We start from the raw sequence: 144,179 nt of genomic DNA, 5'->3' as shown, positions 1-144,179 counted from the left end.
TAGTTTTACTAGACTAGGGAATTATGATCAATGGGGCTTGGTCATTATCCTTTACTAGGATGGCTCCAGTTACACAATGCTTCTTGCATCCACATTTTAACATCTAACTAAGTATTTGTTGACCTTGCTTTCTAACTTAAGGTTTAGGCATATAAATGGACTTAAAGACAAATAGAACTGGGGAAACATCACTCAACTTAATAAAGGCTATATATGACAAAATCAGAGCCTACATTTTCTTAGATGGAGAAAAATGCTCATTTGAATCAGGACTGAGGCAGGACTGCCCACTATCCTGGCTCCCTTTTAATACAGTGCTCGGAGCAGTAACTGGAACAATAAGGAAAAAGAAAAAACTTGGGGTTGGGGATTTAGCTCAGTGGTAGAGCGCTTGCCTAGGAAGCGCAAGGCCCTGGGTTCGGTCCCCAGCTCCGAAAAAAAAGAACCCAAAAAAAAAAAAAAAAAGAAAAAAAAAAGAAAAAACTTAACCAGGTACAGATAGGAAAAGAAGTCGAAGTAAGCCTATTTGTAGATGATATTACATCATACAAAAAAATCCATCAGAAAACTTCTAGAACAATCAACAGTTTCTGAAAAGTGGCAAGAAATAAAATCAACTTAGAAAAATCTGTAGCTTTTTGATTTGCCAACAACAAACACACAAAAAAGAGATCAGAGGTACACTCCATTTACTGCAGCATCAAAGGCAATAAAACATCTTGAAATAAAGCGAACTGAGGAGGTTAAAGATCTCTACAATCCAGACTTCAAATCTCTGCAGAGAGGGATTGATAAAGACACCAGAAAATGGGAGGACAGCTTATGTTTATTAATTAGTAGAGCTAATATTGTGAAAATGAACTTCTTACCAAAAGAAATTCACAAATGCAACTCAATCCTAATAAAAAAAAATACCCACAACTTTCTTCATGAAAATAGAAAATTGCCCTAGAATTCCTCATTTAGCCAAAGCAACCCTAAGGAGGAGGAGTAGTAGTAGGAGTAGTAGGAGTAGTAGGAGTAGTAGGAGTAATAGTAGCAGCAGTAGTACTAGAAGAGTAGTAGTAATAGTAGTAGTAGTAGTAGTAGTAGTAGTAGTAGTAGTAGTAGTAGTGGTGGTGGTGGTGGTGGTGGTGGTGGTGGTGGTGGTAGTAGTAATAGTAGTAGTAATAGTAGTAGTAGCAGTAGTAGTAGTGCTAACCACATCAATAATAATAATTAATGGGGGAGGGATTGCAATTATATTATATAGCTTACCAATACAAACAATCTGATTGATACTGGCAAAAGAAGACATGTAGATGAGTGGAATACAATGGAAGATTCAAAAATGCACAGATATAATTACAGGTGTCAGATATTTGGCAAAGAACGCTAAATCGCACTGTGGGGAAAGACAGCATCTCCAACGAATGGTGCTAGGAAAACTGAATGGCTACATTGTGGAAGAATTAAATTAGATATGTATGTATGTATGTATGTATGTATGTATGTATGTATGTATGTATGTATGTATGTATATCACCTCAAGGAGAACAAAACCTCACTATGAACCCAGAAGCTGCTAGAAGAAAATCTAAGCAGTAACTCACCAGATCTAGGTATAGGAAAGAATTTCTGAGTAAGAACCCATTTTTCCAGTAATTAAGACCAACATTTCACAAGTGGGACCTTACTAAACTAAAACTCTTTTACCCAGTTAAGGAAACAGTTAATTGTGTGAAGAAGAAAACCACAGACTAAGAAAGAACATTTTCATGCTATACCTCTAATAAAAGATTAATATCCAAAATAAACAACGAACTCAAAAGACAGAGTCAAGGAAACAAATGATCTAACTAAAAACTGGGCTATGGATCTAAACAAGTTAGTTCTCAATAAAAGAAATTTAAATGGCTAAAATTTCCTCTTACCTGTCAGAATTACCCCAGTCAGGTTAAATTCTTCTTTTTTTTTTTTTTTTATTAACTTGAGTATTTCTTATATACATTTCGAGTGTTATTCCCTTTCCCGGTTTCCGGGCAAAAATCCCCCTCCCCCCTCCCCTTCCTTATGGGTGTTCCCCTCCCAACCCTTCCCCCATTGCCGCCCTCCCCCCAACAGTCTAGTTCACTGGGGGTTCAGTCTTAGCAGGACCCAGCGCTTCCCCTTCCACTGGTGCTCTTACTAAGATGTTCATTGCTACCTATGAGGTCAGAGTCCAGGGTCAGTCCATGTATAGTCTTTAGGTAGTGGCTTAGTCCCTGGAAGCTCTGGTTGCTTGGCATTGTTGTACATTTGGGGTCTCGAGCCCCTTCAAGCTCTTCCGGTTCTTTCTCTGATTCCTTCAACGGGGGTCCTATTCTCAGTGGTTTGCTGCTGGCATTCGCCTCTGTATTTGCTGTATTCTGGCTGTGTCTCTCAGGAGAGATCTACATCCGGCTCCTGTCTGCCTGCACTTCTTTGCTTCATCCATCTTGTCTAATTGGATGGCTGTATATGTATGGGCCACATGTGGGGCAGGCTCTGAATGGGTGTTCCTTCAGTCTCTGTTTTAATCTTTGCCTCTCTATTCCCTGCCAAGGGTATTCTTGTTCCCCTTTTAATGAAGGAGTGAAGCATTCACATTTTGATCATTCCATCTTGAGTTTCATGTGTTCTAGGCATCTAGGGTAATTCAAGCATTTCAGGTTAAATTCAATAAGACAACTGATGACACATTCTGGCAAAGTTGTAGGGAAAGGAGAACCCTTGTTTGCTGTTGGTGGAATTCAAAATGGTACAGCCACTCTAGAAATCAATATGGAGAATTCTCAAAAATAAACAAACAAACAAACAAACAAATCTACCATGTGGCCCAGTCATACCACTCATTTGCATATGCCGAAAGACTCAACATTCTGCTCCCCAGATATTTGCTCAGCCATGCTCACTGCTGCTCTATGCACAATCGCTAGCAAATGGAAACAAACTAAATGACCTTTCAAAGATGAATGGAGAGTAAGAATGTGACACCTATACAAAATGGAATAATATTTAGCTGTAAAGAAAATGTCGTCATGAACTATGCAGGTAAATGGATGGATCCTCAAATGTGAGTATACAAGATGGAGTAGCCGTGGAAACCAGGAAAGGACCACACGTGTCAGGAGGTTGGGAAGAGAAGAGGAGTATACAGGTGCTATGAAGAGGGAGGTGGAAGAATGGGGAGGGAGATCAATACAGAAAGAGAAAGAAGAGAGACAAATTATACTAAGGCTGTTAGATAAAACCTCAAGAAATCATATTATTTTATATTTACATAAAATTATACTTATACACATATAGTATATATAATATGAAGATAAAGATTCAAATGTCACTTAGGCTGACAATACTCCCCACAAGAGCCATTCACTAGCAAAACCCCATACACTGAAACCTCCTTTAAAGTGGTTGGTCAGGATAGTTAGGACTCCCCCAACAATGTCGGCTACTGCTGTTGCTTTTGGAGGATTTTCAAGAGTTAAAGGTAAAATCTATATTGCCGGAGATATAACACACTTAGGACACAGGATGATTTGAGTCAGATCTAACTTGAAAGATTTCTTCCTGTGGTCTAGCTTCCACAGGACCTAGAAGATTATCGTAAGCTGCCAAGGGAGGGAAGTAATCAATACTCCTACTCAGCCGTGACACCCATGAACCACAATGACCAACATGGCAAGACAGGTGCAGTAAGTGCCACCTAATTGTAGTAACCATCAACTGTGTAATTGGACTTAAGCCCACTCACCAAGTGAGAAATCACACCCAGTATGGAGACGAAGCCAACTACCCAGTGTTAGTGAGATCCTGGACCTAACAAGACAGTCTATCACCCCACTGTACTAGACCAGCATAGTTCCTAACTATATTCTCAATCTTACCCTTTACCCGCAGGAAGGGTGGCTGCCATCCACCATCAAAGAAGCTTCCCTTTACCACAGATAGAGAGCATCACAGAAAACGAAAACTGTGCACAATGCAGAGATCAAAAGATCATGGAAACTGGAGGTCCCATGGATATGTCTTCAGCACAGCTCCTTCACCTATGGCTCAGGGAGCATCTTTCCAGGTGGTGGGGAAATCATAGGAGCCAGAATACCAAGAAGTCTGCTGTGAGACCGTCTCTCCTAGAAATGGCTGCACAAAGAAAACCGAAACATGGCAAAGTCAATAGACATGCTAGCATGGGAAGGGGAAAAGCTCACCTAGATAAGACAACTAATGATGCCAAGAGAGAGGAAGAGTGAACCTCTCCCAGCAGTAACCCCACTAACTGGCTACCCAGTTCAAAGTGGTCAGCCCTGAAACCCTCAAACCATATACATACAAACAGCAAAAATGGACTCAGTTACATTTATTTTAATAATAATGTCTTAACTAGGGTCTTATTGCTGTGAACAGACACCATAACCAACATGAGTTTTATAAAGTACAACATTTAATTGGGGCTGGCTTAAGAGTCACAGGTTCAGTCCACTATCATCAAGGCAGGAGCATGGCAGCATCCAGGCAGGCAAGGAGCGGGAGGAGCTGAGTCCTACGTCTTCACCCGAAGGAAGCCAGGAACAGACTTAGCATCCCCAGGCAGCTAGGAGGAGGGTCTCCAAGCCCACCTCCACAGTGACACACTTCCTCCAACAAGGCCACACCTTCTAATAGTGCCACTTCCTGGCCCAAGCACATGCAAACCATCACATCAATAATAATAATAATAATAATAATAATAATAATAATAATAGACTATCAGTGTGAGAGTGAATGAGCACAAGGGAAAGGTAAAACCATACAACTAATAAATGATGTGAAGGAATTTAACCCAAGACCATCTTAAACCAGGAATTACTTTTAATTAAAATTTTGTTTCTGTGTACATGTGTGTGTGTGTATGTGTGTGTGTGTATCTATGTCTGTCTGTCTGTCCTATACAGATGCATACACATCTACTCTTCCAGCTATAGGAGTAAGTAGAGCTGTAGCAGAGTGTGTGCATGTACACACACACACACACACACACACACACACACACACAATGCATTTAAGTCTTTCTCTACAACTGCTCACTGACTAAAGATTTGAAATTTGGGAGTAGTATTTATGACTTGAATATCTGGGCTGCATTTGACACTTTTAAAAATCCAACTAACTATAGTCCTTGAGTTTAAACAAACAGTTTTGTGCATAGGGATTCTGATGTTTTCTTCCCACACACCCACCCTTTGTCTTGTCTGCTCTTCCAGCATTTAATTTTACAGAGATACCTTCAATACTGACAGGTGTCCCAATATTAATTTGTGTGCTTCAAAGATTTATGCTAAAAATGCTGATGATACCAATAGAAGATGTAAAATTTGACCTTCACTCACACAATGATTGGCATTGACTATAATTCCTTATGAGATTTCACATAATCAGCATGCTGGCGTGTGTGGCTGGAGTACATAATCAGTTGTTCTCCATCAAAAAATCACCTTTCCGCTGGTCCAAGGAAACAAATTCTCATATTTAATGGTCAGGAGAATCAATTGTGAGATATATAGTTGTCAGCTTTCCACGGTCCACATGAAGATGTTCAGAGATAATAATGACCAAATGATGTCTACACAAGTGTTTCTCTCCTAACAAAAAAATCCTTGTGATTGAGGGATTAAACAGCAGAGGTCTGGGGTGGTTTGATTGTACAACCTTGGAAGACATTGCACACAAGCAAGTAGTGTAAGGACAATATGAAGACATGATCTCTGTCCCCTCCCACCTCAGACCCATGCATGTGGCAACTATCTTCATTTGACCATAGGTCACCTACCACCGTTGCCTATATTCTACACAGTACCACATAAATATTGCCTGGGCATGAAGTCGAGTGGACTTTCTCACATCTGATTTTCAGTTGTTTCTACTGAGCATGGAGCCCTAGAAATAAGGCAGAGAGGCAGAGAAGAAAGCAGAGGGGATTACTCACCAGTTTTCTCTCAGTGATATCTGAAGGGATGTCTATATCCCTTTTCAGAAAGTCTGGGCCGCTTCCAAGAGGTCCCTCCTCACAACCATCCTTAATGAGGGGTCTGATCATTCAATCTTACATACCAGAAGCAGTAGATGCTCAACTGCTTATAACTCAGCTAGGACTCTGTGCCTTCTCATGATTTCCTCCACATCAGATGCCAACCGTCTTTTGTAGTCTCATCGTTAACCTTCCTGAGTCATCTGACTTGAGTGTCGTCAGTCTGGTGCATGCCTTTAGAAAGTCCTCTCATGGCTCCCAGGAGCCAATATCAATGACTTTAGCCAAAATACCCAACAAAGGAGAAATATAATCTGTAAAGACCACCTCCAGTAAAGAGGCATGGCCCCCAGTTGAGGGGTGGGACCACCCACCCATCTCAAAAATTTTAACCCAAAAATGTTCCTGTCCAAAGGAAAGACAGGGACAAAAAAATGGAACAAAAACTGAAGGAAAGGCCATCCAGAGACCACCCCACCGAGGGATCCACCCCATCTGCAAACACCAAACTTCCACACTATTGCTGATGCCAAGAAGCGCTTGCTGACAGAAGCCTGGTATGGCTGTACCCTGAGAGGTTCTGCCAGCGCCTGACCAATACAGATGCAGATACTCACAGCCAACCATCAGACTGAGCCCAGGACCCCAAAAGAAGAACTAAGGGAAGGACTGAAGGAGCTGAAGGGCATTGCAACCTCATAAGAGCAATATCAACTAACTGGACCACCCAGAGCTCCCAGGAACTAAATCACCAATTAAAGAGTACACATTGAGGAACCATGGTTCCACATACATATGTAGCAGAGGATGGCCTTATCTGACATCAATAGGAGGGGAGGGAGGCTTGATGCCCCAGCATAGAGGGATGCTAGAGGGATGAGGTGGGAGTGGGTGAGTGGGTGAAGGAGCACCTTCATAGAGGCAAAGGAGATGGAGAGAGGGAGGATGGGATGGAGGAGTAGTGGAGGGGTAACTGGGAAGGAGAATATCATTTGAAATGTAAACAAATAAAGTTATTAATAAAAAGTCCTCTCATGACACATCATCTCCTTACAGTAAAGGCGGTAATAGAATGGAAATTTTTAAATGGGGTGTGGTGAGAGAGCAGGATATGAGCAAGAGAGAAATAACTAATACTAGAGACTTTTGATAATACCATATGGAAACCTACTACTGTTGAAACTTCCCAAAATACACACATACACACACACACACACCACACACACACACACCACACACCACACACACACACCATACACACACAACACACACCACACACACATATACACCACACACACACCACACACACTGCACACACACAACACACACAACACACACACGATACACACCACTCACCACACACACACAACACACACCACACACACATATACACCACACACACATATACACCACACACACATATACACCACACACACACACACCACACACCACACACACACACCACACACACACACACACACCACACACCACACACATACACACCACACACCACACACACACACCATACACACACACACACACCACACACACACACCACACACCACACACCACACACACACACCATACACACACAACACACACCACACACACACACCATACACACACACCACACACCACACACACATATACACCACACACACACCACACACACATATACACCACACACACACACCACACACACACTGCACACACACACACCACACACAACACACACACACGCACGATACACAACACACACACACACACACGATACACACCACTCACCACACACACACACACACACACACACACACACACACACATATATATATATATATATATATATATATATATATATATATATATATATATATACATATATGGAGAGAGAGAGAGAGAGAGAGAGAGAGAGGCTGCCAAAGGAAACAGGACATAATATCTTCTCTAGATACTATAAGCTATCAAATAAAAACCCTGATGCAGGTATGGGTTATTTCTTTTATAAGTTGTCAGTCATTAGTGTCGCATAGACACACCTGAAACAGTATGGGCTATGGTTCTGATGCTATTATTCTGTTAAATGAACACAGTAGTGAATCTCACTCTAAGTTTCTATGCTCAAAGTGCATCTCTCACCACCCCCAGAGAGGCTTCTTCTACAGTAGATGATGATAATACAGAGGCTCATGGCCAGTCAAAGTGCAGACAATAAAAGACTATGGAGTGCCCAGTTCTGTTGTAGAGAATAGGCAGTGTCTCTTTCTCCTCCATCTTCTTCAACTTCAAGTTCAAAATCCAACATCCTTGAAAAATTGCAGAATTTAAGCCCATTGTGTAAACTAAGCTTATATGTTAAGCCCTCTTTTTGTTGAGAACAAAGAGAAGCCAAATGCTAGATGCATAAGGAGGAATAAAAAATCATGAAGTATTTGACACTGGGATTTGTTTGTTTTGTTTTGTTTTTTAAATGGGGGGATGAAAAGGAAGGAGCCAAAATTAGGCCTTCTCTGAACTAGTAGTGGGTGTGTGGCTGGTTCAAACGCTCATACTGTAGATGTTTCCATCTTCATGTTCCCTGATACTTCTTAATCACACCTCCATTGGGAAAATGCTTTGTTTTGTTTGAGAACTGTGGTATATTAATCTTTCTGACACAAAGATAAATGAATATACTTGATGCCAAAAAGTCTAGAAAAGTAAAAACCACTCAGATCTACCTGTTGGCATGGTAACCTGCTGATGTTCCCAGCATTCCCTTGATCTAGGGGGTCTTTTCTATGTCTCTAGAATTCAGCTCAGTGGTCTTGATGTTAACTGGTGATAAGTTGCTGATTTAATAATCCTTATTGTCCATCTTGTGTATTATCTCTTTTATATCATATCTAACTCTCCTAGATAGTGGTGAATAAGGACGTTCTGGTGCCTGGCACCTGGGAAGTGTCTATTTTTAAAAAGAAAATCTTACATAACTAAAAACACACACTAATGCCGGTTTGCCATGTCATATAAGGACATATAAGAGATTTCTCAGTATGCAAATACAGAGTTTCAATCATTCCTGGACCTTGAAGCCTCTAGCCAACCACTCTCTATACACAGAAGCTAAGGATGAGGTAGCAGGTTTGAACCTTGAACAAATCTCATATCCTCTCCATTCCTCAGCAAGCGGCAGAGCTAGGGCTAGGGTCCCGACTTCAGGACCCTCACCATGCTTGTCTCTGAGAGTCAGTTTCTTTCCCTATGTCCTTCCCATTGTTACCTTTATAGCTGTTGGGACATTATTTTGGAAGGCTTTCTTCCCTTTGGTCTGCTGCTCTCTTAGACAAGTCACACCTCCAGGGAGCTCACCAAGGAACCTGGAAAGCATCTCTCAAAACTCGCAGGCCAGGCTGCACCCCTCTCACAGACAACTGCAGTACCATCCTCTGTCAGCCTCATCCATCACATGTAACTATCTGTAACCATCCCCTGCATTTCTGGCTTCTCTTTCCCTACCAGACCCTTTGCCTAGAACATGGCAAGCATTCAGAAAGTTCTGTACACACATAATTACTGAGGACACTGGGATGCATAGACAGAGTTCTACATGATGGGAAATCCCAAAAACATAATAGTTCTACACTTTGATTTTTGGGTTTTGTTTTGTTTTTGGTGTTTTTGCTGTTGCTGTTTGTTTGGTTGGTTTTTTTTTTTTTAAGTATAATAAAATACTGCTTCTGTTTTTTTGAGTCAGGAAAAGAGAAAAGAAAAAAAAAACAAGCTCTCTGTCCTAGCTTCAGTCACAGGGAACTAGATCCCTACTGATACTTCTTATTCTTATGTGTTGATCATGCCTGACATCACAAAACAGTCCTTTCCCTTCCCTTCCCTTCACACACACACACACACACACACACACACACACACACACACACACACACACACACACAATGCAGGACGTGTCACCCAGCTTGAGAAAACAAAATGTCCTCCTGGAGTCTAAACGGGAGAATAATGGGTCTGTGGGAAGAAGGCTTGCTCCACCACACACCTGGGGAACTGCACAGATGGCATGCTGATGGCATGCTGGCAGTTGGGCAAATTAATGTCACTGTATCCTAGTAAAGTTTCAACGGAGATACTCACATAATTCATGCAAATTCAAAAATAATTGAGGTTCCTGTTGCTGGGATAAAGCCATGGCATTTTGCTTTTTACCTGAACTAGCCCAAAAGGGGGTCATTTTTATTATTCCATATTCAATTATTCATAAGCACACACTCACAGATCTTAGAATCAGAAAAGGTCAGCCCTCTTTGATTCGGCAATTGTTTTCCTCTGAAGTCGGAAAGCCGCCATGAATATGCACGCACACAGCACTGACGCTTCCCTCCCTCTTCATTAACACTGTGTTCACTGTATATTTCAAAGTCAAACAAATAATACCTGTCATGAACATGAATTTTTAATATCTCCTATATTTCATTTTAAATGAAATGTCAAAATGATGGAAAATATTTCCGTGGAAGTTTGGAAAGGGCAGCATTCGCCAAGGCTGCTCTGCAAAGCCGCCGGCTGGGGCGCCAACAGCGCTGCAGCGCTGGGGATCAGCCTGGGCTCTGGTATTTTACTGCCTTTGTCGTTCCTCTGGTAGCTGCGAAATGTCAATGTGCAATCTGTTTGCCAAGTCAATATGCTGTTCGGGCTGATGGGACCCACTGTCCTCCTTTCATCTTGAAGTGGATGCCGCTTATTTACAGCCTGTTTCAACTCCCTGCTTGGGGGCTTGAACTGCATTTTATTTGCATGTGATGATCCCCTTAGCATGTGTGCCTTCTCGTCAGGCTTTAAAACCTACGTCCTAGCTTTAATGGTAGCAGAATCAAGCTGCTCCGGATTCAACACTCAAACAGAATTTCTTCATTCCGTGTTACTGTGTACTCTTCTAGGAAGAATCAGTTTCTTTTGATAGAAATTGTTCCTGGACAGTGAGAGTCTGATTTGGTCACGTGGCTGTGGCCTGATGTTATGCACCTCTGCTCTTTTGTAGTGCAACATATTTGACCATTACAGTTAATGTGTTTGTAGAGGTGGGAAGCCAGAGATCAGGGCTGGCAGGATTGATTTCCAATGAGGCCTTCCTCCTGGGCTGACCCACCTCTGCCAGGCTACAGGCTCTCTAAACCAGCATCACTGGAGCCTCTGTTATGGTTCAAATCCCCTCTTCTTATAAGGATACTGTTGGATTGAATTGTATTAGAATCCACTTAATATCCTCATTTTAACTTAATTAGCTCTTTAAAGGTCCCTTTTCCAAACTCAATCATAATTTGAGGTACTAAGAGTTAGGGGTTCATATGTCTCAAGAATGCAGTTCATCTTGTAGAATGTGTGTGTGTGTGTGTGTGTGTTTGTGTATGTGTACATGTGCACGTGCTCGTGCGTGCACAAACGTACATAGATATAAGATGGACCTGAAGAATTCATTTCTGAATTAAGTATGTTAGTACACAAGTCCATAATCACAGTCCTTAAAAGTCTGAGGTAAGAGGACTACCATGAGTTCAAGGCTAGTCTAGGCTATGGAACAAGACTCTGACAATACTATTACTACCAATAATAATAATAATAATAATAATAATAATAATAATAATAACAGTTTTATCCTACCTCAGCATGAAATCTGATTGGGAAAAGAGGGTTTTTTAATAGACATTAATTACAACTTATAAGAATCAAAATGAGTGCATTCAAGATTAGATACAAGACTATTCTAATAAGATACCAGACAGACAACCAGAGAAGGTGCTATGGAATAGAGGCAAGGACTGGGCCTGTCCCTCTGTAAAGTCAAAGACCTCTTGTCATTGCCAGCAGCCTCCTGATGCCAGGAGAGTGTTTCAGGACCTCTTCCCATCCAGTCTCCAAGAAGAGCAAATTCTGCAACAGCATGGTTTCTGACTTTGAAGCTCCCTTAGAACACTCCTGTTGTTGTAAATGCCCAGTTTGTGATCATTTGTACAACAGAGCAAAGAAACCAATGTCATTGCTTTGTACTTACAAGAGTAGGATACTCCTTTTCTCTCAGCTGTGGAATCTTGAGGAATCAGGAAACAGACCAGCTACAGCCTCATAATGTGAAATGCTAAGAGTCACACACAAGGGAAGAAGGCTTCATCTTTCAGGCACAAGAGGATTGCAATTAAACAGCCATAAAAGTAGTCAGAGGACAAAGAAGATTGCAGTATGAACCTAAATTTAAAGGAAGTGTTTCCCCCTTCTACTTCCTAACTTCTAAATTTCTACCTACAATAAGCCTCTTCCCTCAGTTGTATCAGATTAAGGGTCCAGATGAAAAGCCCAGAGCTCCGATATGAGAGTCAGACCACTCACATTGTCCTTCGCTCCTGATCTCATTGGGAGGTTTTTATTTAGGTCTACCAGGGTATATGTGCATATTACCCTCGTGGAACACCCATATAGAGAAAGACTAGGTAGCTACAAGATTTTCTGTCCCCAATAACAGAACTTCACGTGGAAAAGGTAGAATGAAGTCAGGGGAGAAGGCAGAAAGCCATGTGCACTTACCTAGCAATTAGTCTGTGCAGGGAAACTTGATCACAGGTCAACATTACCTGGAATAGACTGGGAACTTTATCACAGAGGACCCATTGTAAAAAGAGATATACTGATGGATCATGGTTAAAGATGTGCGGTGAGAGGCAGAGAGTCATGAATAGAAGACATTAAAATGTACAAAAAGCACAGTACCCATCATGAGAAGACAAACACAGGAGGCAAGTGGTAGAAAGCCAGAAGCACAGAATCCCGTGTCCACAACACTGTAGGACTGGTCCAAGTTTATCTACTGAATGGAACAGGTAACAGTTCATCAACAGAGAAAATCAAAATTCCCACTCTTTTGAAAACAGTCTCCTTAGATAACAGCTCTCTGGGGAAGAGGTTAGCTGCCAAACATTTATGCATCCCAGACCCAAGATGCTGCTTAGCTGGTAGAGTGGAGCACAGGAAATGACTGCCCCCCCCCCATGATTTCAGAGAGTGGAAGACAAAATCTCATTCACTGGTGTTCACAGCTTCTTCCTCAGGATTTCTTCTGTAAAATTCTCCACCCAGAGGAGCACTATAGCAGTATTTTTAGCTGCTAAACTACATTTATCCCAATAATGGGATACCAACTATTGTCATGCCCCATTTTTCTATTAGTTATTGATTCAGAAAAGATATTGGTTTTCTAGGTTCTAGTCATAGCCAAAGTCACTCAGTGGTGTCTTGTGAATATAAATGCTCCTAGAACTCCATGCAAATTTCTGAATCTCTAAAGTTTAGATGGAGTCTGGGACCAGAATGAACCCACACCTCCATTCCTTTTCCACTGTGGACAATGAGAAGAGATATTGTTATAACAGGACACGTGCTCCACTATGTTCATCGCAGCCTTATTTATAATATCCAGAAGCTGGAAAGAACCCAGAAAAGGAATGGAGGTGTGGGTTCATTCTGGTCCCAGGCTCCATCTAAATTTTAGAGATTCAGAAATTTGCATGGAGTTCTAGGAGCATTTATATTCACAAGACACCACTGAGTGACTTTGGCTATGACTAGAACCTAGAAAACCAATACAGTGTTCCTTCCATGCCCTGGTCTCTATAGATCTTCTCCTGTCATCTTCCCACCAATCCTTCTTTAGATAGCTAGATTTGTAGATATTCTTATAACATTTTATATATACATATATATATGTATATATGCATGTACATATACATCAGCTACTGCTGCAGAATAAATTAAAAGATATTCAAATTCTTGGTAAGTTTTCTCTACCATATTCATTTTTTCCAGTTGCAATGATTCTAGATAATATCTTAGTCTTAAGGTTCAAGGATTGACACATTTAACTTTTCTCAGATTGGCCCAAGGTCTAATCACCATTCCAGCCTCTACTGAGTGATTCAAGTCTCCAAGAATTTATACCATGGAGAAAGAAAGAACTTTGGGCTTATTTTCTGAGCAGGGTACATCCCTGGTACCTGATGGGCTGTATTCCCTCCCTATTCTTGTCTTACTGTACCTCACAACAGTACTGTTGAGACATTTGCAGGCTGCTGGTCCTAGGAACTTTACATGAATACATCCTAGGCTCCAAATGCCATTGTAAATAGTGACTGATCAAGTCAGAGCCCTATGTGGCCATCCTCTAAGACCCTATTGCCCAAGAAGCACAATGACACTATTACTCAAGGCTGCCATCTGTGTGGAAAACCAAACTACTCCTGCTTTCCCAAGGGTGTCTTTTTACTGAAACCAAACTGTCTCACCATTACATTAGTAAGAATGTGAAACCCCAAGGATCTGTTTACCCCTATGAAGTTCTGGAGAATCAAACAAAAGAGAGGGGGTTGGTGAGATAACTCATTAAGTAAAGGCACTTGCTGCTAAGGCTAATAACCTAGGGTGACTTAATGACCCAACACCCACATGGGAGAAACAGAGAACGGACTCCCCAAGTTGTCCTCTGACCTCCACACATATACAGGGGCACCCCTCAAAAACACATACATACATACATACATACATACATACATACATACATACATGTATGTAACTTTTAAAGGAGGTGAAGAAAAATATTGATAAGTAGGAGAGAGCTCCTTCCTCCTCTTCCTGGGGAGCCCCTACAGACAGGAGGATTTATCCATGCAGCAAGCTGAGTTTTCATCTGGTTGCCCCACACACAGTATAGATATATATTCTACTGCCTTAACCTTATAAAAATTCATGTGAAGTTATTAATATCTTTTCTAGCTATAAAATATGTATTTGTCATAAAAATTTAGTACACAGAGGAATTTTTTCAATAGGCTTTTGTAACTCTAAAACTCAGTCAGATAAGGAAGTGTGCTCCTATAAGGAGGAGCCACATGAGTTCTTCCATTTAAGTCCTGTTCAGAGGATCACCTTCAGACAGCAGTCAGCTGTGACTTGTCTGCTGACAGGAGCCTGATATGAATGTATCCTGAGAGCCTCTGCCAGAGCCATACTGATATAGTCGAAGATGCTTGCAGCTAACCATAGGACTGAGCACGGGGACCCCAATGGTGGAGTTAGAGAAAGTACTGAAGGAGCTGAGAGTTTTGTAACCCCATAAGAAGAACTAAAATATCAACCAACCAGACCTCCCCACCCCAAATCTCCCTGGAACTAACCAATGAGTACACATGGAGGGATCCATAACTCCAGACACATATATAGCAAAGGATGGCATAGTCTGGCATCAATAGAAGGAAATGCCCTTGGTCCTGTGAAGGCTCATTTCCTCAATCTAGGGGAATGCCAGAGTGTTGAGGTGAGAGTGAGTGGGTAGGAGTGGGATCATTTTCATAGAATCAGGTGGAGGGAGGAGGGGTAATGGGAGAGGTGGGAAAGGGGATAATATTTGAAATGTAAATTGTAGTGGCTATTCCTAGTTGTCAACTTGACTATATCTGGAATGAACTACAAACCAATATTAGAGGCTCACCTTTGATCCTGATCTTGAGGCTGGGAGATACAAATTTCTGGCCTGGATCTTGTATGGAGATCTTGAGGTAAAGTGGCTATGAATCCCAGGAGCTTAAAGCAAAAAGATCTCTGAGTTCAAGGTCACCTGGGACAAGCAAGTCCTAGACCCAAGCATGGTGGTACACATCTTTAATCTGGGACACACGTTCTACTGGAGATTTACATAAAGAAATTGGAAGAAGGAAGAGTCTCTCTTTTTTGCCTGCTTCCCTGCCTGTCTCATGGGACTGAACCACTGCTAGATCCTTGGACTTCCATCCACAGCTGCTGCTGATCATTGTTGGAGAGTTTGACTATAGAATTTAAGTCATCAATCAATTCTCTTACTATATAGAGACTACCCATAAGTTCTGTGACTCTAGAGAACCCTGACTAAGACATAAATACATAAGGTATCCAAGAAAAATAAATAATAAATAAATAAATAAATAAATAAATAAATAAATAAATAGAAAGAAGAATGAGAAAACACAAAGATTTTAAAACATTAAAATGTAAGCATTTGCATCACCCAGATACATGTATTATAGACAGCACCATCTCTATAGTTTCCTCATCGCTGAATAACTTCAAAGAGATGGTGAGACTCAGGATAGGTTGTAATTGGGAGAATAAATAAAGGTTAAGGGCATCAACTTAACTTTTTTAGAGTTCAGTGATTATTTTCTGTGGACACAAAATAGATATAGATATAGCCATGGCAACCAATGGCTGTATCAAAATGTCATGAGCCCCATGAGAGAAGGACAAAAATCTTTATAGCTACAAAAAAAGGAATTGTAGCTACTCTGGGAGGTCTGAGACCCCTGAGAGATAAATGGCACCCAGGAGTGTTGACCAATGAAACGCCAGAAGCCCATAGGGCGTAAGTGGAAACCCACAGGATTGTTTTGTTTGGTTGGCACAGCACCAAACCCCACTGGCTCTGTCCTCCCCGCCCCCAAAGGTGACTAGCTTGCCACTATTAAATTTTGGGTGTTTTGATGTAAACATCTGACTTCTCTTGAGAAAATCTAAAAATCTGGCAACATTAGACCCACATTCACATGTGACCACATGTCTAATGCAGAGGACACACAACTGCACCCATTTTAACAGAAACAGCCTCTCTCTTCAACCATAGTCCTCACAGCATGTCTGCTCTGGAGTTTCACAGGGTCCCTGAAGGCATTTGCTCATTCTTGTCTGTCTGAGATGTATGTATGGATTCTGAGATGTGTTTATATTCCACCAGCGTTATGCATGACTGTGATCTAGCTGGGAACCAGACCTTGCTCTGTAGACCATCAGCCTCATTCCAAGGCACACATTGGAGAAGCAGTGACCAGTGAGAAGGCCCTGTCAGAGCTGAGGAGCCAATGAATGCTTTTCCTGAAAGAAAATAGTCTCTGGAAGATGTAAGTGCAAGGTTTTGCAGCTGAAAGGAACAAATGTCTTCAATATAATGGGTGCGAGCCTTGCATGTATGTTGTCTTTGTAACATTCCTGGGAAACACATACAACTATGTCCATTCTAGGGAAACAGAATCCAAGCCTTGGGATTTAATAATGTGCTCAAGGTTTTAACCACTATACAACTGTTAGAATTATGATTTAAATTATGGCTTTTACTACCTAAAGACTGGACTGACCCTGGACTCTGACCTCATAGGTAGCATTGAATAGCCTAGTAAGAGCACCAGTGTAAGGGGAAGCCCTGGGTCCTGCTAAGACTGAACCCCCAGTGAACGTGATTGTTGGGGGGAGGGCAGCAATGGGGGGAGGATGCGGAGGGGAACACCCATAAAGAAGGGGAGAGGAAGGGGTTAGGGGGATGTTGGCCCGTAAACCGGGAAAGGGAATAACACTCGAAATGTAAATAAGAAATACTCAAGTTAATTTAAAAAAATTACTAGAAAAAAAATAAAATAAATTATGGCTTTTATGACATCCCTTCCCATCACCATCCTACACACGGGTTCACTTTTTATTGTGCCACTAGAACAAAAACAAAGGTTTTTCTTGAGCCAACCCAGACAGCAGCTGTCCAATTAATGAGGCTTTGTAACTATAACCTCTAAAATATTCTAAGAAAACTACATAGCTAGTTTGGTAAACTTTAAGTTACTGTGGAGGCTTAAGGAGACCTGAAGGATTCTGCATCTAAAAGGAACTTTTCTGGTGAAGAAGGGTTCCTGGGGTCACCAGCATAAGCAATGGCCTTCTTTATCCACACTTGGCAACACTTTCCTTTTTGACCTAAGAAATCTGCTCAGGAGGTTTTCTTCTATTAAACTGTAATTTTGACACCATAGATTAAAAAGACGCTTTTCAGAAGGACACCGTTCGTTTTTCAGGCATAGTAAAAATCTCTGGCATCCAAGCACCTAGCCTGCAATCTAGGAAAACTCAATTACTGGTCTGAGTATATGAACATCATTTTGTTATGATTAGGTTTCACTTTAATTTAAATTTTGTCAAAGCCACAAGGGAGCAAAGAAGCAGTCTTACCAAATAAGCGAGTCTGTCTCAGTTTTATTTTTCATGTTTGCAAGGCAGGATTATCAGCAAATCTTATCAGTCAGGCGGTAAATTACCAAGAACTGCATTAAAAATGTGTATAGTCATTTTCATTTTTGAAAGATTCGAGACTATAAATAATTAAATGCGTTAGACATCTGTTATTTATGAGCTGAAATGACGGTTTTAATTTAGTTCTTCATTTAGATCAGCCTGACGTATTGAGACTCTGAAGGAAAACATAGGAAATATCTAAAAATGACATCTTTGGGAACCTGCGGTGACCAGAGGTGCAAATCAAAGCCTGGTTATTTTCACTTCCCTTCAAGGCCTGTCAAGACACAATCTCCATTTGTGACCTTGTGTTGACCGGCCTCGAGAATTCTAATTGGCTGACAGATCAGACCCCTGCATGGGCTAACTTCACAGTGTGACCCAGGAAGCTTAGTAGGAGCTGTGAAAGTGCTGCAAATGAGTTTATCAGGCAGAACTCAGTCCCAAGCTAGCATTTCCAGAGCACTGCGACGACGAAACGGCCAGAAAATCAAACTACCCTGTTTGGTTCCCCAAAGATTTTCAAGCCTCATGGGTTGCAGAAAGGAAGAGGCAAGAAACAAATGCCTTTGTGATGACTGCAAAACCAAAGAAAATATGCGAATAGCTAAGAGGCACAGAAGGTGGAAGGATCCTCTTTTGGAAAAGGTGGCTGCCTCATAGGACAGTCTCACAAATGCACAGGCATCAGCCGTGCTTCTGGTTGAGGGAAAGTGCAATTATCTGTAGTCTGTGGCATACTGGGACCTCAGTGAATTCTGAGTTGCCTTTTTTCCCTTGGGTTGTAGGAGATCCAATCATCATGGCTTCTGGAAGGGTCAAATGTCATACCACCTGCTCTTGTTCTGTTGGGCATCCCATTGGTCTTGGGCTCCGGGTTAGAAATTACTGCAATAGTCGGTGTCTGCTATCTGCTTTTAGTATAGATTTGCCTTTTTGTACTTGGTTGATTTTTAACAGTTTTTTTTTCTTGTGTTTTTTTGTTTTTTGTTTTTTTTTGTTTTTTGTTTTTTTTTGTTTTGTTTTGTTTTTGTTTTTTGGTACTGGAACTCCTGGGGGAGAGGAGGAAGACCAGTGCGAACCTACATGAATTCTGAGCCACTAGATGCTTGGCCTGACAGACATTCCAGGGTATTTTCTATTAGAGAAAAGAAGAGTCAGTGTGGCTTTCCTGCATGCAACATGTACTTGTAAGAGGATATGGATGTATTCAAGTAGAAGTGCTGGCCACAGGGTTGGGAGATGGCTCAGTCAGAAGCATGAGAGCCTGAGTTTAGTTCTTAGAACCCATGTATAAAGGCTGGGTACAGTAAGACAAGCTTATGATTCTAGCTCTTGAGAGGCAGAGGCCAGCAGCCTAAGCCTACTCAATAAACTCTAGGCCACTGATGGACACTGTCTCAGAAATAAAGAAAATAAGTGGACAGCAACAGAGGACCAATTTCCAAGTTTATTCTTCGGTCTCCACATGCACATATACACAAGTGCACATACACATATAAACACACACACACACACATACACACACACACACACACACACTAATAAATGGTGCACATAAAGTGACTCCCACACCTGCAATTTTCAAATCCAAAGCTGAGAGTTTTTGGTCCACCATCAGCCCTGTAACTGTTAGATGCCAGGGAAATCAAAGGGCCATCTGTTGAACCTGGGGACCCAGATCTGTATCCAAACCACCTTCTTGCCTTGCTTTGTTAAAACAAAGCTTTCCTTGTCTAACAGTGTCTTCATCATCCTCAGCTCCCAAACCCCTTTGTGTCTGCTAGTTCTTCAGGGACCTGGAATCCATGTCACCCAGGGAGTTATGCTGATCCCTCAGAAACTAGGTCCTATCCTTCAGACTTACTCTGTCCTGCAAAATTACTGCCAATAATGAGGTCAGTGGCTGCGGTGTGCCACTGGATGGTCCTGAGGCTCTCCCATGTCACCTTCAGCTCACCAGCCGTGGTGATTGCCTCTGATCCCTTCTGGACCACCCCAGAGTTACTGTCTGCCCTGCCCTACTCACTGTGCTCCGCTCCCTCCTAAATGGCCTTATCACTGGGTCCCCAGCAACCGGAGCTGGCGTTCCAGTTCTGATAAATAAGTATTTGCCTTTTCCCTCTGCAACATCCAGTGAGCCTGATTGACAGCTTTCCAGGGATTTCTGACTTCCCCAGCTTCTAATCCTGCTTCTCATCCGGCTCTCTATTCCCCTGCTCAAATTAGTCTAGGCAGGAAGTGATTCAGCTTGTAATATGAGGTTAATTACAGAAGTGATAACACTTCTAAATAAAAAACAAGCCTCTCGGTTTTAAAGACCTAAATTAAAATAAAACCAGAATGAAATTATTCTTGGTAACAAATCAACACTGCCGTTCCCAACTCATCGTTTTGACAGGACCAGCATAACAGATGCACAACCAATGGTAGTCACACAAAGCTGCCCTCAGAAGGCCTTGAATTTGCTATTCCTGCACAGACGTTCTTTATTCTGTCTTGGTACTTGTTGCTTTGTAAGCGAAGTACAGTGGAAAATGTACCTTGCCTGTGGCAGAAGCAAATACATTCAATGTGCATGCCCCCTTAGAGCATTCTCAGCATCACCTGATGTGGGATTCCAGTGGACAGAGGAGCATCAGCAAGACTCCAAAAAGACAAGATGAGTGTAGCATTTCTACACTGAATACTCACTCAGCAGGCTGACATCCCCAAGAGGTCACACTTGGGCTTCAAATCAGAAATTTCTCCTCACAGAAAGAGAGCAGTGGTGTTCTAAAAAGGCAAATGACAAAGCAAGCCCCATCAGTCACGTCTCTTGGCAACTGCTGTAAGTTGTTCCAGCCACTTCGCCTGAACAGGAGGATATGAAAGAGAGAAGCAAGAGAAGAGACAGGGCAACCTATGCCTCCTTGCCTTTCTGTCCTTCCTTGCCATCAGCAAAGTTAAGGCACAACTGGGAATATCAAGAAATGAGCTCATATTGTGCAGGGTTTCCATTTTCTAGCAAGAATTTGATACATATGCACACATGCTCTGTGAAATATGAGTTGAACGATCATCCCATCTGCTGACAACAAACCCAGACACTATTGCTGATGCCAAGAAGTGCTTACTGACAGGAGCCCTGTATAGCTCTCCCCTGAGAGGCTCTGCCAGAGCTGGACCAATACAGATGCGGATGTACACAGCCAAACATTGGACAGAGCATGGGGATACCAATGGGGAAGTTAGGGCAAGAACTATAGGAGTTGAAGGGGTTCGCAACCTCATAAGAACAACAATATCAACAATATCAACCAGCCAGACCCCCCCCCATGCTCCCAGGGACTAAACCACCAACCAGATTACACAGGGCATACCCATGGCTCCAGCTGGATATGTAGCAGAGGATGGCCTTATCTGGCATCACTGGAAGGGCAGCCCCTGGGTCCTGGGGAGGATTGATGACCCAGGATATGGAAATGCTAGACCACCATAGCAGGAGTGGATAGGCAGGTGGGGAATCACCCTCATAGAGGCAGGGAGAGGGAGATGAGGATAGGGGGCTTGTGGAGAGGAAACTGGGAAGGGGGATCACATTTGAAATGTAAATAAATAAAATAACCAATAAAAAGAGAAATATGAGTTGATTAGTTTTGATGATTCTGTAATTATATTTGCATTCAAACCTATCATGGCCCAATATCAAATTTAATGATGAGTTTGTGCTATTTATAACTTCAGTTTTTCTTTACTTGGAAACAATAATAAGTAGCAAATCAAATTACCATTAAGAATTGTAGAAGAAGACATAAACCAAAAGGTTGTTTCTTTTGATTTTTTTGGTTTTTGTGGTTTATTTTGTCGGGTTTTTTGTTTTGTTTTGTTTTGGTTTAGTTAGGTTTGGTTTGTTGTTGTTGTCATTGTTGTTATTGTTGTTGTTGTCATTGTTGTTATTGTTGTTGTTGTCATTGTTGTTATTGTTGTTGTTGTCATTGTTGTTGTTTCGGTTTGGTTTTAGTTTGGTTTTTTTTTTTGCTGTTTGGATTTTGGTTTGTGTTGTTTTTATTTCAGGTTTTGGGGTTTTTGTTTTGTATTTTGAGGGGTTTTTTGTTTTGTTTTTGAGTGAATAACTGGTATCCTCATTTTGCACAAGGTTCCATGAGTTCTGTGTTTGGTACAAGCTAGTTGAACAAACGGGGAGTTTGAGCAGTCCAGGGGCAGCCTGCTTCCCACACAGCACTGCATCTGCCCTTCCCTTCTGGAACCCTTTGCTATGCCTTCATGTCATCTGACATATTCTACTTCCAAGTACATTCTTTTGTACAGCCACAGTTATGATCAAATGAAAATTTGCTGAAATATAATGTTGCAATTCCTCTTTCTATTAAAAATTTAGCAATTGTCTCAATAATGTTCCTTATAGCTGTTTTCCCTGATACAGGTTGATCTGGGACAATGTATTACGTTAAATTTCTGTGTATCTTTGGTTTTTTGTTTTGTTTTGTTTTAACTAAGAAGCAATTTATCATACATTGTTTCTTGTGGTTTTGAGGACTAAGAGCAGGTATTGAGACTGTCCCTCAGTTTGGCTTTATATGATGCTCCAGGCAGGAATTTTTGGTTACACTATAATAAAAGTGTATCACATGAGCAGGAGCTTGATGGTACATTGTTTCACTATTGGTTGTAGCATTGATTTTGATTATTTACTGAGGTAGCTGCTGGGTTTTCCCATTGGCTTTACCTTTGCCATGAGCACAGTTTAGGGAGATATCTCCCTGCCATTTCCTGAGCACTCTGAGTCACAGGCTGCATTAGTTACCTTCTGTGCTTTACCTCACTGAACCTTCACTGTGAGCTTTACTGCAGCCTCCCTCCTCTGTCTCTCTTCTTGCATGTGAGAAAAGTGAAGGCTAAGGCCACACTTTAAATTTGTCTTTAAGTTTGCTTATGGTTGTCTGTCACTCCAGAATCCATTCTTCTATTCTCACACAGAAGCTTCAGGAATGGTAAAATAGTCTAAAGCTCTTATTCTCAGGGCCCGGGGAGTTGGAGGGAGAAGCTTCTGGGGAACACAAGGGTGAACCTTAAACACATATTCCTAAGTAGAAGAACCCACATGTGCAGGGTACCCAGGGATGAACGGTAAAGCATAGTGGTCACTCATGGCAGTGAAAACACATTGACTGACTCTCTGACGGTGGGTACAAACCATTAGACATTGTTCAAGCCTATAGGGCATTCAACACTGACGAAGATCCATAATATAACCTATCAACATCAAGAAGCAATGTGTCAACACAAGTTCATCAGTTGTAACAAATGAGTGTGGGAAACTCTCCTAGTGCAGGACTCTCTGTATATGCTAGGTCAGGCTTACACCGGAGCTCTCTTGTCTTCATTTACCAATCAATTCTGATATAACTTTAAAGCTGCTTCTAAAAATGAAGTCTATTTGCAAAGGGATATATACCAACAACTACTTTCAGCAGTGACCATAAATTCATTATTTTAAGGTGTTGTATCAGTTCCTTTCAGAATGAAGAACTCGAGAACTCGGTTCTGTTAGAATCAGTGGCCATTCTAAAAGAACGGGAAGGAAAAGGAATTTTCAATTCTAAATTGTGAAAATTTAAATTTGTATTTAACAAAGGAAATTAAATTTTACAGAGAAATACAGACAGGGGCAAGAGGTAGAGAGTCATTTGGAGACAAAAATGGCAAGGAAAGAACAAATGCCCTTCACGTGGCCTTTCCTGCTCGCAACACTTTGTATTTTCTACTGTTGCAGGCAGAGAGGGAATGGGTTGCCTTTTGATTCTTGCCTTAAGGGTGCTCTGGGATGACTGCTGATGCACTGCCTCTTGGAGCAAAGAGCTGCCTCTGACCCCATAAACTGCCCAGCTAGGCCAAGGCCTGTCCTGAGGCCGGCTCTTTGCCTTTATCTTCAATCTCCAGGCTGATTGACTAACTGCCTAGAGATTTCAGATGAATCAGACCATCTCCAGAGAGTGATGGCTGAAAACCAGGAGGAATAACCAGGACCTTCAGCCGGGTATGGGGGTTGCCTTGCAGGATGAGACAGACAGCCATAGGCAGAGACCGTGTGACAGCCTTGAGCCTTGAGAAGCGCTGCCTACCTTATAAAGACACAGGAATCAGTGAGAATGAACTGAAGAAGAAACAGAGAGACTTTCTGTGCATATCAATTCCAATATTGTATGCAGACTGGAAACCAATTACCTTCAAGAAAGAAAGAGAAGCCAAAATAGCAGGTGCTCCATGGAACTGTTTGTGTCTTGCTGTTGACAGCATCTCAGAACGAGCTGGAGATGCGTCTGAGTGACAGTTGTTGCTCCAAGTGGCCAGCTCAGCAATTCCTGAGGCTTGACAGCAAAATCAGAAAAAAAGAGCTGGGCTAGTGTGTGGTGGTTTGAATATTAAATGTCCTCCCCAGGTTGAAAACTTAGTGTCCATTTGGAAATACTGCTTTGGAAGGTTATGGAACATTTGGGGTGGAGTCTTGTTGAAGGAAGTCCATCCTTGAGGCGGGGCATGGAGGATTTAGATCCCCTAACTCCACCCCTGCTTCCTGTGTTTGGATGGAAATGTAATTAGCAAGATTCCTGCTCCCAACACCATGCCATGTTTTTCCCACCATGATGGACTATATCCTTCTGAACCATGAACAAAAACTAACCCTTCCTTCCTTTCCCCAGTGTAGGGGAATGCCTGGGTGTTGAGGTGGGAGTGGGAGCATTCTCAGAGAAGCATGGGGAGGGGGAGGGGGGAAGGAAGATGGGAGAAGGGGATAACGTTTGAAATGTAAATACATAAAATATCCATAAATAAATAAATAAATAAATAAATAAATAAATAAATAAATAAATGCTTTTGTTTGGAATTTTATCAAAACCCCAGAAAAACAACTAATACAATTCGAATCCTTTAGAAGCTTTCTCACTGTGTAAATCACTCAGAGAAGTCGGAAGCTGAAGCAACATAAGAACAGGGAAGTGAGAAAAAGGAACAGGAAAATTATTTGGGGGATGAGAGCAAAGACAGAAGGCTTGCATGCTTACAACCAGCCTCTTGAACTAAGTCCATGGCCAAGGTAATGTAAGTTAAAAATGTCACACGGACAGGGGAAGGTCAAAGTATATTATATGCATGTATGAAAGTGTCAAAATAATATATTATTTTATGTAATTAACATGGGCTAATAAAAGGACAGATTAGACAGACTGCTCAGTGGAGACTATTACTCTGTGATAGAAACATCTCTGTAAAAATCAAACAAATACCGAAAATAAGAAAAAGGAACCACCGAGAGTGCTGATAATAAATTGAGTGTTTTGATAGCATACATATTTATCAAACTATGTGTCATGGGAAGAAACTTTGACTCAGAACTTCATGCAGTATTCAGCAAGATGGAAGTCTGGAAAGCTGGTCAGAGACAGAATCTTAAGGGGAATATAGACAGATTCCAAGCAGTGAACCTGGGAAGGACCGCCCAGGCGTGTGACCAGCATTCACAATCAGATTCCTAAAGGATGGTCTGCAGTTATGTGTTGTAGAAATTTTTAATCCCAATCTGGGCTTTCTACCCCACCTTTTGCCATTTAGTTCCCAGATAAAAGACTCACACAGCCTTATATTTCCAATAAGCTTTAAACGGCACGAGAGCTAGGCAGATCCTACACCCTACACTGTTAGACTCTACTTCCCCATTGATAACCCCATTATTACTTGCTATGTTTCATCTGGGCTGCTCTAAACTCCAACTGGCCAGTGCTCAGGGCCACGTTTTCACGACTCACATACCCCACAGTGGCTTTTCCTTCCTCCTCCACCTTCTTTTCCTCTGGTGGTTCTCCTCTGAGCCCCAAGCCTGGAACCCTGGACCCTGCTATGTGTCTTCTGCCCAGCTATTAGCTGTCAGCGTCTTTATTTACCAATCAGAAATAACTTGGAGGCAAGGTCACATAGTGTCTATGTGTGGACTCTGTCTCTAGGGCAACCAGTCTTGAGGAACCAATATTAGCATTAAAATACAAGCAGCATCAGGCCAAACCAATACAGCTGTGACTATCATCTGAGACTTGACCTCATGAAGGACTTCCCAGGAATTTAACAACGTCTGGGGATTCCAGAAGAAAGAATAAGATCATGTCAAGTCTCTGCTCTCTCTCTCTCTCTCTCTTTTTCTCTGTGTGTGTGTGTGACTCTGTGTCTATATTCTATCCATCTATCTTTCCATCTCTATCTCTCCTCTTTTTTCCTTTTTGATTGTATGAATGTCATACAAAGAATGTGGTATCTTCAGCAATGGGGTCTTACATTCTAGGTTGGGTGTATGGGCAAGAACAATGTTAATAGTCTGCACTGTTTAAAAAACCTCCAAACTCACCTGGACTCACTTTCCTTCAACAGGATGTGCCAGCTTAGATTTTGCACTCCACATATTCCAGCCTTCTGGCATGTAGGACTGTTCATACTGTCAGATTGTCTTTCTTTCTTTCCCCCTCTGTTTTCATTCTACCTTTATTCAAAGCTGCTCCATCTCACCTCTTGTCCTTATTGTTCACCCTTCTTTTTTTTTCATGTCCCTTTTAACCTTGAGCAAATAATACAGGTCCATAATTGGATGGATGCATAAGTGGATGATAGACAGATGAGTAATTAGAAAGCCATTCAAACCAAGCTTGCATAAATTTAATAGCATGTGTATTTTGTAAGAAAAGTAGATAACATTTTTGGCCATTATTTTATGGGCCTTTATTTTTTATTGGATATTTCTTTATTTACATTTCAAATGTTATTCCCTTTCCCGGTTTCCTGTCCATAAGCCCCTGTCCCCTCCCCTCCCCCTCCCCTTGTTCACCCTTCTATTTGCTCTCCCCTCCTTGACTTCTCTGTCAACCAAACAGCAGTTACTAGTCTTCCTCTGCACTCATGACAACTGTAACTAATACCTTACTGCACACTGTATTGCTGATACTCCTTTACTTCCTAAAAGTGTAGGCATTTAAGGGGTGATTTGCTGTTGTTTGACTACCCTGCATGTTCAGAGGAAACCTATCCCCCTCCTGTTTTCACAGTCATTATTATACTTTAGGAGAGCACTGAGCGCTCAACCTGACTCCCTGAACATCAGTTTAGCAGATTAAAAATTATCTCTCAACTTTCCTAAAACCTATACCCTCTTGAACACTGCAAACAAATTCACTGAAAAAAAAAGTGACCTGTTTTTTATTTAACCAAGAAATAAACTCTGTACATATAACACAAGAAACAAAAACCTAAGGCAACATAACTCCTTCACAAATTATTAATCCCATGCTAACAGACTCTAATAAGAATGTATCAGGTAAAACCATCCAGACAAAGAATGCAAAGGAATGTTGTAACTATATTTAAAAAATGCAAAGACAAACTTCTGCACAATTTCCAAAATAAAAACACAGCTCACTGGACTATGGAAGTCAATATAGGACATGAACAGGACAATTAGCAAAGAGACAGAAACCCTGGGGGGAAATGAAGTACCAGAAATGAGAGACTCAGTAAGTCAGTTACAGAGCTCTACCATGAGCCTTCCTGGAACTACGGTAAGACTGGGCAGGATGTAAGAGCTTCGTGATAAGGCAGAGGTGTTAGAATATTCACACAAAGATAAATTAAACCTCTGGAGTCACCTGGACTCACTTTCCTTCTGACAGGCTGTCTCAACGAGCATAGGCCAGCTTAGATTTTGAGGTTCATATATTCCAGCCTTCTGGCATTCAAGAAACGTCACTGTTATCATCAGCTGTCACCTTGGCAGAAACCCAGAGTCACCTGGGAATAGGACAAATCATTTAAAGAACTTCCCTGATCAGAAAATTGTCCAGGGAGCATGCCTATGAGGCATTTTCTTAATTACTAATTGATGGAGAAGGGTCCTCCCTACAGTGGGCAGTGCTACCCAAGGCAGGTAGGCCTGGGCTACAAAGACAGTTAGATAATCAATCCATGAGGAGAAAGCCTGTAAATAGCATTCTTCCATATTTTCTGCTGTAATTCATGCTTCGACAACCTTTATGAAGGTCTTTTACTTGTAAGATAAAATAAACCTTCTCCTGCTCAAGTTGTTTTGGTCATAATGTTGTATCATAGTAAAAGAAAAGCAAACTAGGACAAGAAGCTACAAACAAAATGCTCAACCATTATGGCCAACTATGAAAAGAACAAATCTATGAATAATAGATATAAAAGGAAGAGAAATTTTTCATGCTAAAAGCATACAAAAAAAGTTTCAAGTAATAGCAGGAAATTACTGACATCTAGGAAAATAGATGTTTGCCCTTCCACAGGAGACATCTAAAAAAAAGACAAGAAAAGAATTTTCCCATGTTCTGTTATAGTCAAAATGCTTAGAGTGTGGGGGAGGGGGAGAAATATATTAAGAGAAGCAAGTCACATGTATAAACAAGGCCATAAAATAATAGCAAATATCTCAAGGGAAACTCTAACATCCAACTGGGGTTTGGAAAAATGTATGTCAAGCTATGAAGTACAACTGGAAGGCCAGACTCCTGTAGACGGCACATCCTTGGGTTGAACCCAGTGAATTCACTTGTTATAATTGAAGGAGAAAGGGAAACTTTCCATGACAAAAAAACCTCAAGTAATTCACAGCTGCTAAGTACCTTCTACAAAAAAAAGCTTCTACAGAAGGTGCTTAAAGGAATCCTGAGGGTGGCAGGGAGAGGTGGGCACATCTATGCAGTCCAGGAAAGAACCAACCACATTACAAGAGTATTTAAGCACACAAGGAAATGGAAAACAACTATTTCAAAACTTTCAAAAGGCAAGAAGTTGTACCATTTTAATAATAACTCTGAATATTAATGCTCCAAAGTCCATAAACAAAGACAGAACCTGAAGAATGGATCTAAAAATAGGATCCATCTATTTGTTCCCTCCAAGAAATGCACTTAAGTATCAAAGACAGATGCTACGTATAGGGAAAGAATGGAAAATGACATATGAAGCAAACAAACTAGGAAGAAAGCAAGCATCCCTGCACCACTATGTGACAAAGACTTCACACCACAATTAGGCAGAAAGGGTAAAGAATCCACATAGTTATCAAGGGAGTAACACATCAAGAGGATATTACCACTTTAAACATATGCTCACTGAATCTAAATTAATCCAATTTCATAAAACAATTGCTACCAAAGGTAAATACACAGATTAATCCCAATACAATAATATTGGTACCTCTAATGTCCCATTCGCACCAGTAGACAGACCTCAACAATGGATGGATGGATGGATGGATGGATGGATGGATGGATGGATGGATGGGTGGATGGATGGATGGATGGATGGATGGATGGATGGATGGATGGGTGATGGATGGATGGATGGGTGGGTGGATGGGTGGGTGGGTGGGTGGGTGGATGGATGGATGGATGGATGGATGGACGGATGGGTGGGTGGATGGATGGGTGGATGGATGGATGGGTGGGTGGATGGATGGGTGGATGGATGGATGGGTGGGTGAATGGGTGGGTGGATGGATGGATGATGGATGATGGATGGATGGATGGGTGGATGGATGGATGGATGGATGGATGGATGGATGGATGATGGATGATGGATGGATGGATGATGGATGGATGGATGGGTGGATGGATGGATGGATGGATGAGTTATCTCAGAGCTGGAGAGATGCTCAGTGTAGAAGATGACTTGTTGCTCTTGCAGAGGACCCAGGTTCAGTTCCCAGCACATATCACAATCATCTGTAACCTCACTTCCAAGAGATGAAACACCCTCTTCTGGTTTCCAAGGGAACTAGGCATGCACATGGTACACACACTAAATGCAAGCCAAACCACACATACACGCAAGAATAAAAATAATCTTTAAAAAGCACCAAAACCTATGCACTACAGTGCATGCCCTCCTGAGAGGGAAGTTTAGAGCTATAAGTGCCTTCGTTAAAGATATGAGGAAGATCTCAAATAAACAGCAAACTACCTTAAGGCCTGGAGGAAAAGAACAAGCCAAACTCAAAATCAATAGATGGAAAGAAATAGTTCAGAAATCGATGAAAGGAAAATAAAACAAACAAAAAAATCAAAGAAACAAGCATTTGGGGGAATTTTTTGAAATTTTTAATAAGCCCTGGTCTAACTAGCTAAAACATGAGTAGGCCCAAACTGCTAAAATTAAGCTGGAAAGAATTCAGATGTCCCTCAACAGAGGAATGGATACAGAAAATGTGGTACATTTACACAGTGAAGTACTATTCAGCTATTAAAAACAATGACTTCATAAAATTCACAGGCAAATAGATGGAACTAGAAAATATCATCCTGAGTGAGGTAACCCAATCACAAAAGAACACACATGGTATGCACTCACTGAGAAGTGGATATTAGCCCAAAAGCTCTGATTACCCTATGATACCCCACAAACCATGTGAAGCTGAAGAAAAAGACCAAAGTGTGGATGCTTCACTCCTCCTTAGAGGGGGAACAAAATACTCATAGGAGGTAGAGGGTAGGAGGGACTTGGGAGGAAGAAAGGAGGGGGAGGAGATCAGGTATGGGAGGAGACAGGGATGATACACAGAGGGTCAGGAAATTGAACAGAGGTTTGCAGCAATGGGGGATGGGGATGGGGAATCAGAAAGTTCCAGATGCCAGGAAAGCAAGAGGCTCCCAACACCCAACTGGGATGAGATTAACTGAAATGCCCAACAAAAGGGAGAGAGAACCTGTAGAGACTATATCCAGAGGTTAGGCAAAGCCCCCAGTTGGGGGATGGAGCCACCCACCCATCTCCAAATTCTTAACCCAGAATTGTTCATGTCTAAAGAAAATTCAGGGACAAAGTGTGGAGCACAGACTGAAGGGAAGGTCATCCGGAGACTGACACACATGGAGATCCATCCCATATAGAGACACCAAACACAGACACTATTGCTGATGCCAAGAAGTGCTTGCTGACAGGAGCCTGATATAGCTGTCTCCTGAGTGGATTTGCCAGAACCTGATAAATACAGATGCAGATGCTTGCAGTCAACCATTGGACTGAGGACAAGGACCCCATTGGAGGAGTTAGAGAAAGGACTGAAGGAGATGAAGGGATTTGCAACCCCATAGGGAGAACAACAATATCAACCAACCAGAATACCCAGAGCTCCCAGGCACTAAACCACCAAAGAGTACACATGGAGGGACCCATGGCTCCAGCCACATATGTAACACAGGATAACCTTATCTGGCATCAATGGGAGGAGAAGCCCTTGGTCCTGCGAAGGCTCGATGCCCCAGTATAGGAGAATGCCAGGGTGGTGAAGTGGGAGTGGGTAGGTGAATGGGGGAGCACCCCCATAGTAGCAGGAGGAGGGGAAAATGGGATAGGAGGTTTGTGGAGGGGAAACCAAGAAAGGGGATAACATTTGAAATGTAAATAAATAAAATATCCAAAAGAAAAAATGAAAAAACGTTGTAAAAATACCAATAAACTCAGAAAATCATTAGGACATACCTTTAAAATTTATGTTCCTCTAAAATGAGAAACATAAAAAGAAGTAAACTGAGATCTAGATGTGAATGGTCCACCAAAATTAAACAAAGGTTATATGAACTATTTAAACAGATCTATAATAGGCAATGATATAGAAGCAGTATTTTTTTAATCCTAGTAGGAAGTAACAAGATGATTTAGTGGGTAAACATACTTGGCCCGAAGTCTGACTACCTGAACTTGATCTCCCACCCTTATATAGAGAAAAAAGAAATCTGACTCCCACAAATTATCCCCTGAACTCTATAGACACCACAACACATGTACATACACATATGTGTGCACACACCTGCACACACATGCAAATAAATAAATAAATATTTTAATTCCACTAAAAATTCCTAGTACACTAGATCTATCAGATCTTTTTAAAGCCGCTAGATCTTAAAAAAAGAGCTAACACTAATGCATCTCAACATATTCCATAAAGTAGAAAAGGAAAAATGCTACTGGAATCTTTTTATGAATCCAAAATCAAACCTGATATCAAAACCAGACAAAGATACAATAACAAAAAAGAAAATAATACACACCAATCTCTTTGATAAACCTAGATGTAAATGTTGGCAATAAGATTACATAAATTAAATTTAGCAAACCAAATTCAATAACACAGAGAAAATATAATTCACTATGATCAATTTGGCTTCATCCCAAATACTTAATGATAGTTCAACGTACACATATCAAATGTATATAAATGGACTTGTCATCTGAAACATGTGATTATCTCAGTAGGTGCATAAAAGGGTTTTGATTAACTCGAACAGGATTCATGATAAAAAAAAAAGGCTTGAAGAATCCACACACCTAAAAATTGTGCCTCAGCATAATAAAGATTATATGATAGTCCCACAGCCAGCATCACAGCAAATGGGAGAAAACTGTTCCATTAAAACCTGGAGTAATTGATGTTCACTGTTTACATTCTTGTTCAAAAATCATGCCTAAAGTCTAACTAAAGCAAAACAAAAGACTAAGAAACAAGGGTAAACAAATAGGATAGAAGTTGAGATGCCCTTACTTATAGATGACACAATTCTATACATATGAAACTCTAATGACACCACCAGAAAGCTCTGAGCTGATAAACACTTTCAGTAAAACAACAGGATACAAATTAACATAGAAAAATCAGTAGCCAGCCTATAAAAATAATAAACACACTGGGAAGCAAATTGTAGAAACAATCTCATTCATAATTACCTCAAATAAATAACTTAGAATAAGTTCAACCAAGGAAGTAGAAATTCTACAATGAAAACTCTGAAACACTAAAAATTGAAGAAGACACAAGAAAATGGAAAGACCTTTTATGCTAATGGATTAGAAGAATCAATATTGTGAAGAGCTGGGCTACCAAAAGCAATCTAAAGATTCAATTGTCTTCGCCAAAATTGCAATACGCACACACACACACACACACACACACACACACACACACACACACACACACACACACAATTGGAGGGGCAAATAAAAAATATAATACTGAAAGTGTGCATCCTCATACCCGATTTCAAGTTCTACTGCAGAGTCATAATGACAAAAAACAACATGGTAATGACACAAAGCAGACACAGATCAATGGAGTAAAGTAGACTTACATATAAATTCACACAACTAAAGCCATTTGTGTTTTTCACAGAGATGTCAAAAACACACACTGAAGAATAAATGGTGTTGAAGAAACTAGGTGTCTGAAATTAGATCTCTATCTACTAATTACCCAATTCCAAATATATCAAAGACTTTAATGTAAGATCTGAAACTCCGAAAATGTAAGAGAAAAAAGCAGAGGAAACACTTCAAACTTTGGCATAGCCAAGGACCTTCTGAATAGGACTTTAGTCACTTAGGAACTAATGCCAACTGCTCATTAACGGGACCTTGGGGGATTATAAATAAATAAAACTTCTGTACAAAAGAAGGAAATAATTGAACGAAGAGGCCTGCAGAGTGGGAGAGAATTCTTTACTAACCACCACATGGCTGGCAAAAGGTTAATATTTAGAATATGCAAATAATTTAAAAATTAAACAAGAAATCAAAACAACACAACCAATAAGTTGAATAATTGAATGAACCGTTTTCAAGAGTTAAGCTACAAATAGTCAATGAACTTTTGAAAAACTGTTCAGCTCAATTCCAGCACAGAAACAAGAATTAAAGCTACTTCAGCATTCATGTCTTTCGAAGTCTATGTCGGTCATCAAGGAAACAGTAACGACAAATGTTAGTTAGGATGTGACTACTGGGAATGGGAACTAGCCCAGGCACTGTGGAAATCCGTAAGGCAGTTCATCGAAAGCCTAGAACTGGGGCTAAGGAGAAGCTTAGTTTCTTCAATACACATTGACAATGAAACTTTTGATCCATAGCAAACAAAATTTTCATTTGCAAGGATATGGATACAATTGGAGGTGTGAATAAAATGTTTCAAAAACGTTATCATATTTTCTCTTATGTGTGGGTCATAAAGTTTATACAAATACATAAAATCAAAACGATGCAAAATGATATGAAAAGTCTAGATGGAACAAAGAGGATAAAGGGAGGTGAAGTGCATAGAGAATTTTATGGGAGAAATAGACCCAACAAAACTGTGTATGGAATACACTCAACATACAGTACATGAAATACACCCAACATACAGTGTATGAAATACAGTCAACATACAGTATATGATATACAGTCAACATACAGTGTATGAAATACAGTGAACATGCTTGTGTGACATACACCCAGCATACAGAGTATGAAATACATCCAACATGCTTGTATGAAAATGCCCTTATATAACACTATGCCATAATAAATATATGCAGTGAAATGATTATTATCCACTTTATAATACTCAGAGGGAGAATACAACGGACACAAAACACAGGAGATATTAACTTCTAACTGGAAGCTATAAAAATCTAGGAGAAAGTGGAATGCTTTTTAAGTGCTAAAACTTATCAATCCAGAATCTTATACTCAGACCCCCAAAAGAGGTAAAAATAAAGTTTTCAAACAAAAGCTGAGAGAATGCATCACACCGGCAGATCTGCAGAAGAGAAAATGTTAAGTAATATCAAATGTGAAACCAAATCTACACAAAATAAATGAATCCATAATAAGGGTATATGTGGGTGCTTTTGTCTTTGGATTATTCAGTTGATCCTAACAGTGCTTTGTGATATTTTATAACATAGAAGCAAAGAGGAATTTCACAGAAGACCAGAGACAGAAGTGGAACATGCAGTTTTACATTAATTTCTCTGTAAGTGAAGCAATGCATTATTTGGAAGGTAGACTATGACAAACCAAAACACATATGGTGGTCCTAGAATTCAAGAAATTTCTGTCCTTAGGAAATGCACCAAGTATTCAGCAGTCAGGGGATATCTTGAGTGTCTTTCTACCAAAAAAAAAAAAAAAAAAAAACTCAGAAAAGCCATTCCTTTGCTCATTTGTTTGTTATAAAAATAAAATACAAGATAAAACAAACAAAACTAACACATTGGAAACAGTAGGAAGAGAGCCCAAGAGAAGACACAAGAAACAGAGACCCACTGTTTTGCAATCAGAAATCCCATAAAAGCACTAAGTTGGAAGCCATAATTATACACAAAGGACCTAGTGCAGACCTGCACAGGCCGTGTGCATGATGCCCTAGTCTCTGTGAGGTCATAGGAACTTTTATCAGTTGATTCGTGGCCCTGGTGTCCTCCATGCACTTTGGCTCTTGCACTCTTACTGCCTCCTCTTCTGCAGGGGTCCCTGAGTCATAAGATAGATTTGATGGAGGCGTTCCATCTAAGGTTGAATGTTCAGAGGTCTCTCACTGTGTGTGTGTGGCTGTAGGTCTGCATTTGGTCCCATCTGCTACAGGTGGAAGCTTCTCTGACAATGGCTGAATAAGGCATTGATTTATTTATTTTTTTTATGGATGTTAAAATTTATTTAAATGAACTGTAAGTGTGTAGCATCCAGAAAGCACATTATACATATATCTATATGTATAACTTATATAACTTCAATAACTATTCATACCCTTCTTGCCAATTTTGAATTCTAATTTATAGCATGCATACTAGAGTCATGTTATCTCATTTAAATATGGTGGAACTTTTTTTTTATTAACTTGAGTATTTCTTATATACATTTCGAGTGTTATTCCCTTTCCCGGTTTCCGGGCAAAAATCCCCCTCCCCCCTCCCCTTCCTTATGGGTGTTCCCCTCCCAACCCTTCCCCCATTGCCGCCCTCCCCCCAACAGTCTAGTTCACTGGGGGTTCAGTCTTAGCAGGACCCAGGGCTTCCCCTTCCACTGGTGCTCTTACTAAGATGTTCATTGCTACCTATGAGGTCAGAGTCCAGGGTCAGTCCATGTATAGTCTTTAGGTAGTGGCTTAGTCCCTGGAAGCTCTGGTTGCTTGGCATTGTTGTACATTTGGGGTCTCGAGCCCCTTCAAGCTCTTCCGGTTCTTTCTCTGATTCCTTCAACGGGGGTCCTATTCTCAGTGGTTTGCTGCTGGCATTCGCCTCTGTATTTGCTGTATTCTGGCTGTGTCTCTCAGGAGCGATCTACATCCGGCTCCTGTCGGTCTGCACTTCTTTGCTTCATCCATCTTGTCTAATTGGGTGGCTGTATATGTATGGGTCACATGTGGGGCAGGCTCTGAATGGGTGTTACTTCAGTCGCTGTTTTAATCTTTGCCTCTCTCTTCCCTGCCAAGGGTATTCTTGTTCCCCTTTTAAAGAAGGAGTGAAACATTCACATTTTGATCATCCGTCTTGAGTTTCATTTGTTCTAGGCATCTAGGGTAATTCAAGCATTTGGGCTAATAGCCACTTATCAATGAATGCATACCATGTATGTCTTTCTGTGACTGGGTTAGCTCAGTCAGAATGATATTTTCCAGTTCCAACCATTTGCCTACGAATTTCATAAAGCCGTTGTTTTTGATAGCTGAGTAATATTCCATTGTGTAGATGTACCACATTTTCTGTATCCATTCCTCTGTTGAAGGGCATCTGGGTTCTTTCCAGCTTCTGGCTATTATAAATAAGGCTGCGATGAACATAGGGGAGCACGTGTCTTTTTTATATGTTGGGGCATCTTTTGGGTATATGCCCAAGAGAGGTATAGCTGGATCCTCAGGCAGTTCAATGTCCAATTTTCTGAGGAACCTCCAGACTGATTTCCAGAATGGTTGTACCAGTCTGCAATCCCACCAACAATGGAGGAGTGTTCCTCTTTCTCCGAATCCTCGCCAGCATCTGCTGTCACCTGAGTTTTTGATCTTAGCCATTCTCACTGGTGTGAGGTGAAATCTCAGGGTTGTTTTGATTTGCATTTCCCTTATGACTAAAGATGTTGGACATTTCTTTACGTGTTTCTCAGCCATTCGGCATTCCTCAGCTGTGAATTCTTTGTTTAGCTCTGAACCCCATTTTTTAATAGGGTTATTTGTCTCCCTGCAGTCTAACTTCTTGAGTTCTTTGTATATTTTGGATATAAGGCCTCTATCTGTTGTAGGATTGGTAAAGATCTTTTCCCAATCTGTTGGTTGCCATTTTGTCCTAACCACAGTGTCCTTTGCCTTACAGAAGCTTTGTAGTTTTATGAGATCCCATTTGTTGATTCTTGATCTTAGAGCATAAGCCATTGGTGTTTTGTTCAGGAATTTTTTTCCAGTGCCCCTGAGTTCCAGATGCTTCCCTAGTTTTTCTTCTATTAGTTTGAGTGTGTCTGGTTTGATGTGGAGGTCCTTGATACACTTGGACTTAAGCTTTGTACAGGGTGATAAGCATGGATCGATCTGCATTCTTCTACATATTGACCTCCAGTAAAACCAGCAACATTTGCTGAAAATGCTATCTTTTTTCCATTGGATGGTTTTGGCTCCTTTGTCAAAAATCAAGTGACCATAGGTGTGTGGGTTCATTTCTGGGTCTTCAATTCTATTCCATTGGTCTATCTGTCTGTCTCTGTACCAATACCATGCAGTTTTTATCACTATTGCTCTGTAATACTGCTTGAGTTCAGGGATAGTGATTCCCTCGGAAGTCCTTTTATTGTTGAGGATAGTTTTAGCTATCCTGGGTTTTTTGTTATTCCAGATGAATTTGCAAATTGTTCTGTCTAACTCTTTGAAGAATTGAATTGGGGATTGCATTGAATCTGTAGATCGCTTTTGGTAAAATGGCCATTTTTACTATATTAATCCTGCCAATCCATGAGCATGGGAGATCTTTCCATCTTCTAAGGTCTTCTTCAATTTCTTTCTTCAGAGTCTTGAAGTTCTTATTGTACAGATCTTTTACTTGCTTGGTTAAAGTCACACCAAGGTACTTTATATTATTTGGGTCTATTATGAAGGGTGTCGTTTCCCTAATTTCTTTCTCGGCTTGTTTCTCTTTTGTGTAGAGGAAGGCTACTGATTTATTTGAGTTAATTTTATACCCAGCCACTTTGCTGAAGTTGTTTATCAGCTTTAGTAGTTCTCTGGTGGAACTTTTGGGATCACTTAAATATACTATCATATCATCTGCAAATAGTGATATTTTGACTTCTTCTTTTCCGATCTGTATCCCCTTGACCTCCTTTTGTTGTCTGATTGCTCTGGCTAGAACTTCAAGAATTATATTGAATAAGTAGGGAGAGAGTGGGCAGCCTTGTCTAGTCCCTGATTTTAGTGGGATTGCTTCAAGTTTCTCTCCATTTAGTTTAATATTAGCGACTGGTTTGCTGTATATGGCTTTTACTATGTTTAGGTATGGGCCTTGAATTCCTATTCTTTCCAGGACTTTTATCATGAAGGGGTGTTGAATTTTTTCAAATGCTTTCTCAGCATCTAATGAAATGATCATGTGGTTTTGTTCTTTCAGTTTGTTTATATAATGGATCACGTTGATGGTTTTCCGTATATTAAACCATCCCTGCATGCTTGGGATGAAGCCTACTTGATCATGGTGGATGATTGTTTTGATGTGCTCTTGGATTCGGTTTGCCAGAATTTTATTGAGTATTTTTGCGTCGATATCCATAAGGGAAATTGGTCTGAAGTTCTCTTTCTTTGTTGGGTCTTTGTGTGGTTTAGGTATAAGAGTAGTTGTGGCTTCATAGAAGGAATTCGGTAGTGCTCCATCTGTTTCAATTTTGTGGAATAGTTTGGATAATATTGGTATGAGGTCTTCTATGAAGGTCTGATAGAATTCTGCACTAAACCCGTCTGGACCTGGGCTCTTTTTGGTTGGGAGACCTTTAATGACTGCTTCTATTTCCTTACAAGTTATGGGGTTGTTTAACTGGTTTATCTGTTCCTGATTTAACTTCGGTACCTGGTATCTGTCTAGGAAATTGTCCATATCCTGCAGATTTTCAAGTTTTGTTGAATATAGGCTTTTATAGTAGGATCTGATGATTTTTTGAATTTCCTCTGAATCTGTAGTTATGTCTCCCTTTTCATTTCTGATTTTATTGATTTGGACACACTCTCTGTGTCCTCTCGTTAGTCTGGCTAAGGGTTTATCTATCTTGTTGATTTTCTCAAAGAACCAACTTTTGGTTCTGTTGATTCTTTCTATGGTCCTTTTTTTTCTACTTGGTTGATTTCAGCTCTGAGTTTGATTATTTCCTGCCTTCTACTCCTCCTGGGTGTATTTGCTTCTTTTTGTTCTAGAGCTTTTAGGTATGCTGTCAAGCTGCTGACATATGCTCTTTCCTGTTTCTTTCTGCAGGCACTCAGCGCTGTGAATTTTCCTCTTAGCACAGCTTTCATTGTGTCCCATAAGTTTGGGTATGTTGTACCTTCATTTTCATTAAATTCTAAAAAGTCTTTAATTTCTTTCTTTATTTCTTCCTTGACCAGGTTATCATTGAGTAGAGCATTGTTCAATTTCCATGAATATGTGGGCATTCTTCCCTTATTGTTATTGAAGACCAGTTTTAGGCCGTGGTGGTCCGATAGCACGCATGGGATTATTTCTATCTTTCTGTACCTGTTGAGGCCCGTTTTTTGACCAATTATATGGTCAATTTTGGAGAAAGTACCATGAGGAGCTGAGAAGAAGGTATATCCTTTTGCTTTAGGATAGAATGTTCTATAAATATCCGTTAAGTCCATTTGGCTCATGACTTCTCTTAGTCTGTCTACGTCTCTGTTTAATTTCTGTTTCCATGATCTGTCCATTGATGAGAGTGGGGTGTTGAAATCTCCCACTATTATTGTATGAGGTGCAATGTGTGTTTTGAGCTTTAGTAAGGTTTCTTTTACATATGTAGGTGCTCTTTTATTTGGGGCATAGATATTTAGGATTGAGAGTTCATCTTGGTGGATTTTTCCTTTGATGAATATGAAGTGTCCTTCCTTATCTTTTTTGATGACTTTTAGTTGAAAATTGATTTTATCTGATATTAGAATGGCAACTCCAGCTTGCTTCTTGCGACCATTTGCTTGGAAAGTTGTTTTCCAGCCTTTCACTCTGAGGTAGTGTCTGTCTTTGTCTCTGAGGTGTGTTTCCTGTAGGCAGCAGAATGCAGGGTCTTCGTTGCGTAACCAGTTTGTTAATCTATGTCTCTTTATTGGGGAGTTGAGGCCATTGATGTTGAGAGATATTAAGGAATACTGATTATTGCTTCCTGTCATATTCATATTTGGATGTGAGGTTATGTTTGTGTGCTTTTCTTCTCTTTGTTTTGTTGCCAAGACGATTAGTTTCTTGCTTCTTCTAGGGTATAGCTTACCTCCTTATGTTGGGCTTTACCATTTATTATCCTTTGTAGTGCTGGATTTGTAGAAAGATATTGTGTAAATTTGGTTTTGTCATGGAATATCTTGGTTTCTCCATCTATGTTAATTGAGAGTTTTGCAGGATACAGTAACCTGGGCTGGCATTTGTGTTCTCTTAGGGTCTGTATGACATCAGTCCAGGATCTTCTGGCCTTCATAGTTTCTGGCGAAAAGTCTGGTGTGATTCCGATAGGTCTGCCTTTATATGTTACTTGACCTTTTTCCCTTACTGCTTTTAATATTCTTTCTTTATTTTGTGCGTTTGGTGCTTTGACTATTATGTGACAGGAGGAGTTTCTTTTCTGGTCCAATCTATTTGGAGTTCTGTAGGCTTCTTGTATGCCTATGGGTATCTCTTTTTTTTAGGTTAGGGAAGTTTTCTTCTATGATTTTGTTGAAGATATCTACTGGTCCTTTGAGCTGGGAGTCTTCACTCTCTTCTATACCTATTATCCTTAGGTTTGATCTTCTCATTGAGTCCTGGATTTCCTGTATGTTTTGGACCAGTAGCTTTTTCTGCTTTACATTATCTTTGACAGTTGAGTCAATGATTTCTATGGAATCTTCTGCTCCCGAGATTCTCTCTTCCATCTCCTGTATTCTGTTGGTGAAGCTTGTATCTACAGCTCCTTGTCTCTTCTTTTGGTTTTCTATATCCAGGGTTGTTTCCATGTGTTCTTTCTTGATTGCTTCTATTTCCATTTTTAATTCCTTCAACTGTTTGATTGTGTTTTCCTGGAATTCTTTCAGGGATTTTTGTGACTCCTCTCTATGGGCTTCTACTTGTTTATTTATGATTTCCTGGAATTCTTTCAGGGATTTTTGTGTCTCTTCTCTATGGGCTTCTACTTGTTTAATTATGTTTTCCTGGAATTCTTTCAGGCATTTTTGTGATTCCTCTCTGTAGGCTTCTACTTGTTCTCTAAGGGAGTTCTTCACGTCTTTCTTGAAGTCCTCCAGCATCATGATCAAATATGATTTTGAAACTAGATCTTGCTTTTCTGGTGTGTTTGGATATTCCATGTTTGTTTTGGTGGGAGAATTGGGCTCCAATGGTGCCATGTAGTCTTGGTTTCTGTTGCTTGGGTTCCTGTGCTTGCCTCTTGCCATCAGATTATCTCGTGTTACTTTGTTCTGCTATTTCTGACAGTGGCTAGACTGCCCTATAAGCCTGTGTGTAAGGAGTGCTGTAGGCCTGTTTTCCTGTTTTCTTTCAGCCTGTTATGGCGACAGAGTGTTCTGCTTTCGGGCGTGTAGTTTTCCCTCTCTACAGGTCTTCAGCTGTTCCTGTGGGCCTGTGTCTTGAGTTCACCAGAGAGGTCACTTGCAGCAGAAAAGTTGGTCTTACCTGTGGTCCCGAGGCTCAAGTTTGCTCGCGGGGTGCTGCCCAAGAGCTCTCCGCGGCAGCAGCAACCAGGAAGATCTGTGCAGCTGTTTCCGCGAGCTTCAGTGCACCAGGGTTCCAGATGGCCTTTGGTGTTTTCCTCTGGCGTCTGAGATGTGTATGCAGAGTGCAGTCTCTTCTGGTTTCCCAGGCGTGTCTGCCTCTCTGAGGGTTTAGCTCTCCCTCCCACGGGATTTGGGTGCAGAGAACTGTTTATCCGGTCTGTTTCCTTCAGGTTCCGGGGGTATCTCAGAGGCAGTGGTCCTGCCGCTCCTGGGCCCTCCCCCACGGGAACCCAGAGGCCTTATACAGTTTCCTCTTGGGCCAGGGATGTGGGCAGGGGTGGGCAGTGTTGGTGGTCTCTTCTGCTCTGCAGCCTCAGGAGTGCCCACCTGACCAGGTGGTCGGGTCTCTCTCCCACGGTGTCTGGGAGCAGAGAGCTGCTGCGGGCCGGGATCCGCGGGTGTCAAGGCATTGATTTATGAACAAAACAGAATGTCATTAGGAGTAATTTTATTGCTATATATATTTTTTTTAAATTTAGAGAATACTTTATTAGTTTTTGTAATCAAACCCACGTAGATAAGACCTTACATATTTAATACAGTGCGTTACCCCTATACAAATGGAAAAAACTTAAGTTCAACATTTCTAGACCAATATGGCTGTTAATTTCTGTACAGTGCCAACTCAACACAGTAAACGGGGATACTTTTTTCCAAAGTTGACAGCACAGCTAAAGTTTCCAAAACTTCAAATTATATATCTGTATATATATATTTATATTTATATAAAAAGACCAATAATAGCAGTGTGTTATGCATCAACAGCAGCAACAGCTTTTCCAGGTTCTGCAGTCATCTGAACAAAACTGTAGAGACATCCAGCACACTCCATTAAAAAAAAAAAAAGTAAAAAAACAAAACCCAAGAAAACAGCACAGTTCTGTTACTCTTGTGGTACCTGGCACCATTTTTTTTTAAATTAGCTTCTCAATCATCATCTGGAAAGAAAACATTCTGAGCCACATCATTAAAAACAGCTCTGATAAAGCACGGTCACTACTATGTATCATAAAGCAGGTACAAGCTATTTTACATCCACAGAGGTATGATACAGTACTGTCCTACATCTATAATACTAGAGGATACAATTTAAAAGGCATTATTTGAGACTTGATTCTACTTTTCCAGCAGAGGGCCCAAAGGATGGTGTGACACAGCTTTGTAAAGAAACATACTCTAGACAGGATTTCCTTTCACTAGTGGCACAGTTCTAAGGATTCATTCTCTCCATGAATGTCAGCTAAAACCGTTATTAAAAGAATGAAATATCCCTAAAACAAAACCGTATAACCACCGGATTCACATGAAGATGACCTAGTGGAGACAAGCTGGACCTCACCTTACCAACAAGCTATCAAATCTGTTATGTTTAAACAGTGAGACCTCCAAGGAAGGAGATGCCAAGTAGTGCTTCAAAGCTTCAGACCACAATCAAACACAGCATCCTTTTCAACAGAAGCAGAAGCTCATCTGAATATGCTCAAGAATGCTGACATCAACATTTAATCATCTCCTCACTCATCCAGGAAGAAGGGGAGATCAGTTACTACTGTACTTTATTGTGTTCAACCAAATCACCATGTTACAAAAATACCAAGCTGCCATAATAAATAATAAGGCTCCTCTATCCAGCACCAGATAGCATCATTTTACTTTCAAGCCTAGAAATTGCACACTTGTATATAAACCAACCGAAGATGAGGATTGACAGTTCATCTTGGTGGATTTTTCCTTTGATGAATATGAAGTGTCCTTCCTTATCTTTTTTTATGACCTTTAATTGAAAATTGATTTTATTTGATATTAGAATGGCTACTCCAGCTTGCTTCTTCTGACCATTTGCTTGGAAAGTTGTTTTCCAGCCTTTCACTCTGAGGTAGTGTCTGTCTTTGTCTCTGAGGTGTGTTTCCTGTAGGCAGCAGAATGCAGGGTCCTCGTTGCATATCCAGTTTGTTAATCTATGTCTTTTTATTGGGGAGTTGAGGCCATTGATGTTGAGAGATATTAAGGAATACTGATTATTGCTTCCTGTTATATTCATATTTGGATGTGAGGTTATGTTTGTGTGCTTTTCTTCTCTTTGTTTTGTTGCCAAGATGATTAGTTTCTTGCTTCTTCTAGGGTATAGCTTGCCTCCTTATGTTGGGCTTTACCATTTATTATCCTTTGTAGTGCTGGATTTGTAGAAAGATATTGTGTAAATTTGGTTTTGTCATGGAATATCTTGGTTTCTCCATCTATGTTAAGTGAGAGTTTTGCAGGATACAGTAACCTGGGCTGGCATTTGTGTTCTCTTAGGGTCTGTATGACATCAGTCCAGGATCTTCTGGCCTTCATAGTTTCTGGCGAGAAGTCTGGTGTGATTCTGATAGGTCTGCCTTTATATGTTACTTGACCTTTTTCCCTTACTGCTTTTAATATTCTTTCTTTATTTTGTGCATTTGGTGTTTTGACAATTATGTGACGGGAGGAGTTTCTTTTCTGGTCCAATCTATTTGGAGTTCTGTAGGCTTCTTGTATGCCTATGGGTATCTCTTTTTTTAAGTTAGGGAAGTTTTCTTCTATGATTTTGTTGAAGATATCTACTGGTCCTTTGAGCTGGGAGTCTTCACTCTCTTCTATACCTATTATCCTTAGGTTTGATCTTCTCATTGAGTCCTGGATTTCCTGTATGTTTTGGACCAGTAGCTTTTTCTGCTTTACATTATCTTTGACAGTTGAGTCAATGATTTCTATGGAATCTTCTGCTCCCGAGATTCTCTCTTCCATCTCTTGTATTCTGTTGGTGAAGCTTGTATCTACAGCTCCTTGTCTTTTCTTTTGATTTTCTATGTCCAGGGTTGTTTCCATGTGTTCTTTCTTGATTGCTTCTATTTCCATTTTTAATTCCTTCAACTGTTTGATTGTGTTTTCCTGGAATTCTTTCAGGGATTTTTGTGTCTCCTCTCTATGGGTTTCTACTTGTTTATTTATGTTTTCCTGGAATTCTTTCAGGCATTTTTGCGATTCCTCTCTGTAGGCTTCTACTTGTTCTCTAAGGGAGTTCTCCACATCTTTCTTGAAGTCCTCCAGCATCATGATCAAATACAATTTTGAAACTAGATCTTGCTTTTCTGGTGTGTTTGGATATTCCATGTTTATTTTGGTGGGAGAATTGGGCTCCGATGATGCCATGTAGTCTTGGTTTCTGTTGCTTGGGTTCCTGCGCTTGCCTCTCGCCATCAGATTATCTCTAGTGTTACTTTGTTCTGCTATTTCTGACCGTGGCTAGACTGTCCTATAAGCCTGTGTGTCAGGAGTGCTGTAGACCTGTTTTCCTGTTTTCTTTCAGCCAGTTATGGGGACAGAGTATTCTGCTTTCAGGCGTGTAGTTTTTCCTCTCTACAGGTCTTCAGCTGTTCCTGTGGGCCTGTGTCTTGAGTTCACCAGGCAGGTTTCTTGCAGGGGAAAAGTTGGTCCTACCTGTGGTTCCAAGGCTCAAGTTTGCTCGTGGGGTACTGCCTAAGTCCTCTCTGCGGCGGCAGCAACCGGGAAGATCTGTGCCAGGGTTCCAGATGGCGTTTGGTGTTTTCCTCTGGCGTCTGGACATGCGCAGAGTGCAGTCTCTTCTGGCCTCCCAGGCTCGCCCGCCTCTCTGAAGGTTCAGCTCTCCCTCCCATGGGATTTGGGTGCAGAGAACTGTTTATCCAGTCTGTTTCCTTCAGGTTCCGGTGGTGTCTCAGGCGCAGGGGTCCTGCTGCTTCTGGGTGCTATATATATATTTTAAAGCAGTAGAATTTTGTTTTACCCTAGATCCCTGGGATATCCAGTCTCAGGTATGGGTTACATCTCATGGTGAGGCCCTCACGTCAAGTAAGCTATTGGTTGGTTACTCACACAAGCTTATATATCTCAGGCAGGATGCCACTACAGGGCAAAGGTTTTGTAGATGGGTTGGTATTTGCATTTCTTTGGTATTGCTTTCCTGTACGAAAGATGCCAAAAGGGTCCATTGAGAGAGCAGGGGATTCAGATGGCAAAATACAAATTGTTAATTCCAGATGAAGTACACATAGTGCTTTGTATAATTGTTGCAACCTTTATACACATCCAGAAGTATTTAATTATTTAAACAATTGTTCATTATTATCCTTTTTAATGTATTCTTTTTAATTTATTTATTTATTCGTAAGAGTGTTTTCCTACATGCATGTATGCACACCATGTGTGTGCCTGGTGCCTGAGGAGGTCAGAGGAGGCATCAGATGCCCCTGAAACTGGAGTTAAATATGAGCTTCTATGTGGATGTTAGGAATCAAATCCAGGTCTCTTCCAGAACAGCAAGTGTTCTTAACCACTGAGCAATCCATCTATCCCCTACATTATCATTATTATTCTTAAATTAAAATTTATCAGCCATATTTCCAACCTAGAGCCTTGAAACACCTTCCCAACTGGCATCTGTCTTCACTCTCTTCTCCTCCAAGGTATCCCTCTAGATCACCGTAAAATGTCAATGCAGGCACTCCATTCTCTTGGTTCAAAATCTTCCTTGTGCCCCTAAGCCCAAGTCCCTTCTCCTTGCTTTCCTCAACCCATATCCAGCATGCAAGAGCTCTATGGGAGGTTTCTCCTAAAGAACTGGAGGAGCACTGTAGGGCACACATGATTATAAGCTGACAATCAGATATTGCTCTTGATGTACCATCATCCTTGACACCAAAAGGTCATAGTCCTTTCTCCTTTCCTCTGTAACCATTAGTCTTTGCTTTGCCCAGACTCCATCCAGGAGCATCACCAAAGAAAACCATCATCATTTCTCCCTCTGATAGCGTAATAATGCAATCCTATACGAATAGGATTCATCTGGAACTTCTGGGAAGCACCTGTGGGCAGCCACTGTCGTTTAGGAAAAGCATGTCATCCTAGCCTCACGTCTGACCTATTGGAGAAGCTTGAAGTACACCCAAAACCAGCGTCATCATCACAATGTGCAAAGGGCTGAGGTTGACACTGATCTTGCTCTATACTGAGCCCCACCCATGTGGTACTGGGAAGAGCTCAGAGCTACCATAAAACCTAAGCCAAAAATGCAACACATCCTCTCAAGGAATGCCTGAAGGGTCATGACTTTCATCCATTCCCTTGTGAGCTTATTACTAACTAAAGAGTGAGGGACAACTTCATTAAGCACTATGACAGATCTAAAAGCAGTGATTCACAGGAAGTGTTCCTCTTTATTGAGTGACACTCATTTTATATATGCTTATCAGGATAGATTTGTTAGATTTGGGTTAAATACTGTCCCCGCTGTATTCAGGAAGTATTGTCCCCACTCTTCTGTTACATTTTCAGAGTTTCAGATCTTGCATTAAGATCTTTGATACATTCGCAGTTGGGTACATTAGCAGATAGAGATCTAATTTCAGACACCCAGTTTTCCCAGTTGTCTTTAGTTCACAGTATGTTTTTGACATCTCTGTGAAAAACACAAATGGCTCTAGTTGTGTGGCTTTATATCTAAGTCTACCTTACTCCATTGATCTGTGTCTGCTTTGTGTCGTTACCATGCTGTTTTGTCGTTATGACAACTCAGTAGAACTTGAAATTGGGTATGAGGATGCACACTTTAAGTATCTCTTTTGGACAGGATTGCCCACCTTTTGTACTTTCATGTATCTGAATTTATCTTTTTATTTCTATGAAGAGTGGATTGCAATTTTGGTAAAGACTGAATTGAATCCTTAGATTGCTTTCAGAAGCACAGCTCTTCAGAATATTGATTCTTCTAATCCATTAGCATGAAAGGTCTTTCTATTTTCTTGTGTCTTCTTCAATTGTGTGTATGTGTGTGTGTGTGTGTGTGTGTGTGTGTGTGTGTGTGTGTGTGTACATCTCAGAGTTTTCATTGTAGAAGTTTCACTTCCTTGGTTGAACTTATTCTAAGATATTTGAAAAGATCATGAATGAGATTGTTTCTACAATTTGCTTCCCAGAGTGTTAGTTATTTTTATACAGGATGGCTACTGATATTTGTATGTTAATTTTTATCCTGTTGTTTTGCTGAAAGTGTTTATCAACTCGGAGCTTTCTAGTGTAGTCATTAGAGTTTCTTATGTATAGAATTATGTCATCTATAAGTAAGGGCATCTCAAGCTTCTATCCTATTTGTCTACATAGGACATACTCAGATTCCATGCAAGCAAATGACAACACCAAAATTTTAGTACTAATGCGTAGACACAGCAAGGCTTCCCTTTTCCATTTCCCCATTCCATAATGTCTTGTGTTTGCATATTCCATTGACTCAGAGAAGTTAAAACCATAGAAATCTCTTTTTCTGCACAATCCCATTCTTGTAGGTGATTATCAAGTTCTGGTTCCAGCTTGTCTGCAGTCTAAGAACCAATTTCAGTAACAGTTCTTCTACGTGGATACCATGATAGTGCTGACACCAAGCAGAATGCCCCCAGAACATAATTCTGAGTCTGCTCTTCACATGACTGAACAAAGCAGCATCTGGGATGGCTTGCTTCTGAGTGTCTAAGTGGAGAGATGTCAAATCAAAGGGGGTTGTGAGTGTCCTAATGTGCCCAGGACCATGTGCAAATTAATGAGATGTCACATCAAACTTACATGTGCTCAAAATCCTGTGAGTTGCAAAATTAGCAAGCTATGTTGACAGTAAAGGTGATCTATTAATACCAGCAGCTTTGGATAAAATTCATTATTCCTAATATATGCAGTCATATGCTTCTCTGTAAACATTTTATCACCTCAGAACTCAAGGGACACGAGACCATGGATGAGGTCATGAATGTTGTTGAGCTATCAAAATCACACAATGGCCTAGTATTAAAACGTAAAACTGTCCAAGGATGAATTCACACCCATATAAAAATGTTACAGTAGGCAGTAGCTTATAGTTCCAAAAACACTAACTTGCAGAGGAAGCCCAGGCACCCAAATTCTACTGAAGCCTTCCAACAAGAAAGATGAGCAAATAAGACTATGTCTTAGTTACTTAGTGCCACACAACAAATTAATCAAAATTTTAGCAGTGTGAAAAGCTCACACATTTATTATCTCACAGTTTCTGTGAGTCAAGAACCCAAGAATAGGCTATCTGACTTCTCTTGCTTAGACTCTCTTAAATGGCAACCATTACCTTGGCTGAGGAGGATCCACTCCCGAGCTCACACCCTAGCCTCTTGGATCTTGTTCCTTGAGGGTTGCTGGACTAAGGAACTCAGTTCCTCACTGTATTAGTTACTTTTCTGTGGCTGTGATTAAATCCCTAACAAAAGGCAAGTTAAGAAAAAAATTTATTTTGGCTTATGACTTAAAAGAGGTAGAATCAATAATAGTGGGGAAGTCATGGAAGCAAGAAACAGAAAGTTCACATTCTTTTTAGAATTTTTTCCTCCATCTTTATTAAATTGAGTATTTCTTATTTACATTACAATTGTTATTCCCTTTCCCGATTTCCAGGCCAACATCCCCCTAACCCCTCCCCCTCCCCTTCTATATGGGCATTCCCCTCCCCATACTCCTCCCCTTACCACTCTTCCCCCAACAATCACGTTCACTGGGGGTTCAGTCTTGGCAGGACAAAGGGCTTCCCCTTCCACTGGTGCTCTTACTAGGATATTCATTGCTACCTATGAGGTTGGAGCCCAGGGTCAGTCCATGTATAGTCTTTGGGTAGTGGCTTGGTCCCTGGAAGCTCTGGTTGCTTGGCATTGTTGTTCATATGGGGTCTCGAGCCCCCTCAAGCTCTTCCAGTCCTTTCTCTGATTCCTTCAACGGGGGTCCCGTTCTCAGTTCAGTGGTTTGCTGCTGGCATTCGCCTATGTATTTGCTGTATTCTGGCTGTGTCTCTCAGGAGAGATCTACATCCGGTTCCTGTCAGCCTGCACTTCTTTGCTTCATCCATCTTACCTAGTTTGGTGGCTGTATATGTATGGGCCACATGTGGGGCAGGCTCTGCATGGGTGTTCCTTCAGTCTCTGTTCTAAACTTTGCCTCCCTATCTGCTCCCAAGCGTATTCTTGTTCCCCTTTTAAAGAAGGAGTGAAGCATCCGCATTTTGGTCATCCTTCTTGAGTTTCATGTGTTCTGTGCATCTAGGGTAATTCAAGCATTTGGGCTAATATCCACTTATCAATGAGTGCATACCATGTGTGTTTTTCTGTGATTGGGTTACCTCACTCAGGATGATATTTTCCAGTTCCCTCCATTTGCCTATGAATTTCATAAAGTCATTGTTTTTATCTACATACAAGAAACAGATAGTGAACAGGAAGTGGGGCAAATTATAAATTTCAAAAACACATCCCTAATTACTTTTTCCAGCAAAGCTCCCCATCTTAAGTGTTCTTTAATCTTTTGGTTGGATGGTCATTTTCACAATATTAATCCTCCCTATCTATAAGCATAGGAAGTTTTTCCATCTCCCTGTGTCTTCTTCAGTGTCTTTCTTTAATGTCTTAAAGTTCTCATTAGACAAGTCTTCTGCGTGCTTGGTTACAGTTATCCCAAGAGAGTCTTTGGAGGATACTGTTTCCATGGTTTTCATCCCTTGGTATGTTTGTCATTCACAGGAAAGCTACTGATTTTTGTGTATTAATATTATATCCTGCTACCTTATTGAATGTGTTTAGCAACTGTAGGAGTTCTCTGGTGGAATATTTAGGGTTATTTATGTATACAATCATATCATCTCCAAATAAAAGTACTTTTATATGAACTCCTTTAATCCCCTTCAGTTGTCTTATCACTTAAGCTAAGTACTACATCAAATATGTATGGAGAGAGTGGACATCCTTGTCTTTTTCCTGATTTTAGTAGAAAGTCTGAGTTTCTCCCTGTTTAGAATGATGTTCTCTGTGAGTCAGCTATAAATTGCCTTTATTATGCTGAGATGTTTCCCTCATATGCCTTGCCTCTCCAGGATCTTGTCAAATGCAAAAGTTTCTGTACCTAGTGAAATGTTCACGAGATTTTTGTCTTTTAGCATTTCACGTGATAGATTAAACTTACAGATTTATTGAACCATCCCTGCATCTCTGGGATGATGCCAATTTTATCATGGTGTACTTGAATTTGGTTTGCAAGTATTTTATTGAGAACTTTTACATCTATGTCCATAAGATATATTGATCAGAGTAATAGTGGCTTTGGGAAAAGAATTTAGAAATGTCTCTTCAGTTTCTATTTTGAAAAATAACTTGAGGAGTGTTGGCTTTAGTTCTTTTATGACCATATAGTAGAATTCTGCACTGAATCCATTTCGTCCTGGGTTCTTTTCAGTTGGGCAATTTTTAATTGCTGCTTCTATTTCACTAGTGGTTATTAGTCTGTTTATATTGTTTATTTTATCTAGGTTTAACTTTAGTAGGAAATATATAGATTAAGAAATTTATCCATTTCTTTTAGGTTTTCTACCTTAGTGGAATATAGACTTTTTTAAAAATATGTCCTTATTATTCTCTGAATTTTCATGCTCTCAGTTGTAATGTTTCCCTTCTCAGCTCTAATTTTATTAATGTGGATCCTCTCTCTTTTTCTTTTGATTAATTTGGCTAAATGTTTGCAAATTTTGTTAACTTTTTTCAAAGAACCATCATGTATCTCATTCATTCTTTCTATTGTCTTTTTGGTTGGTTGGTTGATTCTATTCCATTTATTTGAGTCCTAGGTTTGTTTATTTCCTTCCCTTTATTCCGTCTTGATGTTATTTCTTCTCCACCTCTCCCAACAGTACTTCAAATTAGGTACCGGTTTTTCAAACACATGAGCCAATGGGGGACATCTCTCATTCAAACCACCACACTCACCAACTATAAACCAAGGCCTCCCTTAGCTATTCTCCAAGTAGGCATTATCTTGGTGTTATTTCTTCTCCACCTCCCCAAACAGCACTGAAAATAGGTACCAAGTATTCAAACACATAAGTCACTGGGGACATCTCTCATTCAAACCACCACACTCACCAACTATGAACCAAGGCCTCCCACAGCTATTTTCCAAGTAGGCATCTCATAAAAACAACTTGTTTTCCTTGAAAAGAACAAGAAAGCAAGTAAGAAAGGAAGCCATGGTCATGTGCACACACACATACACATACATACACACACACACACACACACACACACACACACACACACACATACATACACAGGCAAGGCAAGGCAGAAACAAGAAAGAAAACATAAGGGGTTTTATTCCAATTCTTTTAAATACTGACTAGGCAATATTTCTGGAAAAAATAATCTCTCAAAAGCAAGAAGAGGTTGGGGGGAGGGGTAGAAAAGGAAAACATTTTAAATGTCATTAAGAAGGCAGGCCTGGACTAGAAATCTTGAAGTCACCTCATCACCCTGCTGAAATAAGAGACCTGTCACTGTGTCTGGACTCCCCAAACCCCTACCTGAATCCCTAAGGATGAGCGACCAGGCTCTCCCCACACTCGAACACCTTGCAATCCAGGGACTGGCAAGTAATGAACGCTTGGCTATCTCTGTTGTGGAGGACCTACCCAAAGTGTTCTTTCCCCCACTGTTCAAGGAAGCCTTCATCAAGAGACGCAAAAAACTTGTTAAGCACATGGTAACAACCTGGCCCTACCCATACCTCTATATTGGCCCCCTGCTGGACGACTTCGATGTAGATACTTTCAAGGCTGTGTTGGAAGGAGTGGATTGGCTGAATTGCCAGAAGATTCGGTCTAGGAGGTGTAAACTCAAAGAGCTCAATTTGCTGGATGTCCAACATGATTTCCTGGATATATGGACTCCAACACGGGATATTCTCCGTGTTCCAGAGGCCCAAGTAGAAGAAGATTCCAAAACAGTGCTGAGGCAACCACTAAGAGTTCATCCAGACTATGGCTTCCTGTTGGGCGTTCTCGATCAGTACCATGCGCACTTCATGAAGTGGGTGAGGCAGAGATTACATAAAATGCACTTCAGGTTTTATAAGTTGGTACCAAAAAGGAGATGAAAGTTGAGACAGGAAAAGCTGTGGGATCCCCTGGGATATTATGGGAGCAATCTGTACTCCTAACTCTTTAGGTATCTGTCTAGCCTCAAAATAATCATTATGTGACATAGGCTGGCTTAGAACGCATTATGTAGACAACCTTGGCTTCCATCTAAATGAAGCAGTGAACATCCCTTCCTGAAAAAAAAAAAAAAAAGAAGGCAGGCCTGGTAGCACACTACATACATACATACATACATACATACATACATACATACATGTCTATAATCTCATCTATTCAAGAGATGAAACAGGAGGCCAGGCTGAGCAACATAGAGAGACACTGTCTTGGAAGAAAAAAGTTAAAAGGGGTTGAGGTTGTAGTGCAATGGCAGAACATTTGCCAGAATGTACATAGGCAGAGCCCTGGGTTCCGTCCAGCGCTGATGAATCAAATTACACTCAAGCTCTGCATGGCCACAAGCCTATGATCTCAGCACTGCGGTAGAGACAGGAGGCTCTCAAGTTCAACGTCATTCTATAGAATACAGGATAATCTCGAGGAGAGCCTGTTTCAAAGGAAAGAAAGAAAGAGAAAAAGAAGGAGGGAAAAGGAAGGAAAACAGGAAAGAAAGAAAGAAAGAAAGAAAGAAAGAAAGAAAGAAAGAAAGAAAGAAAGAAAGGAAGGAAGGAAGGAAGGAAGGAAGGAAGGAAGGAAGGAAGAAAGGAAAAGAAGGAAGGAAGAAAGGAAGAAAGGGAAGAAGGAAAGAAGGAAAGACAAGAAAGCTCTAAACATCCAAATGTTGCCTAGAGCAAGGACTAATTATATGACTCTTGGGGTTGGGGATTTAGCTCAGTGGTAGAGCGCTTGCCTAGCAAGCGCAAGGTCCTGGGTTCCGTCCCCAGCTCCGAAAAAAAAAAAAAGAAAAGGGAAATTATATGACTCTTGTTCTATTATTTAGATTTTTTTTTAATCTAATCTAACCCTCCCTCTCTCTCTCTCTGAAAGACCCACCCTGGATTTTTTCCTAAAAAGAAAAGCTTCTCACAATTGGTCCCTTAGGAACCTAAGGTCAAAAGAGGTCATTTACCCTTCTTTCTAATAACTGCAAATCACCCAGACACCCTCCTCAGCCAGTCATCTATCCTGGCATTTAAGTTCTCATAGTAATCAAAGACTTTCTTCTTGCCTTCAGGAGCCAGATTGTATGGGATCAATGCATTTATGGGGCATTTTAAGCCATTTAATTGGTATTCAAAGTGATGGTCTACATTCTCTCTGCCTCGCTGAAATGGATGCTAGATCATGCACAGGGCGTTGAGCTGTTCCTGAGGAGGACGTGCTCTCAGAAAGCCCTTGCAATCACATCTCTCCTGGCAGTTTCACACATAGAATGTGTGATAACTGACTATTGAACACATCCAACCAGAAACAAATCGTCATCGTTAAGCATCACTGATAGCCATCCACTAAGCAGATGTGTGGGGACTAGTGTTGCAATTACCTGCAGAAGAGTTGCCAGCAGCTATTGCCTCACAATGGTTTTTCAGACACATCAGAGTATTTTATATCTATTGTCTAATATGTCAGTTCATTGTGTGCACTTGGCAGTGCTGTTTGGAATTCAACTCTCTCTAATACTATGGGGCATTCTGAGCCTCAAATCTGTATTCTTTCTAATTACCCTTCTGTCCTAAATTTTTACCATTCATTTTCATGGGCATCTGTAAGTCACAGACAGAACCAGAGTGAGTGTTGAATGACTTACCCTCCCAGCCTCTACCTACAGCACACATGCACCCCTAAAAAAAACCACAACACAAAAATAAAATCCCTGTCCTCAGTTACTAAGAAATATGAAATATGAAAACTTCTCCATGTCTAAACCAAAACCTTGGAATGAGATTAGTTAGGTTGTCCAATAATATTTCTTAAAATAGCTAAGACATGAGAACTGACTGCCAAAGGCAGGTGAGTCAAAGAGACGGGTGAGTGAATCAGGACTAATTAGCAGCTTGACACAGAAGAAGTGTGTCGGAGGAACAGGACACAAAGCCCAGCATACCCAGAAGCAAGAGAGTAGGGCTAGACTAGGCAAAAAGAGATGATCAGGAAGTACCTGGGTTTTCTAACCTAGTTAAGTCCCAGCATCAGTGATTGGCACAAGTGCTCAGTTGACTTTTTGGTGGCTTTATCTTCATGGGATTTGAGGAGTGTGTTTCCCCACAAATTGCAAATTAGCAAACTCCACCAATCCTGCCTACATGTCTATCCCCCTCCCAGTACCCTCAGAGTCTGCCTGGGCCTCTCCCTGACCCACATACTGTCTTAGGTTTAGATATGTTGACCCACATACTGTCTTAGGTTTAGATATGTTGACCCACATACTGTCTTAGGTTTAGATATGTTGACATAGTCTCCTTCCAAGCTTCCTTTAGCCCAGTTCCACACTAGACTTCCATCTACCCAGGCTGAAGAAGACCTTCTCTGACAGCACACTCATCATAAGGGAAACATTCGGCCTGCCTCCCGACCTTGTCTGCCCCTGCCCCCTCTTCCGACCTTGTCTACCTGCCCTCTCCCAACCTCACCTGCTCTCCTACTTTGTCTCCTTTATGGTCAGCCACTTTCCTTCCTCACCTTGCTGCCTCTTCCCGCCATTCCAGGATTCAGGTGAACTGATGTCCTCCGTCAGGCTCACTGCCTCTACTTGTTTTCCCCTGTTATTTATACAGTTTCTTCTCTCATACAGTATAATCTGAATGCCCTTCCCACCACCACCCCCCGCACTCCCATTCTTCCCCACCCCCTATCCACCCAGATTCACTCCCTTTCTGTCTCTCATTAGAAAAGCCTTCTGGGAGATAACAACCAAACATGAAGAAATACAAGCTGAAACAAAAACCATTGCATCAAAGTTGTACAATAAAATAAAAGAAACTCAAGAGCAGGCACAAGAATCAGAGGCCTGCACATTCACAAGTTCAGGAGTCCCATAAATACACTTAACTGAAAGCTATAATGTGTATGCAGAGGACCTGGTGCAGACCTGTGTAGCCCCTGTGCATGCTGCCTCAGGCTCTGTGAATTCATATGTGAATTCAAATGTGACTCTTGCTTGGTTGTTTAGATGACCTCGCTCTCCTGATATCCTCTGTCCCCTCTGTCTCCCCCACTCTCCTTCCACAGGGTTCCTTGCATTCTAAGGAAGGGATTTGATGAAGACATCTTGTTTAGAGCTGTGTGTTCCAAGGTCTCTCTCTCTCTCTCTCTCTCTCTCTCTCTCTCTCTCTCTCTCTCTCTCTCTCCCCCCCCCCTCCCTCCCTCCCCCTCCCCCTTCCCTCGATCTCTGTATAATGTCTGTCTGTGGGTCTTTGTATTAGTCCCCAGTCCCCATCCGCTGCAGCAGAGAGCTTCTCGGATGATGGCTGAGAAAGCCATTCCACAGGGCTATAACAGGATTCTCCAGCTGAGGGACCCAGGAGACACTTGAGCTTGTATCAGATAGATAGGTGTTGTGTGGTTTTGTCTTGTTTTTTAATTGAGTATTTGTTTACCAGGGAAAGAGTCAGGGATTTCTACCTAGAATTTTAATTTTTGTTTCTGTTATTACAGAGAATTTTTATTGTCTTGGTTTGTGCCAATTTTAACTTCTCTTTTGTTTGTTCTTTCTTTAAATGATCTATTCCTATGCATTCAAACTTCTCTTATTTTCTTTTGAAAGTATTTTTGTAATCCTCTTTCCCAAGTATTAACACTCAAAAAGAACATTCCTGATGCCTTAATCTTTCATGTCCGCTTCAACCCATCTTCTGTGTCTTCTAACTGTTTTCCCTGTGGGCTTTAGTCCGCTGGCCTCTTAATCTGTTATCTCTTTCACTTTGATGTAGGTAACCTTTTCCTTCGTTAGTTTTCATTTTTACTACTTGATCTTAAGTCTTGCTTGTTATGTTATCATGACTTGTAATTCCTGGTTCTTATTTTTATCTTAAATTTTATTGACAGCTTCCTGGCTTCATTTTCACTGATTTTAGTTGTAGCCTTTCCATCCCCCCACTTTCTTTAACAAACCTCACGCTCTTTATCTAATCCCTTCCCTCTGAGTGTTATTTATCTGTCTCCATTCTTTTACAATTTTCTGAACTGGGCCTTTACTCTTTTCTGTTCTGTTCTTTACATTTTAATTTTTAATCACATCTCAATGTTTTATCTTTAACATTGTCTTAACCTTTATTGATTTTCTTATTTTACTTAAGTTTCATTTCCTTCCTTTCTTCTCATACATCTTTATTTATTATTATTAGTCTTAGAATTTGCTAGCAGGAAGCACAGAAAAACTCCCATTTCCCCCAGACAGAGTAAGATACAATTCCTATGACCTCCAATCCTGTACATTGTGGACTCTGCCTTCCCAACAGACTTACTGGATCTCCATCTCCAAACCGGCACCCTCTGAGTGATGCTCATGGGATGTTGAGACAACACTAAGTTTGGTGGAGGACATTGCTTCAAGACATCTCATGTTAGCCCATGGAAATGTTTTTAAATTCACCTTTGGGGACCTATTTTGGCTTTGTGGATGTCCCCAAGCTTCAGTCAACATTGAAGTGGTTTTTATTATTGTTGTTGTTTTTGTTTGTTTTGTTTTGTTTTTATCCCAATGAAATGAAACAGCAAGTAGTTTAAGGATATGAAATTTTTTCAAGACCATGAAAGACACACTTTTCTGAGTTAGCTGTCAGGAACAGGAGGAAGTACAAATCCTTCCCCCTCCTGTACACACTGCTCATATCATCAGACTACACCAGCTTCTAGAGATCTCAAAGGGAAACCGGTAGCCAAATCCCAAGCAAGTTCCCTGGGCCAGACTTGACAGCAGGCACCACTCTCCTACCCTCTCTCTTCATTATATCCTCAATTTCTCACAACAGCAATCTTCTTATCTGCTAATTTTGCACTACTGTGTGGCATCTTGTATGGTTTCAGCGAACAAGTCCCTCTGGCAAAGTGTTGCCAACCGTCGACTGCCCTCTTGCTACTTTGTCTTCCTCACAGTGGACATGGAGGTGCTATTGTCTATCTGAGGAACGAGGGTATCCTCCATTCCAGTCCTTAGCACTGTGTGGGTCACACAAGACAAGCATTGAAATTACATTCAAATAAGAGACTCTGTGAAAGAACCAAAACCATCTCCTAAGTGAAGCGAAGGCTGGGAGAATGTATGGAGAGTGTGAGCAAAGTTAGGGGCAACAGTCCCTTCCTTCCCTCCTGCTCTTCTCCAGGGTGAGCTACTACAGTACCACCAAGAGATAGAGCCCAGACGTCTGCCTGGACACAAGCAATCCCTGTGGTTTCTTGATCAGTAAGATGTGGCAAGATTCTGTGCATTTCAGATATAGCTTTCAACCTTCCTGGGAACTTCTACTCCCTGCCTGTGAGGAACCAGCCACCATTTGAATGTGCTACTCCCTTGAGATAAGCACCCTAAGTGATCTAAATGAGAAATGAGAAGCCATGTGCAGAAGGAAAAACAAAATGTCCCAAAGACATAAAGAAGCCATCTTGAAAAAGTACCTGTTCAGTCGCTCTGCCATTTGGTTCACTGGCACCCAGGAACTCAGTCACCAAACTCACTAGAAGTCTAAAGGATGCTCAGAGTTTTAGGTAATTGAATCCCAAATGGGTAGTGATTATACATAAAGATGATAAAGTGATCTCCCTGTATGCACTAACTCCAAAAGTTAAATGAAGATATCTAAGCTCTATGGAAATTAGTTATATAATTAATTACCAATTTCTGCATAGGACAGGAGTTAAGACACTCCTGACAGGCACTGAAAACACGTATGTGCAGCTTCAACATGGTTTCTGATTTACTGTTACAAAATTGTATGCCATCAATGTTTTCTATAATTTTCTTTAAATATAAATTAACATTTGAACACCTACAACCCTTGAACTTTGTGCAAATCTATTTCCATGAACTTCATGTTTCCTTTATTTTTATTTTTTTTTATTTTAAGCGTCTGAGTGTTTTGTCTGCATGTAAGTATGTGCCGCATGTGTGTCTGCTGCACATGGAGGTCACAGGGGTGCTGGAGCTGGAGTTACAGGTGACTGTGAACTAACATGTGTGCGCTGGGATTCAAGCCTGAGCCCTTAGTGAGAATAACATGTTTCGTTGTGTTTTGCTTTGTCTACTAAGCCATCTCTCTAGCCCCCACAGATGTTTTGCAGATCAGCTAGAAAGTAAAGAAACTGATTTGAAGCAAGGCTTATAACCATGAATCCATCAATTAAAAAAATTTGGCTGAATCAGACTAAACTTCAAGCTCCAAGAACTTTATATATACATTCGTGAAAAAATTCACACACACACACACACACACACACACACACACACATAATTATTTTTTTAATCTTGTATTTAGTTAACTGTGAAATTATAAATGTGAGTTTAAATTTTTTAGCAACACAGTTCATCTGATTAAAGCACACACAAAACCCTACACATGTAAAAACACAGGTACTCTCACTAAAGAGAGAACGTGCCAGAGGTTCTCCTTCCTTCCCACCCCCACCTGACCCATCTCAGCTGCTCTCTGAAATCCGAGAGGGCTCAGCCTGAAACCAAGCGGAGACCTCTGCTATCCATGGAGCCTTATGTAGTTACAGCAGAATAATATTGGGATCAATTAACCAACCTTATTCAGCTCCACAGTCCCAGTTACCTTATAAACCAACTCCATTGCCTTATCTAGACGTGAGGCATCCATCCCCTACAAGAGGATTCATCCCACATGAATGCAAAACCAAATGGTCAGAGGCTCGGCTTTTGCCTTCAAGAGGCAAAGTTCAGGTTGGATTGGTCTGCCTGATTAATGTCAGACCATACATACTGCAGCAAAATTGAATCAAAACCATCCAGTGGCTTGGCTTAAGATAAATTATTTGGGATCAGCCTCTCCATCTTTTAGCAACATCCTCGGGAACATACCGGTGAAGGTCAACAGGCAGAAGAGAAAATGGAGAACTTACACTTTTAATGCTCAGCGTATATATCAGCCTGTTACACCTGCCATAGCAAACTACTAAAGACTCGACAATAGAAATGTATTGCACAGGGGTCTGGAAGCCAGGAGTTCAAGATCAAGGTGATAGCAGATTCAGTTCCTGCTCAGGCCTCTCTCTTTGGCTTGCAGATGGCTGTCCTTTCTCTATCTTCACTGGTCCCTTCTCTGTGTGTATATACCCCTAGTGTTTCTCCCTCTTCCAATGGCATCGGGCATATTGGACCCCACTGTTACAACTTCTTTCAACCTTCATTTCTCGTCAAAGGCTTCCTCTCCAAATACAGTCCCATTGGGTGCTAAGAGTCCAACTTCAGCAAGGAGGAGACAATTCAGTTCATAACATCCTAGGGTCCTATTTAAATTTCACTGACTAGAAGACACCTAAGAGGTTCTAAAACCCTTCAGCTCCATGTGTACCTGGAAGGAGAGAAGATCGAGGCATGAGCAATCACTCGCCATCTCAGCCTCAGAAGGCAGGAAAAGATGGAGAATAACAAGTACCGTGTAATTGGGCACCCACAGTCCCCACGACCCCCATCCTACAGTGACTAATGAGGAAGGCAGCACAGGAAGCACTGGGAGAAACTGGTAAACGGCACTCACTTGGAGGTACCATGTAGACTGAGAGACGGGAGATAGCATCCAGGACTGTGCCCACCTGCTTTACCTGTCTTTGGGCAATGATCCCCAGCTCCTTGAAGACAAACAGAAATGGAAACTGAGTCAGCTGTGAAAGTACACATCCCTTCCCACGGGAGCAGGAGACCCAACAGCTGGTGTTTGGGAGCCATGTTTAGACCCGTTTCCTTCTGGCATCTGGGAAGGAGCTATAGCCAGCAGTGGCCACCATATTGCACACTGCCCATCCCAAAGGTCTTGTGTCTGGCTACTCCAGTATGGCATACACACACACACACACACACACACACACACACACACACACACACACACACACACAATTTCCTAACAACTCAGGGAGAAAAAGAACCTTCATCAGCCGTTCTCCTCATCCGCGGGACTGAATGGAACAGCTCAAGATTTCCCCACAGGCCAGAGGGAAAGTAAATTACTCTCATATATTAAGAGGCACCAAACGAACATGTGTCAACTCTAGAAATGCCACAGAGCCATCTACTGGTCATCAGTAAGGAAACAAACATAAGTGTACATCTGAAAACTGAATATGGGGGAAAACAAAATTAAATTCAACCCTAATAACTTCATTATAGAAATGTGATGGGAAGTGTCGCCTCATTCCCTTCACCACTAGGAAATCTACGAGACATCGAAAGTCAGCCAGGCCTTTAGTAAATGTGGTTAGGGAATTTGAATTGTATCGGTCTAGGAGGTCATTAAGGTCCCATTCTCTCCATTCTACACGTTCACATCCTATGAACATAAAACACAGATTCACTTTATGAAATCTGAAACACGCAGGTTTAATTAAGGAATCCGAAATCCCACAGCGCGGCTGACAAATGATACAGTTAGCGCCCAATTTTCTGTTATTAAGTGGATCAGCACTACAGCCACAGAGCTTGGCAACAAAGAACAAGTCCCAGAGACTTGGGTTGGGGGCCAGGCGGGGGTAATAAAGGTCACATTCAAGCAGGGATCCACTTTTAACAGCAAACTGGATTCAGAAAGTGGTCGAAAATAGCAAGCAGCCTTGAAGCGGACAAAACAATCCCTCACCCCCCACCCCTACCCACACCACCATATACACAGGCCCAAAACGGGATGCTAATGTGGTTTCTGCTTCCAGGTACAAAACTAAGAAAGGCCTCCCAGGCAAAGAAATGCTCTAAGAAACACCTTGGGGTCATTTTCATAGCTTATGGGCAGAATTCCAAAGCCCAGTCCAGGACAAGATCCAGCCTGCGGTGAAATGCTACGTTTGAGCACAGAACGGCTGACCTTCCGTTTAGGGTCAGAAATCGGCTAATCTGTTTCTCAGACTTGCTTTTCAGAAGCTGAGCAGATATGATGAAATTTAACTGAAAAGATGCCAGACGCCATGTCTTTCCCCTGGAAATCTTAAAAGACGCTGGGAAGTCCATGCGCCGAGCTCACAGCGCCACCTACCGCTCTCTAGGCGCAACTCATCACTGCCCTGTTGAAAGGCTGCCCTGGAGAGCAGAGAGCCTCTTATTTAAGGTTAGCAGGTATTATGTTTATTTGGGGATGCATGAGGATGGAGAATATAGCAAGAAGGAAGCTTCGTCGCTGATTGGTTATAGGCCTGATTGATTATATAGTTTGGGAGGTTTGTTAACAGCTTCTAAAAAATGGTGTTTTTTTTCCTCCAAGACCTGTTTAAAGAAGTCACCAAGATATACAATCAATCAGACATGATTGTCAAGAGCATTTGACATTGAAATATGATGTGTAACAAGCAGTCGTTCATCTCCCTTCGCTGAAATTACCAAAGAAGCCCTGAGGCATAGAATCCTCAACATTGCAGAAGGTGGAGTTGGGTGTGGTCACAGCCGAGAGTTCTGAAAAGGACTCTGCAGTTGCCTTCCCACCAGTTCCTCCTCTGTCTGAAGACTATCCTCACTGGTGTGTGTGTGTGTGTGTGTGTGTGTGTGTGTGTGTGTGTGTGTGTGTGTGTGTGTGTGTGTGTTGGTGTGTGAATGTGTGTTGGGGTGTTTTAGGTGTGTGTGTGTGTGTGTGTGTGTGTGTTGGTGTGTGAATGTGTGTTGGGGTGTTTTAGGTGTGTGTGTGTTGGTGTGTGAATGTGTGTTGGGGTGTTTTAGGTGTGTGTGTGTTGGTGTGTGAATGTGTGTTGGGGTGTTTTAGGGATGTGTGTGTGTTGGTGTGTGAGTGTGTGTTGGGGTGTTTTAGGTGTGTGTGTTGGTGTGTGAGTGTGTGTTAGGGTGTTTTAAGAGTGTGTGTGTGTTGGTGTGTGTTTGTTGTGTGTGTGTTTGTTGGTGTGTGTGTTGGATTATGAGTGTGTGTTGGGGATATTTGGGGGAGTGTTGTGTGTGTGAGTGTGTGTGTGTGTGTGTTGGTGTGTGTGTGTGTTTGTTGGTGTGTGTGTTGGAGGTGTTTGGGGGTGTTGGTGTGTGAGTGTGTGTGTGGGTTAGTGTGAGTGTGTTGGGGGTGTTTTAGGTGTGTGTGTGTGAGTGTTGGTGTGTGAGTGTATGTTGTGTGTGTTTGTTGGTGTGTGTGTTGGAGTGTGAGTGTGTGTTGGGGATGTTTGGAGGGTGTTGGTGTGTGTGAGTGTGTGTGTGTGTTGGTATGTGTGTATGTGTGTTTGTTGGTGTGTGTGGTGGAGTGTGAGTGTGTGTTGGGGGATGTTTGAGGGGGTGTTGGTGTGTGTGAGTGTGTGTGTGTGTTGGTGTGTGTGTGTGTTTGTTGGTGTGTGTGTTGGAGGTGTTTGGGGGGTGTTGGTGTGTGAGTGTGTGTGTGTTAGTGTGTGTGTGTGTTGGGGGTGTTTTAGGTGTGTAGGTGTGAGTGTTGATGTGTGTGTGTGTGTGTGTGTGTGGTGTGTTTTGGTGTTTGTTGTGTGTGTTGTCAGACTGATCAAGCTCCCACTATTAAGCCCAGAGGGAGAGAGAAGATCAAAGGAAAGGAACACAAAGAGGAAGCCCTGCCTTTCAGGACTTGTACTGCCAAGCTTTACCCTGTCACTTCACTATAATCAAACTGTAATGCACAGACCCCTGTTTTCTATCAACTTTTACTTGCTCAGAGAAGGAAAAGATCTGAATCAGTCAAAGAAGACTTCACAATGAGTGGGAAATCTGACTTCAGGTTCAAGCTCAAATGTCGATGGAGAATAATCAGGCATCCAATAGAAGGGATGATATAAGCAAAGTCACGGAGGTCGAGGAGTAGTGGCTGTGTGCTATGGAAAGCGGTGCACACACACACACACACGCACACACACCACCACCACCACCACCACCAGTCAGAGGCAGGCACAGGTGTGATCACACACTGCTCTGCTCTGTTCTGCTAGTACGTCCTTCACACAACATTTACCATCACCTGATTTGCATGTGTCTGCACGTTTACTTTCTCCCTCCCCAAGACAAGCTACACAGTGGCAGGATCGCACTGCTACTCCTCTGCTCACTGCTCTTCTCAGTGGCCAGCTCGGGGGATGGTACATTATAATTTCTAGATAAATATGGAAGGAAGGGAGCTGGAAGGAAGGGAAAGTGGAAGGACACAAGGCGCTTAAACATCCTCCCAGAAACGCGAGTCATACAAGCAGATGGCCTGGAAGGATGGGAGAATCTCTAATTCAGGACAAGAAGACTGGGATAATTTCTGTTTCCTCCAAGCTGCTCAAAAGACAATAACAGTGGCTATGCGTAGGCCGTCAAAGCTTAATTGTGTGGGATGGATTATGAGGGAAGATGACTGGATGTGAAAGAAACAATTACTCTATGTCACCTACTGTAGTGACAGATCATACCCTCCAATAAAATGTAGCTCTGAGCTCTTAAAGATATGAACAAGTTAATGAGCATAAGTCTAGAATGCCCTGTGTCTGGAAGTATGGAAGTGCTCACCAATCAATGAACACCTGCCAAAGGGAGCCAAAACCCACTTGAAAGGGGTACCAGTAGCCAAACTTTGAAATGTTAAAGTTGAAAACAATGATAGCGGTGGTTTGCCCACTGCATAAAGTAAAAATCCATAAGGCACCTAAGAAACAGGCTAATCGAGAGACGCGAGCGGAAAGCTGTTCTTCCCAGCGAGTGCCAACTAACAAACCAGATGGAGCGATGGGCAGAGGAAGCCACCCTCAGAAGCCGCCATAAAGGAAGTTGCCAATAATCGATACGGCTGCAGAGTAAAGAGCCAGTAATCGATACGGCTGCAGAGTAAAGAGCCAATAATCGATACGGCTGCAGAGTAAAGAGCACCACAGACTAAAAATCACAGTGAAAGATAGTGACTACACGAAGGAAAGGGACAGAATCCAATTTGACTCGGTGCCACGGCGAAAGCCAAGGGAGGGGTCGGCATCAGGTGCCTCCCAGGGTGAGCACAGCGTCGTTTCTGTGACTCGGAAGAACACACAGCTAACACTAACCAGAGGTGTGTACTCGGCAGGCCCAGGTTGGCCTTCAGAACGACAGGCCAGGACTCTAAGCTTTTCTAGACCATGCAAGAAATGCTGAGGGGACAGTTCAGGCTGCAGGAGACTAAGGAGACGTGACAACTAACCAAGGGAATGTGGTGCTAGATCTTGTGCCAGGGCGGTGAACATGACATTGTTGTGCCTACGAGTCTAGTCTTCAGATGGCTGTGGGCAGTCTGGGAGCAGAGACTATTAAGATGTGGAGTGTTCTAAAACAAGGTAAAACACTCTGTCCCGCTTGTTGGCGAAAGTAAACAATGCAAAAGCCTCAGGGAGTCCGTGGTACTGACAGATGTGCTGGGCTCCTCCCTCTCCAAGCCCGGAAGAAGCAGAGAACTGTGGAGCTTCCAAGAGGACGCTCTCCCACCTGTTGGGCTGTCTGCAGATTGTACAGTGAACTCCAGGTTTCCGGCTTTCATGCCGCCTGTCACCCATCCTGGGATGTCCTTTTGATGATGTAGCTGAGTCATTCCTGCTCCTGGAAGTAACCCCCCATCTATATTCCTGTGAGCAACCTGGATAAAGCTCACTGCTTAGACCTCGGAGGCATCCTTACTTTGGTCTGTCTTTGGTTCCTATCCGGAGTAAGTAGACATTTGTTCATGTCTTCCCAAGAATGGTATCGCACAACAGACGGAAACATACCAGTGTTGTTTATTGTTTTATTTGAAGGACTGTATGGTAGTTACTCAGAAAATTTGACTTCTCAGGGATGCCTACCTGTCATATTTAAATAGACGTGTCTGAAGTTCGCCCTAACGTATCTCATTTCAAAGGAGCAATAATAGTAACAACGACTATATATAATAACGAGGTTTATTTTCATTGCAGAAGACAGTGTGTGAAGTCACCTTGCACATGGCCAATCCACACTACCAGTTAGTTATCTCTTCCAAAGAGAGGAAGAAAATGCTAAGAAGGCTGAGTCTGCTTCTCTTTCCATCATTACAGGGTGAAGCTCTCATGATGACCCAGCCCCAGTGTCTGGTTAGTAGTATTTACAGCAGATACTTAGCAACATGAACGTACAATGATAGTTCTTTCCAAATGCCACAGCACTTTGGGAGCCATAATCTATCATTTACCCCCATAGCACTCCAATGAAACGAGCGAATAAATTATTATTGCTGGTATTTGTATATTGTTGTTATGGTTGTTATCTTGATGAAATGGCAGTGCTGGGACCTCAGAGTAGTGCTAAATAAATAATAATTAAAATGATGCTTCACCTTTGCAGACAGAGAAACAAACTAGTCTTTGTATACATACAAACCACACACTCCAATATTCTCTGGACCACAGAGGCCTCTCTCATGCCCAGAGGAAAATTCTGGGATTTTGTACATCTAGGGTTTGGAACAGGTCCTCTTGACTTCCACAATCCAAGAAGTAAGCTATATGATCTTCAGCACAGAGGCCAATCATCTAGTTCCACCCCTGCATTTTCACCCATGGCATCCTCTTTCTGGAACCTTCTTCCATATAGTACGGTTGCCCAAGGACAAGTTCTTGAGCTGGGATAAGCAAATATAGTCTGACAACCGGAAAGGTCTCATGAGAGCACAATGCAGACCTTGAAGTTAGTTTAAACAGTTCTTCTGAGAGGAACAAGTCTCTGACCCCAAGGCATTTCACAGTGGCTCGCAGGAGTGGGGGTTAAAAGAGGCAAGGGATTAGTAACTCTGGACAGTTGGTGTGTATCCAGGACTTCACTGATGTAGATACAGGCCCTTTACCTCAAACTAACAGTTGAATTTTCTATATGAAGAATTGTGCCCCCACCCTCACCCCAGGCATTCAGACAGGCTTGGGCTCTGACTCCAGCTCTGGTGATTACTATGGGGCCTTACTCAAAATTCTCTGCCCCTCCAATCTTGTTCTCTCATTTAAAAATGCACATAAAGATAGAAATTCTGGGCTGGAATATGTAGACGCCAGCCCCATCTATTTTATTGCCTGTGAATGTCATTGTTTAAAATCAGAAATTCGCTGCTGGTTTTAACCCTGGGATGGCATTGATCAGATTGGTTTTGGTGACCTGATTTCTCATCTGTTTCCGCTTGTGCTGTTCTACGGTTTACACAAGCCAGGATTCAAGATTTCCTGATGGTTGTAGCTTTGTTCCACTCGGCTTCCCTGACTTCTCTGGTGTCAGGTCAGAGAAGGACCAAAAGCAGCTGTAGATTCATCATTATGTCTGATCGGGAAATGACATCCCTGCCCAAAAAAGACCCCAGACTACAGCGTGCAGTGACCAAGAGCACAGTTGGAACCTCTCACAAAGACCAAATACCTATTTAAAAATTAGAGGGACCACCAGACATGGTATCATATGCCTGTAATTACAACGCCCCAGATTCTGAGGCGTGAGGACTCAAGTCTGAAGCCAGCTCAGGATGACTAGAGACATTCTGTCTAAAAACAATACAAAATAATAATGTTTTATGACAACAAGTTAGGAATAAGGGAAATCACATACCCTTCAAAGATGTCACTATTGGGTCAGTCAAATGAACCAGCAGGTAAGGGCATTGAGTGAAATGTTCCTAGAGGTAAATCTGAGTAAAGTCTGAGTGAAGCTGTTCTTCATGCTGTATCATGTTTACAGTTTATTATAATTTTCAGAAGAGGAGGAGGAAGAAGAGGAGGAGGAAGAGGAAGAGGAGGGGGAGGAGGGGAGGAGGGGGAGGAGGAGGAGGAGGAAGAGGAGGAGGAGGAGGAGGAGCAAGGGGAGGGGATGATTCAGGTCTCCAATAAGGGACTGGAAAAGCCAATGGATACAAAAAAAGCAGATGCCTCCTTTGATCTCGATGTTTTGTAACACTGTTAACAATGACAATATCATTTGCATAAACATGGCTAAGGTTTTACTACAATGCTCTCATGAAATTTAGACACTACTTTACATGCCTTACATATATTAACACATTCCATAATGGTTCATACACGTATCTCATTTGATACCTTGACCTCAAGTTTATGAATGAGAAAATAGTAAAAGTGAGCCAGTAGTGAATAGCCTCGCTCCTGCCTGTGACAGGATGCTGTGGCGCCAGGACTCACTCCTGGCTCTGTGACAGGATGCTGTGGCCCCAGGACTCACTCCTGCCTGTGACAAGATGCTGTGGTCCCAGGACTTGCTCCTGCCTGTGATGGTTTGCTGTGGCCCCAGGACTCACTCCTGCCTGTGGTGGTTTGCTGTGGCCCACTCATGTCTCCTTCTGCTTCCTGTTGCACCTCCTTCCACCCCAGGTGGCTTTCAAGCCTAGGAGAGCACCAACTCACCTCACTGGAAGAGCTCACAGATCCTCCAGCCCCACCTCCTGCATACCGAAGGGACATGGAAAGATCTGGCTCATAGCTTCCCACAGCTCTCCCCAAAGGGGTGAATTTCCTCATTGTCATCCTTCTAAAGCAAGGTGGTGCTGGCCCTGCTGACAGACCCAAGCTTTCATCCAAGTGTCAAAGGTGCCCCTCCCCTGCCCCGGAAGCCATAATATGAGCATGGTGTGAGGCTTCCGTGCAGAGAAAGGTTAGACGCATGTGGACGAGCTCACATTACACAGGTTAGACGCATGTGGATGGCAGCCACTGGCTCATACTACACAAGTCTGATCACATCAAGCTTGTTGGGAGGTGCTACACATTTAGAAGGCTAGATAAGGAGTCATCCATCACGGCACAGCAAAGGCTTCTGCTCTGGAGGGAGACCAGGGTTTTATCCTCCAAATGCCTAAAATATGATGGGACAGTCAATGTATTTAAAGTGGCTTAATAACACTACCCAAAGACTGACCCTGCATGGGTAGTAACACTACATGGACTGACCCTGGGCTTCAACTGCATAGGTAGCAATGAATAGCCTAGTAAGAGCACCAGTGGAAGGGGAAGCCCTTGGTCCTGCCAAGACTGAACCCCCAGTGAATGGGATTGTTGGGGGGAGGGCAGTTATGGGGGGAGGATGGGGAGGGGAACACCCATATAGAAGGGGAGGTGGAGGGGTTAGGGGGATGTTGACCTGGAAACCGGGAAAGGTAATAACATTTGAAATGTAAATAAGAAATACCCAAGTTAATAAAGATGGGGAAAAAAATAAAGTGGCTTAATGAAACACAAAATGGATTCTGAGTTTTGTTTTATTTTATTTTAGTTTGGCATCCTTTTGTCTTATTGGTCTTTTGTTTGATTTTTCATCTTTGCTTTTGTTTTGTTTTAAAGAGAAATAATGAAGCTGGGTGGGAGGAGTTGGGGGAGGAGAAAGAATATCAAGATCTATTATACGGGAAAGAAGAATAAATTAAATAAAAAAACAAACAAAAAAAGAAAGCAAGTTTGAAAGCCATCACTTTTAATGAACTGCTCATCAGAGTGGACAGTGGCTAGTCATAGACAGAAACAGCCAAAGCCAATACCCTGTGGAGAAGGGATGAAGGTGTACACAGTACTGGGGACACTCACACAGGGAGCACACAAATGGAGAAGGATGAGGCTTGGGACCAAACGTTATCAATCCCAATCTCCTATTCTGGGAGAACCCAGAATAAGCCTGGAGTGTGTTCTAGGTATCTGTGTAGGCTTGTACACACATACGTATACACACACACACACACACACACACACACACACACACACACACACACCATGTGACCTGCCAACCACAGCTTACTAAGCATTAGCTTCATTCTGTTTAGTATGACAAGCCCAGCTTTCAAGACTCTTCAATGGAAACGCTTTGTTCCCTGTTAGACAGGAAGTGGCATAATTTCCAGTTCTAGAAGTGCCCCATCCAGCTCTCAATGCTGCCAGTCCTCTGACTTAAACAAGCTGAGGAGGAAAGAAGGAGAGAGGTGTGTCATTCTTACTCATCAAAGGTACCCTAGTGGAAAAAGGCAAAGCCTTCAGCCCAATAGAGAGGAGGTTTGCACAGCTCTGACTGCCCTTGTCACTTTGTAGTCACGTGATCCTGGCAAATTGCTTCCTTTCAGCCAGGGATCCTCTCTAATACACAGGCTTTCCCTGACTGAGGTCCTGGGGATGAGATAAGACATTGTACGCAAAGCTCCTGACCTCCCATCCGTCTGGATGACTCACTGTGGTCAGGACTAAATAAGCTCAGCCTTGCAAGAAACCACATTGCTCTCCTTACAGCACCAACAGGACTTAATCACAGCAGTCCCACTTAACAAGTTAGATTTGCTCCCACTACTGTCCTGTGTACAATTCTAGCTTACAGACTTAGCATTTCATCTCCCAAACACCATTGTCTCATAACAGAAGAAAACTTAAGGCATCTGAGCTAGTCAGGTTACTACAAATGCCCTATCTGTAACTATGAAGCTTTGGTGAACAAAGGCAGTCTTGAACACCACCTTTTGTGTGTTGGTGTCCGCTGCCCCTTACTTCCTCTCACTCACACACCCCTTTCTTACATACCCTTTTGTGTAAGGAGTGGCTATAGAGAAGCAAAGCCTGAGCTCTCATGACTGGAATCAAGATAAGAGCTTTAAAGACAATGCCCTGGGGATGTAGACAGGGTCGTCTTTCTTGCCTATAATTATCTCTTGGAAAGAGTCTTAAACAATAAGTGAGATCTTGCCACATAGAAGGGATCAGACATCTTGACAGCTGAAAGGTGAAGAAACAAAAGCATGCTGCACACCTGGAGACACAGGTCCTCGTGCATTGTGGGGAGGGAAACTTGGGGAGATGGGCTGGGGTGTCTGGTGACCAGGCACTTTGCAGCACTCATAGAACTTCAAGAGAACCAGGAAAAGTGGGTGAGATGAGCAGCTTGGCATGGCATATATCCATCCAGTCAGGCCTTGCTAAGCAGAGCTCATCAAAGTTGAGCAGGAAGAATAATGACCAAGCAGATTTCTGACAGGCCCTGCCTGCAGTGTCTAGCAGGAAGTACCACAGCCAGGTAACAGAAATAAGCGAGAGGGTATTGGCCTTTCCTCCTCTGTAGACCATTACACTCTGGTTTGGGCAGAAAGCCCACCAAGAGCTCATGCATTATAAACAGGTGCTACCTGGAAGCAAGATGCCAGCAGGCAGACTCCCAACCTCCCTGCCTGCCCAGGAGGATGCCAGATGAGGCTCACAGGCTCCTTCCCTGAGAAGCTGGATTCCTCCTAAACCCCAGGCATCTCCCACTTCCTCCAAGGCTGGTTCTCATCTTATTCACCTAAGACCCTCCAGCAGCCAACCAAGATCCATACAGTTCATAACTCCACACCAATTGGAGAAGCAACCACCGCTCACTGGGCACACAGGTCAGCAGCAGCTTCCTATCCTGTAACCCGTCTCTCACTGAAGATGAGCCCCATCCTCAGGTCTTACACCCCCACTCAAGGCCAACTCAGAACCCTCCCCAAGAATGGATCCATAATCAAGTCGGGAAAGGGATAAACGGGGCACAACATGAAAGCTACAGCCCATTATGATCAGCACAGGAAGAGGACCTGCAGGAGGAAGCGACCAACAGAAGAGAAAGAAAAGGGGTTTCCCCAGCCATCACCTCAGTCATCTCTTCATCACCTGAAGTCACACGCACGCACACACGCACACACGCACACACACACACACACGCACACACACACACACACGCACACACACACACACACGCAAACACGCACACACACACCTAGATTCATTCAGAATGTTTGTGAGGGCATCCATACCAGCCTAGAAACTATAAGGGTTAGCTCATCTCCCAGGCCTTGCCATTGCCTATTTTGATATGGTCAACAACCAGGGCCACAGGGGCCAGAATCCTGGTGATTTCGGTAGCCACACAGCCTTCTGAAAACAGTCTTTCCAGGTTCTTGTTTCCAGACTTCTTGATCACTTGCTGCCCACGAGCCAGGAGTCCTCAAACTTCTTCTCCAGAGCTAGGCTATAAATATTTCAGGATTTGCAGGATTTGCACACGTGGGCTCTCTCATCACTACCCATGCCTTTACAGTGTAAGCACACCTGTAATCATCACATAAAACCACACTGCAAGAAACTTTTATTTACTTTAAAAAGTAGGGAATTGGCTGTGTGTGTCTCACAAGTTATGTAATTCCACACCTGCCACAGTATTTCGGTTTTCTGTTTATGCTTGCTGCAGTTCTCCTGATATGACACCTAGCCCAAGGATGTGTGAGCTGTGAACCGCCCTGCTTGTCTGGTGACATGACCTTAGCTCAAGTCCTAGGCATCTTGAAGTTAGTTGGCCTTTGTTTTCTCCCTCCCTCTCTCTCTCTCTCTCTCTCTCTCTCTCTATATATATATATATATATATATATATATATATATATATATATATATATGTGTGTGTGTGTGTCTCTGTCTTTCTCTCTCTCTCTCTCTCTCTCTCTCTCTCTCTCTCTCTCTCTCTCTCTCCATCTTAATCCTCTCTCTTTCTCTGTCTTTCTCTGTCTCTCTGTCTTCATCTCAACTTCCCTCTAGTGCACACTCATTGTGGTTTCAACAAACTCTGGTCACCTCTCCACACTTTTGTCTCAGCATCACTGCCTTGCTTTAGGTTTTCCTAGTAACAGTTGTGTCCCAATAAGGGACAGACAAGGAGTCTAACTGGAACAATTCAAGTTGGCCGATGCGCCATGGCAGAAGCCAGATGGAGAGGAGACCTAGGCATGGGATCAATGCTGTCACTCAGGGTTTGCAGTTATGCATTGTTTCTGGCACCCAGGCCATCAGAAGACGGAGAGCAGGTAACCAGGACCCACAGCAGGCCTTGGCCAACAATGGATGCTGAAAGATCAGGTTTGTGGGTTTTCTGTTCATTTTCTTCTTCTTCTTTTTTTTAAATTAACTTGAGTATTTCTTATTTACATTTTGAGTGTTATTCCCTTTCCCGGTTTCCGGGCAAACATCCCCCTAATCCCTCCCCCTCCCCTTCTTTATGAGTGTTCCCCTCCCCATTCTCCCCCCATTGCTGCCCTCTCCCCAACAATCACGTTCACTGGGGGTTCAGTCTTAGCAGGACCAAGGGCTTCTCCTACCACTGGTGCTCTTACTAGGATATTCATTGCTACCTATGGGGTCAGAGTCCAGGGCCAGTCCATGTATAGTCTTTAGGTAATGGCTTAGTCCCTGGAAGCTCTGGTTGCTTGGCACTGTTGTTCATAAGGGGTCTCAACCCCCTGCAAGCTCTTCCGGTTCTTTCTCTGATTCCTTCAACAGGGGTCCTATTCTCAGTTCAGTGGTTTGCTGCTGGCATTCGCCTCTGTATTTGCTGTATTCTGGCTGTGTCTCTCAGGAGCGATCTACATCCGGATCCTGTCGGCCTGCACTTCTTTGCTTCATCCATCTTGTCTAATTGGGTGGCTGTATATGTATGGGCCACATGTAGGGCAGGCTCTGAATGGGTGTTCCTTCTGTGTCTGTTTTAATCTTTGCCTCTCTATTCCCTGCCAAGGGTATTCTTGTTCTCCTTTTAAAGAAGGAGTGAAGCATTCACATTTTGATCATCCGTCTTGAGTTTCCTGTATTCTAGGCATCTAGTGTAATTCAAGCATTTGGGCTAATAGCCACTTATCAATGAAGGCATACCATGAGTGTTTTTCTGTGATTGGATTACCTCACTCAGGATGATATTTTCCAGTTCCAACCATTTGTCTATGAATTTCATAAAGGCATTGTTTTTGATAGCTGAGTAATATTCCATTGGGTAGATGTACCACATTTTCTGTATCCATTACTCTGTTGAAGGGCATCTGGGTTCTTTCCAGCTTCTGGCTATTATAAATAACACTGCTATGAACATAGTGGAGCACATGTCTTTTTTATATGTTGGGGCATCTTTTGGGTATATGCCCAAGAGAGGAATAGCTGGATCCTCAGGTAGTTCAATGTCTAATTTTCTGAGGAACCTCCAGACTGATTTCCAGAATGGTTGTACCAGTCTGCAATTCCACCAACAATGGAGGAGTGTTCCTCTTTCTCCACATCCTCGCCAGTATTTGTTGTCACCTGAGTTTTTTATCTTAGCCATTCTCACTGGTGTGAGGTGAAATCTCAGGGTTGTTTTGATTTGCATTTCCCTTATGACTAAAGATGTTGAACCTTCCTTTAGGTGTTCCTCAGCCATTTGGCATTCCTCAGCTGTGAATTCTTTGTTTAGTTCTGAACCCCATTTTTTAATAGGGTTATTTGTCTCCCTGCAGTATACCTTCTTGAGTTCTTTGTATATTTTGGATATAAGCCCTCTATCTGTTGTAGGATTGGTAAAGATCTTTTCCCAATCTGTTGGTTGTCGTTTTGTCCTAACAACAATGTCCTTTGCCTTACAGAAGCTTTGCAGTTTTATGAGATCTCATTTGTCATTTCTTGATCTTAGAGCATAAGCCATTGGTGTTTTGTTCAGGAAATTTTTTCCAGTGCCCATGTGTTCAAGATGCTGCCCTAGTTTTTCTTCTATTAGTTTGAGTGTATCTGGTTTGATGTGGAGGTCCTTGATCCACTTGGACTTAAGCTTTGTACAGGGTGATAAACATGGATCGATTTGCATTCTTCTACATGTTGACCTCTAGTTGAACCAGCACCATTTGCTGAAAATGCTATCTTTTTTCCATTGGATGTTGTTCACTTTCTTCTTAAATTAGACCTTCTTATCAAACACAATAAGTTAATTAGAAAATTGAGATTTGCGGCACTTCCGGTATTTAGCAGGAGTCCCAAACCTGCGGATCCCTGCCTGCAGCAGCTATCTGCTCCCAAACCCTGTGGGAGAGAGACCTCACCGCCTGGACAAGTGGGCACTCCTGACACTGCAGAGCGGAAGAGACCACCAACACTGCCCTCCCCTGCTCACATCCCTGGCCCAAGAGGAAACTGTATACAGCCTCTGGGTTTCCCTAGAGGAGGACCCAGGAGCCGCAAGTCCTCTGCATCTGAGACACCGCCGGAACCTGAAGGGACTGACCAGATAAACAGTTCTCTGCACCCAAATCCCGTGGGAGGGAGAGCTAAACCTTCAGAGAGGTAGACACGCCTGGGAAACCAGAAGAGACTGCACTCTGCCCACATCTCAGACGCCAGAGGAAAACACCAAACGCCATCTGGAACCCTGGTGCACAGAGGCTCCCAGAAAGGGCGGTGCAGATCTTCCTGGTTGCTGCCGCCACAGAGAGCTCATAGGCAGCACCCCACGAGCAAACTTGAGCCTCGGGACCACAGGTAAGACCAACTTTTCTGCTGCAAGTGACCTGCCTGGTGAACTCAAGAAACAGGCCCACAGGAACAGCTGAAGACCTGTAGATAGGAAAAACTGCACGCCCGAAAGCAGAACACTCTGTCCCCATAACTGACTGAAAGAAAACAGGAAAACAGGTCTACAGCACTCCTGACACACAGGCTTATAGGACAGTCTAGCCACTGTCAGAAATAGCAGAACAAAGTAACACTAGAGATAATCTGATGGCGAGAGGCAAGCGCAGGAACCCAAGCAACAGAAACAAAGACTACATGGCATCATCGGAGCCCAATTCCCCCACCAAAGCAAACACGGAATATCCAAACACACCAGAAAAGAAGATCTAGATTAAAAATCACATTTGATCATGATGCTGGAGGACTTCAAGAAAGATGTGAAGAAATCCCTTAGAGAAACACAGGAAAACATTAATAAACAAGTAGAAGCCTACAGAGAGGAATCAGAAAAATCCCTGAAAGAATTCCAGGAAAACACAATCAAACAGTTGAAGGAATTAAAAATGGAAATAGAAGCAATCAAGAAAGAACACATGGAAACAACCCTGGATATAGAAATCCAAAAGAAGAGACAAGGAGCTGTAGATACGAGCTTCACCAACAGAATACAAGAGATGGAAGAGAGAATCTCAGGAGCAGAAGATTCCATAGAAATCATCGACTCAACTGTCAAAGATAATGTAAAGCAGAAAAAGGTACTGGTCCAAAACATACAGGAAATCCAGGACTCAATGAGAAGATCAAACCTAAGGATAATAGGTATAGAAGAGAGTGAAGACTCCCAGCTCAAAGGACCAGTAAATATCTTCAACAAAATCATAGAAGAAAGCTTCCCTAACCTAAAGAAAGAGATACCCATAAAAATACAAGAAGCCTACAGAACTCCAAATAGATTGGACCAGAAAAGAAACTCCTCCCGTCACTTAATAGTCAAAACACCAAATGCACAAAATAAGAAAGAATATTAAAAGCAGTAAGGGAAAAAGGTCAAGTAACATATAAAGGCAGACCTATCAGAATCACACCAGACTTTTCGCCAGAGACTATGAAAGCCAGAAGATCCTGGACAGATGTCATACAGACCCTAAGAGAATACAAATGCCAGGCCAGGTTACTGTATCCAGCAAAACTCTCAATTAACATAGATGGAGAAACCAAGATATTCCATGACAAAACCAAATTTACACAATATCTTTCTACAAATCCAGCACTACAAAGGATAATAAATGGTAAAGCCCAACATAAGGAGGCAAACTATACCCTAGAAGAAGCAAGAAACTAATCGTCTTGGCAACAAAACAAAGAGAAGAAAAGCACACAAACATAACCTCATATCCAAATATGAATATAACAGGAAGCAACAATAACTATTCCTTAATATCTCAAAACATCAATGGCCTCAACTCCCCAATAAAAAGACATAGATTAACAAACTGGATATGCAACCAGGACCCTGCATTCTGCTGCCTACAGGAAACGCACCTCAGAGACATAGACAGACACTACCTCAGAGTGAAAGGCTGGAAAACAACTTTCCAAGCAAATGGTCGGAAGAAGCAAGCTGGAGTAGCCATTCTAATACCAAATAAAATCAATTTTCAACTAGAGTCATCAAAAAAGATAAGGAAGGACACTTCATATTCATCAAAGGAAAAATCCACCAAGATGAACTCTCAATCCTAAATATCTATACCCCAAATACAAGGGCACCTACATACGTAAAAGAAACCTTACTAAAGCTGAAAACACACATTGCACCTCACACAATAATAGTGGGAGATTTCAACACCCCACTCTCATCAATGGACAGATCATGGAAACAGAAATTAAACAGAGAGGTAGACAGGCTAAGAGAAGTCATGAGCCAAATTGACTTAACAGATAATTATAGAACATTCTATCCTAAAGCAAAAGGATATACCTTCTTCTCAGCTCCTCATGGTACTTTCTCCAAAATTGACCATATAATTGGTCAAAAAATGGGCCTCAACAGGTACAGAAAGATAGAAATAATCCCATGCCTGCTATCAGACCACCACGGCCTAAAGCTGGTCTTCAATAAAAATAAGGGAAGAATGCCCACATATACGTGGAAATTGAACAATGCTCTACTCAATGATAACCTGGTCAAGGAAGAAATAAAGAAAGAAATTAAAAACTTTTTAGAATTTAATGAAAATGAAGATACAACATACCCAAACTTATGGGACACAATGAAAGCTGTGCTAAGATGAAAACTCATAGCGCTGAGTGCCTGCAGAAACAAACAGGAAAGAGCATATGTCAGCACCTTGACAGCACACCTAAAAGCTCTAGAACAAAAAGAAGCAAATACACCCAGGAGGAGTAGAAGGCAGGAAATAATCAAACTCAGAGCTGAAATCAACCAAGTAGAAACAAAAAGGACCATAGAAAGAATCAACAGAACCAAAAGTTGGTTCTTTGAGAAAATCAACAAGATAGATAAACCCTTAGCCAGACTAACAAGAGGACACAGAAAGTGTGTCCAACGTAACAAAATCAGAAATGAAAAGGGAGACACAACTACAGATTCAGAGGAAATTCAAAAAAATCATCAGGTCCTACTATAAAAGCCTATATTCAACAAAACTTGAAAATCTGCAGGAAATGGACAATTTCCTAGACAGATACCAGGTACCGAAGTTAAATCAGGAACAGATAAACCAGTTAAACAACCCCATAACTCCTAAGGAAATAGAAGCAGTCATTAAAGGTCTCCCAACCAAAAAGAGCCCAGGTCCAGACGGGTTTAGTGCAGAATTCTATCAGACCTTCATAGAAGACCTCATACCAATATTATCCAAACTATTCCACAAAATTGAAACAGATGGAGCACTACCGAATTCCTTCTATGAAGCCACAATTACTCTTATACCTAAACCACACAAAGACACAACAAAGAAAGAGAACTTCAGACCAATTTCCCTTATGAATATTGACACAAAAATACTCAATAAAATTCTGGCAAACCAAATCCAAGAGCACATCAAAACAATCATCCACCATGATCAAGTAGGCTTCATCCCAGGCATGCAGGGATGGTTTAATATATGGAAAACCATCAACGTGACCCATTATATAAACAAACTGAAAGAACAAAACCACATGATCATTTCATTAGATGCTGAGAAAGCATTTGACAAAATTCAACACCCCTTCATGATAAAAGTCCTGGAAAGAATAGGAATTCAAGGCCCATACCTAAACATAGTAAAAGCCATATACAGCAAACCAGTCGCTAACATTAAACTAAATGGAGAGAAACTTGAAGCAATCCCACTAAAATCAGGGACTAGACAAGGCTGCCCACTCTCTCCCTACTTATTCAATATAGTTCTTGAAGTTCTAGCCAGAGCAATCAGACAACAAAAGGAGGTCAAGGGGATACAGATCAGAAAAGAAGAAGTCAAAATATCACTATTTGCAGATGATATGATAGTTTATTTAAGTGATCCCAAAAGTTCCACCAGAGAACTACTAAAGCTGATAAACAACTTCAGCAAAGTGGCTGGGTATAAAATTAACTCAAATAAATCAGTAGCCTTCCTCTACACAAAAGAGAAACAAGCCGAGAAAGAAATTAGGGAAACGACACCCTTCATAATAGACCCAAATAATATAAAGTACCTCGGTGTGACCTTAACCAAGCAAGTAAAAGATCTGTACAATAAGAACTTCGAGACTCTGAAGAAAGAAATTGAAGAAGACCTCAGAAGATGGAAAGGTCTCCCATGCTCATGGATTGGCAGGATTAATAGAGTAAAAATGGCCATTTTACCAAAAGTGATCTACAGATTCAATGCAATACCCATCAAAATACCAATCCAATTCTTCAAAGACTTACACAGAACAATTTGCAAGTTCATCTGAAATAACAAAAATCCCAGGATATCTAAAACTATCCTCAACAATAAAAGGACTTCCGAGGGAATCACTATCCCTGAACTCAAGCAATATTACAGAGCAATAGTGATAAAAACTGCATGGTATTGGTACAGAGACAGACAGATAGACCAATGGAATAGAATTGAAGACCCAGAAATGAACCCACACACCTATGGTCACTTGATTTTTGACAAAGGAACCAAAACCATCAAATGGAAAAAAGATAGCATTTTCAGCAAATGGTGCTGGTTCAACTAGAGGTCAACGTGTAGAAGAATGGAGATTGATCCATGCTTATCACCCTGTACAAAGCTTAAGTCCAAGCGGATCAAGGACCTCTACATCAAAGCAGACACACTCAAACTAATAGAAGGAAAAACTAGGGAAGCATCTGGAACACATGGGCACTGGAAAAAATTTCCTGAACAAAACACCAATGGCTTATGCTCTAAGATCAAAAATCGACAAATGGGATCTCATAAAACTGCAAAGCTTCTGTAAGGCAAAGGACACTGTGGTTAGGACAAAATGGCAACCAACAGATTGGGAAAAGATCTTTACCAATCCTACAACAGATAGAGGCATTATATCCAAAATATACAAAGAACTCAAGAAGTTAGACCGCAGGGAGAAAAATAACCTTATTTAAAATGGGGTTCAGGGGGCTGGGGATTTAGCTCAGTGGTAGAGCGCTTAACAAGGAAGCGCAAGGCCCTGGGTTCGGTCCCCAGCTCCGAAAAAAAGAACCAAAAAAAAAATGGGGTTCACAGCTAAACAAAGAATTCACAGCTGAGGAATGCCGAATGGCTGAGAAACACCTAAAGAAATGTTCAACATCTTTAGTCATAAGGGAAATGCAAATCAAAACAACCCTGAGATTTCACCTCACACCAGTGAGAATGGCTAAGATAAAAAACTCAGGTGACAGCAGATGCTGGCGAGGATGCGGAGAAAGAGGAACACTCCTCCATTGTTGGTGGAATTGCAGACTGGTACAACCATTCTGGAAATCAGTCTGGAGGTTCCTCAGAAAATTGGACATTGAACTACCTGAGGATCCAACTATACCTCTCTTGGGCATATACCCAAAAGATGCCCCAACATATAAAAAAGACACGTGCTCCACTATGTTCATCGCAGCCTTATTTATAATAGCCAGACGCTGGTAAGAACCCAGATGCCCTTCAACAGAGGAATGGATACAGAAAATGTGGTACATCTACACAATGGAATATTACTCAGCTATCAAAAACAATGACTTTATGAAATTCATAAGCAAATGGTTGGAACTGGAAAATATCATCCTGAGTGAGGTAACCCAATCACAGAAAAACACACATGGTATGCATTCATTGATAAGTGGCTATTAGCCCAAATGCTTGAATTACCCTAGATGCCTAGAACAAACGAAACTCAAGACGGATGATCAAAATGTGAATGCTTCACTCCTTCTTTAAAAGGAGAACAAGAATACCCTTGGCAGGGAATAGAGAGGCAAAGATTAAAACCCACACAGAAGGAACACCCATTCAGAGCCTGCCCCACATGTGGCCCATGCATATACAGCCATCCAATTAGACAAGATGGATGAAGCAAAGAAGTGCAGACCGACAGGATCCGGATGTAGATCGCTCCTGAGAGACACAGCCAGAATACAGCAAATACAGAGGCGAACGCCAGCAGCAAACCACTGAACTGAGAATAGGACCCCCGTTGAAGGAATCAGAGAAAGAACTGGAAGAGCTTGAAGGGGCTCGAGACCCCATATGTACAACAATGCCAACCAACCAGAGCTTCCAGGGACTAAGCCACTACCTAAAGACTATACATGGACTAACCCTGGACTCTGACCTCATAGGTAGCAATGAATATCCTAGTAAAAGCACCAGTGGAAGGGGAAGCCCTGGGTCCTGCTAAGACTGAACCCCCAGTGAACTAGATTGTTGGGGGGAGGGTGGCAATGGGGGAAGGATGGGGAGGGGAACACCCATAAAGGAGGGGAGGGGAAGGGATTAGGGGGATGTTTGCCTGGAAACCGGGAAAGGGAATAACACTCGAAATGTAAATAAGAAATACTCAAGTTAATAAAAAAAATTTTTTTAAAAAAAGAAAATTGAGATTTGCAAGCTCAATTTCTTTAAACCATTGGATTCAAGAGGTAAAAATCTTTATAAAATTGATATAAAAATTCATGAATTTATAGTCCGAATTATTGTTTATAACCTCATTGTGGGGTCCAGACAAGGGCAGAATCAGAGGAATAAAGAGCCAACTGACTCCCTGTCTTCCCTCATCCCACTGTCTTCTCTCACCATCACCCGGTGGTCAAACCCAACCAGGAAATAGGCACCAGAAGAGACCACTGATACAGATCACACTTGATGGGTTCCTGGGGCAGAGGGTGGGAAGAAAGAGCACACTGGGGAGCAAGCATGTGTGCATGTGCGCATGTGCGCATGTGTTCATGTGTGCCATAGCATGCGTGTACAGGTCAAAAGAACAGTTTAGTGAATACACTGGTAGGATGGTTCAGTGGGTAAAGGTGCTTTCTGCCAAGCTTGCCCACCTGAGTGTGTTCTGCAGGCCCCACATGGCATAAAGAGAAATTGGTTCCTGTAAGTTGTCCTCTGCTCCATGTGTGTTTTATGGCATTCATACCCACACACACAGGAACATGTTAATACATGTAAAAAAAATCAATATTGGGATAGAAAATTGCCATCCTCTCCTCTTTTCTCAACCTCATGGAATATTTCTACTACATGATACTGACCTTAAATTCTCCCAGCATGGGGACAAGCACCTTCCTTAGCTACTTGGGAGTTAAGCAAACAAGACAGAGCTAATTTTTATTAACCTAATCAGAATGCCTCATCTTACCCAAACATTTTTCTTGTTTCTTCCTTCCCTGAGATAATCAAAGTAAGTCTATATTGGATGAAAGCCCTATGGTCTTAAGGCATGAAGGAGAAAATCAGGTCAGGGAGCTGGGGATGTAGCTCACTGTGGTGGAGTGTTTACTTGACATGCACAAGGCCCTGGTTTCAATTCCCAGAACTACAGGGAAAAAAAATAATTAAATCAGATCAGAGCTCTCCAATACATTTTTAATAACGTGAACTGCTTTTACATATTGCATTACAAAAGCCACTTTCGTCAAAAAGAGGAATAATTTGTTTTGAAATTTATTTTGAGATTATTATTTAATTACATCATTTCCCCCTTCCCTTTGCTCCCTCCAAAGTCTCCCATATACCAGTTCCTGCTTGCTCTCCTTCAAATTCATGGCCTCTTTTTCCACTAATTGCTATTGCATGCACAGATTATATATATGTGTATATATATATATATATATATATATATATATATATATATATATATATATATATATATACCTAAATATAACCTGTTCAGTATGAACATTATTTGTAATATTAAGCTGAAAGAGAGACACCTACCTGCTGTTCGCTGTCATTACATCTGGATATTAGATGATCACTTTTGTCTCTGCTCCCTACATTTTCTACAAAATTTAAATAGAAGAATGGGTAGGATCCAGGTTCTCTCCCCGTTTCCACTCACGCTGTGGCTCATAACCATCTGAAACTCCTGTTGTAGGAAGTCGGAAGGAAGAACCTCTGAAGGTAAAGGCAGCTGCAGGCACAAAGGACTCTCCAGTCGGGCAGGCCCAGCCTGTCACTCTGGATTCTGAGGGAGTGTGTCTGAGACATATGTCTACCAGCATAGCCTGTGACTCAGTCCTGCCCAAAGACATTCCCTGAGAGAAACATGCACCCAGTCCCATGGCAATCTTCAGTCTTCTTTCTGTACCCCTGACCCACACCATGCCTCATGCTCCTCTTCCTGCACCGCACTCCTGATTCAAAGACAACTCCAAAACTGCTCTCTCCTTTGACCAGCCCCATACTAATGAAGAAACTGATAAGGTTTCAAAGGCTAAGCATTTCTAGAATTGAACACACTTGTTATCTTCTCCAGCTAGAGAAAATGAAATCTGGAAACCAATGCGCAGACTAGTAGGGTCACAGCTCCCACAGCCTTGGCAATAAGTTACCAGCCTATACATGATCTCTGAAGCAGTTGCCTGCTTGGAGGTTTCATTCAGAATGCATTAGCATAAGCAGACCCAGGAGGCTGTGTTAAGTCTGCAAAGGGTTTCAATTTTCCTCCACCAAGAGGCTCAGTTGTTACCAGAAATCATACCCCATTCTTACTAGCATGCCTTTCCACAGCCAGGGAGCCAATCCCTTCTGGATTAGTCCCAGGTCTTCCTGGAGCTGGAGAAAAGGGTCACATGGAGTGAACTCACAATCCTGCAGGAGTGCAGAGGCAGACTGCAGGGATTCCAGGAAGACATAGGATTTCTCTGACTTCAGCTGATTGTTTTGTGTATACCACCTAAAGCAAGTGGCCAGCCCAATCTGAACACCATGCGTGGCCATGGCTTTGCCATCCTGGGAGCAGGATGAGGCTATTGTCCAAACGGGCATCCTGGAGACCAAAAGGACTATCACTGATACCTGGGCAAGAGCAGGTGTTAAGCAAGTGAGTCCCTGATGCATGATCAGCTGAAGTCTTCTGTGTCCCTCAGCATGGGGCCTCCTGCTAGGATGGTGCTCAACTTTCTCCCAGAGCTGAAAAGAAAGCATCCTCCCAAATCAAGTCGTGTCTTAGTCAGCAAGCTCCCTAGCACCCCAGGAAAGAAGCTAGCACAAAGGCCACAAAAAAAAAAAAAAAAAAAAAAACCACTCTTTTTCGCCTGCCTGCATGTCTGCCTGCCTTGTAGGACTGAGCCACTGCTAGACCCCTGCTGCTGATCATTGTTGGGGAGTCGGACTACAGACTAGAACATCTGATTGGAAAAGTGTACCTGAGTGGAAGTCAAAAAGGTTATTTCATCGCTGCCGCTGCAGAGAGCCTGTGGGCAGCACCCCACGAACGAACTTGAGCCCCGGGACCACAGGTAAGACCAACTTTTCTGCTGCAAGAAAGCTGCCTGGTGAGCTTGGGACACAGGGAAGCAGAATTCCTCTAGGACCGGGCACGTTCTGTGTTTACCGGAAGTCCCACACCCTCTGATCCCGGCCCGCAGCAGCTCTCTGCTCCCAGACCCTGTGAGAGAGAGACCCAACCGCCTGGTCAGGTGGGCACTCCTGAGGCTGCAGAGCGGAAGAGACCACCAACACTGCTCACCCCTGCCCACATCCCTGGCCCAAGAGGAAACTGTATAAGGCCTCTGGGCTCCCGTGGGGGAGGGCCCAGGAGCGGCAGGACCCCTGCCTGAGACACCACCAGAACCTGAAGGAAACAGACCGGATAAACAGTTCTCTGCACCCAAATCCCGTGGGAGGGAGAGCTGAACCTTCAGAGGGGCAGACAAGCCTGGGAAACCAGAAGAGACTGCTCTCTGCACACACATCTCGGACGCCAGAGGAAAAAGCCAAAGACCATCTGGAACCCTGGTGCACTGAAGCTCCCGGAAATGGCGGCACAAGTCTTCCTGGTTGCTGCCGCTGCAGAGAGCCCGTGAGCAGCACCCCACGAGCGAACTTGAGCCTCGGGACCACAGGTAAGACCAACTTTTCTCCTGCAAGAAAGCTGCCTGGTGAACTCAAGACACAGGCCCACAGGAACAGCTGAAGACCTGTAGAGAGGAAAAACTACACGCCGGAAAGCAGAACACTCTATCCCCATAACTGACTGAAAGAGAGGAAAACAGGTCTACAGCACTCCTGACACACAGGCTTATAGGACAGTCTAGCCACTGTCAGAAATAGCAGAACAAAGTAACACTAGAGATAATCTGATGGCGAGAGGCAAGCTCAGGAACCCAAGCAACAGAAACCAAGACTACATGGCACCATCGGAGCCCAATTCTCCCATCAAAACAAACATGGAATATCCAAACACACCAGAAAAGCAAGATCTAGTTTCAAAATCATTTTTGATCATGATGCTGGAGACTTCAAGAAAGACGTGAAGAACTCCCTTAGAGAACAAGTCTGCAGAGAGGAATCGCAAAAATGCCTGAAAGAATCGCAAAAATCCCTGAAAGAATTCCAGGAAAACATAAATAAACAATTAGAAGCCCATAGAGCGGAGACACAAAAATCCCTGAAAGAATTCCAGGAAAACATAAATGAACAAGTAGAAGCCTACAGAGAGGAATCAGAAAAATCCCTGAAAGAATTCCAGGAAAACACAATCAAACAGTTGAAGGAATTAAAAATGGAAATAGAAGCAATCAAGAAAGAACACATGGAAACAACCCTGGATATAGAAATCCAAAAGAAGAGACAAGGAGCTGTAGATACGAGCTTCACCAACAGAATACAAGAGATGGAAGAGAGAATCTCAGGAGCAGAAGATTCCATAGAAATCATCGACTCAACTGTCAAAGATAATGTAAAGCAGAAAAAGGTACTGGTCCAAAACATACAGGAAATCCAGGACTCAATGAGAAGATCAAACCTAAGGATAATAGGTATAGAAGAGAGTGAAGACTCCCAGCTCAAAGGACCAGTAAATATCTTCAACAAAATCATAGAAGAAAGCTTCCCTAACCTAAAGAAAGAGATACCCATAAAAATACAAGAAGCCTACAGAACTCCAAATAGATTGGACCAGAAAAGAAACTCCTCCCGTCACTTAATAGTCAAAACACCAAATGCACAAAATAAGAAAGAATATTAAAAGCAGTAAGGGAAAAAGGTCAAGTAACATATAAAGGCAGACCTATCAGAATCACACCAGACTTTTCGCCAGAGACTATGAAAGCCAGAAGATCCTGGACAGATGTCATACAGACCCTAAGAGAATACAAATGCCAGGCCAGGTTACTGTATCCAGCAAAACTCTCAATTAACATTGATGGAGAAACCAAGATATTCCATGACAAAACCAAATTTACACAATATCTTTCTACAAATCCAGCACTACAAAGGATAATAAATGGTAAAGCCCAACATAAGGAGGCAAACTATACCCTAGAAGAAGCAAGAAACTAATCGTCTTGGCAACAAAACAAAGAGAATGAAAGCACACAAACATAACCTCACATCCAAATATGAATATAATGGGAAGCAATAATCACTATTCCTTAATATCTCTCAATATCAATGGCCTCAACTCCCCAATAAAAAGACATAGATTAACAAACTGGATACGCAACGAGGACCCTGCATTCTGCTGCCTACAGGAAACACACTTCAGAGACATAGACAGACACTACCTCAGAGTGAAAGGCTGGAAAACAACTTTCCAAGCAAATGGTCGGAAGAAGCAAGCTGGAGTAGCCATTCTAATATCAAATAAAATCAATTTCCAACTAAAAGTCATCAAAAAAGATAAGGAAGGACACTTCATATTCATCAAAGGAAAAATCCACCAAGATGAACTCTCAATACTAAATATCTATGCCCCAAATACAAGGGCACCTACATACGTAAAAGAAACCTTACTAAAGCTGAAAACACACATTGCACCTCACACAATAATAGTGGGAGATTTCAACACCCCACTCTCATCAATGGACAGATCATGGAAACAGAAATTAAACAGTGATGTCGACAGACTAAGAGAAGTCATGAGCCAAATGGACTTAACGGATATTTATAGAACATTCTATCCTAAAGCAAAAGGATATACCTTCTTCTCAGCTCCTCATGGTACTTTCTCCAAAATTGACCATATAATTGGTCAAAAAACGGGCCTCAACAGGTACAGAAAGATAGAAATAATCCCATGCGTGCTATCGGACCACCACGGCCTAAAACTGGTCTTCAATAACAATAAGGGAAGAATGCCCACATATACGTGGAAATTGAACAATGCTCTACTCAATGATAACCTGGTCAAGGAAGAAATAAAGAAAGAAATTAAAAACTTTTTAGAATTTAATGAAAATGAAGATACAACATACCCAAACTTATGGGACACAATGAAAGCTGTGCTAAGAGGAAAACTCATAGCGCTGAGTGCCTGCAGAAAGAAACAGGAAAGAGCATATGTCAGCACCTTGACAGCACACCTAAAAGCTCTAGAACAAAAAGAAGCAAATACACCCAGGAGGAGTAGAAGGCAGGAAATAATCAAACTCAGAGCTGAAATCAACCAAGTAGAAACCAAAAGGACCATAGAAAGAATCAACAGAACCAAAAGTTGGTTCTTTGAGAAAATCAACAAGATAGATAAACCCTTAGCCAGACTAACGAGAGGACATAGAGAGTGCGTCCAAATTAACAAAATCAGAAATGAAAAGGGAGACATAACAACAGATTCAGAGGAAATTCAAAAAATCATCAGATCCTACTATAAAAGCCTATATTCAACAAAACTTGAAAATCTTCAGGAAATGGACAATTTCCTAGACAGATACCAGGTATCGAAGTTAAATCAGGAACAGATAAACCAGTTAAACAACCCCATAACTCCTAAGGAAATAGAAGCAGTCATTAAAGGTCTCCCAACCAAAAAGAGCCCAGGTCCAGACGGGTTTAGTGAAGAATTCTATCAAACCTTCGTAGAAGACCTCATACCAATATTATCCAAACTATTCCACAAAATTGAAACAGATGGAGCACTACCGAATTCCTTCTATGAAGCCACAATTACTCTTATACCTAAACCACACAAAGACACAACAAAGAAAGAGAACTTCAGACCAATTTCCCTTATGAATATCGACGCAAAAATACTCAATAAAATTCTGGCAAACCGAATCCAAGAGCACATCAAAACAGTCATCCACCATGATCAAGTGGGCTTCATCCCAGGCATGCAGGGATGGTTTAATATAAGGAAAACCATCAACGTGATCCATTATATAAACAAACTGAAAGAACAGAACCACATGATCATTTCATTAGATGCTGAGAAAGCATTTGACAAAATTCAACACCCCTTCATGATAAAATTCCTGGAAAGAATAGGAATTCAAGGCCCATACCTAAACATAGTAAAAGCCATATACAGCAAACCAGTTGCTAACATTAAACTAAATGGAGAGAAACTTGAAGCAATCCCACTAAAGTCAGGGACTAGACAAGGCTGCCCACTCTCTCCCTACTTATTCAATATAGTTCTTGAAGTTCTAGCCAGAGCAATCAGACAACAAAAGGAGATCAAGGGCATACAGATCGGAAAAGAAGAAGTCAAAATATCACTATTTGCAGATGACATGATAGTATATTTAAGTGATCCCAAAAGTTCCACCAGAGAACTACTAAAGCTGATAAACAACTTCAGCAAAGTGGCTGGGTATAAAATTAACTCAAATAAATCAGTTGCCTTCCTCTATACAAAAGAGAAACAAGCCGAGAAAGAAATTAGAGAAACAACACCCTTCATAATAGACCCAAATAATATAAAGTACCTCGGTGTGACTTTAACCAAGCAAGTAAAAGATCTGTACAATAAGAACTTCAAGACACTGAGGAAAGAAATTGAAGAAGACCTCAGAAGATGGAAAGATCTCCCATGCTCATGGATTGGCAGGATTAATATAGTAAAAATGGCCATTTTACCAAAAGCAATCTACAGATTCAATGCAATCCCCATCAAAATACCAATCCAATTCTTCAAAGACTTAGACAGAACAATTTGCAAATTCATCTGGAATAACAAAAAACCCAGGAGAGCTAAAGCTATCCTCAACAATAAAAGGACTTCAGGGGGAATCACTATCCCTGAACTCAAGCAGTATTACAGAGCAATAGTGATAAAAACTGCATGGTATTGGTACAGAGACAGACAGATAGACCAATGGAATAGAATTGAAGATCCAGAAATGAACCCACACACCTATGGTCACTTGATTTTTGACAAAGGAGCCAAAACCATCCAATGGAAAAAAGATAGCATTTTCAGCAAATGGTGCTGGTTCAACTGGAGGGCAACATGTAGAAGAATGCAGATCGATCCATCCTTATCACCCTGTACAAAGCTTAAGTCCAAGTGGATCAAGGACCTCCACATCAAACCAGACACACTCAAACTAATAGAAGAAAAACTAGGGAAGCATCTGGAACACATGGGCACTGGAAAAAGTTTCCTGAACAAAACACCAATGGCTTATGCTCTAAGATCAAGAATTGACAAATGGGATCTCATAAAACTGCAAAGCTTCTGTAAGGCAAAGGACACTGTGGTTAGGACAAAACGGCAACCAACAGATTGGGAAAAGATCTTTACCAATCCTACAACAGATAGAGGCCTTATATCCAAAATATACAAAGAACTTAAGAAGTTAGACCGCAGGGAAACAAATAACCCTATTAAAAAATGGGTTTCAGAGCTAAACAAAGAATTCACAGCTGAGGAATGCCGAATGGCTGAGAAACACCTAAAGAAATGTTCAACATCTTTAGTCATAAGGGAAATGCAAATCAAAACAACCCTGAGATTTCACCTCACACTAGTGAGAATGGCTAAGATCAAAAACTCAGGTGACAGCAGATGCTGGCGAGGATGTGGAGAAAGAGGAACACTCCTCCATTGTTGGTGGGATTGCAGACTGGTACAACCATTCTGGAAATCAGTCTGGAGGTTCCTCAGAAAATTGGACATTGAACTACCTGAGGATCCAGCTATACCTCTCTTGGGCATATACCCAAAAGATGCCTCAACATATAAAAGAGACACGTGCTCCACTATGTTCATCGCAGCCTTATTTATAATAGCCAGAAAATGGAAAGAACCCAGATGCCCTTCAACAGAGTAATGGATACAGAAAATGTGGTACATCTACACAATGGAATATTACTCAGCTATCAAAAACAACGAGTTTATGAAATTCGTAGGCAAATGGTTGGAACTGGAAAATATCATCCTGAGTGAGGTAACCCAATCACAGAAAGACATACATGGTATGCACTCATTGATAAGTGGCTATTAGCCCAAATGCTTGAATTACCCTAGATGCCTAGAACAAACGAAACTCAAGACGGATGATCAAAATGTGAATGCTTCACTCCTTCTTTAAATGAGGAAAAAGAATACCCTTGGCAGGGAAGGGAGAGGCAAAGATTAAAACAGAGACTGAAGGAACACCCATTCGGAGCCTGCCCCACATGTGGCCCATACATATACAGCCACCCAATTAGACAAGATGGATGAAGCAAAGAAGTGCAGACCGACAGGAGCCGGATGTAGATCGCTCCTGAGAGACACAGCCAGAATACAGCAAATACAGAGGCGAATGCCAGCAGCAAACCACTGAACTGCGAATAGGTCCCCCGTTGAAGGAATCAGAGAAAGAACTGGAAGAGCTTGAAGGGGCTCGTGACCCCAAAAGTACAACAATGTCAAGCAACCAGAGCTTCCAGGGACTAAGCCACTACCTAAATACTATCCATGGACTGACCCTGGACTCTGACCCCATAGGTAGCAATGAATATCCTAGTAAGAGCACCAGTGGAAGGGGAAGCCCTGGGTCCTGCTAAGACTGAACCCTCAGTGAACTAGACTATGGGGGGAGGGCGGCAATGGGGGGAGGGTTGGGAGGGGGACACCCATAAGGAAGGGGAGGGGGGAGGGGGATGTTTGCCCGGAAACCGGGAAAGGGAATAACACTTGAAATGTATATAAGTAATACTCAAGTTAATAAAAAAAAAAAGAAATACTCAAGTTAATAAAATAAAATAAAAAAAAGGTTATTTCATGGCCTTGCATGGATTAACCAAATGACACATCACATCCACAGAATAGTGCTATTGAGGAAGCTCACACATAAACACAGACCTCATGGATTTACCTGAGCCTGAGCCAGTCCAAATGTCAAAGCCAGCAACAGAAATTTTACCATGATGGCACCAGACTTTGCTCTTCTACAGAAGCTCAAAGTAGATAAGTAGTTGTGAGGATGTGGACTGACAAAGGTTTTTATACAGTGAGTGAGAGGGAGGGACATGGAATCAACCAATGATTTCCCATCACAACAACCTAGTTCTGTCCAGCATTTCCTGCTGGGCCCAGATGGATGATGTGTGATTTCATGTCCTTAAACTAATAAGATTATCCTTCAGGTCAGAATATGTTGTGGTGATTAATTGAGCCTTCCTGTTAGAATGAAAGAACTATCTTTAGGATAGCATTTATAAGTAATGGTTTTGGCTCCAGAACAATAGTGGTGGGTAAATATCACAATGCTTATCAATATATCTTATATGATTCATTTAAATAATGTGACATGCATTTTAAGACACATTCTGAATCTTAGCCTAATACTATTCAGTTAAAGGAAATTAAAAAGGTGGCCTGGGCAATGTGATCGAGAATAACCACTTACTTGCAAGACAAGATGTTAAAGAGTAAGGAGAGTTTTCTAGAAGGATAGAGTCATAAGTCTTCTCCTACTTTTAAGCCTTTCCATATATTGACTTCTCCATTCTTCCACTAAACTATCCACTATAACATGTACCGAGCTACAGGAGAGATCATTGAAATAATAACTGGATAAATACAGAAGAAAATTAGGTCAGATGTTCACTGTTTATAAATACAAATATTATTGATATGGAGAAACCAAAGCAAGTATAAAAGTCTGTAAAAAGTAAGAACATTCTGAAAGACTATGCATATGTGTAAATGGACTATATTAAAGCTAAAATTTATGCTATATATTTCTTAAGGAATTGTCCCTCTTCTCAGTAATATTTTGACTTCTTTACGAATCAAATCTAAGATCTCTATTGTCATTAGAAACAGGAAACATCTGCCATATATAGGAACAACAAAAAATACTATCAAAATTGTAGAGTATTGTTTATCTTCTGGGACTATACTCTCTAACACATGGAATAAGATATACTTAGCACTGTGCTATTTTGTTTGAATGTTTTGTTGGTACATAGCTACATCATTGTAAAACATGAAAGGTGTGTTCTTTGTGACACTTTCTTTAAATTACATTCCATTTTATCTCCATTTATTTTGTTCTTGAATTAATATAACATAATTTTCAACATCCCTTTCCTCCCTCATAATGCTCCCATATGTACCCACATGATCCAGTTAAATTCTGTGACTGCTTTCTTCACATATTCTTGATACAATCACACACACACACACACACACACACACACACACACACACACACACACAAGTATGTAGTGCTCCAATAAATAGTTTAGCTTGTACATATGTTTGCAGGGCTGACCATGTGATGTAGAATAACCATTTGTTCCCCTCTTCCTACTCTCAACTTCCTTCATTAACTGTAGTTCTTAATATAGATTTGTTGCTTCATGGTCTTCTAATCTACAAGTTATCAGTTTTATAGTTCTCCCAATTGAACTCATATTTTGTCAGAGTATTATTTTTGGCTGTGGCTTCTTTCTTCTACTCTTCCTTCTAACTCTCTCTTCCTTGATCCATTACAATCCTTCCATTCCTTCTTCTGCAATGAAGCCAGCATCTTATGCATTGAATCTGTAGAATAAATATGACTGGGCTCAAAAAAAAAAAACCCACAAGAACAGAGTCCTTATTCTGGCTCCTCACCGTATCTCCCAGGCTGAAAATAGCAGTTAGTAGGTGTCTGGCAAATAGTTGTTGAATGAATTTATGTCTGAATAGGGTTTCTAGAGTTATAAGGAGAATTCCAGGAACCCAGAGAGACTTAGTAACACATTAAAGGGTTTGAATTCTAAAATGTTATAAAATCAAAGTCATTTATGAATATGAAATATACATGCCTTTAAACTTCTAGACTGAAACCAAACTTCTGTAATCAACTGACTGGGATTACTGCTACTGAACTTCAAACAAACTGGAGCCGTTTCCAGTCCAAACTCACTCTTTATTGGCCAAACTGGGGATGACTTAAGGCAATACTTACCTTAGCTACTGAAATTCTTCAGCTCCAACATCACTGTGTTTGTGTAAGTTTTCTGGGAAACTCGAGTGGCATGATAGAATTAGGTTAACAAGAAATTTAGTGGAAGAAATACCCTGCAGGATAGAGGAGACTAAAGGTGAAAGGGGGAGGGCTGGACTTCACACTGTGACACCAGTGGTATCCCTGATGGAATACAGAGCAAAGGAAAACCTTAGGTTCAGCCAAGTTTGTAGGGCTCAGCAGAAGACCTGGAACTGGAAGAGATTAGGAAGCCACAGTGCCTGTCACTGTCAGGAAAAGCACAGGCTCAGCTCAGTGTCAAGGCATCTGGGCTCTAGAAGCTCCATGCTGTCTCCTGCAGCAGGAGTTCTAAGCAGCCATGTATAGGGCTGTGACACAGCCTTGATGCAATGTCATTGGACTGTTCCATTCAGTGATTCAGTCTCTAGAAAGCAGTGCCAGCTTTAAGTTGAACATACCAGGTGAACAACAAAAAAGCCATTGCCTAACAACAGCTTCTTCTCCCAAGTGCTACAACTTCCCATCCCCGCTAGTCAAGATATTTTCACAAATAAGTTAATCAATGACAAACATATATTTATAAAATAGAATTTTATTTTGGATGTTTCCAAAGACTCATTCTGGGTTGTTCACATGATAGCTATTCAGAGGTCTAGAAAGGTCATCATGTCCAGTAAGAAACTCCTTAAAGGGTAAGATTCTGAGTCCTTTGGATCTGTCATGTCAATCAGTAACTGTGATTTTGGTCCAGACATCATCCAAAAAGAGCAAGTGCTGAGCCATCTTTAACTCAGGCCCAGATGAAACAGCTTTCGCAAGAAGGCTGGACCTCCCCAGTAGCCTCTGTAAGAAATAACACAGAGAGGCCATGGAGTCAGAGGAAATGAGGTGACGTGCTATAAGACGTCCCTAGGGATGCCTATCAGCACATAAGGCAAGGCTTGTCTACTGACGTGGAAAGGATCTTTTGACTGGAACAGCCTGCAATGAGTCTTAGCTTTGACAATGAACTTGCTGGGTGAGCCCAGCACACTGACCGAACTCAGCACACACCCACAAAGCTACTGTTACGTGCATAGTGCTGCCTGCTACCTTCACCTCAGGGCTACAGTGGAGAGCAGACTCTCTCAACCTTACTGACAGTTAGGATCCAGCAGTTCCTTATCATAAGGATGCCCTGTGCATTGCTATATCCCACAGCTCTGCTCACTAGATGTCAACAGCAACCTTCCAGTGATGACAGCCAAAAATGTCTCCAAATATCGCCAAATGTCTCCCAAATCATCCTGGACTGAGGATCACTGGTGTGGATAGCCTAACTTATCAATCTCATATGTGTCTGGAAAAGTCAAATAGTACTTTTTTTAAAAGCATAGAGTTATTAATTTGTGGTACTCTGTTTATTGAATACCTACCATTGTTTGACTCTGTATTATCTCCTTAATGTTATTTTCAATTTTTGGATAATAAACTAAACGTAGTCTAAGCAAGTAGCTCAGCTAGTCATTGGTAAAAACAGTATTCAAAATTAGGTCAGAACTAGAGTCTATCTCTGTTCTCTTAATTACTTTTAATGTTTCTCAAACATAGTAAAACCAAAAGAAAGCAGCAGATGAGAAAGCTCTTGGTATATAAAAAGAAATTATAGTATTATTGTTAGCATTATTATTTATCCAACTCATCTGGGAACAAAAAAGAAATAGAGAATAGAAAACAGAAGACTCGGTTCCTCCCAAGAATAGAAAGAACAATGGGCACCCCACTACAAGATTTTGCAAACCTTCCCCTTACCTAGGGCAGCCCTCTTTCCCAAGAATGGCTGAGACTCAGGAGTTCTTTAAAGGCTACCATTAACTCTTGAGAAATGGCACAGTAGAGTAGGTCTCATTAGCAAGTCCTGCTTTGAGTGGAAGCCATAAGGACCCTCTGAAACAGCCCACCCACAAACAAATTGGTGCCCTCTGCACAGGCATCAGATGAGATACCCACCTTAGCATCATATTCCAATACAGGAACGGCATCATGTCAGCCTTCATGAGGTACATGGAAATTCGTTCTTTACTCTGATCAAAGGGGAAGGTTTCCAGAGGCTGAGCTGTGTAGTCAAACTCAGCAAGAATCACACGGTTGTAACCAGTCACCAGTGGGCACGAGGTATAGCCATCATACTGAAATTGTAAGAATGAGCAAGAACGTACTTTCTGTCATGGAACTTCGTAATTTATTATTTGCTGAGTGACTGAAATTGGGGCATTGTGTGTCTTAGTTTCTAGCTTTCTGGACTGTGAAAATTAAAAATTATGTAATGACACTATAGACAAATTAAATTCTTCATCTGGTATAAACTAATAAAAAAAGTGCCAGGACTATGAAGGGTAGGTAATGGGGCAGTAACTCCTATAGGTATACAAACCTTTTTTGTGGGTGTTTGATTCTTCATAATCAGAGAAATTGTTCTATCAAGGATTCCAGATTGGGCAGCTAAAAGAGAACAGAAAGTTTGAGCATCAGATTTTCTACGAAAACTAATTTGCATATAACATTAATATAAACAAGATAATGGTGAGTCCCATCCACCCCTCTAGACTGTGAGTAGATCATGACTCCTCCTTTCACTTGATGTTCTGACTCTCAGAAGGGGACCTCAGTTCACCAAATACCACACAGCTGCCACTTACAATTTGAAATTAAGGACCCAGCTCTCTCCCACAGGATGATAAGGGTAGCCTTACCCAAATCCCATTCCTCCCACTCCAGGTTTGGTCTGAGTGCCATGTTGCATTGCATCTTGTATCCCCACTCAGAGACTGCCTAGACAGCCAATCACACCTACTAAGGCAAATTACTGGGCTTTCCTCTCTACAGTATTGTCTGGTTGAGGCCAGACTAGATAGATAGATAGATAGATAGATAGATAGATAGATAGATAGATAGATAGATAGATAGATAGTCTTTATCGATGTATCTATGCATGAATATATGGCAAGAATAGAGGAAAAGACATTCTACAAAAAAATCCTTTGCAATTTAAGGATGTGGGTCTACTCATTCTCATTAGCATAACAATGGAATACTTTGGGGATTGAGTGGAACTACCATTAAACTGAACAAATATTTCCCATTCAGAAGCCATTCTTAACTATTTTCTTCAAAAATAATAAACTATAGGTTACTGGCACTCAAATAAAAAAGATAATTTTGTTGGCTGTAAAAGCGAATGGGACAATTGAATGAAACTATCAGGTGGCTGTCCTCACTGGTGACAAAGTATTATCTGCAAAGATCCTGCCCTGCTTTGGGGAATTAGATATCACTGGGAGCACAGAGAGTTTGGAAACTGCACTGAGAATACATGAGGAAGCCCCTGGCACAGGGGGTCAATGTCAGAGGAGAAAAGCTGGCTCTAGGTGCCACTGCAGAGAGACCAGGCCTCTCTGTAGCCATACCCAACAGCAAGGTGGAAAGAGTGTGTGGGTGTGGCCGGACCCTAGCTGTGTTCACTCCTACTATTACAATCTCCTGTTTTGCCTCAACTACTTCCAAATAACTCATTAAAAACATCTAAAAAATATAAAGAGTAATAAATCAAATATGAATTTTTTTCAAATTTTTCATTGGTTGAGATTTTTGAAATGAAAGAGATGGGAGATAAATGTCATCGATAATGGAAAAGACACGTGATAGGTCTCATAGAAAGGTATCCAATTCACATAAACCGTTTTCTGGCCATCAGCAGAGAGGTCTGTGTTTTATGGCATCCACAGAAGACAGCTCCTGTCTGTAGATGACAGAATCTAAAAGGCAATTCTCCCCATCACTGCTAGTGCAGAACATCTAGGTAAAGAATTTAGTTTTCCAGGCCGAGGCCTTAATCGTGTACCAATCAGGGCATGCTCCACTGTGCTTGTCTATACAGAACAATTTTCTGGTCTGCAAGCTTTCATTGACTTGCATGTGTTTCCTAGAGAAACAAATGCCTCCCTAGCTCTACAGTGCTTTAGGCAGAAGAAAAATAGCCAAGCTGCCTGGTATCAAGGACCAAGAGTACCAGAGTGGTAAGCATGGCAATCACAAAACTACTTACTCCTTAGAGAGCTGGGAGAGGCCACCTCTTTATTGCCCTGAAAACAATCTCTGTGACAGGTAAGGACACACTCTTTTGGTATTTTGGCAAAGCCCTTAAAAGCTACTTTCTTCTCCATACAATGCCAGGTTCATTGAGGGCTTGATTCTGCCTTGGGGGAAGCCAAAGCCAATTTTAGATCACAAAAGTTTTTACCCATTATAAACAGATTATTAAATCTAATCATTGAGTTCTGAAAGCCTGTGGTAAACTTGTGTTTTTCTGGTTTTTCCAGTACTCTGAGGAGAGCAAGAGTGGTACCTCACCTACTGCAGCAGCCGTCTTTGAAGTTGGGAGGTTGGTGCAGTCCCCGATGCCAAACACATTCGGGTATTTCTTATGCTGCAGAGTCTCCTTATCCACGTCCACCCAGCCAGCAGAATCGGCCACAGGACTCCTCTTGAGGACATCTGGCGAGCTCATGGGTGGCGTGACGTGAAGCATTTCATACTACACAAAACAAGGGCATCCACATGTGTATCTTTTCAGTGTCTATGGCCCTCAAGCCTCTCTCTGTTTGCTCATTCTGTACATCATAATGGCCACGGGGACCATTACGTATTAGCGAATGCATCCATCCATATGCTCTCCAAGACTTTAAGGACTACAGTGGAGGATAATGAGAAACTAAACAGCTGCCCTCTCTGGTTGCTATGATCTTATACTGAGCCCAAAAACCTTCAATAGGGAAGGTGGGGAACCCAGTATTTTGAAGTAGAATTCACTAATGTTCTGAAATACTCCATCGATGTTCCCATTCTTGCTAAAAATGAAGAAGCGGCATATATTGTTTATAACTTTCTCTGACCCTCAACTGTCAACTTAGTGCTCTCTGGGTTGGTTGCTTCAGTTGTGTTCTGAAAGGAGACGCTTAGTCTCTGAAACTTGTAAAGGTCATGTTAAATGCTGATGTGAACTCCTCAAAAGGGCTCAACTCTAAAAATGCACTAAAAACAGTTCCAAGTCACTGGTATGAGAGGATGAACTGAGGGATAAAATTCCCTAATATCCTGGAGAAGTAAAGAGGAATCTTGTCTAGCATTCAATGTACTGTGTAGTGTTGAATGCAGAGATGGGTTTCCTTTTCCCAAACACATGAATAAAGGCTACCCCAGATGATCCCGTGCTGAGGCCTCATCCATTTGTTCAAGGTTTTATCTGTGTGATTTTCTTCTACATTTTATAGGTCATGCCTTTTATTCGTTTTATTTTACAATCCCATGTAGCAACTTCAATGTCTTGTCAGGTCTACTTCAGGGCCCATTTACTCAATTATTCATGTTTCATTAGGGTCAATCTGTTAAGGCCATCTCAACCTTGTGTGAAGGATGTCAACAGCCTCTAGTGTCCCGTAGGACTCAACAACCACCGAGGAGCCAGAAATCAAATGCTGAATCGCATTGATTCAGACTCTCAGTCATAGACGTATTTGACCTCAGGAAGGGGTTGCAAATGCTCAGTGCTCTTGAACATTATATCCTTTGAGTGGTCTTTTGAGGGCATGAGTCCCTGACAGCAGGTCTGCTTTTTCATGAGCATGGAGAAGCCTGGACCAGTTTACATACTCCCTGTAGTAAAGTATCCAAGACCACTAGGCTTTGGGGTCTATATAATCCTTACATGGCCATTCCCACTCTCAACTGGACATGAGAGTTATTAGGGTAATTTTCGAAATTCAGTCTTTCTCAGTCCACACTCCAGGCCAATTAATCAAAATGTGTGTTATGTATACCCAGGAATCAGCACATTTTAAAAGCTCCCTAGGTGATTCTAGCACTGGTAGCAGTTACTTGAAAGTCTTCAGTGGACTTTTTGGAATCCATAGTTTAAGAGCTCAACTGAAATATCTGAGCTGAAATCTTATCACTCAAAGGTGACACAAAATGCCTTCCTCCTTTACAAACTTGGTAAAAAAAAATATCCTCTCATTCATCCAGTTCTCTATCCTCATGCAGCCTCGACTCCCCAGAGCTCAGCCGGAAACCACATTTTTTAAACATCACAAAATTAAGTTCCTTTTCTCAGAGAACTTTATTTTGGACAGTCAGCCACTCACAGCCCATTCACTTCTACTTTGCATAAAATTCACAACTTTGGTTCACTTGTCTTCCAAGAAAAAAAAATTCAGGAACAGCAGGTTTAGAAATCTAGAAAAAGAAGGACCTTCCAAACCTCACAACTGTGACAGGCTAAAAAGCTGGAAAACAAAAACCAACATTAACAACAAGTTGTGTAAAATGTTAACTGGTGTCTATACAAGAATTTCAATGGGTCCTTTGGGCACAGCCGTATGAGAGCTGCTCACAGTAAGGACTCTGATCCGGGGGGAGACAGAATCAGATAAGCAAACATCATGGCAGTGCTAGGGAAAGAAGAAAAAATTGTGTCACAAGGACACCAAATCGAGTTTGAAGCTTCTGACCAAACCTGGGACAATTTGACAACAAAAATAATAAGAGCATTAATGAATGACAAGATATTAGTAGCAGCCACGAGTTTATACCAGTAATTAATTGATAAAAACAAAGAAAAGGAACTTGCTGATAAAATGTCAAGTGATTCCTGCTAAGTGTGGATGAAACTCTGGAGTCACCAAAAAAAAGTCATTTTGTAATCACACTGAAAGCAAAGAGGATGAGTATCTTAGTGGGAACTAAGTCTGGGTGATACTTTAAAGAATAGAGTGTATGCTTGATCTGAAAATGCCTCTCTAAAGAAGAAAGGTTGGTAATTCAGTGGAGAAACTAAGCCTTATCTGGACTAGAGACCAGAACAGACCTCCTGCATGCTTGCAACGAACTCCTCAGACTACAGGTTCCTTATGCAATGCTCATAAAGCAAAGTCATCACCTGAGAAAGTGCAGAGAGGAAGGCTATGTTGTTCCAAAATGTCAGAGTCATGGAAGATAAAGGACAGCTGTGGAAATGCACCTGACTGAAGGAGGCGGAAAAGACATCAGACTAACTGCACTAGACATGAAAGAATGTTGCAGAGCTGTTGAATCAGTCAACAAAATTTCATACGTGTAGTAGATCAAAATATTATACATGTACCAAATTTATGAGGCACATAGTAACTAGCAATTTGACTATTGTGCTTACATAAGAAAGTATCCTTAGGATGTTTATCTAGAAAAGTTATCCAGAGATAAGGAGAACAATGCTTGATGAGTATCTCCTGTATCTAGGGAAATTAACAGAAACTGAGATTGAGGGGAATTCAAATAATAAAGCTAAAGCAACTGGTGTAAGATTCTGTACATGAATCTAGCTAAAGGCATGTGCGATCTTATTTCTGCTATTTTCATTTTTATAACTTCTCTAAGTTTGAGGATATTTTCAAATAAAAAAGTATGCCCCTGAGCCTTCAGTAACATTTTAATGATATTTAATACATTCTGTTTAAGAACAACAACAAAAAAAAGGGGTGCAGTGAGTTTTAAAAAGAGCTTGAGCTGGAAAGGTTCTTACTTAAATATTTTATATTTAGAAGACTTATCTTCTGTTCATTCAAAATTCCTTTTTATGGAACCCATAGCTGTTAAATACAGAGAACAACGTGAACAGATCATGCTTTCCCGGTGCTGAATGCGCCTACCAAAATATTCTCCAATACCATTGCATCTTGTGCTTACTCTTCATAATTGTTCCATGAACATAGTATTCTCACTCTGAGGAAAGACGTGGATGCCCAAGACCCAGAGCCCACAACACAGGCTGAAATCTTTCCAAGGAAGGTGGTGGTTCTGCCAAGTCCCTTGAGAAGGAATTTAAGGGTTGGGTGTTTGCACAGGTGAAAAATGTGTAAAGACTGCTTCTTCCACAGACGAAAAACAAACACTCCTGTCTGTTGTGAGCAATCTACAGCTTCCTTCCAGTTCACAAGCTAGGGCATGTCTCACACACCAATGGTTTAGACAGTCACAGGGCCTTTGAAGAAGCTCTCCCTAAGCTCTCCAGACAATGAGTATCAGGCAAAGAGGAGAGAATAAGACTATTTGTGTGTGTGTTTATATATGTGTGTGTGTGTATGTGTGTGTGTGTGTGTGTAGATATATTAATATATTGATGATATATTGATACATAAATATTGATATATCAATATATCATGTGGCACTGCAGATCAGCCCTCCTCGTTCCCTACTGACACAGTCTTTCCCATCTTGCCCTCTCCAGTTCCCTTTCCTACTTTATCAACAGCAGCCTTCCCCAGCAAATGGTGGTTCAGGGAGAGGTGCCCCATGTCTCCTGCATCTACTACTCACATGAATCACATGTGTCTCCCCAGGCTTGTCCAGGTTCTCAAAAACAGCCTCCTGTTTGTCAGCTCGGACCTCAATAAGATTGTGCTTATAGTTGACAGAAACGTTCCTCTCCCGAATGATCTCCTGCAAAGCATCTGCGTACTTCTTAACTCCAAAAATTGTTCCAAGGGCTGTGTTGAAGATGATATTAGCCTTGGATCGCTTTCCAGTCTACGAAAAAGGAGAGAGGAAAAAGCCTGACAATTACTCTAGCCGCCATTTTGTTTCTCATGTCTTTTTTTCATCCAGACCAGAACTAAAACACCTTGCAGGACCCACTGCAGTTTTCAGAGCTCAGGGGAGTGAATGCTTAGTGCCAAGAACATAGCCCACAATCCTCAGGCCATCCTCCCTCCCTTTCTCCCTTCCTGTCCTTTTATAGAAGCACAAGCACTTAGGGTCCTGTAATGGCTCCAGTCAAACCATTCTTCAGTGAACAGAATATTATGTCTCAGTAAAGCATAGGGAGGGCAGAAACAGCCCCCACTACCTGATATGCATATGTATGTGTGTGATATATATATATGTAATTTATATATATGTATATATGTGTAATTTATAATTAATTGCCTAACTACAAATATTAAAGATTTTAACAATCACTAACATAGTTTGCCAATGGGCTTGTACACAGTTTTAAAGTATTTCACAGGACTATTTAATAGAATGGAATACTTCATATATACAGTATGATTGTCACCATATATTTTAAGTCTATAGAAAAACCTCTTCTAATTTGTGAGAATGGCTTTGTGAAAGAATGTGCATGGTGAGTGGTCTCCACATCCAACTATGTAACTGTTTCAATGGAACAAAACTTTGAGAAATAGAAAGGTCACGCGGCAGAGATAAAAGTGGACTTGTGGCAGGTGCTCGATTAGTGGCACCTGCCCTCGTTCACTCTGTCCTGAAGAGGAGCCACACCTTTCTGAAGTAGGCTTCCGATAGGTACATGATCTTCTGGGGGGCACCAGCACACTTCACTGGAGTGTTTGGGAAGGTGAAAAGGGCATTGCCTTCCTTGAAGTCCTGCAGGGCCTTCCATGTCTTCTCCACTGTCTTAACTGAGTAATTGGACCCTATTTTTGGATAAGCAAAGCCTTCAGGTAGTCCTTTAATCTGCAATCAAACACAAGGAAATTTGATTTTTAAAAAGATAGATTAAAAAGTATGAGACAGATAGATAAAAAATTTTACTCAGCCATGAAGAATTAAATCATGACATTTGTGGAAAATTAATATAATATAGATCATTGTATTAAGTGAAACACGCCAAAGTCAGATAATCAAATAACGTATTTTTCTCATATGCATATTATCGATTTAAACTTGTGTGTGTGTGTGTGTGTGTGTGTGTGTGTGTGTGTGTGTGTGTGTGTGTGTAAGTAGAAAACAAGCCATAAGAGGAAAGGAAGAGGTTGTAAGAGAGAGAAAGGAAGGAAAGGAAAGTAATGGAGTCTACTGGACATGAAAACCTAAGGAAGTAATATTTAAAGGAAGGGCCTACTAATGTAGGTCAGAATATCAAAAACACATGAAGATCTCCTTGTGAAAACCATTTTGATGCATGCTAACTCACAAAATTAAAAAGAAATAAGCACACTTTTGATATACATATAAATTTACCATTTATTAGAGATTAAAGCAAATTTACATATTTAAAAAAACAAAACTATATCAATGTTTTTTGGAGTCCTTGGTCTTTTCCATTTCTACAGCCCTTCAGACATGACAGTAACACCAGCTCCCCATTACTCACACACCAAACAGGCAGGTGAATGAGAGGCTCAGACCACAGCAGAGGCCCCTGAAGTCATCTGTCAAGCTGGAGAATGGAAGAACCCGCCCCCAACCCCAACCTCCCTGGACAGGAGGCTGCAGTTGGGATACAACTCTTCCCACCTCCACAGTGAGGACAGGATGCCAGCCAGAACTGCCTTCGGGAGAACCAGTTGCCTTTCTGAGGAGAGGCAGGGAGGACCAAGAGCTGTTCATCCATGATGCCAAGAACAAAAGGCAGAAATTACCCTCTTGGGTTGTGCAGATCAAACCCTTGGTGAGATAATAAAGTCGTCAACGAAGGCATGGACTTTGGAATATTTAAGGTATTTAAGGTTCTGTCCCACCTACTCAACAGTGTTGTAACTGAGTAAGTTACCTGGTACTTAAAAGCCACTGCTAAGAGAAAGGGTGTTGTAACCTGGCAGCCAAATTCCTCCCCAGAAGCTCTGTGTGGTGGTGAGGTGTGTTTTATGCTCCCTCATCCATCAGTGTGGCTTTCAGGAAACTATGGGGCAGAGAGAATGGGAGCAGAAAGGAGACGTGTGAGCATGGGGAAGAGAAGAAATGGAACTGTCTTTGGATAGCCCAGAGAGAGGCTGTGTGCTGTCTGTCGCTCGAGACGGGGCAGTGAGCAGGACACCACGCTGAAGAGCCTCAGTGGAGCTGGCATGAAAAAGAGCAGGGCCAGCTGGTCTGGGTCAGGCATGAGAGCCCCATACATCCAACAGACAGAGTGGAGATCCAGACTGACCAAAACCATCACATTCCTGCCTAGGGCTCCACAGGGATCCCGTATCTGCAGATGGTTGCCTTCTCTTCTGTTTTTCCCTCACTCGGGGAGTTTTCTAGAATTTTTCAACCGAAGGGTACCAGCAGGGTGCGGGCCACAGTTAAGTTAGACTCTCTCAGCCTCCGCTTCTACATCTCTGAGACAGAGGAAAAATACCTCACCGGACGCTCTAAAGGATCAATCCTCTCAGTCTTTCTTTTTCTCATCCATGTATTTACACATACTTTCATACCCTTTATTTTTCAGACTTAAATACAGCCAGAGAAATCCAAGAAGCATAGAGGTTCCCTTCAATGATTTCATAAACATGGTTTATAAAAGCTGAGTAGGGAGTATATAGATGAACGGTTAAGGGTAAATTGGGAGCAGTCCAGAACAAGAAAGCATGTGAGTATTAGCACAGATATCACTGTTGATATCTAGCGATGATTTCATAGTAATGGCTGCCTTTAAAAACTGAGCGTACAAAATGGTTGGAACTGGAAAATATCATCCTGAGTGAGCTAACCCAATCACAGAAAGACATACATGGTATGCACTCATTGATAAGTGGCTATTAGCCCAAATGCTTGAATTACCCTAGATCCCTAGAACAAACGAAACTCAAGACGGACGATCAAAATGTGAATGCTTCACTCCTTCTTTAAATGAGGAAAAAGAATACCCTTGGCAGGGAAGGGAGAGGCAAAGATTAAAACAGAGACTGAAGGAACACCCATTCAGAGCCTGCCCCACATGTGGCCCATACATATACAGCCACCCAATTAGACAAGATGGATGAAGCAAAGAAGTGCAGACCGACAGGAGCCCGATGTAGATCGCTCCTGAGAGACACAGCCAGAATACAGCAAATACAGAGGCGAATGCCAGCAGCAAACCACTGAACTGAGAATAGGTCCCCTGTTGAAGGAATCAGAGAAAGAACTGGAAGAGCTTGAAGGGGCTCGAGACCCCAAAAGTACAACAATGCCAAGCAACCAGAGTTTCCAGGGACTAAGCCACTACCTAAAGACTATACATGGACTGACCCTGGACTCTGACCCCATAGGTAGCAATGAATATCCTAGTAAGAGCACCAGTGGAAGGGGAAGCCCTGGGTCCTGCTAAGACTGAACCCCCAGTGAACTAGTCTATGGGGGGAGGGCGGCAATGGGGGGAGGGTTGGGAGGGGAACACCCATAAGGAAGGGGAGGGGGGAGGGGGATGTTTGCCCGGAAACCGGGAAAGGGAATAACACTCGAAATGTATATAAGAAATACTCAAGTTAATAAAAAAAAAAAAAGAAGAACACAGTACAGTTAGTAATCCTATCAAAAGCAAAATGCTTTCCCCTGCAGAGATTGTTGTCCATTTACAATCAGAAGGAGGGACTTATAAATGAACACTCAGTGAATTCAAGGCATTAAAGCATCACAGTGAGAATGAAAAAAAAAAAAAAAAGACACTTGCTCCACTATGTTCATAGCAGCCTTATTTATAATAGCCAGAAGCTGGAAAGAACTCAGATGCCATTCAAGAGAGGAATAAATACAGAAAATGTGGTACATCTACACAATGGAATATTACTCAGCTATCAAAAACAATGACTTTATGAAATTCATAGGCAAATGGATGGAACTGGAAAATATCATCCTGAGTGAGGTAACCTAACCATAAAAAACCACACATGGTATGCACTCATTGATAAGTGGCTATTAGCCCAAATGCTTGAATTACACTAGATGCACAGAACACATGAAACTCAAGACGGATGATCAAAATGTGAATGCTTCACTCCTTTAAAAGAGGAACAAGAATACCCTTGGGAGGGAATAGGGAGGCAAAGATTAAAACAGACACAGAAGGAACACCCATTCAGAGCCTGCCCCACATGTGGCCCATACATATACAGCCACCCAATTAGACAAGATGGATGAAGCAAAGAAGTGCAGGCCGACAGGAACTGGATGTAGATCTCTCCTGAGAGACACAGCCAGAATACAGCAAATTCATAGGTGAATACCAGCAGCAAACCACTGAACTGAGAATGGGACCCCCGTTGAAGGAATCAAGAGAAAGGACTGGAAGAGCTTGAAGGGGCTCGAGACCCCATATGAACAACAATGCCAAGCAACCAGAGCTTCCAGGAACTAAGCCACTACCCAAAGACTATAGATGGACTGACCCTGGGCTCCAACCTCATAGGTAGCAATGAATAGCCTAGTAAGAGCACCAGTGGAAGGAGAAGCCCTTGGTCCTGCTAAGACTGAACCCCCAGTGAACGTGACTGTTGGGAGGAGGGCGGCAATGGGGGGAGGATAGGGAGGGGAACACCCATATAGAAGGGGAGAGGGAAGGGTTAGCGAGGATGTTGGCCCGGAAACCGGGAAAGGGAATAACACTCGAAGTGTAAATAAGAAATACTCAAGTTAATAAAGAAAAAAGAAAAAAAAAACTGAGCGTACAGAGACAGACAGATAGACCAGTGGAATAGAATTGAAGACCCAGAAATGAACCCACATACCTATGGGCACTTGATTTTTGACAAAGGAACCAAAACCATCAAATGGAAAAAATATAACACTTTCAGCAAATGGTGCTGGTTCGACTGGAGGTCAGCATGTAGAAGAATGCAGATTGATCCATGCTTATCACCCTGTACAAAGCTTAAGTCCAAGTGGATCAAGGATCTCCACATCAAACCAGGTACACTCAGAGTAATAGAAGAAAAAGTGGGGAAGCATCTCGAACACATGGGCACTGGAAAAAATTTCCTGAACAAGACACCAATGGCTTATGCTCTAAGATCAAGAATCGACAAATGAGATCTCATAAAACTGCAAAGCTTCTGTAAGGCAAAGGACATTGTTGTTAGGACAAAGCAACAACCAACAGATTTGGAAAAGATCTTTACTGATCCTACAACAGATAGAGGGCTTATATCCAAAATATACAAACAACTCAAGAAGTTGGACCACAGGGAGACAAATACCCTATTAAAAAATGGGGTTCAACTCCTCCATTGTTGGTGGGATTGCAGACTGGTACAACCATTCTAGAAATCATTCTGGAGGTTCCTCAGAAAATTGGACATTGAACTGCCTGAGGATCCAGCTATACCTCTCTTGGGCATATACCCAAAAGATGCCCCAACATATAAAAAAGACACGTGCTCCACTATGTTCACCGCAGCCTTATTTATAATAGCCAGAAGCTGGAAAGAACCCAGATGCCCTTCAACAGAGGAATGGATACAGAAAATGTGGTACATCTACACAATGGAATATTACTCAGCTATCAAAAACAATGACTTTATGAAATTCATAGGCAAATGGTTGGAACTGGAAAATATCATCCTGAGTGAGGTAACCCAATCACAGAAAAACACACATGGTATGCACTCATTGATAAGTGGCTATTAGCCCAAATGCTTGAATTACCCTAGATGCCTAGAACAAACGAAACTCAAGACGGATGATCAAAATGTGAATGCTTCACTCCTTCTTTAAAAGGGGAATAAGAATACCCTTGGCAGGGAATAGAGAGGCAAAGATTAAAACAGACACAGAAGGAACACCCATCCAGAGCCTGCCCCACATGTGGTCCATACATATACAGCCACCCAATTAGACAAGATGGATGAAGCAAAGAAGTGCAGACCGACAGGAGCCGGATGTAGATCACTCCTGAGAGACACAGCCAGAATTCAGCAAATACAGAGGCGAATGCCAGCAGCAAACCACTGAACTGAGAATAGGACCCCCGTTGAAGGAATCAGAGAAAGAACTGGAAGAGCTTGAAGGGGCTCGAGACCCCAAAAGTACAACAATGCCAAGCAACCAGAGCTTCCAGGGACTAAGCCACTACCTAAATACTATACATGGACTGACCCTGGACTCTGACCCCATAGGTAGCAATGAATATCCTAGTAAGAGCACCAGTGGAAGGGGAAGCCCTGGGTCCTGCCAAGACTGAACCCCCAGTGAACGTGATTGTTGGGGGGAGGGTGGTAATGGGGGGAGAATGGGGAGGGGAAGCCCATATAAAAGAGGAGGGGGAGGGATTAGGGGGATGTTGGCCCAGAAACCGGGAAGGAGAATAGCAATCGAAATGTATATAAGAAATACTCAAGTTAATAAAGATAAAAAAAAAAAAAACTGAGCATGAAGATAAAGTGGCTCTACACTGGGATCATTGTATACTTACATACACCGTATAACAGAGTCAGTTTCCTATATGCATCAAGTATCCCAAATGTAATCATTGCTGCTATTCCAGATAATAATAAAAAATATATTTATAAATTCAAAAAAGCCTCAGAGAACCTTCATATAACATATCGCAACACATCTCCACTACCTTCTCCCCTTCCCCCAGGCATGTCATAATTCTTCACATATAAACACACCCCAAAGACCTTCCCTGAGCCACCTCTGCTGAGGTAGGATCACATGTCTGCAGCCTGTGTCAGCACTAGGCTCTGTGTGCTGTAACGATTTGCCTACAGACCCCAACATGCTCCTGGGAATCACAAAAGCAAATGAATTACCCTAGAGCGTTTGGGGAAAATCAACTTGAGTCTCACAGTTCTCAGGGAACTTATAGCCCCTCTGCCTGCTGAAAACATATCTAAGAAACTTCTAGGTATCATTTACACTGCGTCGGTCACTTCAAGACACTCAAGTATCAGTAAAACCTAAGCACGCTTCCGAGTCTGCTGAACTAGTGTCTACTTTCTGCTGTTACAGTCAGCTTAAGAATTCACAAGCTAGATCTGGTTTGCAAAGGAAAGCAAATTCTTTTATGTGGCCAGCTGAGCCCTACATAACGAGGCCGGCTTCCTGTGAGTACAGAAAGAGCTTGTTCCTGCCAGAAATAAGATTAGGGTATGGACATACAGAACTGTACTGAAACTTAAACGCTAAAACACATTGTTATCATTGACAGAATCTTAAAGAAGGTTGTGTGTGTGTGTGTATGTGTGTGTGTGTGTGTGTGTGTGTGTGTGTGTGTGTGTGTGTGTGTGTGTGCATCATAAAGAAAAGGATCTGAGAAATAAGTTAGATTTTGGGGATGGGTAGGTTTCTTAGAACCATTTCCCTATCATTTCCAAATTGCAAATGAATGCAAGGAGAGAATACTGTATCTTAGTTTTGTCTTAGCTTAAATTGGAGTGTATAGCACAGCAACAACTGAACACTGTACCTTCTCATAGTCCAGCTGGATTCCAAGAGCGATGATAAGATATCTGTAGGAGATCTACAAAACACACCAAAAATATGTAGTGTTAGACCAATGCTCAAAAAAATCAGCACCATGCCTCCATCTGTCAACGTGTCTTCGGGTGGATGGTGGTAGGCAGGGTGGGCAGGGTGGACAGGGTGGACAGGGTGGGCAGGGTGAGCAGGAGTGGATACTCCAGACAGTTGACAACCCTTTTTCCCTTCTGTTGCCTCACATTTCACTGTTTCAAAACTCATTAGGTCTTGGAGCCTACTGCGAACAACTTCCTAGTCAAAAGGCAGCCAATCATCTTTAGAATGTTTGTTTCCCTGATATGTCATTTTCTATGAACCTGATCTATGATATGAACTGAACCAATATCACAATCGGGAAACTTCCTTCGAAGGTCACTGAAAAGTCTGTTATACAATTGTTTATGTTTGATGATTCAATAGGGATTGTGACTGTTCATGCCGAGACAATGGTATCCGCAAATACGGTGATGAGCAGTTAGGATCAAGGGGAAGATAGAGGGGGAGAAACAAAGAGCGGAGTGTAAGGACATCCCTTTAAAAAGCTAAACACGGAAAGCAATTAGGTAAGGCCCAGGAAACCCACAAGGAGATATGGATGGGGATCCCCTTGATCTCGGATTAAACTAAAAAGAACCGGCAGCAAGCTGAGCAAACCCCAGCTGAACAGAGTAGGCTCAGGACCTAAAAATGCTCCACTCTATGCAGGAGAAGTTGTTGAAGAGGACCCACTTTGCCATAAAGGAGACTGGACTCCAGCATGTTCAGGCTTCCCTGTGCCTCTTACTTTTGCCAGAGCTCCCTTAGCAGAGTGACCATGATGCTTTGACAGTGAGCATGTTATACAGAGGCCATGCCCTCCCTCACAGAACACTCCCAGAGGATAAAGGTTGTGTCTTCTTGCAGCCCTAGAACCTACAATGCTGGTTGTATGGATAAATATATAAAGGTACAATTTTAGTTGTATTTTTAAAAAAGTTTATCAAGGTTAATGGGGTTGGGGGACGGGGGTGGGGGGGAACCACCCAAATCTTTATGGTCTGTCCACAGTCAAAACCTTGACATTCTTGGTTCTATAGGAAAACCAGCCATTGAAGGGCGTGGGGAACAGGAGTCTGGGTGTTAGCTCTACCTGGAATGCCATTTGGATTGTTAATGCTATTATGAACAAAATACCCAAGAAGGCGGCATGGGAACACAACAGAATGGCCTAGAAGCAGCAGGACTGTTTTCTCCCACAGTCAGGTGCTGTGTTTGCCTTTTTCAGTGATGTCAGCACAGTGCCAATTCACGTAGAGTTCAAGGTCAGTTCACAACTCTCCCTCCCTCCTCCATGGCCCCTGCTAAGCCAGGCTTCCCTGGAAGAGTATGAAGCTGCCCGCAATCTTGTCTGAACGGCATATGTCCAAGCACATGTAAGTAAATATATGTGCATATGTTTTCCTGAGAAATTAAAGGGGTGTATATTGTTGTTCCTCTACTGACAGCTCGGAACTCCTTCATTTCCTCAGTATCTCCAGGAGACCAGATTAAATTGCTTATCGTTACTCTCTGTTCATAAGACAGAGCATCATGGCTTGTTTACCCAGCAGTCATTGCTCATAGGTCAGCAGGCCTCTCCCTGATAATACAGCAACCAGGCCTGCCTCATTGAGTGGACCTTTTGGAGGTCCAGGAATTCCTCAGTGTCTCTGTCTGTAATGGGGTTCATTATCTTGAGGATTATACTTTTTTTTTTACATCTCTGAAGAATAAGAGCCCCAGTAGGTGTTCTGACCACATATCATTTGTGACTTCTAAGGTTCAGAAACTTGGGGAAATGGTAGAGTGTTGTTCTGAGGTTGGAAGAGAAGTTGGTGAGTTCAGTAGGGTTCTTCTAGGACCTCACTGAGCATAGCACTACACACGCTGATGGCATCAGAAACCAGTACACATCTCTGAGGAGGTATCTTGTTGGCTTTAATTCATCCTCCCACTCTGTCTGAGTCTTTTGGATTTATGATTCTTGTCACCCACTTAGCAATTTTCACCACAGATGGGAGCCTTTAAGTTCAAGTTTTAATTTTGTAGCATGTCCCTAGAGAGCCTTCTTCAGACTGCATAAATTAATCAGTGTTCTTTAGCAAACATGATTCAATTTCCCAAACCCTTCTATTCTTAGTTTCCTGTCCCCTGCCACAGACACCAGATAAAAAGTGGACTTGTGGGGTTGAGGATTTAGCTCAGTGGTAGAGTGCTTGCTTAGCAAGCGCAAGGCCCTGGGTTCGGTCCCCAGCTCTGGAAAAAAAAAAAACAAAAAAAAAAAAACAAAAGAAAAAAGTGGACTTGTGGGTACTGCTATGACATAGAATGTGTCTCTGATGCCCCTGTCTCGGGAGTCTGTGTTCTAGACCACAAGCCTTATTTCTTCTCTGACTTAAATGTTTTCCTTCTTATCCCTCCTATTCTAGCCACACTGGCTTGTTTTCTCCAATGCCTCTGCTTCCTCCCCAGTGCCCCCAAGGCATCGGCATGTAACTCTAACCTCTAACCCTGACTAATGCCCACTCATCCTTTAACTAAGAAAAGGATTCCTTTAGACAAGCCTTCCCCAGCCTAACAAACCCAATTGGTTCTTGTCATGCTGTGGCTTAGTAATCTCTCGTGCTACTCTCTGAAACCCTTATCTTTCCCATCAGACTGAGTTCCTGGAGGAGATAAACTCTCTCATTGTAAGTTCAGTCTTCAGACCAGCATCTAGAAGAGAGAAGGTGTGTAGTGAAGACTTGTAAGGAAGCCATGTCTCTGTTTCTTCATTTGTGAAATGGGAACGGTACCTACCTTGATGAGCTGCTTTGAGCACTCAATGAGAGGAAACCTGTAAGGCACTTAGAGTGCTGTTTCGCACAGGTACAAGCTCAGGAAGTGTTGTTACTGTTTTCTAAAGAACATTTGAAAAGGGAAATATGGACTGCGTGTTCAGTATGAGCCAGCACGGCTTGGTCTGGCTGAGGGCAGGTATGTCGTCACTGAACCTTCTGTTGTCACCCTTCTATTTCTAAATACTATGTGACAGTTATTTGGTTGGAGAGCCTGAAGTTTTGCAAGGGTTTGGCTGCTGATTTACTAGGTTCTCAGTGTCAGGATCCCTGTCTCCACCCCCACCTCATGTATGCAATGAGAATACTTGTCCATATTAGGTCTTCTGGCAAGGTTTCTGTTGTTCTCTGGAACTGCTCAAAAGTGTACAAGCTTTGCTGTTCCTTGGGGTTTGGCTCCTTGGGGTTTGGCTTAGCAAGCTTGGAAAAAGGCTTGAGCCTTTGGGTTGTTTGGGTTTTTTTGTTTGTTTGTTTGTTTGTTTTTTGCTTGGTTGTTTTGCGGGGGGGGGGGTGTTGAATTTTGTTGTTGTTGTTGTTGTTGTTGTTGTTTTCTTTCTAGCTGGGCTTTATTCTTTCTTAGTGACCTCCCTTGTTAGTGGCCAGTCCTTACAAATAATCAATATTACACTTTGATAAAACCACCAAGGTATGTGTAGAGCAAAGCATCTTTCCATTACAGTGTGCCTGCGTTTTCTCTTTAGGACATCACCACAGATCCCAGGCCTTCTATCTTCAATGGTTGACTTCCCTACAGAACCAAGACAGTCAAGGTATGGACTCTGGATGGCACAGAGTACAGATCAGGATGGATTTTATTATCTGTCTACTTGGATATAACTCTATTTTTCACAAACAACTGAAAGTGTTTGTAGATTCATTCATTGAGCAAGCTTTGCCGGGGTCCTTGCTAGTTCTAGGACTGACTGCAAGGAGAAAATGGAACCTTCATCCTCCAGGGGTGACCTGTGGCATGAGGAAAGGTATGGCTTCTGTACAACCTGCTCCCTGCCATAAAGCATCATGGGCTCCGTCTAAGGGAGCTCTAGGAGGGGCCTGTGGCAAGGGTGAGTTCCCTGAAGAACTGACTGGCAGCCACAGTTCTGGGCTGAGCAGCAGGTAGAGAACATGGAAGTGCAGCTTGATACTGGGCCTGTGGTCTCACCATCGCACTCTCAACCAATCCATCAAATATGGAGGACACCGTTATTGAAACCCTGTGGGTCTAGTGTAGAAGATAATCTCTAACTAGAGTTAAGCATTTCTGAACCTCACTTCTGGCACCATCACTTTCCCTAAGTGCTGGGACAAGCCTTAGTCACATGACTCCCCCGTCTATAAGAATGCCTGGACTGTGAGTAGGGTAGATATTTCCTAATACTCATCTCCTATGGAAAGCCAGATGTCAGTTAGAAATACTAGCTTACTTCAAAGGAAAGGGAAAACGCAGCTGCTATTTCAAGACATAGAAATAACATTTGTTCAAGAAAAATTCAGTCTCAAGATGCTGTACTAACCAACGAGGTCCACTGATTCATGCAGTGAATGCTCAACAAATACTTGTTTTAGTTTATTAATTTAGAACCTCTCAATCCTCCTGCCTATTCCATATACTGTGTGCTTCCATATCAGGCAGCTTTTAATACAGAGCTGTAATCGCAAACACGGGCCTCTGTACCATCTTCCAGCCCAAGGGAGTGAGCTTGGAAATGGCTATGCTACCCCCAGATAAGAAGAAAGCCCAGCAGCCCCGATGGTTACCTCCTTGCCATTGTCTGTGCGGATACAGTTCTGATCTGGGTTCAGTTCCGCCACTCTATCTTGAATCCACTGCACACCGGATGGAATCACACTCAGTGTAGAACGGTCCGATGAGGACAGCTCTTTGGCACCAGCACCCACTAGTGTCCAGATTGGCTGGTAGAAATGCCTCTGAGAAACAAAATAGTAAGGGAGCTTGTTTCCACTTGAGCCTTATCCAAAGCATCTTAGTTGACGTTATTTCAACTAGACTCTCACTCATTCCCTCCTGACCCTTAGAGCACTACATAGAAAAGTCGGCAGATGGTTAATCCTCACTCTTGGGTCTTCTAATACATTAACTCTGGAAGACTGTCACCAACAAAGAATAATTCCAAGACCAACAAAACAAAATAATAAGTTGTCTTTAGTGACTACTGGGTTAGCCACAATTGTTTATTGCTGAAAGCTGACTTAATGTTTATTATGCATTGTTACATGTATGTAAATAGATAGATCTTATATATCGACTTGTGTGTATAATTTGTGTATATAGATAGTAAGAAAAATTAAGCCTAAAAGTAATGCACGGTTCCTTGAAAGAATGTGAAGATTATGCAAAGTCTGGGAGCTCACTAGTATCTCTAGGGGCTATCAAAACCTCATTATCTTCAAACTATGATCTCACAAAGGACTGCAGATGCTTCTGGTTTATCTGCCCTTTCTTTCTCAGAAGTTCTTCCCCCAAAGCCAATAGGACAAAACACAGATTCAAAGTTTTCTGCAATGATCTTGCTTCAGATAGTCTATTTTTTCATTAATTTATTTATTTATTCACTTTACATCTGGATTGCTGCCCAAATCTATATTAACTGTAATTAATTGTTCTGGGCTCAGAGCAAAGGGTAGTTAAATTTAATGGCCTGTGAGAATTCACTCATTGGGTGGACCAAGAAACCGAAACTCCCCATATTGCCAAAATGTTTCTGGCATTTGGTTAGATTGGCTAGCCAGAGCAGCCTAGAACTCAGAAGATGGTAAAGGAGAAACAAGAATAGTCTGTGATCTCCCTAGGGTCAATAATGACTATGACCCTTAAGAGGAGGACAGAGGTCTTCTTCAGCTTTGAGAGCTCATCAAGTTTGAGTCCATCTTGAACAGAAAATGGAACAAAAACACCAGCTCAAAAGTTTCTTCAGTCTACAAACATCAGCTCCAGCAATCAGGCAACCCCAACAGTCATCCAAAGCCTTAACATGATCAGTTCTTTCAAGAAAGGTCCCATGAGTGTTCCTTATAGGGCAGGACAGAGAAGATTTCCCAGCCTACAGCCACACCATCCAAAAAGCACCTGATCTTGTCTAATCTTGGAAACTAAGCAGGGTTGGTCGTCCTGATGAGTATCTGAAGGAAAGAAATGGTTGTTCTGTTCCCAGAAGAGTGATGCACATGAGAAAGAAAAGCACCAGTGGGAGACCCACTGTGGGTCAGCCACTATACAACATCTGCCACTCCACCCAACTAGTTGTACACAATTCTGCCCTAATTTCACGTGGCCATGGGGATCTCAGGGAGGGGTTAGAGTACACAGGTGTAAAGGACTAGAGAGAGGGCTCTGTAATACACAGGGAATCCTCATCCATGATGAATGCAGACCTTTCAGTGAAGCTGCTTTAGAATTACCAATGCTCCTGCTCAAAGTCCCTCCCCAACACTCTGTGAGTAACCCTACTAAACTCATTGGTTTCTGCAGTCAAACTTCGGTTTATTGTCGGGACTTTATGGGGGTGGAGCAAACTTTCCCTAACTGTAGTCCACCCCAAGGTGAAAATTCCCACAACACAGAAACACCTAGAGGGTACCACTCAAAGACAAGGACCATGGATGTGGATGATGTTGCAAACCTGGGTTAACAAGGATTCTTCCATGAGCAATCTTTGCTGGAGCCTAGGAGGGAGGCAGAGCAAACCCTATGATTTTTTGCACCCGACCTTCAGTAGGAGCTTGATTCCTTCAATAGTTTGGAACCAGTAGCCTCAAAAAACTGAGGGAATATGTGTTCGTTGTTTTAAGCCACCTATGGTGTAGTGACTTGTGTGGTGTCCCTAATGAGCTAGAAATACAAGACACAAAAGCTTAGAGCTCTTGAGATGCTCCATTCTCCTCCAGTACTCTTTTTAATTATTATTTTTAAGGAATTTTTCATGCAATATATTTTCATCATATTCTTTCCCCTCCCCAAACTCCTCCCAGAACCTTGCCACCTCCTCTTTTTTAATGCCCATGGGAAGCATTAAACACGAGACATAAAATCCATGTGCCCACATAGCCTAACACATGCACACACATGCTCTCACATACACCAAGGGACACTTACCTCACTGGGTTCAACAATGGCCACATTCTCTGCTCCAACTCTCCTCTTCATGCGAGTGGCCATGGTGATCCCACCACTTCCCCCACCAAGTACCAGCACCTCATAGTGGTTCTTGGCTGTGCAGCAGGCTCCCGTATGCAATTGGAGGGGTCCAGCCTGCTGAGTGCCCAGCCTAAGGAAACAAGCAAAGAGCCGGGCACGTGGACTGGATACAACAGCAACCAGTGGGGCCATCACCAGGGTAGATCAGGCTAAAAGGAAGCAGATGAGACTATAAGTGCCAAGGAAAGATCATTCCGTGACCCTAGGAAAGAGAGGCTGGCATCAGATCAGCTCAATTTGGTACCTACTGTCTTTTGCTAAAGTCTGACTTCCTTCCAGGAAGCCAGCTTCCTGAGAGTTATAGGTTGATAGCTGCCTAATGGCTGATCTTCCCCTTCCTTTCCTTTCCTTTCCACCTGCTGTCAGGCCATCTAGGACTGTTTAAAGAAGTATTTATATTCATTAGTGCACCACGTGTGCCCATGTAGGGGTAGAGAACAACTTGTGGAGAACAACTCCGTTCTCTCCTTCCACTATGTGGGTGCTGGGGATCAACTCCGGTCCTCAGGCTTGGTAGCAAGTGCCTTTATCGATTGAGCCATCTTGACAGTCTTTTATGGGTGGTTATGAGCTTTTATATGGACACTTGGAACTGAACTCTGTCCTCTAGAAAAGCAGAAAGAGTGCTTAGCCATCTCTCCAGCCCTCCTCCCTGTTTAGAATCTCACTAATCATTTATCTCTACCCATCCTTGTTCATCTCGGATACAAATTGTTTCTCTCCGACTGTCATCCATTCTCTTGGGCACATCCAAATGCTTCTTTGGCTTTTAATCTGATTACAGTGGATAGACAGGTCTGCACCTAGAGACCAGTAACGCTTTTTGCCACAAGGAATACCTGTGACCTCGCTAAAAGAGCAACAGTTGAATAAAAGCCCTGCTTCCTGCCACTGAGTTCCCTCTGACGATGGCCATCAGTGGCTCAGCTCCCAGGTAAAGCCCTTGCTCTATTTACCCAAGGAAGCACAGTTAAATCAAACTCATTAGCTATACAAGCAAAGGCCTTCGGTGCATAGAGCAATTTCAAGCAGATAATTAATGTGAGCCATGAAGGGATCCCTGCCTGGCATCCTAGAGTTGTACTCTATGTAAAGAATCTGGTCACGCTGCCAACTAGTATTTTATTGCATCAATGTCACAAACAACTCCTCCTTAGGATTCTCCCAGAGGTCCTTTTTCCCTTAGAAGGGGGAACAGCCACTCTGAACAGTCAGCTCCTCAGGAGAGACCAGTGAGGCTCCTCGAGAGCTTCCCTGTGGAAACCCTTGGTCCTGCCAAGGTTGGACCCCCAATGTAGGGGATTGTTGAGGGGGCAGTAATGGGCAGTGGATGGGGAGGGGAACACCCATATAGAAGGGGAGAGAGAGGGGTTAGGGGGCTGATGGACAGGAAACTGGAAAAGGGAATAACATTTAAAATGTAAATAAAAATACCCAATTTGATAAAAATGGGAGTGGGGAGGGACTATGCTCCAGAATGAACTATTGCTAGGCTAGGATTTTGAATATTCCTTGAAGTATTACCACAGTAACAGCTATATACTGACTTTAGACTGGTGGAAGAAGCACTTAGAGTTGGAATCTAGTGAAAGTGCTTTAAGGCACTGGGACATGCTGACAAACACCAGTCTTGGCTAGCTCTTTGCTTTTACTTTCTACCTGATGGAGTAAGCCCTGTTGCTCCGTCACGCACTCTTACCGTGGTGAGCAGCCTTACGATTGGGTCAGAAGTATGGAATGACATTATCACAGACTGAAATTGCCGAAGTATGAGCCCAAATAAACCTTTCTACTTATAAAAAAAAAAAAGAGCTGCCCTGTGCCCCCATGCATAGCACTGGCCTTGCATGAAGGCCATCACTGACTTGTATGACATAGAGGTCCAGACTTTGGGTACCACGGTACCCCAGATATTCCTATCAGTTTCAGCCCTGTGACTTTAACCGGGGTCTAAGAACCCTCTATTAAAATACAAACTCTCCCTGAGGAGTAAGATTCCTAGCCACTAACATCATTAACTTCTGAGTAACATCACTGACTTAATTATACCAGAGAGAGAGAGAGAGAGAGAGAGAGAGAGAGAGACAGAGAGAGACAGAGACAGAGACAGAGAGAGACAGAGACAGAGAGACAGAGACAGAGAGAGAGAGAGAGAGAGAGAGAGAGAGAGAGAGAGAGAGAGAGAGAGAGAACGCCTCCAGGTCCAGGAGTGCCTGGAAGGACAGCTTATATATTAAAAGTCCAACAGACAGACAGACAGACAGAGACAGAAGGACAGAGAAGGAGCAGGGGAGATCTTATAGGAGGAAACGGTGTGGGCCAGGGGAGCAGATGCCAGTCTAATCAGTGTTAGCTCAGCTGCAGAGCTTCGGTGAAGATGAGCACACCTCACACTTTCCAATCCAAGGCCAGGGAAAGCAGAGCGGGCCTGCACATCACTGTCTCCAGTCTAAAAGCAATGGGACTGCTCTCCAGGATCAACCCTGCCCTCCCCTCCCGCTGCACTTCTGAGGAAGAAACCTCTACTGTGGAAGAAGAGGACAGTATTGCAAATGTCTGCAGCATGCTTGTTCACAAAATGCCCAGCCCTCTGCTAACAGTTTGTGGGTCAGTACTGATAATCGTAGGACAAACATCAGACTCCGCGCAGGCTGAGGCAGTCCTAGCCCTTCACTGTTTCCACAGACGTTAATTGATGATCACTTTAGTTTTATATGGGGACAAACAGTGCTCTGATTATTGAATATTAAGGAAAGCTTGGGTAAAATCTGTTTATAACAATGACTGATGAAATCCTCTAATGTATTCAAAGAATCTATCAAATGTTTATGGTTTGGATCCAAGCGAACATATTACATCATGGCATATTAAATATATATGTTATCCCAACAAAGTAAGGGAAAATGTATTATAAAAAGAAAAACAGGGGCTGGGGATTTAGCTCAGTGGTAGAGCGCTTACCTAGGAAGCGCAAGGCAGGCCCTGGGTTCGGTCCCCAGCTCCGAAAAAAAGAACCAAAAAAAAAAAAAAAAAGAAAAACAGTCAAAATGTTACATTAAGTAAGTAACACTTCTCTGAGTTTTAGAATAATAAATGATTGTGATTTTTTTTCTGGTTTTCTGTATTTTATAGATGTTATACTAACTACCTATTTGAGAATAACATATTCATTTCAATGACATTGGTGACGTCTTTTCTGTCAGCATTTAACTTCTGAATGGTCTATACTATCCTAATGGACAGGTGATAAAATAATAATAATAATAATAATAATAATAATAATAATAATAATATTTCTGTAACTCTCCCAAAAGTGGCAGAGTGGCTTAGCTCCTGGACTTCTTCTTCAAGCCACTGTATTATCCTGTATCTGTGGTCCTCAGGACAAGTACGTATCAGCACTGTCGTGGCTTATCAGGAGCAGCCAAGCTTTTCACATTGTGATATGTGGTTTGTCACCTACAAATGGGTCAGGCCATATTCATAGCTATCCTGGGATGCATGTCTCTGGGGTGCACGTTGCACATACCTGTTCGATCCTGAAGGTCCCCAAATCCCCAGTACTAAAGCTTGGTCTTAATCTGTTGTCACTATTGGCACGTGGTGGTAGTTTAGGAGGTGAGACCTTGTTGGAGGAAGTTAGGTAAAAGAAAGTGTGCACCTGAAGAGGACCTTGGGATCCTGATCCCTATACCCTCCACACATACCCCTGTCTCTCTGCTACCGTGAGGTGAACAGTCCTCCATCAAGCAGATGTTCTGCCTTAGCACAGACCTAACACAGTGAGGCCAAGTGACGACTGATAGAGACCCCTGGAAGCGTGAGCTGTTAGATCGTCTGAGGTTTTCATCACAGGGATGGAACTGATTGATAATGTTAAACGGAGAAAAATTATTTCCCACAATTTCCCAGAAGGGGAAACCATTTTCTATTGCTCCCACAGTGCAGCTCAGATCCACTGGAAGAGTTTTGTTTCATTCCATTTGCTTTTTTTTTTTTAAAGGCAACCCAAAAGAAGGCAGAACTACATTTCTGGTTTTCAGCCACTCCAGCATGAGTTATTTGACCTCAGTTCTTTGAAACTTGCACATGTATCCCTTGCTCAGCCAAGAAAGCTACATTTGTTTTATTTCAATGTTTACCAATAGCCCATTTCTGGGTTCAGTGTTTCTAAGCACAATGCCTTCCAAGCTAGTTTTTCTTTCCAACGTCATTAATGAACAGCAGAGTGCTCCAGCTGTTAGAGTCACATTCTACCTTAAAATACACAACTCCAAAACCACAAATACACTAGGGTAAATGTCTCATGCCCTAAAATACTTGAAGTCTCCACATCCTTTTTACTCTAGTTATATAACATCAAATTTAAAAAAAAAAAAAAACAGAACCTTCATCCAGCATTGTAAATGAAGAAGCCTGGAACATTGTCAAAGGCTAGGAAGAAGCCAGTGGCTTCCATAAGCATGATATTTAATATCCCATCTTAGAACTGTAGTACACTAGCATGTGTGAACACCTGTGTGTGAATGCATGGATGTGTGCACATGCATGCATGTGTGACTTTAATTCCACATTCAAAGCTCCTTCCAACCTTAACATTTTCTGACTTTGCAACATCGGGGTGATTCACAGTAGGACCCCCTAGACTCAACTCGAGACCAGAAAAGCCAAACATGATTGCTATTACAGGGTTGAGATTTCGAGCCCCACCCTTTGACCCACAAGAAGGAAGGAGCAGTGAGGCTAGAGAGTGGGTTCTAGTGAAAATCCTGAATAAGTTTCCCTATGGCTACAGACACAGCAGCTCTGGGACCCTGGCATGTCCAAAGACGGCACAGAAGCACTGTGCTCCCAATACCTTCCACCCAGGCACTCTGTGTCCTTTATAATAAACCAGTAAATGCCAGCCACGCGGGTTCCTGAGCTCTCTGAGAAGTTCTAGATAGTTATTAAACCTGCAGGTTCATCACAGGAAGTTCCAATTTTTGTATCCACCAAACAGTGGGTGGGGCATCGTCTGTTGAGGGGAATCTAAAGTGAAGATGGCATGGGGGGGGGCGAGACTAGAACTTTTAATGTTGACATAAATGTTTTATTGAATTGTTGAAATATTCTATTGTTATCAAAGAATGGATTGGTGTTGCTAAGCAAAAACAGACATTTGTCATTAGAAGCCATGTCAGAAAACACCACTGAGGAGCCCACATGGAGTTCTGACATTGACCTAAACCAAATAAAATGCAACAATCAGGACATCAGGAAGTGACGACAACACAATCTTGACTAGAAGATCGAAAAGAAAAAAAAAAAAAAAAAAAAAAAAAAAAAAGGAAGGCCAAACTTAGCCCTGAAGCCAGCAGAGAAAAAATGGACAGTCCTGTCAACAAGTTAGAACAACATAAATCTAACAAGCTTCTCAATCTCCCCCAAAAACAGCCTGGACCCTGTGCACTTGTTATTAAATGTCTTAGCTATCAATGTTACAGAATGAAGCAGCCACTGAGTCACTACATTCTTATAAAGTGAGAGACACACTTTAACAAATCAATAAATAAGACTCACTTAACTTCCATTTGCAAGTGGCACATTCAATATCGTTTTCAATTAAATGATACTATGCTTTTAAGCTAGATAAACATCCCTCCTCGGTTGGTCCTAAATCAACTGAGTTCCTCCTTCTAAAGATGGACCTAGACACATGGACGCAGAACAGCCCCTGCTGGCCAAGGCGTTGTTGGCCAACAGCTGCCTGGACGTCCTTCCTTCCATCTCTTACTGGCAACCTTTTTACAGCTGGCCCTTCCTGAACAAACAGTACAGACTGCCTGTGGCCAAAGGTCCTCAGAGTTGTCACTTGACACACCTCTCACGGGGATGAGAGCAGCCAGAATGCCTAGCTGAGCTCACACAGAGCTGGTGCCCCAGCAAGTATTATCTACAGCATTCTTGATGTAAGGTCCACCAGCTCTTCTAGCTTGGAGCCATCCAAACTGACTCTTCGATAACTCAGATTTAAAAAATGCCCACTGGCAGAATTTTATTTTCATAGAAAGCAGCAGGATTGTATTCCAAATACTGAAGAAAGATCTGTGACATGAAATTTTAACTTACTAAGTGCATTGAAAAAAAAAGAATCTAAGCTTTAGATGTTGTAACAAGGTGAAATAACAGTATTAATATAATTGCTTCTTGACCTTTTGGCTAAGATCAAGTGTAGTAACAATATTAATATAACTTTTAAGCATCCCTGACTCTTAGAAATAGTACTGAATTTATTACGATTGAAATGGCCTGAAATTCCCTTGAAGATACTGCAGTAGATAGGACTTGATGGGAGAGGGGAGAGAAAGCAAGGCCCATGAGGTAAGAATGTGAAGTTAATTGGGGGATCTGCATGGGTGCTCCTTATGACCATAAGTCTGGTTTTGTATGTGTTTGGAAGCAAACAATGAAAAGCCGGATGGATAAGTAAATGAAGAAACAGGAAATGGTGTGCTAGAGCGGACATCAGCCTTTTGTAGGGATCAAGTAACATCCTGAGCGATTTGACATGAGTATGGATGCATCAAAGACCAATGCCTCGGCCCCACAGGACTCTCCAAGTGAGGCTCAGTCAGAGTGATGGCGAAGCCCTCCTCAGATCTGAGTGTGAATGTTGATGGTGCAAAAAATGTTCACCAATGCTTTATTCCTCGGATGTTTACAGCCTGAAGACTGCTCCCCTACAGATAATACTCCTGCCTCCTAGTTCCACTATACATAATAACCCTGCCTGTGTATCTGTGTGATACCCCACCTTCACATTCAGTTGTGGGTATGAGCACACAAAGCTTCAGAGTGTTGTGGCTTCTCCACCAGGATGAGCAAAGCCCATCGAATCCCAGCTTCTCTGTGTCTGCCACATCTTCATTCCCTCATGGCAACTAGTCAGGTCAAGTCCAAAACTGTGCAAGGAGGTGGCAGGCTTTTATCACTAAAAGTTAAACTCTGGGCATATTTGAAGTTATTGCAAGAGAATACTGATATGAGTCCTGGCAACACAACTTAAAACTGTTCATCACAATGTCCACAATGGAGTCGATGCTGGGGTTGCAAAAACATTGAACTAATGTAGAAGTGGAGGCTCAGAGAGGGCAGTATTTTTTCCTAGTCCCGTGGTGTAAGCAGTAGGGCCAGATCTAGAATGGATTCCTTTATGAAGAGTGATTCTTTCTGAATGTCCTCTGCAGCAACAGTGCAGGTATCTGCAGAAGTCAACAGTCCAACCCAGAAAGAGAAACATCCCAGACTGGAACTTCTCCAGGTTCAGGACTCAGAACTCACACCCTGTAGGCCCTGGCAGAGAAGAGTAACACATTCTAAATTCATACACAGGCATATTCACACATGCAATTATACACACATACAATCACACCACACATACACACACAATTATATACATACATACACAAAACACACACACATATGCATACATACACTCATACACACATACATACAGACCAAACAAACATATAGGCACACATACTCATACACATATATGTGTACACATTACACATAAACACAACATTCATAAACTCACATATACCCAGATACACATATGCATACACATATCCTCACAAAGTAGAAAACCTTTAATTTTTGTCTTGTTTTCTTGAGACAAGGTTTCTTTTATGTAGCCCTAGCTGGCCTAGAACTCACAAAATAGATCAGGCTGGCCTTGAACTCATAGAATTCACCCACCTCTGCCTCTAGAGTCCTAAGCCTAAAGGCATGCACCACCACACCAGGCCAGAGGCAGGCTTTTATGCAGGGCAGATTATCTATTTATGGGCTTTGTTATGGTTTGTATATGCTTGGCCGGGGAGTGGCACTGTAAGAGGGTGTGGCCTTGTTGAAGTAGGTGTGGCCTCGTTGGAGGAAGTGTGTCACTTTGGGTGTGGGCTATAAGACCTTCATCCTAGCTGTCTGGAAGCCAGTGTTCTGCTAACAGCCTTCAGATGAAGATGTAGAACTCTCAGCTCTGCCTGTATCATCCCTGCCTGGATGCTGCCATGTTCCTACGTTGATAATAATGGACTGAACCTCTGAACCTGTAAGCCAGCTCCAATTAAATGTTGTCCTTATAAGAGATGCCTTGGCTGGGAATGAATCCTACTGAGTCAAGCTACATGATCTTCTATATGTATTCATAGATGTCTTTGCATGTATTTTATGGAATTTTTTTCATCTATGTCCATAAAGAAAATTGGTCTGTTACTTTCTTTGTCTGTTGTGAGGTTTTGTTATCATTGTGATTGTGGACTCATAAAATAAATTTGCAATGTTCTTTTTTTAAAAAAAAAAAAAAAAAAAAAAAGAGATGCCTTGGCAACGGTATCTAGTCACAGCAGTAAAACCCTAAGACAAGCTTGAAACTGAAATAATTTAGGAATCTAAAACTTAGAATATAAATTTAGACTCAATGTTTAATATTTACATTGAATGGGGGAATAAATTCTAACAAATGCACAGATAGATCCTTGGAAATCCAGCACTTTTTCTTTGGAGATCTCTTTTAGGTGATTTTTCAGAAATACATATGTAGAGATCTCCCTGGCTGGAGGCCATCTTTCCCTCTCTGGCACCCTGGCTTGCCCTGTAGGGTGGAGACTCTGAAGCAGAGATTTCACTCACTTCTCAGCAAAGCTGTCTCTAGGGACCACAGTCTCCTCTACTACACCCTACTCGACTGCTGCTCAGAGGTTCCCTGAAGCTGCCCCTCTTTACACCAGTCCTGACCTTTGCCCTTCCTACTCCCTCCATCAGCATGCAGATACATAGAATGTTTTCCTGAACAATCTGAAACTAGGTCACAATCCTTAACATAAAACTATCTCATTACTGACATAGACACAACTTCTACATGCCAGATACACTGCTGGATGCTCAGGTGGGTGCTAGGACCATTTTCTAGCTGGCAGAATTGAGGCTGAAGGAAAGTAGTTCTATCCTCAAGGTCACACAGCCAATTCAGAGCCAGACCAACATTCATAGGGAGGAGATTTTTAAAGCTAGGGAGGAATCCAGCACAAAACTGTCCCACATGCCCTACCATGTGCTTCTGGGAAATAGCTCATATGACTGTGTTAATTGCTTTTGTGTTGCTCTGTAAAGTGCTATGACCAAGGAAGTTTATGGAAAGGAGTTTATCTGGAATTATAATTCCAGGGGGATAAGAGCCCAACATGGCAGAAGGCACAGCAGCAGGCAGCTATGGAAGTCAAAGCAGGAAGCTAAGAACTCAGGTCTTCAACCACAAGCATGAAGCAGAGAGAGTAAACTGGAAGTAGGGAGGGTTATACACTCTCAAAGCCCACCCCAGTGATACACGTCCTCCATCAAGACCACACTTCCGGGGAGAGAGACCTCACCGCCTGATCAGGTGGGCACTCCTGAGGCTGCAGAGCAGAGGAGACCACCAACACTGCCCACCCCTGCCCACATCCCTGGCCCAAGAGGCAACTGTATAAGACCTCTGGGTTCCCGTAGGGGAGGGCCCAGGGGCGGCAGGATCCCTGCGCCTGAGACACCGCCAGAACCTGAAGAAAACAGACCGGATAAACAGTTCTCTGCACCCAAATCCCGTGGGAGGGAGAGCTGAACCTTCAGACAGGCGGACACGCCTGGGAAACCAGAAGAGACTGCACTCTGTGCACATCCAGACGCCAGAGGAAAACACCAAACGCCATCTGGAACCCTGGTGCACGGAGGCTCCCGGAAAGAGCGGCGCAGATCTTCCCGGTTGCTGCCGCCGCGGAGAGGACTTAGGCAGTACCCCGCGAGCAAACTTGAGCCTTGGAACTGCAGGTAGGACCAACTTTTCCCCTGCAAGAAACCTGCCTGGTGAACTCAAGACACAGGCCCACAGGAACAGCTGAAGACCTGTAGAGAGGAAAAACTACACGCCCGAAAGCAGAACACTCTGTCCCCATAACTGGCTGAAAGAAAACAGGAAAACAGGTCTACAGCACTCCTGACACACAGGCTTATAGGACAGTCTAGCCACGGTCAGAAATAGCAGAACAAAGTAACACTAGAGATAATCTGATGGCGAGAGGCAAGCGAAGGAACCCAAGCAACAGAAACCAAGACTACATGGCATCATCGGAGCCCAATTCTCCCACCAAAGCAAACACGGAATATCCAAACACACCAGAAAAGCAAGATCTAGTTTCAAAATCATATTTGATCATGATGCTGGAGGACTTCAAGAAAGACATAAAGAACTCCCTTAGAGAACAAGTAGAAGCCTACAGAGAGGAATCGCAAAAATCCCTGAAAGAATTCCAGGAAAACACAATCAAACAGTTGAAGGAATTAAAAATGGAAATAGAAGCAATCAAGAAAGAACACATGGAAACAACCCTGGACATAGAAAATCAAAAGAAAAGACAAGGAGCTGTAGATACAAGCTTCACCAACAGAATACAAGAGATGGAAGAGAGAATCTCGGGAGCAGAAGATTCCATAGAAATCATTGACTCAACTGTCAAAGATAATGTAAAGCAGAAAAAGCTACTGGTCCAAAACATACAGGAAATCCAGGACTCAATGAGAAGATCAAACCTAAGGATAATAGGTATAGAAGAGAGTGAAGACTCCCAGCTCAAAGGACCAGTAAATATCTTCAACAAAATCATAGAAGAAAACTTCCCTAACCTAAAAAAAGAGATACCCATAGGCATACAAGAAGCCTACAGAACTCCAAATAGATTGGACCAGAAAAGAAACACCTCCCGTCACATAATTGTCAAAACACCAAACGCACAAAATAAAGAAAGAATATTAAAAGCAGTAAGGGAAAAAGGTCAAGTAACATATAAAGGCAGACCTATCAGAATCACACCAGACTTTTCGCCAGAAACTATGAAGGCCAGAAGATCCTGGACAGATGTCATACAGACCCTAAGAGAACACAAATGCCAGCCCAGGTTACTGTATCCTGCAAAACTCTCAATTAACATAGATGGAGAAACCAAGATATTCCATGACAAAACCAAATTTACACAATATCTTTCTACAAATCCAGCACTACAAAGGATAATAAAGGGTAAAGCCCAACATAAGGAGGCAAGCTATACCCTAGAAGAAGCAAGAAACTAATCGTCTTGGCAACAAAACAAAGAGAATGAAAGCACACAAACATAACCTCACATCCAAATATGAATATAACAGGAAGCAATAATCACTATTCCTTAATATCTCTCAACATCAATGGCCTCAACTCCCCAATAAAAAGACATAGATTAACAAACTGGATACGCAATGAGGACCCTGCATTCTGCTACCTACAGGAAACACACTTCAGAGACAAAGACAGACACTACCTCAGAGTGAAAGGCTGGAAAACAACTTTCCAAGCAAATGGTCAGAAGAAGCAAGCTGGAGTAGCCATTCTAATATCAAATAAAATCAATTTTCAATTAAAAGTCATCAAAAAAGATAAGGAAGGACACTTCATATTCATCAAAGGAAAAATCCACCAAGATGAACTCTCAATCCTCATCTTCGATTGGTTTATATACAAGTGTGCAATTTCTAGGCTTGAAAGTAAAATGATGCTATCTGGTGCTGGATAGAGGAGCCTTATTTTTTATTATGGCAGCTTGCTATTTTTGTAACATGGTGATTTGGTTGAACACAATAAAGTACAGTAGTAACTGATCTCCCCCTCTTCCTGGATGAGTGAGGAGATGATTAAATGTTGATGTCAGCATCCATGAGCATATTCAGATGAGCTTCTGCTTCTGTTGAAAAGGATGCTGTGTTTGATTGTGGTCCGAAGCTTTGAAGCACTACTTGGCATCTCCTTCCTTGGAGGTCTCACTGTTTTAACATAACAGATTTGATAGCTTGTTGGTAAGGTGAGGTCCAGCTTGTCTCCACTAGGTCATCTTCATGTGAATCCGGTGGTTATACGGTTTTGTTCTAGGGATATTTCATTTTTTTAATAACGGTTTTAGCTGACATTCATGGAGAGAATGAATCCTTAGAAGTGTGCCACTAGTGAAAGGAAATCCTGTCTAGAGTATGTTTCTTTACAAAGCAGTGTCACACCATCCTTTGGGCCCTCTGCTGGAAAAGTAGAATCAAGTCTCAAATAATGCCTTTTAAATTGTATCCTCTAGTATTATAGATGTAGGACAGTACTGTATCATACCTCTGTGGATGTAAAATAGCTTGTACCTGCTTTATGATACGTAGTAGTGACCGTGCTTTATCAGAGCTGTTTTTAATGATGTTGCTCAGAATGTTTTCTTTCCAGATGATGATTGAGAAGCTAATTTAAAAAAAAAATGGTGCCAGGTACCACAAGAGTAACAGAACTGTGCTGTTTTCTCGGGTTTTGTTTTTTTACTTTTTTTTTTTTTAATGGAGTGTGCTGGATGTCTCTACAGTTTTGTTCAGATGACTGCAGAACCTGGAAAAGCTGTTGCTGCTGTTGATGCATAACACACTGCTATTATTGGTCTTTTTATATAAATATAAATATATATATAGATATATAATTTGAATTTTTTGAAACTTTACCTGTGCTGTCAACTTTCGAAAAAAGTATCCCCGTTTACTGTGTTGAGTTGGCACTGTACAGAAATTAACAGCCATATTGGTCTAGAAATGTTGAACTTAAGTTTTTTCCATTTGTACAGGGGTAACACACTGTATTAAATATGTAAGGTCTTATATACGTGGGTTTGATTACAAAAACTAATAAAGTATTCTCTAAATTAAAAAAAAAGATAAAAAAAAATTAAAAAAAAAAAGACCACACTTCCTATACCTCAGAGTGGCACCCCCCTGTGAACTGAGGGTTCACACTCCTGAGTGTGGGAGACGTTTTCCTTCAACCCACTACAGGCCCCAGGCTCTTTAGTCAGCCAAAGACCGAGTCACCTCTGGCCTATGACAAAGTTCTGATTCAAAGACCCATCCAGGAAGGAAGAAAAGGCCGTGTTTTAAATGGGCCTCACAGGCAGAACAATGTCCCACAGAATAGCACTCAGACAGCAATTCTGTCCTGCTCAAAGGTGGGTCAGCCTTTTGTTTGGATGAGCCCCTGTCACACAAGGAAGGGCAGGCAATCTGAGTTGTCTAGTTACCACGTTAACCTTCGTTTAATCCATAAATACCTTCACAATCACAGCGGAATACAGTTTGACCAAACATCTAGGCACCCACGGCATGGCTCAGTAAAGCTGACAAATATAAATGACTGCCACCAAATGTGATGGCAGAGAAGGCCCAATTCAACACCCTTAAGAAGGAAATGCCACTGTCCCGAGGACAGCGCTGCAGGCAGGAGCACTAAGGAGCTGCCCAGCACTGCTTCCCTCACACGGCCCCATTTCTCCTGAGGTACTGTAGGTATTCGTGGCAATAGACGTGGTTCCGACAAGACAGCAGACAGACTGCTTCCCCTTCCTGGAGATATTCTGAGTCCTACTGTATTAGCTACCATATTTATTTCCTGTGCTTATGAGAAACTGACATTTGAGGCCTGGTTAATTACTACACAGACTGTCTGTCTCAGGCCCAGCTAACATCAGACAGTGAAGGTCTGGCCTGCCCTCATACCTTTCACTTGTAAGCCTATAAGCCACCTTATCTGTCTGGCTTTTACATTCACATAATCAATCATATAATCATTATAGAAATTCACATAATAATCATTCTATAATATTTGTATAATCGCATTGGCACTAGCCACCAGACAACCAGAAGCAGTCTCTACACTCAGGGTACACAGAATCCCCACTGCTCAGTCCTGCCCCGGGGCAGCGTTTCTGCCTGCCTCACAACACAGGCTCTTGCTTAGGCTTTTTCTTCCCATTTCTGTCTTCCGACAGGCCCTAGGTGCTTCTCACGAGATCCGACACGGATGCCCTGCTGCTGGTCTCTTGAGAACTGTGAATAAAAATGTCTTCCTTCTCGACAGTCCCTTTGTGATCCATGGTGCTTTCTGCACTTGATAAAAAACAAATTCTGGGTGTGTTTCAATATACCTATATTAACATGCATGTGCCAATCACTCCACCAGATGAAAAGCGTATTCTTTGAACAAAGTTTTGTTAGGTTTCTTCTCCTCATATATGTGTGAAACTGTCAGGTGGCATTTAAAAGGCAATTTAATTGTGTACTACTGAAGAATGTTGTAATGACCTGGGTGATTGGGCCAATTTTTGCAGCTCCATAACATAAGATACAGTTTGACTTTTTAATGCAATAATTAGTCTGAAAGAATATACTGTGCACCTGGTATTGCCTTCCCTCACCACACTCCAGCATCCGCTCTATTGAATGTAACTTAGCGGCGTCTCCTCCACCAAGGAAATTCTTCCCATCTCTTTGATCCATTTAACCTTGACAATTAAGTGGCGCCAGCCAGGTGTGCTCATTACAGGGGTTTAAGACCGAGCTCTCTGCAAGGTGGAAGATAATGGGTGAAGTCGGCTCTTGCCTATCCTAGACTCATCTCAATCACGCAGTAGCTGAATTTTCAAGTAGGAAAGACTGGAAATGATATAATCAGTATTCTAACTTACAGAATCCATTCCCTGCATAAAAGCATATGCGCTAAGTGAATTTTACTTGGCTAAATGCATAAGGTTATCCTGATGAAATGGAGATGTATGTGTAATATGCAGTCATGCTTACTCCACTACTCAAGAATGTTGCTGGAGTACCCGTTAGAGTTAGTGAGGATCTGGACTGAGCAGCAGAACAGTTGCTTGTTCTAGTCCTGGCCCCACACCAAATTTATCAGCTTCAGGTGTTAAAAGAAGGTTAGAGGTAGGCAGCTGCTGATAATACAGACCAAAAAGAAGGTGGACCCAACCCTGGGGAAAGGCATTCTTTTGTTAATGTTGTATAGTTTAATTTTTAAGTGTTGAAAGTAAACCTACAAACATACTAGAAGAAAATTGAAGCAAATGTTTATGTCATTCTTAGCAAGATGGAAATAACTTAACAAACATCAAAAGACACAAGTCAGATAAGATATCAATGATTTTACTACTTTTTTATCCTTTTGCTAGTTATTACACACACACATACACACATACACACACACACACACACACACACACACACACACACACACACCATCTCTCTAACATTCAGCTCTTATCCTCCTATTCCAAGCCCCATCCTTGGTCTCTCTTCTCTGATTTCTGTTTGGATCAGGCTAATGGGGAATGTTAACAGGATCTCAAAGGAAATAAAACAAAATTGAGATAGGATTTCCTTCCCTGATTTGTTCTTTCTCTGGGCCATATTTTAAACTGGACAATGGACAGAGGCTAGAAGACTCTTCAAAGCATGATAGAAATGTAATGGAAAATTCAGTTAGTGAAGACTCAGAAAACGACAGAGAACACAGTTTGCCTTAGAAAATATCTAAATCATCACCAAGAGACTACCCTGAATTACCCACTTGCACGACTTAACTCCCTAAATCCTTTAAAAATGGGAAGACTTTCCCAGTAGTAAGGGAGCTAAGATTATGGGAGACGGGTCATAAAATTGAAAGGTCCCTGGCTTTGAAGATGTAGGGCAGGGATTATGAACCAAGGATGGAGACAATTTAAAGCAGCTGGAAAGACAAGGAAACAGAACCTTGATTTTAGCCTATCAAGATCTGCACTGGACCTTTGAAGGCAATCATTGTAAGATAATAAATTCTGTTGCTGGAGTTGAGGCCATAACTGATTGGCACAGCAATTACCTATCATTCAGAGTGCCACAAAACAGGGAGGAGGTTATGTGCCTGTGTTAGTCAAGTTTCTCTAGAGTCACAGGATGTATGGAATATCTCTACATATTAAGGAAATTTATTGGAATGACTTAGTCGGTAGTCCAACCCAACTATGGGCAGCTGAGAATGGAAAGTCCAAGAATCTAGTAGTTGCTCAGTCCCACAAGGTTGGGTATTTCAGCTGGTCTTCTGTATAAACTGAAATCCTGAAGAAGGAGGGTCCAAGAGATGTGCTGGCAAGTGCAAGCAGGTGAAGAAGAGTGAGCCTTCCTTCTTCCAATGTCCTTAAGTAGGCCTCCAGAAGTAGGCCCAGATTAAAGATGTGTACCACAGTGCCTGGATTTAAAACTTGCTTTGTCCCAGGATGGCCTGAAACTCAGAGATCTGCTTGTCTCAGTCTCCTGGGATTAAAGGCATGCACTACCTTACATGGGTCAAAGCTTTTCAAGGCCACTAAGCCTCAAGATCTTCATGTCAAGAACCAGGTCAGAAACTTGTGTCTTCCAGCCCCAAGATCTAGGCCACAGGTGTGCCTGCCATTTCTGGAGTGTAGTTTATTCCAGATGTAGCCCAGTTGACTACCAGGAATAGCCATCACAGTACCATTAAACCACAAAGTCTGCAGTTTGTTACAGCAACTGCAGAAAACTAATATATACATCATCTTGTCTCCATAATAAATCAACACGATGTAAGTGCTGTTGTTTCCATTTACAGATATTGATGCTAGGCTTCAAAAGAAGCCAAATGACTCCCTAGTTAATCTACAATAGGATACGAACCTAGATTCTTTAGAAATCTAATCTCAATACTCTTTCTCCCAGTCTAGAGGAAGTGCACTTGAAAGTAAAGATACAGCATCTCCTAGCAACTATTCCTAAAATCATAACTGAAAAGCTTGATGTTACTCTCTCAGTAGAAAACACAGATTCTGTGCCTGTCTACCTAACCATCCAGAGTGCCTCAGGGATTGGCAAGAAGAGCCCAGATACTCCATAATATCAGTGCTGACATACTGGAACATAAAGCTGGAATCTGAACCCACAAAGAAAATTCACTCCCTCTGGAGAAAAGAGATGCATCAAAATGTCAACAACAACAAAAAAAAATGCAAGTCCCAAAAAGGCTGGGGGAGGTAATAAGACTGCAGTTGAGGAAGGTGGGACAGTCTTGAGGGAGAGAGGGGGGAGATGACACATACTATGTTCCACTTCCCATAAACTCCATTAGGCCTGATGTGGTACACCCATGGTTTTCGTTCCAGAAACTGGCAATCTCTGTTACAATGAAGGAGCTCAGAAGTATTTGTTAAAATCTATGAGTTCATTGGTGAGTAGTTTTACTAACTATATCTCTATATCAGACAAGAAGAGGCAAATTAATCAGGGGGAACAATAAACCCAGCTACAGTACTGTAAACCTGTCAGGAGTCTACTGCACTTAATGAGTGTGTGTGATAAGGACCTGAAATGCTAATAAACACTCAGATAAAGAGGGAGTAAGCAGGTGAGAAGTGGAAATGGTCTCTGGAGGTAAATAAGGAAGCCGAGGAAATGATTGTATAGCTAGAGTAGAGAGGTTATATCAAGTATATCAAGGCCTCCTAAACTAGTTTTGAACCAGCGAGGTTGAGGGTCACAAAGAAGACTCTCTTGGAATGAAAATCACCTAGCTGTAGGTGAAAAGGAGGGCACCCCTGGAGGGGTGCAGTGGGGAGAGGGGGAGAGAGAGAGAGGAGAGAGAAAGAGAGAGAGAGAGAGAGAGAGAGAGAGAGAGAGAGAGAGAGAGAGAGAGAGAGAAGACCTATGTTTCTGACACAGAGGATCAAAAGCTGTGGTGGCTATTCTTGGTTGTCAACCTGACTACATCTGGAATGAACTATAATCCAGAAATAGGGGGAACACCTGTGAGAGGTTTTTGTTTGTTTGTTTGGTTTGGAGTGAATTCACTTCTAGTCTGGACCTCTGAGGCAGGAAGCCACACACCTTTGGCCCGGATCTTGAGGTAAGAAGACACACCTTTAATCTAAGCCACACCTTCTGCTAGACAGAAAAAGAAAGCTTTTCCTCTTTGCCTGCTTGCTCTCACCTTACTAACAAGCCCGTTCCTTCACTTCCTTTAGAGCCTACTTCTTTGGGATTCAAGAATCTACTAAAGGTCAGCTGGGAGAGCAACCCTTACAGACCGGCAGCTCCTGGACTCTTACACTTTCCATCCATAGCCAGCCATTGCAGGATTAGTTGGACATTAGCCTGTAAGTGATTCTGTGAAAGACCATACATACATACAGATGATAGATAGATAGATAGATAGATGATAGATAGATAGATAGATAGATAGATAGATAGATAGATAGATAGATAGATAGATAGATATAGATAGATCCATTCTGTAAGTTCTGTTACTCTAGAGAACCCTGGCTAATAGAAACTCAATCCAGAACCACTGGCAACCACCCCATTTCATAAAGCAGTAACCAAAGCCCACTCTTATAGACTAGATTGTTTTGTTTAGCTTACAGCATCTTCTTAAATTTTGATTACTTGCCAATGTGGAAAATTTTGAAGGTATCTCCTTAGAAAAATGATCTTTCCACAGGAAGCCCACATTCACACATAGAAACACTATGTAGAGCTGTGTAGCCAGGGCCATCTCCACCCTATAAACGGTTCTGATTCACTGCCCCACCCAGCCTGGGTGAGTCATGTAAGTTACCTGTTGTGCCATGGCTTGGATTTCAGCTTCTGTGCCCTGCCAATGGAAGTTAGAGCCTTGGAAGGTCTTAATGGAATGGAATTTAGACAGAGAATCTGGGAGAATGGATTGGAATGCCTAACTTGGGCATTTTCCAGTGTGTTCTCTCTGCCAGGCATTGTGCTAGGCACAGAGAAATGATGAAAAAGAAGAACGTGTCTACCTTCACAGTGGACACAGGAATATGATGAACCATTGAGTGGCTCTTATAACACAGGCAGGAAGGAACTAACGTGAATGTGAGACACGTGAGAATAAAACAGATGTGGAGGATTAAGAAGGACGAATCAAACCTTGACATTATATCCACATCTTCAGTTGCTGTAATGAAGACAAAAGCAGCCCTATGAGATTACTCAGAGAGAAACAATGGCCCAAAGTATGGTGTGAGGAGAAAACTGTGCCCCTTGAAAACAGAAGGAATCTCACAGGCCTCACCCTGGCTTTTGGCTCAGCTCCTCTTGAGTAATGTGCACCCAGCCCCGCCTGCCCACATATTCAGGAACTGGATTACTATATTGTTAACAAATAAAGGAAATGAAGCAATCTTCACTCAGGACTGCAAGTCATGATAGGTCTCTCTATTCGAAATCCAATCGACACAAACATTTCTTGAATATTAATCTGTGAAGCAAGAACTCCAGTTGTAAACCAAAACTAAGCTGTCCAAGAAGCAGAAATGAATTTATATAGCTTTTTATTAAGGCCTGCAGTCCCACTGAGTCCCTAATTTATTCAGGGAGCCCTATAAGAACTATCTTTTAGTAGGTGCAAAGAGTCCTACCCAGTTATGATACCTATGAACCAGAACAGCATCCAACATGGCATAAGAACCCTAAGGCTTCAGTAGTGGCACACACATGTTGGTGACCATCGTCAGCCCTGTAATTGGATTTAAGACCTACTCAAAAGATGGATACCATGCCTGGGAGTGGAAACTTCGCCAACTATTCTAGGGTAGTGACATCATCTAGAAAGAGAACGTACAACCACTACTTGACTAAAATGACATAATCCCTAATAATCTAAACACTGTCCTTACACCCACAGATAAGTGTAGTCTTCACCCTTCATCAAGGAGTCTTTTCTTTGCAACACAAGGAGACCTCTACAGAAAAATCACAGCCAATCAAAGCTACAAAACACTCAGAGAAACAAAGGTTCAGAGAACATTTCCGAAGAGGGGTGGAAAGATTGTAAGAACTAGAGAATTAAGGAGTTTGCTGTAAGATAGTGTCCCCTAGTAATGTCAAAAACTATACTAATGTCAGAACCTATGTCCATAAAGACTCATCAACCTGACTGCCTAAACATGAGCTGAACAATTCATATATATGTGTGTGTGTGTATATATATGGAATTCATATATATACACATATACATATATACATAAACAGACACACGTGCACAAGCGTGCGCGCGCGCGCACACACACACACACACACACACACACACACACACACACACACAAGCCTTGTTTTAAGTTTACTCACATTTTCTAATTGCCAGGGGAACCTGACAGCCTACTGCACTATAAACAACAACAACAAAAAAGACTCCCATCTACTACCTCCTGCATAGTAGGCTCCTAGTCAGCTTTCCTGTCAAGGTCTCTACAAACCTGTGTCAGCCCAGCTACAGACTCCCTGGAAATGGAAGTCTCGAGTAATCAACTGTTTCTTTGGATGGATGGATGGATGGATGGATGGATGGATGGATGGATGGATGGACGGACGGACGATTTGGGTGAACAGACAGACAGATGATTGAGGAGGCAGGCTGTCATGGAGTCCAGCAAAGTCTCTAACTTGACACATAAGTAAAGATAATATCGAACTCCAAATCCTTCCACTTCCATCTCCCAAATGTTAGGATTATAGGTGTTTGAGCCACCACACCTGGCTTCCTGAATCATTAAAATGACCACAATAAAATTACTCATCAGACCAAAGTACACTGGGATTCAAAGGTACATGTAAGAAAGTTATGAAGGGTGGAGGGTAAACAAACTGGTCAATTACTTTGGCTTGCCATTACCTGGAATGCAGCCCATAAGGTCTCAATGAGAAATGACTCTTCGATTACAGACTATATATCCTGTTTGAACCTAGACGCCAAATTCAGTTCTTTGATGGTTAGGACACGAGGAGATATACACAGGTAGCAGGTATGTCAGGTCCCCTAACAACTCATATCTTTCCTGTGTCCAACCTAATGGCACAGTTACCCATTTGCACTGAAGCCCTGTCTGAGGCACACCCAGGTCCTCATACAGGCCGTGCCAAATGGGGCTCATCTTTAACCAGTATGGGCCATTCTTTCTTTCTTCACAGCAGGAAAAAGGACTCCAGTAGATGGGTCAGGAAAGGTGGGTGTTCAAGCAGACAGCCAATAGCGATATTTGCCTACTGACTCCTCAGATAGAATATCTGTGGCAAAGAACAGCCAGATCAAATGCTTAGGCCTGCGACATAATCAGAATAGAAACCAGATATCCCATTTCCGTACCATTATGCACTCTCTGGAAAGCAGCTCCGGTTAAATGCATGATCCAAAGTAGAAGAAAACATGGCAGGGAGGGGTCATTTGTGGGAGTTATTGTAATGTGTGCTATATGTGATTTCTCATGACAATCACGGAATTGTTGGTTCCCTCTCATAAGCAAGAAAATGAAGACTATAGGACCATGGTGAGGTCACTTTGAAGGTAGAAGTTTGATTTGAATATAAGGGGGGGTGGTATTCTCTTGAACTTAAAGGCCTTTCTCTCTCTATGATTTAGAATAAGCTTAGATCTGAGGAGTTGGTGAAAGTCTCATGGTAATCATCCAAACTAGACAGGGGAGGAATAGGCTGAGCTTCATCCAGCTCCCCGGTCGTATGGATATGCACAGAATACAGACCAACACTTCCATGAAGTTCTCACTGTAAAGGAGGCTTTGTTGGCTGCAGGCCTAGTCTGGGCAGGTTTTAGTAAATTACCCACTGTTCTCCTATTGATCAACTCTCTGGAGTCAAAGTGTGATGGCAGAGGGGCAGGGAGGAAGGATGGGGAAGAGGAGGGAGAGGGAGGGGAAGGAAAGGAGGGAGGGGAGAGAGACAGGGAGAGGAAGAGGGAGAAAGAGAGGGAGAAAGGGAGAGAAATGTGTATCTAGAAATGCTTCTTCTTGAGTTCTGTCTCCATTCTGTACAAGACATTTCCTGCATTACAACACATCTCATTAACAAACATACACACAGGCAAAAGAAATCTCTGGAATCCCACTTTCCTTTCAAGACAGATTCTTTGCTATGGTGGGGCACCAGACTCACAACAGACCCAAGGGCCCTCACCAGTATTCATGTTCCCACATCCCAGCATGCTTATAGATTGGCTCTGACAGATTCAAAAGAAGCAATTCGTTTTAAACAGTCATTTCCCAAGCTTCCAGCTGTCTCCTGGATGCCATCACAAGCAACCACCTCCAGGTCATCCAGCAAACCTTTTATGTACCAGATTTAGAAATGTGATGGCCAGTCCTGGACAAGGTATTGAAAGGGGAGGGGGAGTACCTACTGCATCCCTCTGCATCAAGTATAATCCGGATGCTTTTCACATGTGGGAAAAAGGTACTAGGTTTCGGGGTAGGAATGTTGGGCTTTTCTCTTTCTCCTCCTCAGGAGAAGTAGATGCCCAAAGAAGGTTGGAGTAGAGGGCACAGTGGTAGCCCAAGGAAGTGTTAAACCCAGAAGCTAAGTGGCCTAACAAATAAGGCAACACCCGTTCTGCTAACACGGTGTCTATCAGAATGAAAGGAAAACCTTTACCTTCTACTGGTGTGTACTTGAAACCTAACGCTGTCTTCAAGTACTGTGTAGGCAGCTGGCCACAGCAGTATTAGCAATATTTGTGACTATAGAAATGAGTTTACAGGTAATGCCTATATCTTGAATTCTATGTTCTCTGGTATTTCAAAAATTATTATAGTTATTTGCTTTTTAAAATTACATATTCTCTTACTACTTTAGCAGCTGTTTGCTTTCAGCATAGTCTACCTTTAATTTTATGCTTTTAAAAGTCTTTTGAGAGGGGCTGGAACGATGGCTCAGTGGTTAAGAGCTCTTACAGAGGACTTCCTGAGGAACAGAGTTCAGTTCTCGGCACCCAGATGAAAGCATTTAACTCTCACGCAAACGAAATAACCATACGCATGAAATAAAATAATAAAGTTTAAAGCAGAAAGGAAAATCTCCTGAGAAAGAGTCCTTACTTTTCTCCCAAACTCAGAACTAACTGCCAGAGGTACCTGCAGGTAAAAATGGGTCAGAACTCTGTCTTTACAGCTTACCCCGCGCGCAAACTGGATGGCTCAGCTCGAGTCTGTGAGCCCTAGAAGCTGGGGTGGCTCTCACATAAGCCAAAGAATGGTTGAAAAAGTTCCACCAAAAAACCTTTTCTCCCTTGCACCAATTGCCTATCAACCCGGCCAGTGCTCCTCCACTGACCGCCCCTCCCTGCCCCCAGCACCGTGGGCACCTTCTTAGACTCTAGGACCAATGCCAGTCTCAACCCACCCGGCAGGCAGGGCAAGGTGCTGAGTGACAGCCAACAAGTGGAACTAACGCTTCTGAAATTCCCACGCACCGAGACCACAGATCCAAGCTATGTGGGTGGGGAGGGTGCCAGGGCCATCCTCTCGGCATCGCTGAGGCTCGGCCACTCCAGAGAAAGCTCTAGAGTCCACCGAGTCCCAGACCAAAGCAGTCGAAGCTGCATGTGTTGGAGAGGAAGAGGGGCGGCCGAGAGCGCGGGGACAGGACGGGTGACAGCGAGAGGCTGTGGAAGGGTGACAACGTTGTGGGATGCGTCTTACCCGGCTGAGCGACACCGTGGGCCCCAGCGCTGGCGCTGCAGAAACTACAGTGGCGCTGGAGCGCTGGCCTCGCAGAGCCCCGCCTGGCCGCCGGGGCGGAGGGGCGGAGGCCAGGGGCGGGGACAGCCACCACCACTACCACCCCCCCCACTCCCCGCCCAGGAAAGGCCGCCCCGGGCGCTGCCCAACACCGAACTCGGGCGGGGAACAAACCGAGGGGCAGTCCCCGTGACCCGCGACTGTCCCGATGCAGCCTAGACGCTTTTCTTATGCGTAGGGTGAAGACAGGGCCACCTTCCCCTGGAACCTGCTGGCTCTTGGGGGTTGTTCTTTGGATACCTGTCAAGTCACCCTTCCGCCCCTTCTAAAGTGGACTGACAGTTTGAAGGCACAAGACAGGGACCGGGGCACCATTCGTTAAAACAAATACGGTCCCTAAAAGTTGCTAAGGTCTCATCTTTAAAAAAAAAAAAACTCAGAGAGCACGCAAATGCTTTTTTTAAGTGTAAAAACAGTTTCTTTTGCACTTGTTTGATATGTGCGTTTTAATAGTTTCTGAGTCTCTAATTTCAAACCTTCTGCCTTCACTCTGAAGCATCTGTGGTAAAATCGCTTGGTGACATAGCTAGAACAATTATGTGTTTGATGGTAACCCTGGTGGCACTTGCTGACGCCTGCACCTGCAGCCCTGCCTCCTTGTGACTTTCTGGTTTTGTGCAGCGACAGGTAAATCTAGTAAACAACCTTGGAAACAAAACCAAATGGAAACGCTGGAAACAGCGTTTTAAGACTACTGTTTTAAAAAAAAATCCTTAATGTTTGCTACGCTCTCTCCTAAACTGAATTTATTTTATCAATAAAATGTTTCACATTCTTGAAAGTTGAAACAAGGGGCGGGTCACCGGGAGAATTGTTCAGGCCTCAGGACAGTTAACTGTTTATGGTACTGAACATAACCTTGATTTCCACCCTCTAAAGGCCAACAATTGTAGCCCAAATTTTTGACAAAAATAAAACTCCACACACACATATTTCCAAACCAATTCACACTATTCTTCTTCTCCGAGAAGCCCTGGTTCCTGTGAAGGAATCAAGGGCGGTTCCCTTGCAGGGTGTTTGGAGGTCTGTGGCTGGAGAATGGTGTTAATAGCCTTGTCCTGAATAGCTCCTTCACTGTGGGGCTTCTGTGTGTCATTCTATTCTCCTACTGAAGTCCCTTCTTCCCACCAGTGAGAGCTGGTGACTTGCCCATCAGACGTGGAGGCTGAGGATGTCCTCCATTGTCATAATTTTTTATTGACTTATTCTGTGTGCACGTGTGCCTGTGTGCCACGAGGCACCTGTGGAAGTTAGAGGTCACTTCCCAAAGTCTATCCTGTCCTCCAACAGAGGGACCCAGGCCATCAGGCTTAGAACCAGGTAGGCATCCTTACCTGCTGGCCCAGCTCGTCAGCCCAGTCACTCGTCCCTCCGCCAGTTATTTTCCATCTTGAAAGCCCTGTGGTGGCTGCTGTCTGAACCTACACTTGATTCCCGTTCATAGGTGGTTTCCAGAGTAGTGAGTGTGCAGACAGTGAGATGGGAAACAAAGAGAAATATTAAAGGGTGGCAAGAGGGCATGGTGGGGAGGGGGCATAGTGGGGAGGGGGCACAGGGGGAGGGAGCATAGTGGGGGAGGGGGCATGGTGGGGAGGGGGCATAGTGGGGGAGGAGGCATGGTGGGGAGGAACAAATCCCTATCCAAGAAGATCTGAAGATAAGGAAATACAGACTGTGACCCCCTGGGAAGTCATGCCGACCCAGGTTAGGAAGGGCACCAGCAGGAATGAGCAGCAATGAGAGTGGAAAGGAAAGCAGGAGCCTGTCAAAATCATAGATGCTGAAGTAAGGGCAGAGGAGTCCTGCAGGCTTGCCACTTTAAATGCACCTGCTTGGAGCCCATTAAACAAGCCCCGCCCTCGTCCCTGAAGCAAACACTTCCTTGGGTGAATGTGTAGCTAGAGGAGTAGCTAATCCTGCCCACCTGTGATAGGCACTCATCCAAAGAGACACTAATCCTCAGGAGCTACCCTGAGATTCACCGGGAAGTGGGGGGTGGGGATTTCTGGAGCAAACAGCACACAGTGTCCCTCCTGACTGACCAACAGGAAGTCTCCTAACCAGAAGGGAAGTGAGCAGAAATACAGAGAACATATTATCTTTTCATATGTGGCCTTTAAAAGGCAGTTCCAATCTCTCCCAGATTGCCGCTTTCCTCACAGCCAAACTGCTTAAAATGACCAAAATTGTATCAAGCTACAGCGTAGTTAGAGTTCTTTCATCTGCATCACAGAAGATCAAGTTATTTTCCGGTCAGAAAGCACTAATGGATACACAGGTACTTCAAATAGGAAGCGCCCTACCCCAATCAGCATTGGTCACAAGCAAGATGCCAGTTATGGACACATTAACTTAAGAGAGATTGGTAGAAGGCTTCCATCAAATGCTGGAGTGATGGTGGCCAGGAGCATAAACCTGACTTAGGAAAGTTCTAAGGAGTCAAAGCCTGTGATGGTTTGAATACACTTGGCCCAGGGAGTGGCACTATTAGGAGGTGGCCTTGTTGGAGTAGGTGTGTCACTGTGGGGGTGGCCTTAAGACCCTCACCCTAGCTCCCTGGAAGCCAAGATTCTGCTAGCAGCCTTCAGATGAAGATGTAGACCTCTCAGCTCCTCCTGCACTATGCCTGCCTGGATGCTGTCATGCTCCTGCCTTGATGATGATGGACTGAACCTCTGAACCTGTAAGCCAGCCCCAATTAAATGTTGTCCTTTATAAGAGTTGCCTTGGCCACTGTGTCTGTTCATAGCAATAAAACCCTAACGAAGACAGAGCCTAAACGTCTTTTTGCTGGTATTATTTTTCTTCTCCCTAAAAAAATAAAATTTATTTTCTTTTTGAGATTTCCCACACATTGTACATTTCCACACTACCTTCTCCTCACTTCAACCCCTTGAACATCTCCCTCAATTTCATGACTTCTTCTCTTTATCATTGATAATATATACATATATATATACATATCCTGCTAAGTCCATTTAGTGTTGCTCATGTGTATATGCACTTAGGGCTGACCTCCTGGGATTACAGGGCCTCATCCCAGGAGATGACTGATTTTCCCCTGTCGCGGCAGCCATCACTGCCTGCAGCTCTTCATCTGTGATAAGATCTATGAGGTTCCCTCCACCCACGTTGGAATGTCAACTGCTATTGTCACTGCGTGCATCTTGCTTAGGTGACCTTATTGTTGAAATTTCAAGGGTGCAGTTCCTGCTGTATATGGAAGACACTATCTCACAGCAGACATCCTGGTCCTGTGACTCACAGTCTTATCACCCCCATTCCATGATGTGCCCTGAGCTTTGAGGTGTCTCTCTGTGATGGTCTCCGCCTGCTGCAAAGGAAGTTTCTTTGGTGAGGGGTGAGACCTACACTATCTGGGACTGTAAAGGTAAGTATTTAGAAATGAGTTGGGAAAGTGTCAGTTATAGGTTTTCCTCTGGGGTTCATGACCTCACTAACCATTAGTAGTTGGCTAGGGTTACAGGACCAATCATGTATTCCGTCCTATTAAGTGATCCTTAAGTCTGATTAGACAACAATTGGTTACCCCTAGATATTAAGTGCCACTATTGCATCTTTGGGTACATCTTACCATGTTCATTACCAGAAGCAGGCTGGACACTCCCAGGATACCCCCAACACCACCATGAGTGATGGACGGAGTGCCACAAATATCAAAGAAGCAAGAATTCAAGTCTTTAGAGAAAGTGTTCACTTGGCTGACTGTACATGAACCACTAGCATCATAGCTGCCAAGACAGGAAGAGAGCATGCTTGGTACCATTGACAGGTCATGAGGAGAGCATGCTTGGTCCTGCTGCTCACACCAGTACTACCACAATAGGTGTTCTGTTTCAAATGCGGAAGGGGTTTGCATGCTAGACAATAGCAGTAGAGAACAACGTCTCTTATAGGCTTTGTAAATACAAGGTCTTTGTCCACACATAATTTACCATCTGTCTAAGCCCTTCATCCACAATGGGTTCTGCTGGGTATCCACATTTTACAATGATGCAGAGCAGGGGTGTGGCCCAGGCACATCACCTTTCTCAAGGAGAATGTACTAATTAGCCTCAGTTAACTGCATCGGCAGATGGATTGTTCCTAAAGTTCCTGTCTCATATGATCCTTGTAAAATGTAACAAGTTAATATTTAAGACTGACTGGCGCTGTACCTGGCAAAGAAAAAGTATTCGGTTGGTGATTACTGCTTGGTTTTTATAGTTCCCGTGTTATTATGTTATTACTGTGATTTGTGTTTGTCCCCTCCGAAGCTTGTGTTGGAATTTTAT

At 42.2% G+C, this 144,179-nt stretch overlaps 1 protein-coding gene, 1 long non-coding RNA gene and 2 pseudogenes across 5 annotated transcripts; 2 read left to right on the top strand and 2 right to left on the bottom strand.

Moving 5' to 3' along the window:
* Window positions 1–51,578: 51,578 nt before the first annotated feature.
* On the top strand, window positions 51,579–52,979 carry LOC120101647 (oogenesin-3-like; annotated as a pseudogene). Its single transcript, XR_015684109.1, has one exon. The product of XR_015684109.1 is annotated as an oogenesin-3-like (transcript).
* A 16,422-nt stretch (window positions 52,980–69,401) lies between these two features.
* LOC147995659 (uncharacterized) lies at window positions 69,402–77,548 on the bottom strand. Its single transcript, XR_015683755.1, has 2 exons — window positions 77,490–77,548; window positions 69,402–69,894 (listed from the first exon to the last, which is right to left on the bottom strand). It is a non-coding gene; the product is annotated as an uncharacterized LOC147995659 (long non-coding RNA).
* Window positions 77,549–92,124: 14,576 nt separating this feature from the next.
* Window positions 92,125–139,836, bottom strand: Sqor (sulfide quinone oxidoreductase). 3 transcript variants are annotated; one of them, NM_001437818.1, is given in 10 exon segments: window positions 92,125–92,649; window positions 95,069–95,247; window positions 95,493–95,560; window positions 97,469–97,652; window positions 101,468–101,677; window positions 102,431–102,625; window positions 109,263–109,316; window positions 113,929–114,099; window positions 116,285–116,535; window positions 139,786–139,836. In NM_001437818.1, coding segments are annotated over 9 exon segments (1,308 nt in total). In that variant the 5' UTR covers window positions 116,519–116,535; window positions 139,786–139,836; the 3' UTR covers window positions 92,125–92,636.
* Window positions 122,568–122,643, top strand: LOC147995658 (U2 spliceosomal RNA; annotated as a pseudogene).
* Window positions 139,837–144,179: the final 4,343 nt, after the last annotated feature.

Source organism: Rattus norvegicus, chromosome 3 (genome assembly GCF_021556685.1).
Source record: "Rattus norvegicus strain SHRSP/BbbUtx chromosome 3, alternate assembly SHRSP_T2T, whole genome shotgun sequence".
In the NCBI taxonomy this organism is placed as follows: domain Eukaryota; kingdom Metazoa; phylum Chordata; class Mammalia; order Rodentia; family Muridae; genus Rattus; species Rattus norvegicus.
This window is presented reverse-complemented; position numbering and strand designations above follow the sequence as displayed.